Source organism: Mytilus edulis, chromosome 7 (genome assembly GCF_963676685.1).
Source record: "Mytilus edulis chromosome 7, xbMytEdul2.2, whole genome shotgun sequence".
Lineage (NCBI taxonomy): Eukaryota > Metazoa > Mollusca > Bivalvia > Mytilida > Mytilidae > Mytilus > Mytilus edulis.
Window position 1 is genome coordinate 61,166,475 of NC_092350.1, and position 132,191 is coordinate 61,298,665.

Consider the following 132,191-nt stretch of genomic DNA (forward strand, 5'->3'; position numbering starts at 1 on the left):
CTATTAATTAATTTGGTGTGGCCTTACTGTACAACATCATTGGCCAAAAAATCCATTCGAAATGTTGTAAGACAAAAAAAGCATCTCAGTCGGCAAAAGAAGAAAAAAAAATTAATCAGAAGAAAAACAAAAGGTCTAAAAAATACCGAACTCCGAGGAAAATTCTAAAAATATGTCTGTCTTGCAGGGTTTATCTGAACTTAACCTCATTTTCAGGGACTTGTCTGTTTCTTGAATTCTAAATATGTTTCAAAATATTTGGTTGATGGGATGATTGTAGAGTCCGACATAGGGTGCAGGCTTATTGGTTGATTATATTGTGAATAACTGAAGCAGGCTCTGCTTTGGCAGTCAGTCCCCACATTGCCACTGGAGAAATAAAATAACTAAGAAAAAAAATGGTATAAGAAAAAAAAGTTGAATCACGATAATTTTCTGTCGATATGCACATCTACATAGTATGTCCTTATTATCTAAAAAGGTTTCATGAAAGTCTATTGTGCGGTTTGAGAGGATTTGCAATGACAAACTGTTATATTGAAGCAAATAAGTTCAAAGGGCCCTTACTCCTAGAAAAAAAAATGTGTACATCTAAATAGTATGTCCTTATCTAAAAAGGTTTCATAAAATTCTATTGTGCGGTTTGAGAGGAGTTGCAAGGACAAACATGCAGTAGTATATTGAAGCAAATAAGTTCAATGGGGCATAACTCCTTGAAAAAATTTGACTCGTAAATTCCTGTCGATATGCAAATCTGCATAGTATGTCCTTATTATCTAAACAGGTTTCATGAAATTTTGTTGGTCGGTTTGAGAGGAGTTGTGATGACAAGACTGATAGCATAGGGGGAGCCGGCCTTTGTGGGAAAAAAATTGGTTGCTTATATAGGGAATCATTGAAGCGTGACTGGAGCGGGCCCCCACTTATGAAACTTTCTGGATCCGCCACTGGATAGACTGATTGATGAACGGACGGACGGGTCAAAAACGTTATACCCTGCGCCACTTCGTTGCATAGGGTATAAAAATAGGAAGATGGGGTATCATTGTTTATGAGGCAACTCTTCACCAGAGACCAATTAACATAGAAGATAACAATTATGTCCCCGTAAGGACTTCAACAATTACTTTAAACTGATATACCACATAGTCAAACAAATAAAAGTCCCAGAAATTACTTTTTTTTATATGATTGAACATAATGAAAATTTAATTTGCATACTGAATGATCAATGGCAAATATTTCAAGCATAATACGGATGAGAACATGCAGATAAGTATCAATTATGAATGTTATGCAAAGTAAGAGGAGCTAGATATATAGACTGCCATAAGAAAATGAACTGACAATTATGCTTGGTGCATGTATAGGCAAAATTCCCCCTTTTTATCCTACGAGGCTTCGTATGTATACATCCAGCTGTTTGAACACCCTGTATAATCAAGGGATCATCTGTCACATTAGTCATATTTCTATGTTAACCATACGATATGAAAATAAGCAGATGTGGTATGATTGCCAATGAAACAACTATCCACCAAAGTTCAAATTTAAAATTCAATATTATAAATAAAAAAACATTATCTCCTTTTATCATCACGCATAGATCGATGGTTAGTTATGCATTTCTTTGCCACGGTAAGATCAAATCAGTGCTCACAAACAAAATTTTCATTCACATTTTTTGCCGCAATGACATCACTCAACTATATTTTTTTTTTAAATCAAGAACTTTCCTTATTAGCTTACTTTTAAAAAACCATGTCAACAATTAAGATAGAAGTTAAAGTTTGCCAACATCACCGGCTTATCAAGCCTTATCAATCCAAATATTTCCTGAACCTAGTAGTAGTATAGATTTATTTATATATAAAGTCTTAAGTAGTGTTTGAGACTGTCCGGCACGCTGCGGATGTATGTACTAGCAAAATCCCGACATGGTGAAACCAAAAATTTTGCGGTTCTCCACAAATCATGCAGTATTGAGTAATTATATCAAAGACCGATATATAAGGTCGGAATACTAGGCCAGTCCTGGTTACGTTTGACAGTGGTGGATCCAGGGGGAGGGTTCCGGGGATTGGAACTCCCCTTTTTTGGACGATAGAATGGGGAAATATAGTTGGAACACCCTCTTTTTGTCCTGGGTTGGGAACCCCCTTTTAAAATGGCTGGATCCGCCCCGATTGATCAATTTTCATCTTCATGAACTTGAAGGCGGAAAACAGAAAATTATTGAAGTGTCGTTTTATTTCTACAGGAAACCAAATAATCATTTTAGTGAAATAAGTTGCTGGATTCATTAGTCTATTTTAATAACACTCAGTGCTCTGATTCAATTATTTTAGTTTTAATGCTGATATTTCTTTTTTTTAATATGAACTCGGTTGACATATTGAGAGATACAACAGAAAATTGCAAATCAACAAAATAACAATTCAGTAAAATAAGTAATAGAAGAATAGTATCATAAAAATAGAAAACATTGGCCCCGAGGTCTTAGATTATAGGGCTTAGTCTATAGTGTTCCGGTGTTATATAGCCATTCTGCCAGTTGGTCTATATGTCTACCATATTATAGTGTCAATGTGTCCATCGTCTGTTTACATGTTCATCAGTCCGTCTGTAATTGCATTGTGTTGTGTTATTTTGTCTGATATTCCAAACCTTCATTACGCTGACATTTACATGGCTTGCATTCTTTTGACCTGAAAACGTACTATAGGTGTAAACTTGTTACTTATACCCTTATGCTTTGAATTGCCAAAAGTTTTCGTTGTGATTTATCATTTAAGCCAAGAAACATTTTTAATATGTATTGCTACAACAAATTACTTTACAGGTTTAGTTTTTCTGACAACAGGCTAGTATGACAAGTAAAGCTTAGAAATAACATAGTCTAACCTATCTCGAGTTGAAAAACCATACCTGATGTACATGGTTTAGCAGTTAATGTCTGTATAAGCATGCTTTTTTATATGAAATGTAGCAATGTCTAATACAAAACAAATCGTTAGTAGTCATTTAATTATTAAACAACAACCAGTCTTGGAGAACATGATTGTTATTAGTTGTAATTGGTTTTGAAATAGCTTTCAGTAACCGAGAGTACACCATACCAACATTTTTAGTGAAGACAATTGCAACTGATATTTAACATTTTTTCTAATGGTGTGATGTCCAAGCGGCTGGATTTTTTGGGGGAGGGGTGAATGTTTAAAGCCGCCACCTTCTTTATGTGCCATTCCGAAGCCAGGAGCTTGTAGTACAATTATGTTGTTGGTTAATATTGGTTAATTATTGGTATTATACCAAACAGACAACAATAAAATATAAACATGTATAACACATTTATATTAATGCAATGAAGGTTTCGTACCGCTAAAATAATTTAAAAAAAAAAATGATAAAAATTTGGAACTGACGTCGGCGACGTTATAATTCAAGGGGGAAACATTAGCTTCTCGTGCTATTAGGGGGGAAAACTGGCTTGATCCTGGTTTTCCTCCCATAACATTGAGGGGGAAAAGTTGAATCATGCCAATTTTTCCAGGGGAATAATTGGATCGATCCAGTTTTTCCCCCCGGAAAAATTGGCATGGGGAAGAATGGCTATAGGACACCGGAAATCATGGAATTGTGATACGAGAAAAAATTTCAAATGATTTTCGTGCAGGTAAACAAATCTTTAAATTAAAATGTTAGGTGTGCCTGTCAAGTATTAAGTCTGTTAGAAAATTGGCATGTTCAAATTTGTTTTGGGGAAAATAAAAAATATTTAACTATAATTATCAAAATTTTGCAGTGGAAAATTATATCGCATACTCGGGAATAAACTCCAAAAAATACTTGGAAATAAAGATATTTCAAGTTTTGAATTGATTTATGACAGAAACAAACTGTTATAAAACGTCAAACGGATTATAGCTTGAAAATAAACCCGCCCGATGCTTTTAAAGCATACTATACGGGCAGAGACATATATACACACATATGTCTCTGATACGGGTCACAAGTTTACCTGTTTTTGAAAGCTGTACGATGACATGAAGTTGTTTACATCGCTATCATTTGTTTACAGTTAATCATTGCGTCATTGGCAAAACATTTTCAAAAATAAATCTCCAAGGTATTTAAGTGAATTTAAAATATGGTACGAACGGACCCAAGAGACGACCGTGTAAGATGAGAATGCGTTTTGGGAGCGAAACGGCACCAAATACCGTCAACGTCATACATGTGACTTTGTCAGTATTTATATATTCTTTTTTTTTAATGTTATATTCATGTATATTTCTGTCCTTTTTAACTTTTATGCGAAAAATGAAGGAAGCACTCTGAATTTCTGATCGAACATATTTCCTGTTTTGAAGAACGTTTTGCATCATTTGTTCACATCGTCAAGGGTGCTTTCATACACGCCCGCGTTCCAAGGTCGTCAAAGCTATTTTTGAGAAGACCCCTAAAAACGACCGTTCCCAAGGCACTCGTCGTAAGAAACATGCGTTAAAATATGCGCACTGTTAAAGGGCCGAGCCACCTTAAACTGTTTAAAGCGAATTGATATTAATGCCGTTTTTATATTTATTCTAAATTCTCGTGTATATAAAATATCACTTTTTTTTTAAAGATATCTTATATACCTTATAAGATATCTCATTATCTTATTAACTTTATAAGAGATCTCATAAACTTTAAAAGATATCTCATAATCTTTATAAGATATCTCATAAACTTTATAAGATATATCATAAACTTTATTAGATATCTTTAAACTATATAGGATTTATCATAAGTTTTATCAGATAGCTTATTAACTTTGAATAAGATATCTTGAAGTGATATTGTATAAAGAATATTATATGAGATATCCTATTTATATATAAGATATTTTATAAACTATATAAGATAGCTTATTAACTTTATGCATAGCATTGGAATAATTTTGACTATTATGAATAAATCTCCACGGACTATTTAGTTTTAAATCGTAATGCAACCTTAGAAAGCATCAGTAAACTTGCCATAAATTTACGTTTGAAATTCATGTTTTAAAAATAAAACGCAAACTATTATATGCTATTTTCTACTAATTTCAATGAATGTATTCAAGCGTATAATGATATGAGTTTAATAAATCAATCAGTCTATTATCTTCAATTCAAATACCCGACACTGAACACTTTTAAAATTGTAATTATGTTATTTCTTTGACAGCATCATATTTCAGTTTTTTTTCAGCAAAGTTTTATAAGTTCGAAATTTTACTAATGCCTAAAAAGTCTATACTTTTTCACAAGGACAGACAACATCACGCATTTGTACATGAGATAAAATATGATATCCAATAGAAATCAAGTGTAACGTCGAGGTAAATTAACCTAAAATAACTTTGTACACTGTAGCAGTCCAGCCTTCGTCACTACATATCAATAATTCTTTCCTATCGTTACTGTAGTATAACGCTCTTGGTTTGATCCAATCACCTGTTTCCTTCAGTAGGATCTTACTCTCCTGTCCATTTTGATTTATGATAGATAGGTTGTTAGATTTATAACAAATAATAAACAAGTCCTTGTTGTCAGCTACAGATATACATCTCGGCCAAGTAATAGACTTATTTTGATGCACCCATATTTCTTGACCTGTCAGACTCATACAGTTAATAGTGTTCTCTTTTTCTTTTGTGTAGTATATCCTATCATGTGCAGTCGTAATGGTATACACTCTTTGGCTATCTATTGCTAGTGTATCTATAATTTTACCTGAAAGATCTAACAAAACTATTCCTATTTCGGCCATTACCACAAAAAGCAGACCATCTTGGTAAGATATTCCCCGACACTCGTTTTTGGTCGTTATCTTGTGCACTTGTGTATTGCGTAGATGAATAATGTCTATTTTACTCATACCTAAATATGTGACAGCAAATCGATCAGGATCTATTAATGTTAAATAGTACGGCTTACCAGAACAAGAAACGTATCGGACGTACTGACCTTTTCCATCATATTCTATTATTTCATTATCTCTTAAAAAGTTTGCTATTAAAATATTTCCGCTAGGTAATATCAAGCATCCAGACACCAATATATTCATGCCTGTCCTTTTTATATTTATTCTCTGTTGTAGCTTTACGTCTACCACACGATGACCATTTCCTGTCGATGCATATATTTGTTTTTGAGCTTGATCAAGTTTTACATCTTGGAATTCTAATTCAGAATATCTTTCTTCAACTGATATTATACCAAGCCGATTGACGCAGTTAAGTAAGGATGTAATAGAAGAGTCTATCTCCATATTGATTTCAAAATACTTAGTATTGTTAATTATGCATTTGATAGATTGTATTTCATCCGAAACAGTTTTGTCAATTTCACGCGTTCCAAGGAAGACTTGTATATCTGATGCCATTTCTTTCATAGTCTCCGTTTCTTCTTTTAATTGACTAAGTTTTTGGTTAGCTAAATTCAACTGATTTAACATTTTACCGTAAGCTGATTTACAGTTGAAAGTTTTTGTCGAAAGATCTTGAATCAACTTTTGTTCCAAAAGATCTAGATGTTGGTTCAGTTTTTCTCGCGTTTTCTGTATAGTTGTCTTGATCAGACTTTCTTGTTTGTCAAATTCTTTATCCTTCGTTTCTTGGTTTTTGATAAATTTACCGACATTTAGTAACGCTCCATTAATGGTATCTTCTAAATCTGCAAGAGCAGATGACTGTTTAGCATTCGCTGCAACTTCATCTAATGACACAAGCTGTGAGCAATTTTTGTGCTTATCAACACAGTCAATACAGAGAGGTTTGTCGTGTACCGAACAGTAAAGTTCGTATCGCTTTCCATGTCCTACGCATGTTTGGCTTATAGCAACATCTTTAATTTTTTGATAATCTGAAACAGATATTAGCGTGTGATTTCTGGACATCTTAGTAGATCTATGAACTTTTTCACAGTCCTCGCAAAACCCTTCTTCACAATTAGTACACCATTTTTTGGCATGTTTAATGTTGTCTTCATATCCACAAGGACCACATAGAATTTTGGTTGACATTGTGCTGAATAATATATTGATAAAACAAAATGATAATTTGTTGTTCATATGTACATGTACGTTAACCTAAGGTTGTTTAAGTATAGGATATCAGTTTATCAGGACCACCCGAGATCACCCCCAGTTTTTGGTGGGGTTCGTATTGCTTAGTCTTTAGTAGTTTTGTGTACTATTATTTTTCGGTTTGTCTTATTCTTTTGTAGCCATGCGTTGTCAGTTTATTTTCGATCCGCTAGTTTGACCCCTTTAAAGGCTTTATCGCTAAAGATTAAAAAAAAGGGACTTTTTTTCTTAATAATTGGCAATATGTTTTCTGTTCATGTTCATTACAGTAACATTCCATCTGCTCAATCTAATGGATTTTATACTATACGGACATCATTAACAGCAGTGTGCATCTTAAACAATAACTACTCCAACAGAGTTATAAGAAACAACGACTGAAATCGGTACTACTCATGTGACGTAACCATCACTAATTTGTTGTTCTATGCGATGTGTAGGTGTCTCACAATCGACATGGTTTGTGATCTTAGTCTAATCTGTAAAAGAGGGACGAAAAGTACCAGAGGGACAATCATAAACTTACCGATTGTGTTCATAATCAACTTTGAAATTGTTACCGATTATGAATTCACCTGGCATGCGGTGCATACATAGCACGATGTAAACTCTATCAACTAACCGGTCTCACTTTTTTGGAGTTCATTCGAATTTCCCGGTTTCGGTTTTACTTTTGTTATTTCTGTGTCTTTAATAAATAACTATGTGGTCTTTGATTAGTGTAGACGGCCGTACGGTGACCTATGTATGCATGCTACATTTGTTAATTTCTGTTTTATTTGGTCTTTTGTAAAGAGTTGTTTCATTTGCAATCATACCACATCCCTCTTTTATTATATTTACGAGATTTGAACATCGGTGCACTACTATTGCATTTATTAATACATTTTGTAGTGATACAAAAGTTTTCGTCTAGTTGGATTTTTACACTGTACACATAAAATATGTTTGATTGATTGCAAACTCTTATTAAATAAAGGCAACAGTAGTATACCGCTATCCAAAATTCATAACGTCGCTGGGCTTCTACAATGTCGTATATGACTTTTTTGGCTAAAAATACTTTTTGAAACCAATGGTCTGGGCGGGAGGAAATCTTTGGTATTACAAAATAGCATACAGGTAGACCGATCAAGATGGGTGAAATAAGACATATTACAAAATTGCCAATGTCAGTTGTTTATAAAGTTTGCTTCCGAAATGTTGTTTGAAAACTTGAAAATCGTTGTAGAATGGCTTTGGGAAAAAATAATTGTACATTTCTTTATTTCTGTGAAAATTAATTTAAATTCTTGGATAATCCAGAAATGTCAAAGTTTTTATTTCACTGCTATTTACAAAAATGTTCAAGTTTCCACACGACATTTTGGAAGCATGCATTTTGCCAAAATTTTCAAAGCCTGTTTTTGAGATATTTTTTTCTTCAAAAAAATGTAATTTACAACATTTTAGAAGCCCAACGACGATAAATCGATAGAGAAAAAAACAAATCCTGGAAACGCATCAAACATAAGAGGACTAAAACTTGAAAATATGAATTGTCAAAAACAATGGAAGCTATATACAATACTTTCAAAAGGAGGATATGTGTAAATATCATATGATTACTAATGTCGTCTACAAAACAACGTATGTTGTTGCCATGTCCATTAAATTTACTATGGAGAAAATAAAATACCTTTTTAATATTGAATGGAGTCGGTGATAGAAATATAAAAATAAAAACATGGAGGAAATATTTGTTTAGCTTATTTTATTCTTATATATAGCTACATGTACCTCATATCATTTTGTTTCTATTTAATCATTCCTAAAGACATACTTATGACATTAATTTATCAGATATCCATCAGTCCGATGTGAAAGTTCAAATATTTGCAGTCCTATCCATTCGTTTGATGTGTTTGATCTTTTGATTTTGCCATTTGATTAGGGACTTTCCGTTTTGAATTTTCCTCGGAGTTCAGTATTTTTGCGATTTTACTTTTTTTTCAATAACGAGAAGATTTTTGACATGATGTTACATTGCCGTTTTTGTTTGCACTTTAGTGTTTCAGTTGTTTCTGTTGTTTCGTTTTTTCCTCTAAAAGTTGATGTGTTTCCCTCGGTTTAAGTTTTTAACCCGTATTTGTTTTCTCTCAACTGCGCTATACTTCTGTTGCCTTTATTTACGTTAGACAAATATTAGATGAATACAAAAACTGAAATAAAACAGACCATTCCATCGGTCCGTTTAGAGTTCGTTAAACTCCTTTCGTATCATCAATATTTTTTATTCTTGGGAGATATGCAAGATACACACTCATGCTGCCTCGAATCTTGTGAAAGATAACTGCCGTTAAACCCTCATCAAAGATATATAAGGCTTATAAGGAGTAGGTCTGGTAAGGGCCGATTTTGGCCTCAAATTTCAGGTTCATCGGACGAAAGATTTTGGACACTTTTTTAACACTCAAGTGCCTATATAAGTTCATTCAATTTGTTTATGTGAAAGATTTTAACTGATTTAGTCATTTAAATGCGCCGATTTCAGCGATGTTTTTTGTCAAAAATAAAAGTGGCCCCACCCGTGTTCATCATCAACCTTTATACATGTTATGTAATTATCATCAAATATACAAATTAACTTACGTGATTTCAATACTAAGAATGAACACAAATGCGGCCACTTTCATTTAAGACGGAAACCGTTTAACTAAAATGCTAAAATTGTGGAGATTTCAGTAATTTAGCATGACTTAATGATGCTAGTACCCGATATATGTGCATTGTATTGTCAAATACAGCTCATATTTATGTAGCAGAAGCATTCTACTTAATTTCGAATAAATAACTAAAAGCTTACATTTTAACAATTTTGTAAAACTGCTATATTTTTGGGCCAAAAAATGGGTCTTACTTAACCTACTCCTTTGATATGCAAGACGCGAGTTTTGTCTACATGCGAGTACGAGACTTATCAGTAGCACTCGATTCAAAAGAAATAGAAGTTCAAATATAACACAAAGTTAAAGAACTAATGTGTATTAACGTCAAATCGAAATTTAAAAGAGCGATACTATCTTCGGAGAAGACATTTTAAAAGGTTTAAAAACGAAAGTACAATCAATCTACTGATAAATACTTCGCTTTGTTTCTGACGTCCTATATATATAATCAAATAATATGCAGAATATGTATTCAAACCATTTTCAATATCATCATAACTATGGTAACTTATATTCAGAGCTAGAACATCCAAAAACAACCAGGATGGAAAAAAACTATAAAAAGATGTATGCACAAAAGACTGCGATTGATTGAAAAATTTGTTAATCGAGAAATATTAAGTGATAGACTTGTTAAAAAGACAGAAATACAAACCTGACAAACCGTTATGGTCTTAGTTCTGGCATGTTGGTACGTGGAAACAGAGACATAAAATAAGTAATAAGTCTCTACTGAAATAAATTTCTGATCCACCCGAAAAGGGGAGATAACACAGGTTGACAATTATGTTGTTGCCACATGTTACATATATCGCGGTAAATTTAAATATCGAATCACACGGGTTTGTTACTATAAAAAAAATATTTGACTTCCATGCATTTTAAACTCAAGGCCAATATCTAGATATGATAGCTGCAGAGTAATTTATTTAATAGAAGTTTATATTTTCGGTGAAGATGTCTTTGGATTTTTAGTGTCGATGAATTTTTCGCTCACTTATAAAAAGCCCGTCGTTTCTTTAATTTACAAACCAAATTTTTTTTTATCAAAAACACTTTCTGTACATCCAATATAGATTATTTGTTTTTCCTATAAAAACATTTTTTATCCGACAAGGAAGTGGTCAAGCCACGTTTTCGAACGGAGAAAACCATAAAATATCCCAATCCAAATGACATCTGTCTTATTTCTTTGGGATAAAAAAGAAAGTCTACAGAATATCAGATCAGATCTTATTTAACGGTTCTCTGTATATGCGATTTCCTTTCATTTGTTAATTCATTTTTGTGTTGTTTTTTTTTATTGTATTCCTCCTATTGATCTTTACAAAAAAATACTTCAGAAACTTCATCGGCCCACTTACTATGTAATGAGTGGTAGGGATGAGTCGCTGGAATATGTCATTATTTCATGCTCCATGATATATGAAAGGGTGAGAAATTCAGATTAAATATATTATTAGGTCTATATTATCACTTGCTTGATATCATAAGCATTTGCAACTAATCAGATGTCCATATTTATTTTTGATGCGGATAACCACAGTTATAAATACATCAGCTATTTGTCAAACCAATTAAACTATATTTATTCCAATGTGGTATTTCCACTGATGCTAGTTATAGCTGCAATAAATCCCATTCTTTTGGCATTTGCACCATATCAACATTGAAAGGTTTGTATACATGATCACATTTTTTGAAAGAAATTCCATAGTGTTGGCATCGTTTAAGAGGGAATGACAATGTAAATCTTTGTGTCAGTCAGTTTTCATTAATTTTTAACTTAGTGAAACTGTTATTATACTCTCTGGCCATGGGGTGTTACTACATTTATCATGTTTATCTGACCAAACAACTTTTATGAGGGGGATCCCCATAACAGCAAAACTGTGAATTGATTTGGTGAAAAACAGATAACAAGGAATTGAAAAGGGACAATAACAGATAACAGTAAATGAAATATGAAAATAAATCTGTCCAGGACCAATCCAGTAGATGACTCGTAGATCTTAGTATATAACTTGTGATATGGACCTAGAAAATTGTAATTTGTGTAAACAAGACGTTTCGGCCGTTGAGGCAGTTCTGCCTTCAAGTTGGTTGATTTTTCCGTAACTTGTACAATAAGTAATAGTATGGATGTTGAATTTTTCTGAACGAAATAACTAGTTTCTGTTTTTGATATACGGATATTTTTAATCTAGGGCATTTGAGGGATCAATTTTTAATGATTTAGGTTTTTTTTATTTAATTTTTGAAAGTAGTGCAGCCAGTGACACTTTATTATCAATTTGATTTTTAGATTTTTTATTTCTGAAAAGCAATATATATACATTTGTACTTTACAAGTAATAAAAAAAAAACATTGATGCACAATATATTTTTTTTATTTAATGACCTCATGATAAAACTTACTTATAAAATATAAAAATACCCAGATCAGTGGAGACTGGACATGTAAATGACACACGCATGCCAGTTGTGGTTATTCTGATAATAGAAATTGACTCAAGTGACAATTTTGATAGTATAATAGAAATTGGACGTAGTGAAAATTTGGATGACACCAAGTGAAACACCAATCATGCATCTTATGTGAAATCATAGAATATGGAAAATTTGGGTACAGCATTGTAGAAGCTGTAGGATTTTTAAAAGGGTATTTGTCGAAAAATGAAACTGAAGACACATCTTTATTTGCATCAATGGTTTCCGAGTTTCAATTTTCGCCATGTGAAGCAGTTAAAAGGCTTTTAAAATATGGTGGTCAGGGTTCTCTTTCATGTAAATGAAAAGAGAGGGAGTAGCACTTATAATATAAATGATAAAAGAAAAAGATGTTGTATAATTCCCAAAACCATTATTCAAACCCATACCACTTAGTAATGTAAAACAATTCAAAGGAGAAAACTAACTGCCTAATTTATCCACAAAATAGTGAACGAGAAACTTAGTAACACAGTAACAAACTACAACCACTGAATCCAGGCTCCTGACTTGGAAATAGGCACATACAGAATGTGACTGCGTCAACTTAAGCATGCTAGTTGGTGTCCAATCTTCCCTAATCAGGGACAGTGGTGTAATAGTACAGCATAAAGATTATTATGTGGTCATTGAATAAAAAAATCTATAGGGTGTACCAATGCTTTTTTTATAACAAAATCCATACTATAAGTTATTGTACAAGTAATAAGTGAATTATAATTTGTACAAAATGCTACATGTTCACAGACAACGGAATTTATTACAAAGGATAATAATAATATATACTGGAATGGTCCTGGGTCCAATTGATTTTAATATGTTTATGTGATGTATGTTACTGAAATTCTTCTGCAAATACAGGGCCACCCAATATTACCAGTAGAAAGACCCCAATAGATATACATTGTAAGAAGATGTGGTAAGCGTGCCAATGAGACTATTATCCATTCAAATCACAATTTTCAATTATCTTCAATTTCTACGGAAGATTGGCTGTCAAAATGCTAACATTCCAATTTTCAACAACATTTAACAGCAAATAGATTCTCACAATAACAGATAACAAAATAGATAATAGTCCTATAACAGCTAACAAAGAATAAGACAATAACAGCTAACAGTAAATACATTTTCAGAATAACAGATAACAAAGAATTAAAATGCCCCATAACAGCATAACAGTTAAACCCCTTTCCCCCTCTTTTATTGCCTTTTCAAATTGAAAATTTCTTCTTAATGAAAGATATAAAAGGGGCAAATAGAGAAAAGTGTATAAGATATGACATATTCATTGGAATGGCAAGGTGCGATTATTGTGACTGCGTTACTTCTAAACAAGAATGTGATGATGAACGGGACCCCCAAAATAATATATATATGTCGTGTACATGCTATTATTTTGTACAGGTTATTACTTGTACAAATTTATATAAGAAATTACGTATACTTGTATGAGCCCATCATACAAGTTATTACTTGTACAAATACAATTGTAAATTATACTGAGGTTAATGTCATGAAAGCAGTACAATTACTTTCTTTAAGTGGTGACCAAGGCAATGTTTACTGCAGCTGTCGGGGTGGCTGTAAGACAGGCACATGTAATTGCAAAAGATTGATGTTCTCAACAAATCGTTTTCCTTTATGACTAAAACCTAAGGGTATGAACTGCGAACATGTTTGTACTTTTTGTATTACAAATATATGAGCAAAACTTCAAAAAGTCAAGACTAAAGTGTAAAGATGGAAAACAGTGTAGAAAAAAAATATTATGATGAAATAATTAACTTGACGAAACTCTTCTAATTATTTGGTATTCACACGTCTAAGGTACATGAGAAAATATTTGTAATGTAAAGGAAGTCAAATCGAGTTACAAAAAGACAGCCCTTCAAAGATATTTCTTAAGACAGTCTGGTGTTTTGAATGTAGAAAAATCTGAAAAACTCATTCGCAAAGGAGACGAAATTATTTATTATTGTCCAGTTGATGAACTTTATCCTTTAATTAGAACAGCAAATTCCAAAAGATGGTTTAAAGATTTAGACATTTGAGACAATGTTATAGTGCCAGTGCAAAGAGTAGACCGAGGTCCGATGGACTGTAGAAATATTAAAGGAGTTGTGCTGAATATTGCCGAAAATGGATACAAAATAGGAAAAAAATTGTAATCATGATTGGTTTCAGAGACAATGTTAGACATGCCAGAGAACACTGAGGTTAATGTCATGAAAGCAGTACAATTACTTTCTTTAAGTGGTGACCAAGGCCATGTTTACTGCAGCTGTCGGGGTGGCTGTAAGACAGGCACATGTAATTGCAAAAGATTGAGCGGGCTTATTGTGTATTTCCAGATGTCATGATTTTTTTTGTCTTGTGCAAACAAATAGGCTATTTGATCTATTAGGCTTCAATTTTGTTTTCAATTTACAATATGACATATGGTACTTTTTATCATGATTTATGTTTGAAAATAGATAGTAGAAGCGTTTTATTTTATTTTTGCTTTTAACGACTTTGTCACTTTGCACCATTAGTCTGTATGTGGCAACACGCTGTTTAGCTAGATTTGACCAAGGTGTCATGTTAGCTTATGATGTTTCTTTGTCCCTTGTTCGTCTGTAATCTTCTAACATTAAAAAAAATATACGTGTACCCAGTTGAAAAAACATAAAAAAAAAACACAATATAGATTTATAATAACAATGGAAAGGAGTTTTTGAATAAAACATTTAGATATTGTGTTGTTCAAGTTATTATCTTTTTCTCAACAAAAATTGTACAAGTACTTACTGGTACAATTATATTTTTACAAGTAATAACTTGTATGATAGCTTCATACAAGTAATAACTCTTACAAAGTTTTTGTACAAGTAATAACCTGTACAAAATAATAAAATGTACACGACATATATATATCTAATGTACAAGATGATGAAAAATATCCTAATATATCTATAGGTCTGTTTTTTGTTAATTGATATATGACAAGGTAGTTATATTTTTGATAACAAAAAAAGACAAAAAAAAACCAAAAAAAAAATATATGAAAAGGGTGGGGTACTTGATGTCTCAGCTGCTCACCCCTACCAAATTTTTTTTGAAGTGCCCCCCCCCCCCCCCCCAAGCCCCTGGAGGAAACTTCTCGGTGTGTTAAATAAATTTAAGACCCGTTGGTGTCCTTCTGTTGTTTTCCGTCCTTTTGTATCAACCCATTTGTAGTAGCTTAATTGATCATAGTTATATATATATATATATATATATATAAGAAAATTATTAAAAGATAAAAACGGTTTCAATGCATCACTTTTTTACTAGTACTTTCACTGCTTCCGCAGATCTTCAGGTAATGTGACTTGTATATAAATAAAACAATTGATTGACGTTAACAATAGTATGACGTTAACAAATACAAGGGAGACTACTAATGTCATTTTAAGACTTTAAAATGTTACGTTAAAATTAGAATATCATTTATCATTTAATCCCGGGTTGAGAATGTTTATGAATAATTCTTCCTTCTTCCTCCGGAGAAAATCATTTTGACGATTGACCATATACAATGGAAATATTTTAAATCGTCCATTAGAACAACGATGGAAATGGTCGTTTGCCCTGATGAGTGTTAAATCTTCATGGTTGGTTTGCTGTCTATGTAAAGTCATTCTAGTCCGCAGTTCATTTTTTGTCTCTCCAACATAGAATTCCTCACAATTTGAACATATGAGAGAATAGATGACGTTTGAACTTTTACAAGACATATTTTGCCTCACATATATATATATATATCATCAGTACGTCTGACGAGCAATTCGTCTACAATTATCTACAATATCGTCCACAATTCAGAGAGGATTAATTTGTCAAATACAGCTTAGGTAAGCTTTGACAATTTTTTTCTGATATAGAAAATTCTTAATTAGTATCTCGGTTATCAGAGTTTGGAAAACATTTGATTTATAATTATGACCATATCAATGCTATTGATATTTAAAATTCAACATAGAAGTGCTGATCACTAGATCCAGTCTATCCAGTAATAGTTATACCGAGACAAAGTTCAGTTTTATTTTTGCAGTGGCTATTTTTCCAGCGCCGGTCGCAATATAATATATTAGTTAGACTTATGATTTTCCTTTTTTTGTTTTACACGAGTCAAATTGGGGCCCTATATAGTTTGTTTTTCTGTGTGAGTCAAAGCGCTGTTTTGAATGCCGTACTTTGACCTATAATTGTTAACTTTTTATACATTGTGACTTGGATGGAGAATTGTCTCATTTGCACTCATACCTCATTTTCGTATTTATATCGTTATTTTGTCGGGTTTTGTAAAGAGTGAATTTTAATATTTACTTTTGAAAAGTTACCTACGAAAATGTGAAGTGCCAACATAAAAGAATCCAATTTTTATAAATCAAATAATCAAATGAGAAAACAATTACAATATTTGAGAAACATATATTTGTTTAAAAATATGTATCAGCACAAGTACTGTCGGAAATAGGAATTTGTAAAAATGATATAAAGATAAAGATATAAAGCCACCAATTGGTAACATGAAATCATAAAAAAACAAAACATACGTGGGGTTGAAACCAGGGGTTGAAATTACTTCTAAAATCAGCCGCAGTCTGGATAAGATTAAAAACTCAGAATGTTGTGAAAATATAAGAGTTAAAAATCTAATTTCATAAAATTTGATAAACATCATACAATCTAACAAAATCAATCACATAGCTCCAAATAAATAAAAACGTTTAAATTAAATTAGTTTGGGAAATAATAGTCGGATCTTTGAATTGCATTTTTGTAAAAAAAATCTTTTTTTTTTTTATTAACTGGCAAATGCCGGATTGGCTTCGATTTCCTTGGAGCCGACAAAATGGCATAATTTTGCAAGCACCGGCTTATCTTATCAATCCCTCTAAAAATAAACGGTTCCTATGCTTAAAAATGTTAAATCTTATTCAATGTACTGACTGCACAAAAATTTACTTGCAAAATATCAAACATATTTTTTTTAAAGTGGCTGGGACAAGAAAATACGTTTTTATTGAAAAACGACATTGCTGCATGATTTTGATAACTTGATAATAAAACTTATTTTTTTTAATTCATTTATGATTTGTGAAGACAAATTAGCAAGTCGCGTGTTAAACATGACTAATCAACCAATCCAATTTTCCGGACGACATTTCCGGTGTGATCCGTACTATTTTTGACACTATGTTTTTCGCGCCGTTTAATAAATAATCACATGGGTTTTTGTTTACATTCTCTATGGCGATAACTTCAATGGGAAAATAATTTGACATTAGTGATCCATACTTAAGATTTTCAAAGCGTACAAATGTGATACACGACTCGGTGTACTTTACAATAGTAATTTATATATTTTTAGTTTTTATATTGCAAATTATTGTATCACTTGGATACATTAAAGGTGCGTGCAGCAAATTTTATTTTCACCTGTAATTTGATAAGGTGTTGAACCATATGCGATTAAAACACCTTTACAGGTAAGACAACATGAGTTACTAATTACCTTTATTGATTTCAATTGTTTAATCACCCATTTTCACATCTTGTTATCAAAATAATATTGATTTTCAATTTTGCAAATTTACACATGGATAAGTTAATTAAAAGTATTTACAATACGGTACGTGATCCCGTATTCATTTGTGTAGTATTGATCACAAATGAAAATTGTTTAAAAAATAGATTTATTAAATAATTTACTTTTATTTAACTTTTCATTAAAAAACCAAAAAACAAACAAATTATAGCCTCATGCAGTGTTTTTATTTGTGTACACAATTTTTAAGGAGCTGACTACTTCAAATTACTTATAATTGTTTATGGATTAAACAAGGTTAAAGCACATTTATATAATTAAATGCATAAATAAAGTATAACATTAAATTGTTTTTGATGTAATATGTAAATTAATGCTAATCCTTATTGGAATTTGAATCTCATTTAGAAATTTTACCTGTTGCTTTATTCTGTAAATTTCAATACACCGGGAAAAACAGTCATTTAGCTGTCTCCCTGTTTAAGTCAAAGATCGCCAAAAACAACGGTCATCGAAAGTGAGCTAAACAACATGAAACAAGGAAGAAAGATTGGAAAGAGAACATTTTCAGATTTTGATAGTCTACATGGCAATTTTAATGAGAGAAATTAAAGTAATTAAAAAAATGTAATGTTTGATGTGTTCATGAATTCATGGTAAAATATTTGTCTTTATGAAAAGTGTGATGCAGTACATATTATTTGAACAAGACCCCATATATAGCTTCAACTGGTTTGAAAAAGTTGTGTAATATTACAACATTTCCAGAGTGTCATTTTATTGTGTTGAGGTGTATAGGATAGAAATTGCATAAATATATACAAAATGTACAAAACGTATGTAAACGACTTGATGAATAAGACATATGATATAATCCTTTATGTTTTTTGCGAGATCATTTAAAAAGTAACTCAAGATTTATAAAGACCTTTGAATATACAACAAAGGTGTAACTTGATATGCCATTTAATATTTTAATAAATTTTCTCAAGATTTTCTAAAGGATTGAGAAGCAATCTCAGTCTAATTTTTATTGTTCATTTGCATTTGAAATGTCAGAATTACAGTTAAAGATTGTCCTTGGCTGTCCGAGAATCAAGACTTAATTATGTATATACATGTACCTACAGTCTCAAAACATGCATTAAAATGAGTAAATAGGGTATTATTTAGTATGTCAAGTAGAGCAGTGGTGAAGTGGTTAGTGCATCGGACTACTAACATACTAACACGAAAGTTCCTAGTTTGATTCCCTTTCCAGACGAAAATTTCAGGGACTGAATTTTCGGCTCTCCCTTGACACCATTTGGGAGTATAGTCTTGAGGAAACAATGATAGTCTGTTGGAAGGGGGACAATTAATGGCTGACCCGTGTTAAGAGAGAGTCATATCTCTTACACATTAAAGACACCCTTGTAGAAAGATATTGAAAAAGAGCAGGCCAATGCCGCTACAAGGCAGCACTCACACCTGCAAAGTGGAAAGGGATTAATATAAGTTGCAAAACTTGTATCCCAATCCACTCTAAATAAATATGTTTAAACTAATTATGATAATATTTTTGAGGAACATTAGGTTCTCATGCACTTGGATCGCTGATGGAGCGTTGAATTTAAGTTAGCCGGTATGTTCGTACAGATATCAATGGATGTAGCAATGCTTTATTCAGTACTTGCAAGACAATGATTTTTAAATTAAAATAGAACACTAGTCATTTGTGCAAGATATGCAGTTTGGTTGCATTTTATTTCCTGGCTAACTTGGTTCTAAATTATTCCAATTATTTCAATCTTCAACATTAGCTTGTAGAATATTTAGAATGATAAAGTAGACATGATATAACATCTTGTAATAAAATATAAATTCCTTCATTGGATTTAATCTACTAAATTATCAAATTAAATACCTATTTATAAACAAAGTATACTCATATCTTATTTTGTCCTGCAAAACTATTATCAGATTATTAATTCTTTTTAAACCTTTTATTATCTGTGTTACAACCTGTTGCCACTTATTGTAAATTTGAAACGACATCTACATGTTATTTGTTATGAGTCGAAGCATCATGTGTAGTTCTTATTTTAGAATATATATATGCAAACAAAAGAAAGTTTATAGCTACTGACTGTTTACCTACACTTTTGAGCATGTTGAGAGACCATTAAAATATACCATCAATAATTGTATTATAGTTTACTGAATAAAGACTCATTCTTGGGTGTAAAACATGTCATGCATGTGCATTTGTATGCATTTTAGAGATGTGGCATGTGTATAAATAAGAAGATGTGGTACCGTTGCCAATAAGACAACTCTCCACAAGTGATCATTAATGACACACTGACATTAACAGTTATCTAAAGTCACCATAGGGCCCATATCGCATAATAGTCAGCTATAAAATGCCCCGAAATCACAAATATAAAATGAATACATATGGTCTCCTTCATAGGATTGGTTCTTGTTTGATTAATACCCAGGGGTTTCATTATCTTTCATATTGACTGGTACTTTCCATGTTTCTAGGTGGTACTTTTCAATTTTTCCATGAATATCTTATATAAAAATTTCTACATTTAGGCGGTACTTGTCAATAGCATAGGAGGATAAAAGTACCGGGTACCACCTCCTAATGAATGGCCTGAATACCAGTACATGTCTTCATTGGATATCCAATTGAGTACCAATTAAAGGCAAACAATCTGATTTAGATGCAGACAAGGACAAATTGGAGGGTTTAACAAGTTTTCAAGCATTCATAACTACAGTTTACATATCTAGAGCTTCAAATGTATGTCATAAAATGAAACATCCAATTTTTCAATGCTTAAACCAACTTTCATATTTAAAGAAGACTAAATTTAAAAAAAAAATAAGAGGTACATTTTAGCACACAATCTAGTCTCTCCATAATAGTCTACTTCTAGAAGTAAGCAAGCAAATATATTTTACTGTATCTGTTGGTTGCATTTGGTCACGAGTTGGTTGACCGTTATGAAATAACCGTTTCACAGATCAATGACATCCGATATGTTCCTACAATACCGTTCCCTTTTCATAAATGTGACCTACCGAATTAGACTATTTACCAGATTTTTAGAACATAAGCCACATTTTAAGCAGAAACTGCTTACCCTTCCTGAGGACCTGAGATCACCCCTAGTTTTTGGTGGGGTTCGTGTTGTTAAGTCTTTAGTTTTCTATGTTGTGTCTTCTGTACTATTATTTGTCTGTTCTTCTTTTTATTTTAGCCATGGTGTTGTCAGTTTATTTTCAATCTATGAGTTTGACTATCCCTCTGGTATCTTTCATCCCTCTTTTGACTCCAGGCCAATGACTTTCAAAATTACAGCTGTAGGTGGTGGTTATTTCATCAAGTGATTGAATGTCACTTAATTTTAAGCATTAATAATAGGAAATGTAAGGTATACATCAACATGATCAATGAGACGGAAAGAAACCCCGAAACACTTAAAACTGTAAGACTTATGAAAATGTAGTTTTATTATCATGTAAGCTTTTCTTTTATGCTATTTGATTATTCAAGAACATTAACCCTTAAAGTTGGTACCGAACTAAAAGTTAAGTTATGCATTGTGGTATGACTTGTCCAAAAATTTGTTTTAGTAAGAGAATAGTCATGATAGTAGAATAGTAAAGTAATGATATAGAGAGAGCTAAATAATATATAATTTCTTTTATTTAACAGATGAGGTTGTAAAGTTTTATACCAAAATGGATGTAGCAGATATTGTTTCAGAGGTAGGTTTTAAAGGGAGATAACTCATGGTATTTTGAACATATCATTTGAATTTGAATCTGCTAAAAAGTCTGAGTGGACACATACCATGGGTATACCATTTGTAATATTTCAGTAATTTATAGCTTATTACCTATCAAAGTGTTAAAATTGACCTATATGGTTGTTTACATCCCCAGCCTTTGGTCTCTGCTGAATCTGGGGCAGACAGAAGTCTCAATGTCAATCATTCATCATTTCTTTAATTATTTTATATATTACGCATAATAAGATGTAGTAACTGGAGTATTGTTTTTAGTTCTTACATTTTGCAATTACTTACTTCGGTGTTGACATGAATATCAATAATGTGGTCATTTGTATGAATTTCCTGTTTACAAAACTTTTAATTTTACGAAAAATTAAGGATTTTCTTATCCCAGGCATAGATTACCTTAGCTGTATTTGGCACAACTTTTTGGAATTTTGGATCCACAATGGTCTTCAACTTTGTACTTGTTTGGCTTCATTAATATTTTGATATGAGCGTCACTGATGAGTCTTATGTAGACGAAACACGCGTCTGGCGTACTAAATTGTAGTCCTGGTACCTTTGATAACTATTTACTGTGGATTCATATATTTTTGTAAATTGAGTAAAAATTTTATTGAATTTTATGTGGATATTTGATTTTGTGGATTTTTCTAACATGTCTAGTGTCTTTTGAAAAATTATACTTTGTTTGACAATCAAATTTGTGGTTATCCTATATATCCCTGAAATATTGGTATCCTAAAAACAAATATCAATTCATAGTACATGTATCAAATATGAAACTTAACAAACAAAACATGCAAGTGAACTTCAAATAAAATCTTGAAATCTTGATAATCAACTAATGTAATCTGTAATCAATATTTTCATAATACAGTAAATTTCAAAGGTATTCTAAAAATTGCACCAGAATAAAAAATGACTGTTACATGAAGTTTCCTAAATGTCTTGTGTAGTCTCAACCTCCAAAAATACTATCTTTTCATATATCATGTATATTAAAGACAGTTTATTCACTACTTTAAGGATGTTCGCTGCTCAGTTTCGAAATAAATAACTTTTCTTAAAACTAGTATATCCCAAGAGAAAACAAAAACGGGATCCATCGGGATCCCAATGCAATCCCGGTGAAATTGTCGGGATAAGCCGGGATAAGCATCTGGAGGCGGGATCCCATTCGGGATAAATATCTGAAACTGGGATCCCATTCGGGATAACTGTCTGAAGCCGGGATTCCAGTCAAGATGAAACGGGATAAATATCGGACACTGGGATCCCAATCGGGGTAACTGTCTGAAGCTGGGATCCCAATCGGAACTGTTTAAAGCCGGGATCCCAATCGGGATGACTGTCTGAAGCTGGGATCCCAGTCTAGTTAAAACGGGAAATTGTATGAACCATATATTATGTTGTTGAAAATATGTAAGTGTTTCTGTGGTCGGGTTGTTGTCTCTTTGACACATTCCCCACTTCCATTTTTAATTTTATTTTTATATGTCTCTGATAACATCAAGTACAGGTTATTGGTGTTAATTAACAATGCGTATGACACCAAAGCTGTCAGTTGAAGCCAATCACATTTAAGTGTCACTTAATATTCAGTTTGACAGATATTAATAAGTCAGAAAAATGCCGAGATTTTCGCGATAAAAATGGCAGGGCGTCCGAGAAATGTCAACGACTGTTTTGCCAGAAAATCTTGAGCGTTTCTGTTGTTCCCCAAGTTCCCATAAGTGCGTTTCTATTAGTTGTCGTCCGGCATCAATGATAAGATAATGATCGACATCGTAAAAGTTTGATTTCTCAACTTATGTAAACTGTAAAAAATCATAACCACGTGCTTTGTTTTCAACTGTACTGCCGCGGGACAGTTCGACCCTACAAAATACTGACTACTGTCCTAAATAATGCGGCCACTATCTTATCCGCATGCACCATGTGCCGATTAATAAAGTATAATTTTCTTATATTTAGTAAAAACTGGCCAGTAATTAATACTTTTATGCGATACCCTTAATTTATTTATAATACCGTTACGGAGACAGATCAACTTGGCCGATATAATTTGGGGCGAGATTGTCACGTCGACGTTTGTGTACTGGTAAAAACGTCATCAAAATTTTTTACGCTGAATTATGGACAGGACGAAGATGAAGATGTTTTCAGATAAGTGCATTAATAATTTAATTTAACATGTGTATATGTGCATATAATGATTATAAAAATAATTTATTGAGGAACTATGATTTGTATGGTTTTTATCTGAGCAAATCAACATCAGAAAGTCTGAAAGCATAAACTGAAAATATATTTATTTTTAACATATACAATGAATAAACTTGTTAACTTGTCACATAACAGGCATAAATAATAGGTATGTCAAAATTTAATTCAGTTGTGTGTATGTTTATTTGGTGAAAATAATAAGTCGCTATAGTTATTTATCGTCAGGGGATAAAAAAAGGGGGAAGGTAATTAATTTGCCAAAAAATTAAAATAACCTTCCAAGACTTCATAATTATTTGGACTAGCTTCCAATCTACTGTATTCTATAAACATTAAACATGCAATAATATTTCTATTGAATTTGTTGCTTCAAAACGTATTGAACAAATGATTCTTTGTGGATTTTTTTGATACTTTTAGGGGATATACTGATCTTTTTAAATGGAGCTTCCAACGAAACAGATTGCATGCAGATATTCCAGTTACCATAATTTACTCAGCAATTCTTGTTGGAAGTACAGAGACAGCAAATTGATTAACAGAAAGGAAAACATGACATGTATCCTTTTGCATAAATAACCCAGGATTCCCAGTGGCAGTGCAATTTAAATTGGTGCATGTATATCCTGCTGGTATTTATTTTTGGGATCCCGCTTTTTTTTCCGGGAATCCCAGTATATTTCCACTGGGATTTACATCGGGATCCCGCTCCTTTTACGGGAATCCCGAAATTTATCCCAATACATTTACATCGGGATCCCGCTTATTTAGCGGGAATCCCGAAATTTTATCCCAGTTGGATCCCAATCAAAATCCCACAATATCCCAGTGGGATCCCACCTAATTCCACCGGGATAAAATTTCGGGAATCCCGGACTTTTGGCGGGATTCCCGAAATTTTATCCCGGTGGAATTAGGTGGGATCCCACTTGGAATCCCATCAAAATTCCAGCCGGGATTCCAGTGGAATTCCAGATTTATTTTCTCTTGGGATATTGATAGGTAATAAATTGAGGAATCAAAAAAGCAAAAATAATATAGGGGTCAATGTGCTTGTTTTCGAGATATTATAGCCATTGTAATTTTGGCGGGAAAATGTTCTCTCTTGATTTTTCATAGCTTTATCATTGACCAGTTAAAGTTCTTAAATACTATTAAAAAATAAATAAAATTTTATAAGACTTTTACAAATGACTTATAATTATACAGGTAAAATGATTTATAAAAAGAAAAATGGGGGTTCATGGGGAAATTTTTTTAAGGCATTCAAATGGATAAAACCAGAGGATTCCAAAAATCTGACAAAATTCCAAAACATGACAAGCAGACATCCTTAAGTACATTTGCAATGTATTTTCAATAGAAGGTAATTTCAGCAGGGTTACTGCATAACTTCAATGAGTTCTTTTCATTTAATTCAGCAAGTTTCATACACAACACTTTTTCAATGAGAAATTTTCATTCAAACATTTTCTATAAAAATAATTTAACGTGAAATCTTGATTTGAAATTTTCTATCTGTTTTTTCAGTTCATTGAAGTGCATCCAAATATATATTAAACCCTGTAATATATATTTAAACTCTGTATTAAATATATTAAACTCCGTTATGTTAAATAACATGTGGTATTTTAGAACGGATACAATATATGGAAGAATACAATTTGACTCCAAAAGTATACTATTCATGGTTCTTTTCAAAATTTTGTAATTAGCTTTCTTTTGCCCGCTTTATTTGCTTTGTACAACAATGAAATTCCATGAGTAAACAATTTTCAATACACAACTATTAAATAAGCACACATACATTTAAATACTTATGTCTGACAAAAGTTATATATTCTATTGAAATAACTTTATTATGAGAGATTAAATGCTATTATACAAAGCAAGAAATCGTTTAGGTAGATTGTGTAAAATTGAGTCGACGAGTTCATTTAATTTAACTTTAAAATCTGAATGGTAGTTAGGATATAAGCATGAGATATTTTTTTAAATAATAATTGCAGTTCGATTTAATTTATATCTATTCAATCTTGAAGTATTTATGTCCTTCAAATATTTACGTAAAGTTGAGAAATGTTTTTATTTGTATCCTTTTAAAGATCTGAATACATATAAATGTTAACCTCGAGAATATATATTGATCTTGATGAAAATGTAAACAAAAAGTACATGTAAAAAACCACTCTACTTTATGTTCAATGCACAAAGTTATGTCACAACATTTTTGAACGAATTTTTTTTTTACGAAACAATAAATATTAAAGTAGCATCAATCATTCTAGAAATTTTAAGAAATAAAATTCATGGACAAAATAAATTGTTTATGATTTTATACATACAAGTACTTTAAAATATCTTTTCTTAAAATTTGTTATTTTCTTCTTTTCTGCATGTGTGTAAGATTCTTAAATTGCAATTGATTTATTAAAATGGACCAGAAGTACTCAGGGCTACCTGACCCATTATGTTTAATTGTACTTTAATATTTGTATTTTTTTGTAATTTTATATGCCCCATTTATGGGCATTATGTTTCTAGTCTGTGCATCAGCCTGTTCTTTCGTCCGTTTATCCATCCATCTGTCCTGCTCCAGGTTAAAGTTTTTGGTTGAGGTAGTTTTTGATGAAGTTGAAGTTCGATCAACTTGAAATTTACATAGTACACATGTTCCCTATGATATGATCTTTCATATTTTAATGAGATTTTACCCCAGTTTTGTGGTCCACTGAACATAGAAAGTGTAGTGTGGATGGGGCATCCGTGTACTATGAACATATTCTTGTTCTTCTTGTTTTTGGGGAAATATGCTGTATTGTAAAATCATTCTGTGATTGCTTGTCTAACTTTGGTTATACTTTTTGTCCTTTTTAGCTCACCTGGCCCAGAGGGCCATGTAAGCTTATGCCATCGCTTGTTGTCTGTCAGCATCTCTCCTTGCTGTCATCATCGTAAACTATCTCAAGAATACCTTCAAACTTTAACTAAATGTTCCTTAGGGTATCTAGATCTAAGAAGATATGGTATGAGTGCCAATAAGACAACTCTTCATGCTTGTCGCAATTTATAACAGTCAACCCTTACAGGTCAAGGTAAGGTCTTCAACACAGAGCAAGCTATAAAGGGTCCAAAAATTACTAGTGTAAAACAATTCAAACATGAAAACCAACAGTCTAATAAATCTATATAAAAAAAGAGAAATCACTTATGAACCACATCATCAAACAACAACTACTGAACATAGTTTATAAGTTGTAATTGATATATAACTGATTTATCTATCAACAAACATGGCTGCTGTTGCTAAAATTAGAACAAAACTTACAGTATAAATATGATAAAAAATTTAAAATCTATTAGCAGTGAGATTGCAGTCAATGTTTATTTAATTTTGAAGCAAATATGACCAAAACAAAGATTTTTTAAGTGGCATTTTTAAGCAAACACTGATAATCACAATTAAAAAGCAAGAACTATATAAATCCTGTTTGACCAGCAATACTGGCTTTTTGGAGCCTCTTGTTAGTTTATGACTACCGGTATACTCTTTTTGTACTTTATCCCTGTCTTTTGTCTTCTTGTATTGTATCCCAGTTTTGTACAATGTCTGCTAAGGTACTGTATGTATGTTGTCTGAAAAACAAATTTAAATTGAGAAACAAATTAGAATGTATTTTGTACGAGGTATATGTATATTGTACCTTCTTGAGTATTATAATATACTCTTGAGTATTATAATATACTCTTGAGTATTATAATATACTCTTGAGTATTATAATATACTCATGATCGCTAAAGTCAATATTTAATAACATAAAATAGTTTTGAGAGTTGGGTGGAATACAATTATATAAAGATGAATCTTTAAATTCTTTTATGACCTTTTATGCAGTGATCTTAAAATACAGTGAACAAATTTATTCATGATAATTTGCACTTGAATTTCAAACGTTTTGTAAATAAATGCTAAGCCCTTTGTAGGTATTTTGTAAACAACTTTATGGTTACAAAAAACAAAATATTTTCTTAAAGTCAGTAAACTTTTGTATGGAAAGAAGACAGCTTTTCACCAGACAACACAGAGATTTTCTTAGTTTCACAGCGTCAACTAAAGAATTTCAGATGAAATTAATACCTATTTCAAAATGAAATTGATTATATTTTGACAAAAGCAGACTTATTCTGTCAGGTGAGGACAGGTATTTACTCACCTGAGCAGTTTACCTTTAATCACTAAGGATTATTATGTAGATATGATAGATTTAAGGTACAAAAATAATGGTATTAAAATTCATCTCCACAATAGCCAAGGCAATATTAATAGGTGTAATATAAATTTCAAATATAAGATGAATATAATTTATTGTAAAGCTAAACTAAGATATGATCTATATTTCGTAAGTTACACAACATGTGGTATATTTATTATTATACTGTTTATCTGTTTTTCTTTAATTAATGGACTGATTTTTATTGTTCTCTTGGTTTATACTATAAAAAGGTAGAAGTTTTAATGATTGCCAATGAGACAACTCTCCACAAATGACCAAATAACACAGAGATTACAAAATATAAGCCAGTCTGTACAGCCTCCAAGAATGAACAAAGCCAAATATATCACATAGTCAGCCATACATGTAACAGACCTGAAAATGACAAATGTAAAACAATTAAAATCAGAAAATTTACAGCCTAATTTATGTACAAAATGATGAACTAAATAAACAAATAGTTAACACGTACAGCAACAAATGACAACCACTAAATTCCAGGCTTCTGATTTGTGACAGACACATATAGAAATTTTTAGAATGTGGCGGGGTTAAACATGTTAGCGTGCTCCATGTACCAACACTCCCCTTAACCTTGGACGATGGTGTAAATTTGTTAGAAATTAAACAAGCATATCATTATATCATATTTTTTTTCCCGATTTTTGTCATCTTAGATACAAAATATAAAAGATTACAATTCAGCTAAATGTCCCCATTTGTATTCTTCTCCTGAAATTTCTTTCAAATAAAGATATAATTTCTCAATATCATCACCACCAAATAATGCCACTTAAAATTAAATTAGTACACCTAGAATCTATTTTGTATTTTATTGGGTATTTTTATGCCCCATTTATTGGCATTATGTTTTCTGGTCTGTGCATTCGTCCATTCGTTTGTCAGTCCGTTCTTTCTTCCAACTTCAGGTTTAAGTTTTTGGTTGAGGTAGATTTTGATGAGGTTGAAATCCAATCAACGTGAAACTTAGTAAACATTTTCACAGTCTACTGAACATAGAAAATGATAGTGCGGATGGGGCATCCATGTACTTTGGACATATTCTTGTTTTTGTGTGTTCCTAAGCAAGTCATGCACTTTGTCTGGGGTATATATAAATAAGGAGATGTAGTATAAGTGTCAATGAAACAACTCTCCATCAAAGTCACAATGTATAAAAAGTAAACAATTACAGGTAAAAGGAGGTCCTCAACATGGAGACTATAGGCTCAAACGGAACAGCAAGCTATAAAAGGCCCAAATGACTAGTGTAAAATAATTCAAATAGGAAAACCAACGGTACTGGTCTAATCTATAGATATTTGAAGTTTATAATGTGTTTTTTATGCCCCACCTACGATAGTAGAGGGGCATTATGTTTTCTGGTCTGTGCGTCTGTTTGTCCATCCGTCCGTCCGTCCATCCGTTCCTCCATCCGTCCGTTGGTTCGTCCGTCTGTCCCGCTTCAGGTTAAAGTTTTTGGTCAAGTAGTTTTTGATGAAGTTGAAGTCCAATCGACTTCAAACTTAGTATACATGTTCCCTATGATATGATCTTTTTAATTTTAATGCCAAATTAGAGGGTTTACCCCAATTTCACGTTCCACTGAACATAGAAAATGATAGTGCGAGTGGGACATTTTTGTACTGGGGACATATTCTTGTTAAATACAGTTTGAATATTATCATACGTATACCGAAGAACATTTCTCTTCCATCTCATGTGATATAATGTATTTCTTTGTTTATTTTCAGCTTAAGAGTGGTATACACAGAAAAGATGAGGTCAAAGTACGCAATATCCTAGGAACCATCAAAGACTTAGCTGTTATAAGATCTATTGATGAAAAGGTAATTAGAAAAACCAGAACAGACAACAATCATTATATTGGCCATCATAATCAGTTCAGACTTATTTGTACCTGTCACTGGACGTAAAGCAAACAATAATCAACCAATTTTAACTTAATCATGGCAGCCAGCATTCATCATGCTCATTCTAAATTTTCTAAAACTAAACCTGTGCACACTTTATTTTTTTATTGTTGGTGGTTGTTTTTTTGGTTGTTTTCCTTCACACATTATCATATTATTCCTTTTTGACATGGTTGATTTAAGTCTTAAAAAAAAAATGCTTGTCGCAATTTATTATAGTAAACACTTACAGGTCACAGTAAGGTCTTCAACGCAGAGCAAGCTATACAGGGCCCAAAAATTACTGGTGTAAAACAATTTAAACACATTTTGAAATATTCAGAATTCAACACCAGAAAGAGGCCTAAATGTAATTATATTGTCAGATCAATGTATTCTCCCAATCTTTATTTATTCCGATATAGTCTTAAAATCAAAATATTAATCAATAAGTCGTCTAAGAATAGTACAAATGACTTTCTTATTAACCCCAGTTTATTGTTTTCTATCATGCAACAAAGTAATCAAAAAACATGTAAGATTCTTTTATGTTGATTGGATTATTAATGAGAAATCAATTAATCAATATTTATACTTTAAGTTCATTAACTAACAAGTTTTCAATGCCAAGGAATTGTATATATAGCAAGAGCAAAGCTTTTTCATTGAAACTTTCATTTATTTATCTGTTCATATTCAAATTATGCTATAGGTTTCTGTAGAGCACATTAGGTCCGAGACCACCATTGTCGTCCCTTGATTTTCGTTGTTCACAAATATAGTCCCTAGTGTTGACAGTGGGTTACTTGCCATTAATTTTTATACCCCTTCCAAATTTATTTCTCCATGTTTTACGCCTCAAATTGCAAGTAGGGGGGTGAAATTACACTGTAAAAAAGTTTGGGTCCAGAATTTTAAAGAAAAGTAGTGATTTGGTCCAGGTAAAAAAGGTTGAAAAATAGCACTTCGGAAGCTGTCAAAAGATTTCAAGACGCCCTAAAGATAAAATTGTCCATATTTTGAGTTTGAGGCGATGAAGTTTTCTATAATTTTGATATAATTTGTCCCAAAAGTAGTACAACACACTGTAAAAGTTTCTTTGAGAAAGCGCAGGTGGGATTTTTTTAATTTTCATTTATGTTCTAAAAGAAATGCACTACGAAATAATTGTGGTCTCGGACCATTATATTCCTTAAAGTTTATAGAGTTGGATGTTTTAATTTGCAACATTAGCTACAGCTGAAATAGTGATTTTTATACGGCAACAGAGGCATTTAATCTTTAACTGTCCATCCTTCCCTCCTTTCCGTTTTCCTAATTCCACACTCTAACTTGACTTATTTGGTTAATATCTTGAATATAGCATTAATGATGAATATAAGTTGTAAACAGCAAATATGTTCAGCAAAGTAAGATCTACAAATAAGTTTTATATGACCAAAATTGTCAGTTGACCCCTTAAAGAGTTATTGCCCTTTTAGGACAATTTTACACAATTTGTTTATCATGTTTTTTAACTTTAAAAAATCTTTTCTTCTAAAACTACTGAACCAATTCCAAAAACTGCATTTCAAACCAAAAAATCAAACTACAATGAAATTGGACACTTAAACTCTTAAACGAAAGATAAATGCCAAAAAATTAAGGTGAGCGATTCTGTGAGGCTCTTGAGAGCCTCTTGTTAACTTTAAAAACTTCAAAGCTTGAGCTAGGCATTTGTGTCCTTGGACACATTCTGTTTCTATTGAAATCCTTTGTCTATTTCCCATTAATTTAATGTTGGATGTAACGCGTCACCTGAGCTGACGTTATTTTGTTCTCAGCCCAACAACATAATTTAGTCATGTGACTGTGATGTCATCAACGTTTTTTCATGGTTTTCTACGGTTTAAAATGGAATTTAGAATTAAATTATAAGAAATGACTAAAAATTTTTCTGTCTATTCGAAACAACATAAAAAATGTTGTGCACACTGTTAAAAAACCCGCTACATGCGTTATTCAGTGTGCAGCAAATTTTTATGTTATTTTTTCATAGACAGAAAAAATATTACAGTCATTCCTTAATTAAGAAAAAACAACTTCATTGTTTCAATTGGATTAGAATATTTTTCAACTGCCCCCTTTTCCCTCATACATGTCATATGGCCTTGAATTTAGGTCACTTTAAGAGCATGCACTGTAGAAGTAATTCAATATATCATTATGAGCAATACCCTATAATCTTAAATATTTCTTCATTTGAATTTGAATTAATCTGGTGTTAATCTTTATGACCGTACTTATCAACTAAATTCAAAGCTAGTTAAATAAAATCTTAATCAAATTCAGACGAAAGTAAGTTTGCTTTGTTTAACAAATATCATTGATAATTTCAATTGAGTGCTACAAATATTGTTTTATATATCTTACATATGTTATATACAACATAATTGAATTCTATAGAATATGTCAATATTTGGTAAATTAAATATTGGGATATTGTCGTACAATTTGTGGAATTCAAATTGAACTGAAAATTTTAATCATCGGCTAATTGATTTTTGTGGTTTCTTTATTAGGTAAGTTTTCTATTTCTAAATTCTTCTTTATTCAAACCTTATTTAAAAAGTTTGCTAGATTTAACATTTAATTATGTTACCATGAAAAAGATCAAAGACATTATTATACTTGAAAGAAATAAGTTTAAGGTCATATTGTATTGATTGATTGATAAATGTTTGCTTAACATCCAGTGGCAAAAATGTAAGCATGTTCAGGACAAGAACAAAATAACAATAAATACAATAGGTAGATCCTGTCATAGTGGCAGTCTGGGATGAAGGTTAGGGAAATTTGGATGTCCAATGTATAATATAGGTGAAATGGGTAGGGATAGAAATTTAGCCTTGCAACAGGCCACCTAGAGACTCCTCTTTGAGATGGTGCAAAGGTTCTAAACATGCAGAGCATGACATGTTCACTATAGGGGGTATATGGTTATGTTTACATTCCAAACAGCCAAACAGACTTCACACTAGTTGTAAGAAGACAGCAAAAACTATTTCTATTATCCACTCAAGCTTTAGGATATATATTATATTCAAGGATCAGAGGGTCATTAATGTGTGCTCTGAGTAAATTGTTTAAGTGCAAAGAAATTTACTAAACTTATGTCTTAACAGTTGGTGAGACCCATCTTTACCATTTTGTTTCTTAACTTTTCTGAATTTACACACTTATTTTATTCCACCTTGTTTTTTCTCTTATCTAACTATTTTTGATAGTACATCCTATACATTGTATATTTTTTAAGAATACAGAATATTTTTTTACAACTTTAAACATGTTAAAAGCTGGCTTCTTTGACAATCCTAAACAATTAACTAAGTTGCATAGTTGTACGGGTTAAATCACAGTACTATGAATTAATTAGTTCCACCTCTAAGATTCAAGTTTTGGTAGCTAGTGTTTTACCCTTGACCTACATATGTACCCTTGCATCCTTAACACTTTATTATTAATAATAGGTAAAACTATTTTGTCTTATTAGATCAGTTAGAAATTTACCAATTTTACCCTCATAAAAGTTCAATTTTCTCACACTCTGTAATGATATATGAGGTATTCAGTATGGTCTCTTAAAAGCAGACTTGGGGTAATTGTAATTGTAATCGTTAATCAGCTGTAATTGATTACAATTTTTCAAGTAATCAGTGTAATCATTAATCAGCCAAAAATCTGATTACATGTAATTTAATTTAATCAATTACTTTTCAAAATACCCTGTAATCCTGATTACTTTTTGATTACATTCTGATTACAATGAAAAAAATCTAAAATTCTGTTTTTGGTCATTAAAGGAACTTCTTTGTTATTCATATTGGATAAATGTTCAACATGCTAAAATGGTTTGGTTACTTTAATCATGTCTACTTTAGTAAGAAATAAACTGTTACAGTATTGAAAAGTCATCATTAGCCTAAGCAGAGACATATAATACAATTATATACCTTTTATCTTAGTAAAAGATATTGTACATACATGTATATGTTCCAGACCGTATGAGTATTTGGACCGTACGCGTACGGTCTGGACCGTATGCGTACTTTTTCAAAATACTCATACGGTCGGACCGTACGCGTACGGTCTGACTATTATTAAAAAGTTGGTCAAGTTTATTAGATACAAATGCATATAGCAGATCAACATAACTTAACTATCAAATTAATATAAAAAAGTTCAATTGTAATTGAAACTAAAACTTTATATTCTAACTTGTTTTTAATTCACGCTAATTAAATATGCTAATCTCTTGTATTAAGCATGTCGATCAATTGTTTTAAAATATTTAGCAACTTTACCAAAAAAAAAAAAAAAAAATGCAAAAGAACATGCATGAACTGCATACATGAAATTGCTAAAAATATTACGTTACTTGAATTGTGTCACCTTGGGCGAGAGTACCAAAAATAGGATTCATATATACAATTAAACAAATACCTAATTTCAATTGTTCGTTTGTTCATTGTATCTATCTAATTGTAACAAATTATCAATAACAATTTGTAAAACTAAAAATAAAGATTGTTTCAATTTAACCCATATGATCAAATAACGTGTATTGTCAGATCGTACTGGACCATACGCGTATACTTATACGGTCCGACCGTACGCGTATGGTCGGACCGTATGAGTATACGTATACGGTCCGGACCGTACGCGTACGGTCCAAATACTCATATGGTCTGGAACATATATTCATCGTTTTATAATAATCTTCATATTAATTTTTGATATTAACTGTTATATATTCAAGTAATACTTTTCTTTAACCCTGAATTATAATCTTTTGTTAATTTTTGTGATTTTTGTCAACTTTGAATTGACAGGTAGGAGACTAATTAAGCTTTGTTTTTATTGCAATTACCAATTGAGTATAGCTGTAGGGAAATATATGATAAAAGATAAATCAGAATGAAAATTTATCTAATTAGCACAAACTAAATTAAAAGTTGGACAAATATGTTGTTTAAAATTTTGTTAAATGTATTTGGACTGGACATGTAAAATGCAATGATTTTTAGTACTTATATATTGTTTACAATTTGATTAAACATTTCTATTAAAATTTAACATAGTTTTAACTGGTAACTTAATTTCATCCATATTTAAACTTCCATAAACTGCACCTTGTAATACATATAAATTATGAAAGAGGTCAGAAGACAAACAAAAAACTCTTTATAAATCTTCATTAAATTTAATTCAAAATAATTCAGAGATCATTGGTGATAAAGTGTATTCTAATGCAACAACGTTTTAACGTTCATTTTGATTGGATAACGTCACTGTCTTACATGTCATCAATTGACAATTGATGCTATGGGACGTACGCGCAAGCTCAGACGACAAATGACATATTGTAAATACATGTTTTAACGTTGTTTTCTGTCAGTTTCATTAGAATGGAGATAACAATATTGTATTTTAAGCTCCGACGGCATCAATTTGGGATTTGATGGTCGCAAATACCCGTTTACTGTCTCCGCTAACGCGTCGCCAGTAAACTTAATTTGCGACCATCAAATCCCCAATTGATGCCGTCGGAGCTTAAAATACAATATAGTTATCTCCTAAATGTATATATATGTAGTGAAATTTGGTGTTTATTTAAATAGATGGAGTTTAATTTGAAGCTACACTTTATAATGTATCAAATAAAATACTTTCTCAGAAATGCTATAGCTATATTGAACGTTTATTCACTCACATCATTCAAAATGTTTTGTTTTTAAATTCATTGTAATCAGATGTAATCATGATTACTTTGCCAATGTAATCATTAATTTAATCAGATACTTTCAGAAATGATGTAATCATTAATTTAATTTAATCGTGCAAATGACAAAGTAATTGTAATTAAATCAATTACATTGAAAGTAATCGGACCCATCTCTGCTTAAAAGAACCAATTATTCTAACATACTATAATAATCAAAGGACTAATTCAATCAAAATCCATTCAAAATTCAATGGAAATTTGAGTTTGTTTTGTGTATCACATGATGTCAATAGTTTTAATATAAATCTACAATATTGTTTTAAATCTACTTCTATTAAATTCAATAATAGGTCACAATTGAAATGATTTATATAAAATATCAATATAAATATGAATTTTAACATGATAACAAATGCGCAATAAAAGCATTTAAATAGATGCCTTTTTAATTCTCTACTTTGATTTTTAAATTATTCGATCAGCCATTCGTGTGAAAGGTTTGTTTCAGTTTTGTGAGATAATTGATCTGTTGAATTTTGATACAGTTAATATCAAGTGAAATAGATTTCATTTTATTTGGATTTTAAATGTTAATTCTTAAATTGACTGGCTAGAGATTTTTGTTCATTGTAAATTATTCATCAACTTGCACAGAAGGTTAGTTGGTTTTAATAATTTTATATATTTGTATGTCTTCTGCCATTTTAATTTTGCATTAGAGGAAAATTTGAAGAATGTTATGATTTAAAGTCTAAATCATTCTGTTTGTTTATAGTAGTGACTTTCACATCTGAAATCTATGGTATGTGGGGGGAAGTTGCACACAAATACTTTTAATGTTTCAGTAAGTTAATTATAAAGAGGGGTGAAAAGGGGGGGGGTATCTGCACGAAAGAACGTGGAATAAAATTGCCATTGCACAATGAAAAAACAAATAAAAAATTTCATACACGTTGATCAATTACTTGTCACTGATTTTACGAAACACAGTGAATAACAAACCCTTTTTACGGCTGCACATGAAATAAAAATGGCAAAACACATTGTACGAAAATAACCCTTTCAACCACCCTCTATGAACATATACTTTTTTGTAAAATTTTGCAATAAACAGAAAAATTATAGATTCCAAGTCTCCAGCTGAACAGTAATGATTTGTAATCTTTTTGTGCTTTTTGTATTCCTCCAATACTTTCATGACCATGATGACTTTGAACTACAATTAAATAAGTGGGGTATTGGACTGATGTTGGTTTATCAGTTGGACAGCTATACTTGTTCATCTAATTATCTTATGAACCATTTAACCAATTATTTTCAAACTTTATATTGTTTGTTCTGATGAGAAAGTTGAAGTCAATTTCTTTTGGATGATTTAAACTGCTCAGGAGTTATGGCCCTTGACAATGGTGGGAAAAATCATTTTAAGTCATTTGCCTACAGTGATTATGAGAATTGATCTACCACAGTTTATCAAACTTTAATATAATTGTTATGAATGACCAAATTGCATGCATTTATTGTTGAGATTTTGTCATTTTAGACTTAAATGAGATTTTAATTTTTACGATTTTGAGAAAAATTCCTGTTTAATTCATTTAAAATATTTCAAAATGCGAGTTTAAATTATTGCGTTTGCAACTCTGTCACTTTTTCCGTAATAATAAAAGCCTCACAATAATTTTATGCCCCACCTACGATTGTAGAGGGGCATTATGTTTTCTGGTCTGTGCATCCGTCCGTCCCTGCGTCCGTTCGCTTTTGGTCAAGGTAGTTTTTGAAGAAATTTAAGTCCAATCAACTTGAAACTTGTACACATGTTCCCCATGATATGATCTTTCTAATTTTAATGCCAAATTATAGTTTTGACCCCAATTTCATGCTCCACCGAACATAAAAAAAAGTTAGTGCGAAGTTCAGGTTAAAGTTTTTGGTCAAGGTAGTTTTTGATGAAGTTAAAGTTACATCAACTTGAAACTTAGTACACATGTTCCCTATGATATGATCTTTCTAATTTTAATTCCAAATTAAAGTTTTGACCTAAATTTCACGGTCCACTAAACATAGAAAATGATAGTGTGAGTGGGGCATCCGTGTTCTATGGACACATTCTTGTTTGAATTTACAGTATGTTAAAACTGATTACAAAATGGAGGTCATAAAAAAATTGATGATTTTCACTTTTGCTATTCAGGACTTATAGCCTGTCAGTGCTTTAAAATGACACTAATAAATGTAATAAAAACCTGCTTTGTTGTCATTTTGACATTCTCTTGCTATATTTCTTTGGATTTAAATTATCAACAGAAATAACATAAAAATGTCATTACAATCCAATTTATTAAAGGGACAATTTGTTTCAAGTTTCAACAAACACATATCAACATTAATCTAGTTTATTTTCTTTAGCTGACGATAGATGTAAAATAGAAAATCAATTTGTTTGGATTTGAAATTGATGTATTTTTAAATCAAACTGTAAAATTCTACATTTGAAAAGTCATTTGGTGAAAGTATTCAGTTTAGATAGTTCCCCCTGAATTAATAAATTTTTTATATTTTTGTCAAAGGGTCAAAGTAAATACTTTGTCAAAATTAAACGAGCCAAATTAATTTTAGTTAAAGTGTTAGGTACCACCTTAATGTTCCTCTTTGAACATGCTCATAGCCATGGTGAGGTCAGCACCTACATGACCTATGGTGATCAACTATATAGCTAGGATTGATTGCCAATATCCCTGAAAAAGGTTGTGGTTCTCTCCTGGATTTCCAGTTTCCTCCACCCATAAAAAATAGTCCCACTATATTACCAAGAGTTCTAAAAGGAGTGTTTAACACCATTGAAACACTCAAATGAAAATCAATTTAAAATTAATTTAGACTATAGAGAAACCAGATTTTATTTTTGACAGAATTGTAAAAAAAAAACACATTAAATTTCAACATTCTATTTGTGAGTTCATTTACTATATGTAATATTATATTCCATTTCAGTTTTTCAATACCTACAACAACATCGATCCAGTAAACTTTGCCATTGAATGTGGAGCAGAAAAAATTGCAATTTATTTAGTGGAGAAATCTTTTCCAACAGACAGACTCTATCAGGTAATAGTTATGGAAATTCAATAGAAATTTGGTGGAATATAAATGAAAATTTAATAGAATACCAATCTCCTGCTTCTGATTTAATTAGTCCTTGGTAAAGGTTCAAGTCAAGTAAATTAATTTTTAGCTCACCTGTCCCGAAGGGACAAGTGAGCTTATGCCATCACTTGGCGTCCGTCGTCGTCCGTTGTCTGTCGTCGTAAACTATTTCAAGAATCTTCTCCTCTGAAACTACTGGGCCAAATACTTCCAAACTTTAACTGAATGTTCCTTAGGGTATCTAGTTGGTAAATTGTATCCGAAGTTGTGATCTATCAACAAACATGGTCGCCATTGCTAAAAATAGAACATAGGGGTCAAATGCAGTTTTTGGCTTATAACTCAAAAACCAAAGCATTTAGAGCAAATCTGACATGGGATAATATTGTTTATCAGGTCAAGATCTATCTGCCCTGAAATTTTCAGATGAATCAGACAACCTGTTGTTGGGTTGCTGCCCCTGAATTGGTAATTTTAAGGAAATTTTGCTGTTTTTGGTTATTATCTTGAATATTATTATAGATAGAGATAAACTGTAAACAGGAATAATGTTCAGCAAAGTAAGATTTACAAATAAGTCAACATGACGGAAATTGTCAGTTGACCCCTTTAGGAGTTATTGCCCTTTATAGTCAATTTTTAACCATTTTTCGTAAATCTTAGTCATCTTTTACAAAAATCTTCTACTCTGAAACTACGGGGCCAAATACTTCCAAACTTTAACTGAATGTTCCTTAGGGTATCTTATTTATAAATTGTATCCGAAGTTATGATCTGTCAACAAACATGGTCGCCATTGCTAAAAATAGAACATAGGGGTCAAATGCAGTTTTTGGCTTATAACTTAAAAACCAAAGCATTTAGAGCAAATCTGACAAGGGATAATATGGTTTATCAGGTCAAGATCTATCTGCCCTGAAATTTTCAGATGAATCAGACAACCTGTTGTTGGGTTGCTGCCCCTGAATTGGTAATTTTAAGGAAATTTTGCTGTTTTTGGTTATTATCTTGAATATTATTATAGATAAAGATAAACTGTTAACAGGAATAATGTTCAGCAAAGTAAGATTTACAAATAAGTCAACAGGACGGAAATGGTCAGTTGACCCCTTTAGGAGTTATTGCCCTTTATAGTCAATTTTTAACCATTTTTTGTAAATCTTAGTAATCTTTTACAAAAATCTTCTCCTCTGAAACTACTGGGCCAAATACTTCCAAACTTTAACTGAATGTTCCTTAGGGTATCTAGTTGGTAAATTGTATCCGAAGTTGTGATCTATCAACAAACATGGTCGCCATTGCTAAAAATAGAACATAGGGGTCAAATGCAGTTTTTGGCTTATAACTCAAAAACCAAAGCATTTAGAGCAAATCTGACATGGGATAATATTGTTTATCAGGTCAAGATCTATCTGCCCTGAAATTTTCAGATGAATCAGACAACCTGTTGTTGGGTTACTGCCCCTAAATTGGTAATTTTAAAGAAATTTTGCTGCTTTTGGTTATTATCTTGAATATAATTATAGATAGAAATAAACTGTAAACAGCAATAATGTTCAGCAAAGTAAGATCTTCAATTAAGTCAATTTGACCAAAATTGTCAATTGACCCCTTAAGGAGTTATTGCCCTTTAAAGACTTTTTTCACAATTTGTTCATCATGTTGACTTACTTTAAAAAATCTTCTCCTTTGAAACTGCTGTATCAATTTCAGCCAAACTTAGGCTAAATGAGTTTCAGAGTATCTAGTATAAATTTTATATTTTATTATCTTGTATGTCAAGAAACATAGCTCCTATGGCTAAAATAGAACATAGGAGAAAATGATTATTTTTTTTGGCTTTTGAAGAAAATAGGACGATCCAAAAAACATTTAAATAAATTGAAAAGCCAAAATAATCATTGATGAGAGATTTAACCAAAAGAATTAAGGTGAGTGATTCAGGCTCTTGAGAGCCTCTTGTTTAGTTATGTATGGTTGCACATTATCTAAATAAGAATAGGCAGATGTGGTATAATTGCACCATATGGCCTTCAACATTTAGCAAAACTTATACAGCCTAGCTATATAACATAGGACCTAAAATTCCATATTTAAAACAATTCAAACGGGGAAACTAATGGCCTGATATATGTAAAAACAAGAAATAAAATATGTTGCATTTCATTTTTTCAATTAATTTTAAAAATTTAGGATTAAAGTATTTATGGTATGAAACAGTTTGACACTAAGAGGAAGACTTTAAATGAATGGTTTATAAAAACCTTTGAAAATGTAATTTATTTATTTAGCAAGAATTAGTCCAATGTGACCAGTGGTGTTACTTTGACCATGGAAATGACCGATGTCCAGCTATGTATGATGCTGCAGATAATGCAATCAATGCTTACATGCACAAACTGAAAAACATTATCCAAGCCATCAGAGAAGGAAAACGTAAACCAGGTGAAGGAGTTACCTCCCCTTATATAGAAGAAACAGTAAAATCAGACAGTGACAAGATGGAACCAGTCAAACAAGAAAAGGTAGGCCATGTTGTTCTCCGGTATATGTATGATATGAAATTCAAAAATTTACATAATCACACTTTTAGCTAATGTATGAGAGATGACACATTATTAAGAATATAGAAATACGATAAAAGACAAAAAAAGTCAAGAGATGAAGTTTCACTATTTAGACACCAAATAGCCCACTTAATTGTTGAATGATCGAATTGTTGTGTACGACCACTTTTTTGTGTATTTAGCCCCACTTTCAAGCACCACTTTTTGGGCTTTTTCTTAGCAGCCAGTTTTTATTGGTGGAGGAAGCCAGAGTGCCCAGGGAAATACAATGACCTTGGAGAGGATAACTGTCAAACCTAATCAATTAAGATTGGAGTCAGGTGCAACCATACAAGCAGGGTTCACAAACTCAGAGTGTAAACTTGCTAGGCCTACTTTGATTCTTCCAACTGGGGTTGACTAGAGTTAAAATATAAGTGATTATGCCTTTGTGTGCAACCGTTCCAAATTGAAGACAAAACTCTTCTATCGGGTTGACTGACATAAGAAAAGTTTTTTTTTTTTTACTGAGCAGTTTTTTTTTATTATGTTTCAGAAAGAAAAGTCCTGATCCTGTATGCTTTCGAAAAATATAGTTTGTTAGTGAGCTTAAAAGGGTTGAGAAATAAATATCATTCAGAAAAAAATAATTAATTTCTGTTTCATTTAAAAACATCACTGACAGTTTATACACGCATTAACAATATTTGTTGATTCAAAAATACAGGCAAAAATTAAATTTCCTTCATCAAGCCAGCCTTCTTCTTCATCTGTTTATTTATATCACTTTTATTTGTATCAACTATTTGATGCCATCTTGAAACTAGACTAAACCAGCCTCAACCCAGGGTTAATGTTCGCATTAACTCTGGTACGTGTTCAAAAGGTCAAACTCTACAGACTCTTAGTCTAACTAACCCGAGTTGGACAAGTCAGAGTAGGCCTTATTGATTACAGTAGTAACTATTTAGACCACTTGACCACCAAGGCCCCTGTATTGGCTGAAGAAACTGGAGTTCCAGAAGAAAACCACTGACCTTATGCAAGAAAAATGACAATTTTACATAGTTAATTAAGGTTGAAGTCCAATGTCTCAGAAACGTGCAGGATTTGAACTCACAACTTTGTTTAGTAACCTTTGAATAAACTAGAAGTGCATTTCAACTTTCCATTTTAGGATATAATTTTTACAAAACTTCAACTTTGTAGCCATAAAGGGAGTTCCTGTGGGAAATTATATTGTAGATACATTGTATTACAGAAGTGCAACACTAGCTTTACAATTAATGTTGTAGCAATAGTGAATATGAATTGCTGTAGTTTTTGTTGACTTAATGATTTCTATCAATAAAATCACCTTATCATTACATGTTATATTTAGTTTCTGCACATGAATTTCAACTTGTGGGACTTGACTCTGATTGTTATTAATTTGGCTCTGTTTGCCCTAATGACATTTGAAAAGCAAATGTTTGTTTAATTATTTTGTTCAACTATTCTTTGATTGATAGTTCATTTTATGACAGTTACATCCAGTATTTTACTTTGAAATGATCAAATTTAAAAAAGCAAACAATATATGGTTATAGAATATAAAAAAGAAGATGTGGTATGATTGTCAATGAGACAACTGTCCACAAGAGACCAAAATGACACAGAAATTAACTCTAGGTCACCGTAAGGCCTTCAACAATGAGCAAATCCACATAGTCAGCTATAAAAGGCGGCGAAATGACAATTGAAAACAATTTAAATGAGAGAACTAAGACTTTCTAAGATGATTATAAAAATTAAAATACAAATCAATGTAACATCTTATATACCATAAATTCTATTCTGAATCGTAACTTGATGCTATTATAGATAAATTATTGATTTAGTGGAATGAAAATGTAATAAGCTTCTTTAAGATTAGAATAATCTGCCGTAGTATTAATCATACAATTACGGATTCTTTTATTCCAATCAGATAAACTTGATAGAATCACTATGTTTTAATTATCGTCTAGGAACCATATGCACATTTACTTTATTCTGAAATATATAATTGATGCTGTATTCAATATCAGGAGATTTATTTTTGTTTGTGATTTTTTTTATTATTATCTTCTAGGAAGCATATTGCACATTTACTTTATTCCTTAGTACAAAATTGATGCTGAATTTTATCTATTGAGAGATAATTTTTATTTGTGAACACGATTTTGAAAATTTGCTATAAAATCATGTGCATAGTGTAAATGGAATATAAAATAGAATTTCTGATGGAAACCTTTTACTCTTGGTTTGCAGCGGAGTCAAATATTCACGTAAATTATAATTTTTCTGTACAGGTATTACCGCAATTTTCCAATAAATATGAAACTTATGACATTTTTGAAACAAGGCATTAAACTTAGAAAGCTATTCAGAATTCTAGATTATTTAAAGGTGTTTTATAAAATCTTGAATATTGTTCATTAATATGTTAATTATTTTTCAGCCAGGAATGCCAATTTTTACACTTCAAAAAGAGACTGCAGTAGAAGAAGCCAAAAAAGTTTTAGAGAATTATGGGAAAAATTATGTTTCAAAGGTATATTGTATTTTACATTATAATATTATGTGCATTTTTTTTACTATGTATTATTGGGGGTACTTTGCAGAGTTGTTTTGCTGTAATTTTTTGAAGAAAATAAATTTCCAAGTATTTACAGATACAGTTGATTTGTGTTACCAAGGTAATGTATGAGACTGTATACTCAGGTTTCCTAGCTTTTTTGAGTAGATACAAATCTGTGTTGCACTGCAACACCTATATAGCTATGAATTGGTTTCAGATCATATAGTAATATAGAAAATTGTGAAAATGAATTTTGATATAAAGGACGTGACATGAAATTTTTTTTCAATAATTATCAAAAGAGGACTTTTTTTTCACAGTCACCATGCACAGAAGATGAATCTAAATATACAATATTCATGCATCGTGTTACATGTGATTTGAGTAACAGTTTAACCAAAAAATCATTTCAATTATGACAAAATTAATGAAACATGGATTCTGGATGACTGACCACTTAAACATAATAGGAGATTTTCTAATACATGTATAACCTGTTATAAATCTGTATATAATATATACATTTGAACTTGGCAAAATAATTTCATGTTATTTCATCGTGTTTGTTTTTCTTTTATTTCAGGATGGAAGTACCCTGTTTCATTGCTACATAACCAAACCTAAAGTTTATTTCTATGTGTTTGCTGCTGCCGGAGTTCCTGTCAATATACAAAATTCTGTAAGTCATCATAATGGTCAAGTTTAAGGATGATAAAATTGAGAATGGAAAAAGGGAATGTGTCAAAGAGACAACAACCCGACCATAGAAAAAACAACAGCAGAAGGTCATTAACAGATCTTCAATGTAGCAAGAAATTCCTGCACCAAGAGGCATCCCTCAGCTGCCCCCTAAACAAATATATACTAGTTCAGTGATAATGAACGCCATACTAATTTCCAAATTGTACACAAGAAACTAAAATTAAAATAATACAAGACTAACAAAGGCTGACTTGGGACAGGTGCAAAAATGCGGCAGGGTTAAACATGTTTATGAGATCTCAACCCTCCCACATACCTCTAGCCAAAGTAGAAAAGTAAACGCATAACAATACGCATATTTAAAATTCAGTTCAAGAGAAGTCTGAGTCTGATGTCAGAAGATGTAACCAAAGAAAATAAACAAAATGACAATAATACATGAATAACAACAGACTACTTGCAGTTAACTGACATGCCAGCTCCAAACTTCAATTAAACTGATTGAAAGATTATGATTTCATCATATGAATATCAGGTACAATCCTTCACGTTAGGGGTTTAGTATCATACCATCATAACATACCATTTGCCAGAGAAAATATGTCAAATTCAATTTTCTCTCGTAGAAAATTTTGTACATTAATTTAAGAAAGTTAGAAAAAAGTGAACAGAATTTACAATGAAGCCTGCTAAAGAGGGAAAATGTTTAGTTGTCATCATAGATTTTAAAATTTGTGAGTTTTCCCATACATTTTTTGGTTCACGTGGCTCAAAGGTCCAAGTGAGCTTTTCTCATCACTTGGCATCTGTCGTACGTCGTTGTCTGTCGTCGTCCGTCGTTGTTAACTTTTACAAAAATCTCCTCTGAAACTACTGGGCCAAACTTGGCCACAATCATCATGGGGGTATCTAGTTTAAAAAATGTGTCCGGTGACCTGGCAAACCAACCAAGATGGCCGCCATGGCCAAAAATAGAACATTGGGGTAAAATGTAAATTTTGGCTTATAACTCTGAAACCAAAGCATTTAGAGCAAATCTGATGAAGTAAATGTTTATGAAGTCAAGATCTATCTGCCCTGAAATTTTTAGATGAATCGGACAATTGGTTGTTTGGTTGCTATGCCTGAATTGGTAATTTTAAGGAAATTTTGCTGTTTTTGGTTATTATCTTGAATATTATTATAGATAGAAATAAACTGTAAACAGCAATAATGTTCAGCAAAACTGTAAACAGCAATAATGTTCAGCAAAGTAAGATCTACAAATATGTCAACATAGACCAAGGTAAGCAACGCAGACTCTTAAGAGCCTCTAGTTATGTCACAATGCTTATGTTATTATGTCATAGATTGTTTAATTATGTCATTTCAGCTGATTGACTTGGGGTCAACAGGTTTAACTCATTCGTAAAAAAACCAACTCAAGATTGGTCTATTATTATAATGATATCTGTATGATTTTCTTTTTTTCAGGATGGGGATACTGCCCTACACATGGCTGTAAGAGCAGCTTCAGTAGATGCTGCAGAGGCCCTGTTACAATGTTGTGCTGACCCAACCATCAGAAATAAGGTTTAAATATAGACTTATGCTTAAAACCAAATAAATTCTATGAGTTTAATTATTTTTGTTGGTATCAAGTTTTATGTGGATGTAAAAGATATTGTTTTATGTAGATAATTGATTTCATGGTTTTCATCTTCTTTGACCCTGACAAAAAGTATAAAAATTTCATAAAAATAGAACCACTTGAAAAAATTTAGCTGGTGTATAGCAGTTTGACAAACACTATAAAAATTCTGATTATTGAGAAGCTTAACATACCTGTCAACCTGTGACGATGAAAATGCAGGTCATGACCTGCATTGAAGAATCAAATCTCAGGTCATAACGCGTATGAACTTTCTCGAGCTGAATTTCAGTATTTATGGTACATTTTCTTATAATGTATATCAAAGATACCAAAACATCAATGCATGTTCACTTGGTTAAGTCATTTTAAATGTTATTTTATTATTATTTCATTACACTTTTAAAGATTTTTATTAACTTGTGTATCACAGTCTTATGTCCTTTACTTTTGTCATCATCTAAAATTTATTTTTCAAATGTATTTATAAAATGAGTCTACTAGCCTTTAAACATACCATGTAGAGGTATTACATGAATGAACATTCATCTTTCAATTGACAAGGAAATTAGACTATGATAAAATATAGTAATACAGTTAAATGTAAAAAATAATTTTCAACTTTTTTTTTAAAAATTGTATAAAGGTATAAAAATAATGAAAAGTTATTTTTCAATATGTATTTGAATTTTATATTATTATGATTTAATCTTTTTCACCCATAAAACGTAAAAATAAGGAATAATTTTGAATGGTGACAAATAAGGGGAAGTAACTCTTAGTTGAAATATCTTTGTAAAACAACAGGGCAATTTATTTACGACCTAAAGCTAAGGTAATTGGTGTTAATCAACAGTGTGTTTGACACCAAACCTGTCAAGTGAAGCCATGCACTTAATGGGTCACTTAATTTGACAGTTTACATAGCTAGATGAACTGCATGTTCATGGAAGAATTACGAATTTGCCGGTATTTCAAAGGAATATTACTTATGTCATGAAAATCAATCTCAAGGCTAAGAAATACGGGTGAAATTGGGTCATTTTCGGAATTTCCGGGTTATTTTAATGACCCGGCGGGTGATCTGGGTGATCCCTCAGAATTGTGAAAGTCTCGGGTCACACCCGCAGAATCCGGGTCAGTTGACAGGTATGGCTTAATATTTCCTAAATAATAGAAAGTGATTAAAACGTTGGGCTGATTTTTTCAGGGTTTTCTCCCTTTCGTAAAAGGTACGTACCACCTTTAAAAATTGTAAAAGATTTGAACACTGTGAATGATACTGAATCCACCTCAGAAGTATAAAAATTTGATAAACAAAATCCAATTCTGTATACTGTATAATCAGAAATTATTGCATGCATTTATGATTGTGTGTATTTATTATTGTGATATTTATAGATTATCGTTGGTTATCTTAACGAGATTGATTTTCTCTTGAGCGAGAAAAGCAATCGAGTTGAGATGACCCATGATATTCTGTTTATCGCTATTTTACCTATGACGACATGTCAATTTCATGTCAATTTCATTAACAACGCCAGGTGGCTCCTTAGTTTCTAGCAATAATTTTTCATCTCAAGTGAGTAGCATGATATGAAAATTATCACAAAAAAGATCAAAGGAAAAATGCACAAAATAGCGATTATGTAATTTAAGACTATAATGCGATTTTAATTTTTGCAATATTGAAAAATTTTCTGTTTAATTCTTATTAAAAAGTTGAAAATGCGAGTTTAAACTATAGCGATTATAACCCTGTCACAGTTTTGCAATAATAAAAATATCGCATTAATTTCTGAATTTACAGTACTTGGTAGGCACCCTTGAAATATTGCTCCAGCTAACAAGGCATGTAATAATTTTCTATTTTTAACTGTAGATGGGACAAACTCCTATAGAAATGTCAGATAATGAAACCATTACAAAATTGCTCAACAAATTCAAGGTAAGATTCCTGTAGTATAAGATATAAATTAAAAAATTATACTGAGTGAAAAATTGTGTTTGAATTGAGAATTATTATTCTTACAGTTATATTGCATATTAGAAATTGGACAGACTTAGACATACTGTAAACCAACTAATTTCGCGACTTTCGCAAGTTGAAATATAACGCGAATATTAATCGTCGCGAAAATTTAAAACTAGATACTTTCCTTATCTAATTACATCAAGTGCATTCGAAAATTACAAAATGAAGTATCCGCGAAAATAAGTTGGTTTACAGTAGTCTACAGTTAAGCTGCAATCAATAGTTCAAAGTAAAATTTTGGTAGTATGAAATTTAGCGGACATATGAGAGTAAACCAAACTTCTTACTAAAGGAAATACTGGTATGAAAAGAGACTTGGGGTATGCGTCAATGAGACCAACTAAAACACACAAATAATCTACAAAAATAGTTGTGAATATATTTACCGCACTATCAATAATCTATCATCAGCCCAAGTTCTCAAAAAAATAAGACAATTCAATTTTTTATATATTCAGTCAGTTAAACTTGCTGCTTTACTTTTCCTTAAATCATGTAAATATAAAGCACCACGCTCCTGAAATCTTGCTTTTGAGCTACAACAAATGGAAGTTTTTAACGCCCTTGCACAGTCGGCATTTGAGCTAGACATTGTCTGTACATTTTACAGTATTTTAAGAATTAGATATCAGGAAGACCAATCAACCTTGTACAAACTTTCTTGCAAGCAATATTATCTATTTTCGTCTCGTCTTGACCGAGTTAAAGAGCAAGACAAAGGTATGCTGTTTCTGGCAGTGGCAGTTTAGTCAACATGTATTAGTTTGTGAAGGCCATTTTTATGGGGAATCACTAGTGGTAGTTCAATTATATATAGTATGTATTTGTTTTGTGCATTTGCACATCTCATTTCCATGGAGATTATTTGGTCCACCTCCTCCATCGTTGTCTATGACTATGAAACTTTTGCTGTGTTTATAAAAAAAGAAGATGTGGTATGATTGCCAATGAGACAACTCTCCACGAGAGACCAAAATGACACAGAAATTAACAACTATAGGTCACTACGACCTTCAACAATGAACAAAGGCCATACCACATAGTCAGCTATAAAAGGCCTTGAAATTACTATGTAAAACAATTCAAACGAGAAAACTAACGGCCTAAATTATGTACCAAAAATTGAACGATAAACAAATATCTTACATATAAACATGTTTTAGTTTGTGATTAGATCAGTTTATTGAGAACTACTAGAGCAAGGTCAATGATATTTGGTATGCAGTTGTATAATTAGCATATAAGCACATCTCATTTCAATGGTCAGTGAGGTTTTACCAAGATTTAGCAAACTTTATGTTAATAGCTGGAGCAGGGCATGGTATCAATTGGACTCTTACTCTACTTTTAATTTCCAAATGATTGTTCTAAGGTATATCATATTTGTTTTTCTTTAGATCTGTTGAATATCGCATTTGAACTGTTTAGCATTTTTCCTGTTGGCTGCCTTTTATATTCGACTATTAGAAATTGATATTTGCTCATTGCTCATTGTTGAAGGCAGCGTAATAACCTAGTGATGCTTACATCCATGTCAGTTGGATTCTGGTATTGATTGTTGTATCATTGGCAATCATACCACTTCTTCTTCTTTATATACCGTATAGCAGGTTATTTTTTCAGGTTTAAAATTTTGCGATTTTCATTGAAAAAGGTATGCGAAATATTTTGATGGTCATTATTTTGGAGGATTCAAAACTTTTATTAATACCTTTGCATGTACACTGAAATTGGCGGAATTTATTTTGGCGATTTTTTTCTATCCGCGAAAATAAGCGAAAATTTACACCCCACGAAAATAACCCGCTACATGGTATTCTGGCCTTATATACTTTACATTAAAATCTGAATAGATACCATTGCTTGCAAGAAAATTCCGGTGAAGTAGAGTAGTCACATCACCATCACACCACCATAAGATGCTTATTAAAATTAATCATGCTTAATTTAATAGAACGGGTTACTAGGTGCCATTAAACGTGGAGACTTGCGTTGTGTCGAAAAATATTCTAAACATTGGTGCATTGTGGATGCTGTATATAATAAGGTATTGGGTCGCCATTGAAGTAGCACGGCTAATGTTTGATATCTATGTACTACTGTGTATTAGCTTCTAATATTTGTTTTGTGTGTTAAAAATCAACTACACAAGTTTATGGGTAACACACTGTTTTGAGGTCAAAATTTGCATATTTTAATTGTTTAACTTGCACCCATGTGTTAGTAACTGTGTGTTTTGTAAAACAAAGAGCATTAAATACTCATTCATGAATTATATTTCTCTGCAAATGTGGAAATATAATTGAACAATATCATTGTTAATATCTAAAATTATTTTTGGTTATGATCATTTTGAGATTAAAAGAAAAAAAAACGTTTTAAGCATTTGAAAATAAATGTTTTATTTTGTAAAAAATATCCCATAACTTTTTTTAGTTTTTTCTATTTTTAATAGTCATTCCTCTTTTATCCTAATAGTCTTGACAACTTCAAGGATTAGTAGAGTGATTTCTCTTTTAGACTTTTAGAAGCCATATGACTTTGGCCACAATTTATTGAACTTTATTTTATTTAAAATTGCATTTTGCTGCTATGAATTATTTAGATTTATTAGTATGCAAATTCTAGTTGTGTGAACTCTTGTAGAATGAAAAGTCTTTCCCTTATTGTCCATCTAAAGTTTTAAAATTGATTTAAGAGACTCTAGAAATTGCAGCTGTGTGATATATAGCTATAAATGCCTGATAAATTAGTTTGAATACAGTATATAGTTTTTTTGTATTTTGTCATTTTTTCTTGAAAAAAGATTTGAAATGTTAAGTTTACAAAATTTGATAAAATCTATTTGCTAGTTTTGTATCATTTTCGATTTTTTTTCAACCAGTCATCATCATCACTCATAATTGTCACTATATTAATCTCTAGCCATTCTTTGATAAGGTCTTTTTCAGATTTTTAAGTAGGGATTTTTATGAAATTAAGTCGGAAAGTATAATTTTGAACAGAAAAGCCCCTAATTGACCATTTGAATGAAACTTCTCTCCAATTTGTCTCTGAAATAAGACATTTTCTCCCTTAGAACACAAAATCAAGATTATGAGGATTTGATATTGAAAGTTTTAAATACTAAAAAGTATTATATATTAATATGAGAATTTATGGAAGGATTAAAATGTTACTCATTTATATATTTGTAGAAAGAGGATAATGCTAACTATATATAGCTCTTGATTCCTCTTGCCCAAAATCCCAAAACCTGCATAATTCCACAAAGATAACTGAATTAATACTTCATTTTCAGCATACTGTAGATTTATTATTTTTTGTCTGGTACCAATTTTTGTTGATTTATGAACTGGGAAAATACAAATTTAAAAGTTCAACTAGATAATGTATAAATTATCTATAGGCATCTATAAAACATTTTTGCATACATGTATATCAGTTTCCTCTATCAACAAAAATTGGTACCCACAAAAATAAATGAATTCACAGTATTTGTGACTAGAAGAGTGATTGATCCTTAGAAATCCTCATTAGATAAACCCTTTAATTTCAAATCTTTTGTGTGTATCTTCATTTCTAGCCTGGAGTAGTGTCGGCCATTTGCAATGATAAAGCGCAGACTCTGGATAGAGTTCTTAAAAATACATGGTGCTGTACTGATTGTGTCGTCAAGGTAACCCAGAATATCATTGCTTAAAATGTTGGATTCGGTAAAAAATAGAAATGAAATACTATTGATCATTTCCTATCAAATATTTATAAAATTATGATTTTTGTATAGGTTATGAACATTCTTAAGGATGTATTAATGAATGATTAAATTCTACCAGAAATAAAATTGATAACAATTTTTTGTAAAAAAAACCATTATATATAAAATCAATATTTTTTGTTAATTCATATTGCATTTGATATGTGAACTTAAAAGATGTTAATTCATGTATCACAATAACACAAGTTAAGGACACTTTATATTGCACATGTAATGAAAGGTAATGTAAAAATATACATGTCAGTTGTGCCATCTTATACATCACAAGAGCGCAGTTATTCTTTTTGCATTTTCCATACTGGCTACCAGTGTTGTTCAGTAATAAATTATTTCTTCAAGTCTACAAAAACGAGGAAAAAATGTATAGCATTTCCTGATGCTAGAAATGCCATTGTTGCGTAACAACCCCAAAAATACATATATATTCATGTGACAAACATTGACTTACAATGCACTTGAAAAACTTTGCCTGTTTTTTTCTCTTAATCATATTAATGAAAAAAAGGAAATTTTTAATGGCTCTGACATGCAGAAATGGAAGATATTTGAAATACTATGTAAATGTGAATATAATGAATTTCTGGATATTTTAAAACTTATTGGATAAGCTTTTAAATGTAATTTCAATCCTGGATCATCCAATGCGAAGCCATACAGGATTCTATTCAAAGTACCATTTGGGGGACAAAAACTTATAGGTAAAATGTTAACAAATAATTGTGCTCTTGTAAACTTAAGAATCAGGTGAAGTTAATCAATGTTTGTTATCTCCCCTTCTGTGATGAACAGTGATTAAGATCAATTATCTCCCCTTACTGGATATCACCATCCTACCTGCCAAATTTTCAAAATGCCCATGGGGGTTTGCGTGCAAGATGGCTGTCATAGTCATAAAAAACCTTCAAGGAGGCCTTCAAATACATTTTAATGCTGGTTTTTTTTTTTGGCTTCTTCATACTTTTGTAAGCCTAAAGTCATTGTAAAATAATTGTTTTTGTTTCAAATTGTGGACAAAATTGCTCTTTCAAAATTTCAATTTGGAGCCTCCATGGGGGAAATCCCCCGCAAATAGTGACAGTTGGCAGGTCACATTATGCACCATAATTAAGGATTTTCAGATTATTTGTTTGTGTCTAATGCAACATTTGTTTCATTATTTCATAAAAATTAACTGGAAATAATAAATGCTTTTATATATGTGAAATATAAATATTAAATGAGTTAATTAAAATAATTCTTTAGTAATTTGAAGGAAATAAGTATCTTACTATTGATGCATCAACAAATTACCTATCATTTGACTTAAGCTTTGAACAAGTAATGGATCAGAAAAGTATGATTAGTTTTTGCTGAATTAGAATGGAACCTGTTCAATAATTTGACTTGATATTAAGCTTACAGATAAACTTTTATTTTTGACAGAAAATATACATTCAAAAGTTTTAAACGAAAAAAATTTACAATGAATAAATGAATTTAAATTTTCATTGCTTAAAATCTATTTGTTGTTATGTTTGAATAACTTTTGATATTGTCTTGAGAAAACACTATTTTATATTTGAATTTGTTGAAAAGTACGATAGCTTAATGTTCATTGAATTTGTTTAAAGTTAAATGTTTAGTTTTTTTATCAGGTGTAATGTTATTGTTATACTTTGGCAGGAAGGTAAAACCGCGATAGAATTAGCAGAAACCAAGGTGTACGAAGGAAAGAGCGAAAAATGTTTAAGTGTGCTTAAAAGTTACAGAAAAACTAGTGTAAGTTATATTATTAAAATCACTTAAAGAGATACACCACTAAGAAGGCCTCTGGTTAGGTGTAATGCTAAATACCTGAACCTGAAAATTTCAACGAAAATAATATTGAAAAATAATGTTATAAAAGTATTGCCATGATGTTCATCATATATAAAATTTATACTATTTACAAAATGAACAACCTCTTACTTTTAATTAGTCACCAAATAAGAAAAATGAACTGCCATAAATTTTAAGTGCAATTTTCACATGAATATTTGCTATCAGCAAATTAGAAGATAATGTGATAGTTATCAATACATTGATGTTTAATTTTAAACAAGGGGAAATAATTTAGTTGCTATCCATGCATTGATGTATGATGTAAAGGGGAGATAATTTTGTTCATCCCTACATGGAACGGGGACCCAGTTATTTGCCCCATTGAAACGCATTGAAATTCATAGTAAATAAATGGGGTGCTGTTCGTTAAATAATTTTGATAGCCACCTTGGGACTTCTGTTTCATGTTAGGCATTAGGTTCCAAGTTTCTGGGTGCAATCTCAGTGCCTCATGACTGGCATTCCGTTGCAAAATTTTGTTTTGATTGACAACAGGGTCACTCAGACTACTTCCGGTGAAGAATAAAGGCTAGAATTTAGACAATTTACTCCATGCACTGACGCCAGATTTTATTTAAATCAATCAATTTTTTTACAGAAATTCAAACTAGAAAGCCTACCCTTTCAAATAAATCTACATTCAGTTACAGAACTTATGTAATAATAACACTACACCATTTTAGAGAAAAGTAATAGTTTTTTTTTTAAGAACTACATTCGTGGGTACCGGACTGGTTACCGTAACTGGGATCCTATTCCACATCAATGTTTTATATTAACTAATGGGAGATAATCTAGTGGTTATCAGCACACCATCATTTGGTTGGGTAAAATGACAATACTACTTAAGCCAAGGTGGAGATTATGAATTGGACTAACAGTTAAAGCTGAATTTAAGAAAATTAACCTCTGTTGCCTTTGACTAGATTATTTGTTTTCTTTTAGAATTTGACAGTCAAATGCCTGCTCCAGGAACCAATTGCTGCTTTCATATATATATAAGAAGAAAGTTTAAAACTTGATTAAAGTAAAATAATCATTTGCAAATTAAATTAATATATATCATTTGACATTTATCTTTTCCAGCAATTAATTCATGCAGTTTTGTGTCATGACGTTGAGACAACAAGAAAATTATTAGAAAGAGAAAAATTACCTGTTAATATTAGATTTAGGGTAAGTCTTTTCTTAAAGGTATAAAAATAGTTTCCAACTTATATTACATGAATTAGAATCTTAAATTTGTGTGGTTATCATAAATGCACAAATTCCATTGCTAATTTTAGTAAAAATGAATATGTTGAAATCATTTTAAGAGTTTCTGTCTGCGTACCTATATATGAGTGATTAATGCTATACAAATACCAGAAGACAGTAATTTTTAGATAGTTGGGTATATATCTAATTAGAAGTTGCTTAAATTTCCTTTTTCATATGCTCCACGTAAGTTAGAAGCAGGCTAGGGCATAATAGAAAATTAAAGGTATTGAACCAGATTTCATTGTTAACTGAACATAGAAAGGCATAATAGTCCTATGGTGTTGTTATGGACTAATATTGTTTCCTTTTGTGATTGAATCATTTCTTACTAGAAAAAAAATTAAATATTAAATTAATGTGCTGTTGTTAACATTTACCAGTTAGTGTGACTAACCATTAATCCACAGGATCCTTAGCAAACAACAATCAATCAGTCATTAATCTGCACTTTAAGGTATCCCTTTTCATTAATATTTATATCTAAGTTTAGTTACAAAAGCTGTTTTTCTAATACCATTATATTTTTTGTATAGGATAGAATAGGAAAGACATTGTTATCACACTGTATAGAACAGCACAATACAGAGTTAGTGAGATTACTTGTAGAACATGGTGCCAGGGTCAATCAAATTAGGGTTCGTCTACACGAGGATGTAAGTTATAACTGTTTATTTTACTTTTTCCTTGATATATTCCCCACATACCCTTTTATACATATAGTAATTGCTTTAAACTATTTTTGGTGTTCTAAATCTTTAACTTTGTATTTGTGATAAGGTAAATCTAGTAACTTAAGTTTAAAAGAAACAAATATTAAGTTTTATTTTATATATAATATATAAATATGTCTTATTGATTTCATTTTGTTTCAGACTGATGTAACGATACCTTTATTTCATAAATGTTTATGTGACAACGAATGTCTTGATATTGCCAAATTCTTAAATCCTCAAATGGACCCAGCTGAACACAAAGAGAAGGATCAAGTAAGTTGCCGTTTTCTTTTTACCCACAATCCAAGGGAGTTGGTATACTGATTTACCTATGTCTCTATTTCTATATTATACAAAATTTTGATGCTTAATTGGCATTTGTCTCAGAACCTATGAATAAAGACATGATATATCATTTGATGTGTTATTTTAATCATGGACTTATATGGTACTTTTCAATTCAACATTGTAATTCAGTCTTGGGAAATGTCTGTTCAAATAGAGAATATAGATCTCTAAATTCATTATTATTCGTGGGATACCAATTTTTAATAATATTCATTATACCTATATCGCAAAAATTAAAACTGATGTGAATACATGTATATTTACCTGTATTGGGGTGTGTAACACAGGTAGGGTGATAGGACATCCTAGGGATGTTTTTAGTTCTAGATCACCTAGATTCTTGCGATGAGAACTAGTTAACAGGAATTATATTCTAATTTAATAAATGTCAATTTTCACTGGTAGGTATAACTCTATTATTAAAATCTCAACTTTATAACAAATTGATCCATTTTCGTTGATTTCGTGGTTACAGATGAACCACAAATTTTAATGATCAATAAAGTACACATTTTCTAAAGGCTTGTATGCAGACTTTTATAAAACCACGAAATTAAATATCCACGAAAATCCAAAGGTTCCTAAATTCATGAAAATTGGTACCCACGAAAATGAATGAATCCACAATATTGGATCTTCATCCTCATCTTGCATTTGTTTAAGTATTTTGTATTTCTTATTTCCAGGCAGGAAATACAGCCTTGTTAGCAGCAATAGAGAAAGGTTTATCTGTACGATATATACAGTGGTTAATACAAGTTACCAGAGGATCAGCCTTAGTTGATAGGAATGCTGTAAGTTTACTTAAGATCACACTTAATTAATGTCTAGTTCCTCTGACTGCTATGGTCTTAAATGGGAGCTTATGGTCAAAACATTGTGTTTTTTCAAGTTGAAAAAATTGATTTCTAGCTACAAGATATTTTGAAATAATTTTAAAACAAAATAGATTGTTTTATCAAATATTCTTTTTTCAAATAAATGGAAGCATTTTAATCAAGTAAGCACAAAAAGATGTCTGCACATTATTTATGCTTTATGTATAGATCTGTATCTAATATTCCTTTGATTATTCTGTATTGCTTCTTGGTTCCTTTTTAACACATAAACTTAACATCCATGAGTCTATCTTTAAATATTTGCATGGAATTTTTCATGCAATCCTTGATATACTCTGAAAAAATAATGATAAGTAGGTGATGTTTGCAGGTGTTAAAACAATAAAAGTAGCAAGTACTTCTCTAGATCTTGCACATCTGTATGAACGAGTTGACTTCCATCAATATTATCATGCAGGATTGAAATTCTTTTCTATCAATCAGTTGAAATAAATTAACCCACACAAATTGCTAATATTTTATTTTTCTGTTCTAGGATGGACTGACACCAAAAGAACTAGCAACAGCCAAAAATAATACAGAAGTTGTTAAAATGATAGACAAGGTCAGTATATTATTGAGGGTAGTAATGGGGGTACCTTCGTGTTTAATAACAGTAAAAATTCTTACCAAATGACGTTCACTGTAATTTTTGTTGCGGGAAGATAAATATAAACTTTCTTTTAGACGATAAAACAATCGACTGATTTTGATGAATCAAGTTCAATTTTTTTCCTGAAATATAATAAAGATAATTACTTGAGACCTCTAAAGAATGATTATAAGGTTATTTTGATGAATCAAGATAAAATCTTAACCAATTTGTGATTAATGGTAGCTGAAAATGACCGTTTGACGCCTGACATCAATATGAACTATATCTTAAATTTTTCTTGGCTTTAGAGGTTTGGGCTTTTCTGTGTTGATCCAGTTTTTAGTCATGTAGCTTTTTGATTATATATACATCCCTGGCTTTTAAATTTTTGGATTTGAACATTTCTGATGAAGGTTATACAGGCCAGAAAAATACTAAAAATTTTGATACACCAAATTTATTTAAGGTGGTACCTAACACTACAGGGAGATAACTCTGTAAAGTCAGCTTAATGTTTTAATTACGTTGTGTTGAAAGGGAATATTAAGCTTCTCAATGATCAAAATTGGTGTTTGTCAAACTGCTATTTAACTAGTGCAATTTTTCTGACAAAACGGTTGGTTCAAAATTTTCGAAATTTTTATATTTTTGCTAAAGGGTCAAAGTAAATACTTTGACAAAATTTTATGAAAATTAAACGAGCCAAATTAATTTTAGTGAAAGTGTTGGGTACCACCTTAAAGGGAAAATTCGCGATTTTTTACTTATGGTTTAAATATGTTCATTATGACAAAATATATATATTCACAAAGTTTTATCGCTATATGTCCAGTAATAAAGGAGAAATTCAACAATTAATGAAATTTTTTTAACTACTTCCTGTAGGTCGTGACGTTTTCTCCTGGTTTTTGCATGCCGGGATTTAAAATACAATCAGTAAAAGTCTTGGTTTTTAATGATATTTAAACGTAATCGTAAGCGCGCCGATGACTTATGGTTTATCTAATAAACATCCGATAATAAGAAGATAAGACGCACAGACGTGCAATTGTACACATTCATGAGATAAATTTTCTATGTTAAACGTATATATTCGAATTATTTTAGTAGACAACCAAAAAAGTTATAAATTTATTAATTAATGCATTTTCGGACTGATATATGAGGTGAACAAATTAAAGTACAATAATCTGTAAAGACAATATGTTGGTGTACTCTTATTGACCTTTTACTATCTCTGCTTTGACTAGATTTATACGATGTGTGTATTCACGGTTCTGTGGCAAATTGAATACTCTTAGATGGCTTGTTGAAAGGTAAATTGTTATTTGCACTTCGGTATTTAACCACACCTCTAGGGCACACCTTGCCAGGTGTGACTGTCTATTCGGATCAGTGGATTATAAAACAAGGGAGCATTCAATATACACATCTATAATACTAATTCAAGTTTCAAGTTTGTTACAAATAAAAATAGATCGCCGTGGAATTATTTAATTATATTTGCTGTATCATTTATTTCAATTCAAATAAATTAATTTACTAAGTAATAAAATTTAAACAATTTTCGGTTAAGACGGGAAACTTAATTCATGTGTCAGAATGAAATGATATACACCTCTTGTCCTTGATGTATGTCTCATTAAAAAGGGGGAATTAGAAATAGCTTTACCAAAGCATTTTGATTTTCTTTATTAGGCAAAAAATGTACGAGAACACTTACATTTAGACTTTTGAAAGCCATGTATTAATGTATATCTGAAACTATCTGAAGATAAGTAGATAAATCTACCGAAGCGGAGTATAATATGTACGAACAAAGAAAAATACTTTTGTTTTTAAATCTTTGAACATTCATGATTAATTATTGTTATCTATTACTCATTCAATTACTTAATTGGTACCTAAAATATGTCTACCGCTTGGCATTAAAACTCGGTGTAGTAGGAAGGGTTTTATTACATATACTAGATTATATTATTTGGATGAGGATTTGAGCTATCCTATAAAACACATTTATTAGTTAACTACATTCGAGCCCAAAGGATATTAACTTAAATGATTCAATTAACTTTACTCACATATTACTTATATTTCTATCTTATGATTTTTGCGTGCTTGTTTTTATAGAACAGTTTATATATGGTCCAAAAATTTATCATAAAATCATAAATAAAAATATCTTGTTCGGAGAATGATAGTACTATAACAGTGGTTCCAGTCAGTCAAAAGAGTCAGATTTTGACGAGTATGGTCATATTGGGTACGCACTAGAGCCAGGGTATACCGAAGAAGAGCGCCATAAAATGGAAGCTGCAGAAAGTTCCCGAAATCAAGATATCCTTAGCAACCATCGCTAGTTTTTAAAACACAGATTGGTGTTCGTGTACTAACTGCATACTTATGCCGTTATTAACGGAATGTCTATGTTGCCACTAATTTACTCTCTTTGATCGTAATATTGAATTGGGTGAATGCATAAGTAACAGCATCGATTTCATAACAGTTTGTCTGAACCCGGTTGTTCTTGAAACTATCTATATAAGTTTTTTTTAAGTACAATCGTATTCATATTATACATGTTAAATGAATGAACAAATATTAAACCTATCTCATCTGTTTATTGTTTTCCGTCCATGTCTGCTCATCGCCAGAAATAAAGTTTGTCGCACGAAAAAATGGTGTTAATTCCAGAGTCAAAATTTAAAGAACTTATTTTCCATGTTTTCTGGTATTGTTCGAAAGAGAATTGACCTAACAGAAGAATTACTATCTTAGGCTGTCAGTAACACATGTAGAGTAGTGGGTCGTTGTTGGACATGCAAATCTTATAAAGTGTATCATCTGTTAAATTTGTAGGTCACTGAAAGGGGAAGTTCCATACGGAAGTAGGTTTTGAGATTGATTTTTTTTTATATCCAGTGACACATTTTACATGCGTATTCTTGAACGTTTGATACATCATTTACTCTCAAATTGCAAAAAAACGAAAACTTCCACTTGTATTTATAGTATTTGTTGAAATAGTCCTCGTCTCACAACGTATAATACTCTATCTATTTGACCAACGATGTTCAAAAACAAAAGACAGCGAATTTTATGTCATCTTTCCCTATTTTTGAATGTAACTTATAAGGCTGTTCAACTGGCAAGAATACCGCCAGAGACATATATAGATATAGGAAGATGTGGTGTGAGTGCCAATGAGACAACTCTCCATACAAATAACAATTTAAAAAGTAAACCATTATAGGTTAAAGTACGGCCTTCAACACGGAGCCTTAGCTCACACCGAACAACAAGCTATAAAGGGCCCCAAAATTACTAGTGTAGATACATGTCTCTGATACCGCTAAAGCGAACAAGCAGTTTATTCTTTAAATTGCTATCATATCACGGCAAGAAAGAAAATAAATCCCGAAATTGATTTGAAACTTTAATACTCAATAGTTTTCCTAGAAAATACTCACACCCCTTTGGGATTATTAGTGTACGTCCAGTTGCATATATTTTACATGAATGTCGGAACAATTGTGATGATGACGAATTTCTTCCTTTATTCGAGAACAATCTAATTGATACATAAAACTGGGATTTTACTATGTTCATAACTTCGATGAACCAAAGCAAGATATATATCGACCTGTATTTAAATCAAACTGGTTCTCTTCTTCTTCTTCTTCTTCTTCTTTTGGTATACAATATAGTCTGATACATGTATATATTTTAAATTGCACTATAGTTCCGTAACTTTCTATCCAGGCGTATAAGCCAACATCGACAAGTGCGTACATTTTTTAAATCAATATTTTTGGTATGTACCAGTCTGTCCTTTACTATAATTGACAAATTACATTTTCCCAAATTAACCCTCGGAAAAAATATGTATATAGATTTTTATTTCTTCAAATCTTTTTTTTTTTTGTGGTTTTTTTTATATTTTCATAAATAATATTCTTTACACCAGAAATGTTATTTATAAACAAGCGTACGAGTTAAATTATTGGCATCATATCACTTTCGGACACACAAGACAGAGATGTGTATTATACACCTGATAGTTCAAAATGGAAAGTTATAAGTCTGCCGTGTACACTGATCAATACCTACAGAAGTGAAACGATGCATGAACTTGCAAGCCCGACAGGAAATCGCTTGAATACCCGGACGTGTCACCTGAGTCCTCACACCCGTCACAATACCTTTGGGAGTAATACCTTTAGCCATGCTGGTGATCAGATGAGGAAAGATCCGAATTTATTTGAATAAAGTTTATTACTTTAAAGAATTATGAACGAATTAGATTTTTGAAAACAATTTTCACGGAACACTTATTTATTATTTGAACTGTGACTCTTTAACTAATTCCAATATTAACAGTTTAAAAATAACAGATATATAATAATGGTCATTTAAAAAAAATAAGAACATTTTCCGTATCAAGTTTATAGTTAGTCAGATAAAACAATCGTACGATTCACAAGATATCGACACGCAATTACGACTACATCGGTTACTGTAGTTTTGGTCCTTTGTGGTTTATAGACATATCGTGATTATAATCGTAGAAGATGACAAGATGGCGGAGCGTAGAAAATTGATACTCAAATTTTAAAATCGATGTTGATCTCTTATCTAGCGGAATAAAACTTTAATATCTATAAATTTGAGCCTTTTTATACAGAATGGACATAATATCAATTTTTGATTTTTTTGCGAAGTTTCCCTTTAAGTGTTACTGTGGATTCATTGTTATTCGTTGGATACCTATTTTCTTGGGTTTCATCTGTACATGTACAAGTGAGGTATGAATTAGATTGTTCAAGGAATAACATGTTTTCAATAGGCTTTGTGTCCAGAGATCGGGGCCGCGTTCAATATCGTAGCTGCTACGTAGTGCTACGTAGATTTTGACTATTGAACGTGTAGCTATAGACTAGCTGCTACATAGATATAAATAGCAGCTACGTAGCCGCTACGTAGCTGCTACGATATTGAACTCAACCCAGCTAAACCATTTAATCTAAGTTCTCATTAATCCACCAAAATTGATACCCACCAAAATAATTGAATCCACAGTATGATCATGTTTTAATTTTTTAATGAAGTTGGATATTTAATGTATGTAAATTTAGTATGATTGTGTTTTTATCTTTATAGTACATAATTCAGAATGTTGTACAAGAATCAGGGATACCAACTCTACTTTTACCTCAGTTTTCCATCAATTTTTGTTGTGAGGAGGAAATTACCAGAATAACAGATGAGGTTTGTCTCCCTTTGTTATGAAATCGGAATGTTTATATATCTTTTACATATCTGACTTCTAACATTGTCTTGTTTGCCTCACCTGTTAATTTCTGTGTCATTTGGTCTCTTGTGGAGAGTTAATTTCTCATTGGAAATCTTACCACATCTTTTTTATATTTTGATATCTACTGTAAATTCAGGAATTATTGAGATGTTTTTATAATTGCGAAAAATGCAACAGGATTATAGTCGTAATAATTTAAGCTCACATTCTGAAATTTTTCATATGAATTAAACAAGATTTTTCTCAATATCGAAAAAATTAATATCGCATTTTAGTTTGAAATGACAGAATTGCAATAATGAATTTAAATACATGCAATGTGAATACAAATTACAATGATTTATAAATTCATAAATTTTTATAACAATAAAATGATGTTGTATGATTGCTAACAAGAAAGAGGATAGAGCACAATTTTATTAGACTAATATAAAAAAGAAGATGTGGTATGATTGCCAATGAGACAACTGTCCACAAGAGACCAAAATGACACAGACATTAACAACTATAGGTCATCGTACGACCTTCAACAATTAGCAAAGCCCATATCGCATAGTCAGCTATAAAAGGCCCTGATAAGACAATGTAAAACAATTGAAACAAAAAAAACTAACGGCCTTATTTATACAAAAAAATGAACGAAAAACAAATATGTAACACATAAACAAACGACAACCACTGAATTACAGGCTCCTGACTTGGGACAGGCACATACATAAATAATGTGGCGAGGTTAAACATGTTAGCCGGATCCCAACCCTCCCCCTAACCTAGGACAGTGATGTAACAGTACAACATAAGAAAGAACTATAAAAATCAGTTGAAAAAGGCTTAACTCATCAGATGGACAAAAATAGTTTGTTTTCAATAATTTTTGACAAATACATTTTAAGGGGTAAATATTGGTTTGGAATATTCTGTCATGTAGACTTTCTTGTTTTGTGTTTTTTGTTGTTTTGTACATAATGGTCAGTAATGAATTCAGAACATTTAAATGTTTCTCTATATTTGCGTCGCCAAATCTTGATCATCTTGTTTAAATTGTGTTGTTTATAGTTTATAATAATATTTTTATTTTTCATTTTTGCAGAAAACTAAGAAAACATTGGTTGAACTGCTGCAGGATAGTAATGATAAATATAATATGAAGAAATGGTTAAATTTTAAGGAAGTTGGGGTAAGAATATAAAATTTTGATTTTTGGGGAAAGACGGCTTCAAGTCGTCAATCCCCTATGGGGTTGACCAGAGTGACATTCCCTCACATCATTCATTTTGTTTTTATAGTGTGGAAAACCCCCCAACAAATCTGACTGAGATTGATGAGATGGGGAGACACAAATGAATAGATTGACTCTAAACACTTTTTTTACACATTTCCCTTCTGTTTCTCTCGAAATTATCGTATATCGAGCTCTCCTTTACACTATTTACGTTTCTTTTACAATCCGTAAAAATCAGTATGACGAGATATTCTAAATATATCCAACCTACATTATATTTTATAGTGACGTCATTGTTGGAATGCCACACTACGCAGAAGCAGGGATATCCTTCACTGGTTATTTAAATCATTCTCAAAGATTGTGCACTAATTAAAAAATAGTATTTGTTAAATTTAAACATAATTATGTTTGCTGTAGAGGATTCAAACATCAACATGCAATACTTTAATTTGTAGGAACAACTTTCAAAGTAAACAAAGTCCGAGGGGCTACATGAGATTGGGGAGAGAAACGATTTTTTTCATTTTTTTCTTTAAAACTCTGTTTTGAGAATCTATCTCCAATTCATGAGCACCTCAATTTATGAGTAATTATCCACTAAAATAAACACTTAAAAATGTGACATTTAGTATATGATAAGTATAGTCTTCCATTAAAACTAAATTTTGTGTACCAACATAATCATTGTAATGTCTGTAATGGTAACAAAATAAAACAAATTACAAATGTTGCATTTTGTAGTTTAAACCTATTTATTCATGAAATTTTACAAATATTTCAAAATGTAGGATTTGGAAACAAGCTTCAAACAGTTGACATCAATCATATTGTTTTTTTTATTAGTACCTGTATCCCTGTGATGAGAGTTGTAACTGGGAACTTTATCAATGGAAATTTAAAACTGAAAATCTGAATAGATTTTTCAGTCCTAACTTTCTTAAGAAAAAAATTAAAAATCTTAAGAGTACTGTCACAAAAAATGGAAAATAGCCCTAGCCTGCAGTTCAGTCGTACACTATTAAGATTTCAAAAAAATATTGTAGTTGTTGTTAAATGACAGAATTCAACTAGTTGAATTTTAGATACTTAACTATCAACTTTAATTGAATGTTTAGATTTAGAAGATGCAGATCTCTTCCATTGGTCTAAATTGAATCCTAAACTAAAGAAACGAAATTACATTAAACAACAATTGATTTCAATATTATCAACCTTTCTACATGTTCTAGCTGTTCTTTTTTTCATTCTTTATATGAAGACTATCAAAAGATACCCCCCCCCCCCCCCCCCCCCCCCTAAAAAAAAATGAAATAGAAACAAGGGCCGTCATTCCCCTCAGAGCTATTCAGCTCTTTGATTTTTTATAAAAATTATTACACAATATGGATTAAAGGTACAGACACATATTTACATTGTAAGCTTAATTCAATGAACTTAAAAGTCCTTTCAGAAAAGAAGAGATTTTCAAGTTTAAACTATATTTATTTTGCCTGTCAATTCTTTTTTCTTCTTCATAAAATATCAGCAGATTCATCACTTATGAAGCAAGTTAAATAATATTTTGTTTACGGTACACTGAACATAGAAATATGAACTTAATCATTCTTGTTCGATATTAAATATCAGCTGATTCATCACTTTTAAAGCAGATTAAATAATATTTTGTTTACAGAACTATGCAGAAAAAATAATGAGAGCGGCCTCTGGTGGTGATATTTTTGAAAAAGAAATAAGAATGAAATCTTCAGATGGAGGCTTGTCTTATATTAAAGACAAATATGATGCTAATTATAGAGATAGGGTAAGTACAACTGAACATTTTATTATGCCCCACCTACGATAGAAGAGGGGCATTATGTTTTCTGGTCTGTGCGTCCGTCCGTTCGTTCGTTCGTCCGTTCGTCCGTCTGTCCCGCTTCAGGTTAAAGTTTTTGGTCGAGGTAGTTTTTGATGAAGTTGAAGTCCAATCGACTTCAAACTTAGTACACATGTTCCCTATGATATGATCTTTCTAATTTTAATGCCAAATTAAAGTTTTGACCCCAATTTCACGGTCCACTGAACATAGAAAATGATAGTGCGAGTGGGGCATTCGTGTACTGAGGACACATTCTTGTTTTTAAAATAATTTGAAGGAAAAATAATTATAAATAAAGTCAACAGTTGTATACCACTGTTCATTAGTCATAAATCCATTAAGCAAAAACAATCCGGTCACAAATCAATACTGAGTGTATCATATTAACTATAAGAGGAAAACAAAGGAACAACAGAAACATTGCATCAAAAACAAACACCAACATACATAGAGACTATTAGATAACAACTGCCATATTCCTGTCTTGGTACAAGCAGGCCATTTTAATGAAAAATGGTGGGTTGAACCTGGTTCTATTTCTATTGTGAGGTCAAGATTTTATAGGAAATTTTGTGATGTTCAGTAATGTTGGACAAATAGAAATTAGGTGTATAGTACACAGGCCTTGGTGGCTGAATAGTATAAGTATTCTAACTTCTGTACCACTAGCAAGTCAACACTGAGATTGTGAATATGATCCCACATCATGCAGGTGCACAAAACTCCAATCTTAATTGACTAAGATTGTTAATTTTGACTAAGATTGTTAATTTTCCTACGGAAGGTTTTGGTTCTCTCTGGGTAGTCTACCTTCCTCCACCAATAAAAACTGACCACCGCAAAATAGCACAATATTGTTGAAAGAGTCATTATTACACCAATCAATCAATCTAAGGTATTGTAAGATGTTTGTTATCCTTTAGCAAATGACAGTAGGTCCTTGAAGTAGAATTGCATAAATGCATTATGGAACAACATAAATCAAATGTTTTGAATGATAAACTTTAGGATTTTCATCATATGTTTTTTTTGGTCTTAATTTTAGAATGGTTTTACAGCAATGACAAGAGCAATTGTTTTCCACAAATTTGATATTATAGAATATTTATGTACAACACGGCCTATGCTGAAGACACTACCTGATAATGTAAGTAGGAAGAATCGGTAAAAAATCTGATAAATGTGTGATATATGCATTTCATTGTAACATGTTTACAAAGAACTTTTCAGAAATTTTAAAACTTTTTGCTGTATTCCTTTAGGTGTAATACCACCATTGATTTTCCTCTATTAGTCTGTTAAATTTGCACTTTTCAAAAAAATGTGCAGAATTTATCTTTGTTTCAAATAAAGAAATACTTGGCATGAGTAAAGTTTTATCCTGTCCAGTACTATAGAAAAAAAAATCATATAACATTTCATTGTATATAAGAAAATAACCATCACTGAAAGTTAACAATAGTTGTCATTCTGAGATGGGGGTCGGAGGGGTCCTGATCCCGAAATCGGGGGCTTAAAAACATGACATAAATTTAAACCCTGACATCCAGAAATTCGAAAAAAGAATTCCCTATCCCAAAAGGATCAATCCCGAAATCTCGATCTTAAAAACACCCAATCCCGACGTCATGAAAAAGGTTCTGCCCCCTCTTCTTAAGATGTATTTTATGCTCTATTAAAACTGTTTACCATAACAACTCTGAGATACATGATGATTTAACATGTGTCAAATATTTTAGAATTTTATTTGTGTATCACAAAAGCAATACACATACACTTATATATATATTAGTAGTACAAAAGTCTAGCTAATGAGTGGTTTATTTTTTAGTTGAATAGATACCCACTCCATTATGCATATGCCTTACCAGAACCAGAGAGTGAGAGAGTAAGGAAGCTGTTACAGGAGAAAAATCCACAGGAAATAGAGAAAAGAGTAGATAAAGTAAGTTGTTTCTTTTATTATATATATTGAATAATTCCATCTGATGTATTTATTTTGATAAATTGCTGTAAATTCAGATATTATTGTGATTTTGTAATTTTAGACTGAAATGAGATATTGAGAAAAATCCTGTTAAATTCATATAAAAAGTTTCAAACTGCGAGTTTAAATTATTGCGATGATATCCCTGTCGCATTTTTAGAAATAATAAAAACATCACAACCATTTCTGAATTTACAGTATATATTTCTGAGCTCTCTGATGTTTGGTTTAACTTAGGTGTTTTGACCTATATACAAATGAACTGTACCTTATCAAATTTATTCGTTTATAGTGCATTAATGTACGTTTTTTTTATTGAGTTAAGCCTGCCAATTGATATTTTACTGTGTGTTTTTCTATGTTGTGATGTTATGCTATTGTTTCAGAAAAAGGGAGAAGGTTTGGATCCATTAAAACGTTTAATCCCGCTGCAAATGTTTGCACCTGTCCTAAGTCAGGAATCTGATGTACAGTAGTTGTCGTTTGTTTATGTAATTTATACATGTTTCTCTTTCCTCGTTTTTTTTAATTTAATACAATTTAATTTTGGATGTAACAGGTCTTTTGATTGGCTGACGTTATTTTGTTATGAGCCCATAGGCATAATTTAGTCATGTGACCGTGACGTCATTAACGTTTTTTTCAAGGTTTTCTACGGTTTAAAATGGAATTTAGAATTAAATTATAAGAAATGACTGTAATATTTTTTATGTTATTTCTTCATAGACAGAAAAAATATTACAGTCATTCCTTAAATAGATTAGACCGTTGGTTTTCCCGTTTGAATGGTTTTACACTAGTAATTTTGGGGCCCTTTATAGCTTGTTTTTCGGTGTGAGCCAAGGCTCCGTGTTGAAGGCTGTACATTGACCTATAATGGTTTACTTTTTTTTAAATTGTTATTTGGATGGAGAGTTGTCTCATTGGCACTCACACCACATCTTCCTATATCTACTTAGGTGTTTTGACATATATACAAATGAACTGTACAAAATGATTAAGACCTGATTCGTGTCACCCTAATTGTGGGTTAGCTGCCTTGGAAATATTGTTGTTAACAATTTAAGGGGTAATGGGTTTTTTTAAGGGACAGGGTAATATGTGATAATTTCTGTTTCAATTTAATTCACATGTAATACGCTTTGTAATGGAAATTTTAAATACATATTATGTATTGGATTTTATGGGTACAATAACAGAAAATAGTGTTGTTATATTTATAATATTAATGCAAATTGCAATTTTTTAAAAGCTTTGCGCAAAAATGGAAGCAATTTTGTATTTTGTTGAGCCAGGAAAACTACAAAACACAAATTGTAGCAAACACATTCATTAACAATTAATCAATGTTTTATTATTTTTTAGGATGGACTTTACCCTGCAGACTATGCAGCACTAAGAGATAGTCTAAAAGTGCAACAGATATTATATGATGCTAGAACATTAAATGTTTATGCACAGGTTGGTTAATAAAGAAAATTATTGCAAGCATGCATGCTTTGATACAATATATTTATTATTGTTGTGAACAGATTATTTCGACCTTGAACTCAATTTAATGATTCAAGAGATTTTATAATTATTATGAAAATAAGAAGATGTGGTAGATATAGGAATGAAAATGAGATAACTCTCCTCAAGGGACCAAATGACAAAGAAATTAACAACTGTAGGTCAGTTTACAGTATAGACGGTTCTTAAAAGTTATTCATGTATGCATTGACCCAGAGTTCAATTTTCGAAAATGAGGCTAAGCTAGGCACCGGTATTATCAATAATGGCTTCTCCAGCAGCATCAACAAGTAAACAAAGAGATGAATACTGTTGTGTGCCATTTTGTAATGGCAATGCCAGAACTAATAAAGAGTTGAGTTTTCATCATATACCATCAGAAAAGAAAATGCTTACAAGAAAACAGTGGATTGTTGCAATCCGTAGAGATGAAGGTGAATTTTTCAAGGTAAATACTAGAAACACGTGCATTTGTTTACACTTTTCATAGAAGCCGATAATGTTAATGTTTTATATGTAATACCTGTCCCAATTTTCAATAATTAGTTTCAGACAGACTATAAGATTTTGTTCAACAATATTTTTCTTTAACAATACTTTTATTTTAGCCGTAAAACATCTGTTTAAGTGTTACATGTCAAACTGTTACCACATGTTGATAGCGATTTTTCCTTCATCCCATATCTGTAGATATGTGTAATTAATTTATCCCATGTTGTTTTTATCACTGTGTGTATGAGACTGTTATAAATATAATATGCATTTGGAACTTCAAACACGTCTGTCGTCATGGTCATAGAGAATGAAAATAATGTGATGTATTCGTAAACAACACCAACAATTTCATTCTCAACATTCTGTTAAAATTATAATTTACCTATAAACACATTTGTAAATTGCAAATACTTTTATTTATTAAATAATAAAAAGAATAAACTTCTTATTTTTTTTATAAATATGTTACTGGTCTACATTATAAATATGATAACTTAAGAACAATGTTATATAAATACAAGAACGAAACCTATTAATTTGTGTTTGTTTTCAGATTGGAGGAAATACAGTGGTTTGTTCCAAACATTTCAAGAAGGAAGATTACCGCTGGACTCCTAACAGAAAATGTCTCAAACCAGAAGCTGTTCCATCTGTCTTTGATTGGAAATTAAATGAAAGCAGCAGAAAGGCCCCCACATCAAGACAGTCCCTTTTCAAAAAGATGAAAGTTGACGATCGTGAAGATGAAGATGAAATGGTTGTAGAGGATAGTGTCTGTGAAGTTCACAATTCACAAAGTGTTGATCATGAAAATGACATGTAAGTTTAGTTATCAGAATGTATTAATTCAAAATAAAAAAATATTAAATGTACAAACCCAAATTTAAATTGAACTTGCATGTTTTTTTTATGTATATAATTATTTTTAAAATAATTGAAAAGAAAACATAAAAATATTTTATAAAATCAAAAGGAAACACAGTGTGCTTTAAAACTACTTCCCCCTTTTTAATGTTAAGGAGATTATACCATTACTTAATACATTTATTTTATATTGACAGGAGTTGTGATTCTAACATTCATGCTGACTGTCTTGAGAAAATTGAGAAACTGGAACATGTGGTACAGCAAAAGGACTCTGAACTTAAAGACAAGACCTATGAGCTGGCAAGTTTAAACCAGAAATTACAAATGGAACGGTTTGGAGTAACAAGATTTTCTTACGACCATGAAATGATAGAGTTTTATACTGGATTTCCAACTTTTGATTTATTTTTAATTTTCTATTCTGCTATCAAGCCTACTGCAACAAGAATGAAAACTGTGTATTATAAGTCTTCTGAGGAACCCAGCAATAGAGGACGTCCAAAGTCAATGGATCCTATTGATGAACTGTTTATGTTTTTATGTAGGTTAAGGTGTGGTTTTCTGACTGAGGACTTGTCAGTAAGATTTAACATTCATGCATCAACAGTAAGCAGAAAAATAATAACTTGGACAAATTATTTATATTTCATATTGGGTGGCATTAATATCTGGCCTAGTAGGGGTAAAATAATGGAGCATATGCCACAGGACTTCAAACTTCTGTACCCTAGCACGCGTGTGATAATAGACTGTACCGAAATTTTTACAGAAAGACCTTCTTCTTTAGCCTTGGCGTCAAAAACCTTTTCATCATACAAAAGTCACAACACCTGGAAAGGACTGGTCGGAATATCGCCACATGGTGCTATCACTTTCATTTCTGCATTATATTCTGGATGTATGTCTGACATAGAAATTACCAAGCATAGTGGACTTATTGACTTATTAGAACCAGGAGACCAAATAATCGCGGATAAAGGGTTTATTTTAAATAAATTACTTAAAGATACAGGTGTGTCAATAGCTACGCCACACTTCCTTTGCAGTGATGGACAGTTTACACCGTCACAAATTGAGGACAATCAAAAAATTGCATCCTTAAGAATACATGTTGAGCGGCATATAAAGCGGGCTAAAGAATATAGACTTTTACAGTATACAGTCCCACTTTCATTAGCTGGATCTGTGAATCAGTTATGGACTGTTGCTAATCTATTGACTCTGTTCAGAAGACCATTAATTAAGCAAAAAAACTAAATCATCACTAATTAAAAGTTGGCATAGTGTTTCATTTATACATGCATACATTGACATAATTTAGTTCAAAAAATAAGTGATGAAAAACAAATCAAGTTTGTCTTTTGTAGCTTCCCAAAATTCACTATCAAAATAAACTGTTTCCAAATGTGAATCATTTTCAAGCCAAACAAAAAAGTCACACCAGTCTAATCCTGTCACGGCCATTTGCATTTGTATTTGATAATGATAGTTATCATTTTTTTTCAATTTTAGCTCCCCGTCAATTAAATGAAGACATTTGACGCTTGATAATTGGTCAGTGTTTGGACACTTTATTTCCAACAAACCATGTGGTTGATTTCTATCAGGTGCATATACTTTTCTGTCTGGGGTAGCTGCAAGCCAGTGACACCAGGGATTTACAATCACACCACATGGATATAAGTTGACATTGTCATTCATCACCTTGCTATAGGCTTGGGCTGCAGTAACCTCACATTCTATACCACGTTTCATAGCTGCTGTCTGAACATGTCTAGTTGACTGCAAGCGTTCAGCAAGTTTAGCCCCATCAGCTCTTCTCTTGGCTATTTCTCCTGCATGTGATGCTGTGATAAGATCACGTCTAATTTTATGCCATTTAGGATCATTCGATTGAAGACGTGTTCCTTCCTCAATCTCTTTACTTTCCAGCAGTGTAACCTTCAAGGAGTCATACTTTTTTAACTGGTCTTTCATGAGAACAGTTTCAAAATTGTTAATCATGACATTTTTCAATGGTAATTCTGGAAATGAATTATTATCCATTAAGTTGAGGAGGTAGTCACTTGCCATTTTTTGTTGATAACTGAGAATGCTTCCTTTAGGGAATTTACCAAATTCAGTTTGAACTAGTTCTGTCCTGTGTTCTGTCACCACAGTGTCAAACAAAATGTCCATATCGTTAACCTGGACCAATAAGTCATTGACATTAATAGCTTCGTTCCCAGGAATAGGATTATATAGGGTAGACTTTATTCCCTTTGTAGCTCGTTGGGGATCCTCACGGTCATAACCCTGCACAACGATGTTATCAGCCTTTTCACCATGTAATTTCTGGCCTCGTGGAACATGCCACGTCTGTGGTAAAGATGTTTTAGCAATATCTGTTGGAATTAATTTCATTTTCAGGGATTTGTAGTGTGCAAGTTGGTAAAGAAGGGCTGACACATGTCCACAGTAACCACTTTGTCCAATTGTACATGTACAGAATGAATATTCAATCTGCCCTCCATTTAGCATGATCTGTGAAAGAATTTGAGATGTATTAGTTTAATATTTTGTTACTAATTTTATTATATTCATATGCATGTATTGATTAATATGTAAAGTTCTTTATTATTGTTTGAAATTGTTTATTTGCAAAATATTTTTTGAGGAGGATATAAAGTTAATATTTATATTCTATGTTTAGTACAACAAGTGAAATAAAATGTATGCCTACCTTGACATCATGTGGAGACTCGTTTTTTCTTTGTGATCTAAAACTTTTTCCTTTGACCAAACACCCAGTATCATCAGGATGCACTGTAAAAAAAAATACATTTTTTTATACTAAACACCTATAAAATTTAACATATAAAACTATGTAAACAAGTTTAATTATCTGTTACTGTCAAAGAGGGTTCATGCATGATTGCTACCCTTCACTTATTCAGCTGATTTATACGTGATTATCAGGATCAAGATACGGAGTTAATTATCTAAATAAATCAGCAGTCTGCAGACTAAAACAATAAGAATATGAATAATGATTTTTACTGCACAAATAATGGTCAAAAGTTATAATTTCCTGGTAAAATAATGGTTTGTGTAAAGACAATATTTCTCACGTGCACCTCGTAAACAAACATATATACAAGTGACCTTACCTGACACAGAATGTACGTATTCCTCGCTGTAGTTAATTTGAATCCTTTTGTCATTTGTTCTTTTCCTGAACTCTGGCTGTGTTTTCTTATAAATTCTTCCACAAAAGCAAATGATATATCTGGTAAATGTGAAAGATCTTTTGATGAGGTACCGTTTGTTGTTGATGCTGCCATATTGTTTACAAATAATTGCCTAGCTTAGCCTCGATTTCGAATTTATATGAATATTCATTACAATCTTATTAAGAACGGTCTATACTGTCCCAAGTCAAACTGAACTGCTATTATTAGCTGTTTTTTAGCTGTTATTTGCCAGTTCTTCATATTTTTAGCAGTCCTTTAGCTGTTCTAAGCATTCAATCTAATAGCAGTTTGAAAAACTGCCACAATTCACCATTTCTTAGCATTCGGCTTAGCATTCGTCTTAGCATTCATCTTAGCATTCGACTTAGCATTCGTCTTAGCATTCATCTTCATGATCTTAGCATTCCTCTTAGCAGTCAGGACAACAGTTATGACAGCAGTTCGATAGCAGTTGACCTATTAATCTTTGTTATAAAAATGCTTGGATCTGGCTATGTTTTCAGCTTGAAGTTAAACATTTATTTGAAGATAATTTGATCATTTTCAAATGTGCATTTTGGCTCCATGTTGTGTGGAAATACTTGCTAGTGAAAAACTGTATTTTTGTCATTTATAAGCTTAATTTTGGATGAATTGAATACTTTTACACACCTGCAGTACAGTAAGTTGAAAGTTACAGTTAATGCTTGTGTATATTCTGACATAACTTTGTTGGGGGAAACATAAATCATACAGAAAGCCCACAAAAAGGGGGGATAGTTGTTTACTTAAATAGAATATCTGATGTTGACAGGATTGTATTAGAATACTAGCATACATATACTTACAGTTCAAGATGTTATTTGAAAAAAATAGATATGATTATTTTAATCTATTATTTTGTTAAAAAACCCAAATCTAATCATATTCGAGAGTTCAAAAAAGGGGGAGGGAATTCATAGGTAAACCTAGACTGCAAATAGCTGATTGGTTAAAATTGTCGAAACAATCAATTTAATGAAATTAATTTATAATATATAATTTTACTCTAGTTTGTTTCAGAAAAAAGAAACATAATATATATTACATGTATCAAGAATTTATTTGTTTAAAATTCCAAGAGAAAGAGGATATAACTGTTGTCTTTTGGTCCACATTTAATAGAATAAAAACAGTACATTTGGCATGTTTGGTAATAAAATAATGATAACAATGAAATAACTTCTTATTTGAAAATCACTTAGTCAAGGTAGTGATAAGCCTCTTAGCAGTAATAGCTCTTTTTTAAAAGTTTTGATAATTAAAGTGCATTTTTAATTGTTCCTATATCATTACGGCCACTTATATAATTAATAAAGGGTCTTAAGACCAGCTTAAGTAAAAGCTACTCTTTTTTTTTTTTACATTCCCTTAAAATTAAGTCTGTTATTAGATTGTATAGTTATTGCTCTAATTACAAATATAAGTTTAAGTACAACTTTTTGAAATTTCACATAAGACTTACAGTAAAATATTAGAATTTTAATAATTTTAGATTTCATATCTTGTACACTGTATATTGATTACCAGTATTCATGTGTCGCCTTTGTATTACTATTGCAACTTTTGGCAGATCTAATAGCATTCCACAGCAGTTATTAGCAGTTTATAAAACCATATTAGGATGTAAAACTTAGCAGTTGGCATGAATATTCATTATTGACAGTTGTTATTATAGCAGTTCTCATGAATATTCATTATTTGATAGCTGTTATTATAGCAGTTCTCATGAATATTCAGATTTCATTTAAATTTTTCGTTAAAAATAACTGCCAAAGAACTGTGAAGGCTAAATAAACTGCTAAGAAACAGCTATGGAATGCTATTGGAATGCCTTTATGCAAATTAATCATTGCCTTATATTTGGTAACTGTGAATGCTAATAAACTGCTAATAAACTGCCAAATAACTGCTGTCAAGTGGGAACTGTGAATGCTAATTAACTGCTAAAGAACTGCAGTTCACTTTGACTTGGGGTAGTCCCAATTCACTAATTTCACGAGCAATATATTTTCGCGACTTTAGTAGAACATAAATCGTTGCGAAAATGGAAACTTGGATCTTTCCTTATTAAACATAATTATATAGATTAGAAAATCACAAAATTAAATAGCCGCCAAATGGACTAAAAGGGTATATAACACGAAATAAAGTATCTGCGAAAAAAAATTGGTTCACAGTTTAAGAGTTTAAGGTCATCTACAATCAGTAGATAGAAATATTGTAAGATGCATGTACATGTCAATCTTAGATGATTATTCTGTGCTGAATTGTGCAAGGTTCAGAATATAATAAGTATAATTAACTATATTTTCCATGAGGAACATTTGAAGAGCTTTTCATAAAACTTATTAGTTTATATGGACATTGTTTTTTGTTTGAGAGTTTTTAGAATTTTAGTACATGAACTATATATTCCATTATGAACATTTGAAGAAATTTTTATAAAACTTATTAGTTTCTTTGGACATTGATTTTGTTTTAGTATATTTAGAAATCAAGTACATTTGGTAGTTTTTACTAATTTACGCATAAATAAGTTGACCAATGATCATGTAAATTTTCTAATTTAATATTACTGTCTCACTTTGTTTTTTCCAGAGAGGTCCTCCATTAGGACGATGGCCAGTTGGTGCTTTAAAAGACCCACCAGAAGAAGAATAGATTGTTTTTTTCTTCAAAAGAATCATCAAATGATCTTTTAAACATTTTTTTTACACATTCAAGTGAAGAAGAGATCTTTCAGTTCTCACTGAACAAAATGTTTATCTCCATTGACAAAAAAATACTGAAAAGTTGAAATGCCAAATGACTCATTGAATTTAAATTAGTAAATGCATTTACTATATAGACTGAGGAAACCAAAGTGCTTATGTGGAAAAGTAAAACTGGTTTTATATTTGGCGCTGAAATGCCAAATATGATCAACTCAATGATGTTTTTGCATAATCATGTATGTTCTGACATATTGTTGTCATAATATTTTTACAAATCATGTTTTGATGACTGTGATGCAAGTAGTGTATAATACTAATACAATTGTAATGAGTGAACATTTATATATGTATGTTAATTCATTTATAATAAGGCAAAGTCCTTAAGGTCAGACTAGCAAAGTATTCTAAATCAGACTGGCACAGTTCTTTAGTTCCACATGGAAAAGTGGTTTAGTTCAGAGTGGAAAGTTTTTAAGTTCTGACTAGCAAAGTATTTAAGTTCAGATTGGCAATGTACTTTAATCAAGACTTGCAGATATTTTGAGTTTTGTTTATCTTTTGGTGCAAAAAAAAGTAACAAATTCCTTATGGAAGAACAAGTTGAACTTAATTAGATAGGAGCTTTAGAAGTTTCCAGATTGAGCAGTAGAAAAAAACAATCAAAAATATCAATGGAACAAATATGTTAAAAAAGTTGTCAGAATGGTTTAGATTTTCAATATTATAGCCTCAAGCATTACTTAAAGCCACATTCAATGTTTAAATGTGAATCTGGTGTAGTAATTTTGATATCGGCTATATTTTAAAATATTTATGGTACAATTCAGTTCAGATCTATAAAATCATTTGTTTTATATTTAACATTATCTGATATTGCTCATTTAAAAATGAACAGGGTTACCTATTATTTTTAGGGCATAAGATATTGCATGTATCTTTGAAAATGGCAATACTTTCTTACTGTGATTAAAACATTTAGACGTACTTAACTCTAATCCACCATTTATAAATGAATGTATAATAACTCATTATTAAGTCTCATTTGTAGGCATTTACAATGAAAACTAACCGCAAAATGTTCTTAATATTTGTATGTTTCTTTAGAAGTTTTTTAATTACAGTACCATGCACTGCATTTTTTCTCTCGACATTAACGTTATCTTTCACTATCAAAGTTATGTTTTTAATGTTGCAGAAAAAGACCTAATATGGTATTCTTTTAGGTCCATAAAGTTCCAAGTATTATGACAATAATGCATTCCTAACTTTCCAACTTTTGGTTTTGAGATTTCTGACAATTTCTCATCCAAATAGGGCTTCGTAAATATCAAATGTATTACAAATTATTTATTTTTCATATTCAATCATCTTAAAGTTGTAGTATGTAAATGTATGAATCAAAACAAAACCCAACATTCTTCCTAGATTTTAAAGGATGATTGGGACATGTTTAAAAAAGTGACGAAAACATCCTTTAAACACACATAATAATTTAAGTTTTCCACGATATGTTGTGTTTGTTTTGAAAGAATTAAAAGTCAAAGACTGAGGGGGTGGGGCCAAATATTCTCAATGGAAATGAGGTGTGGTAATATAAACTTATTTGCTGAATTGATGAATTGACAGACGGACAGATAAACAGACTGACAGAGTGCAAACCTAAATAGATATAGGAAGATGTGGTGTGAGTGCCAATGAGACAACTCTCCATACAAATAACAATTTAAAAAGTAAACCATTATAGGTTAAAGTACGGCCTTCAACACAGAGCCTTAGCTCACACCGAACAACAAGCTATAAAGGGCCCCAAAATTAATAGTGTAAAACCATTCAAACGGGAAAACCAACGGTCTAATCTATATAAACAAAACGAGAAACGAGAAACATGTATATATTACATAAACAAACGACAACTACTGTACATCAGATTCCTGACTTAGGACAGGTGCAAACATTTGCAGCGGGATTAAACGTTTTAATGGATCCAAACCTTCTCCCTTTTTCTGAAACAATAGCATAACATCACAACAAAGAAAAACATACGATAAAATATCAATTGGCAGACTTAACTCAATCAAAAAACGTATGATTAAACAATGAAGTATACATTTAATATTTAATTAAAAAATTATTTATAATGTGATAGCTGTAGGGTATTTATTAAAGTGATAATGCTCAGACATTTTAAACCTGTGATATTTGTTCTGAAATTTTCTTTAATTTTAAGTTTTATATAAATTTCTTCATTTTCAGATTGTTTGCTTTGTTAAAACTAAAATACAGTTGTTTCACCATATTTCAATTGAAGATTTTTATGCTTATTTGACACAATCTCCATTACCATTCTCAATTTTATATCTTGTACTGATTAAAACCAATTTATTGCATTTTACTTTGGCTATGTGTTCTCACTATAAGAAATTAAAAGTAGAAAATTAAGAGATATATTGTTGCATTTTTGCAAATTAAAATTATATATTATTACATGTATTATCATATTATAAATGCTATTTTTAGAATTTCATTTGTAACCTGATAAATTCATAGTTATATGGTATAGTAGCATCGGTACACAAATATTCACAATTTACATTTTTTAAATCTGAAGAAAATGTCAGTCTGAAATTTTCGTATTTTCACTACACAATTTTCAGACAAACCATAAAATATGTTTGGAATTTGAATTCCGCACAAGTATCTTTAGGCTAAGTTATGGGCAATTTTCGAGGAATTGTTCTTTATATCAATGGCTATGTTTTTGGTTGTAATAGAAATTATCATCCTTTTAAATACTGAAATGTTCTGTGGATTTGTTGTTTTTATTTTTTTTTTAATCAGAATTAAAAATTATTTTTATAGATAAAGAAGTGTTGTGTTTTTTTTTATCTGAACTGCATCTAGCAATTCATCGTTTATATAAAGATGATACCACTGCATCAAGTGTGGTACACTATTCCTTTGCTTGAGACAGTTTATCAAATTTAGAATATGAGAAATAACATTTTGCACTAAATTGGAAGTGACTTCTATTTTTCTGGTGATTTTAAGACAATATGCAGACAAAACGATGTGTTCTTTCTCTGTGATGCCATCAGGTACAATGTCATAAAAAAAAATCAGCGGAAAGAAAGAAATTTTGACGCCATTATAGATTTTTGAGCAATGAAGAACTATATTCAAACTAAGCACACATTGATATTTTAAATAAAAATAATAAACAGGTTTAGAAAAAGGATAAATTGGAATATTTTCCTCATTGTCATCTACGATGAGGCATTTGATGAGTAGACTTCATCAGTCTGTCATGTTTACCTGATCTAGCCTGACATATACCTCTATTTCATGTTTAAGTGGTCAGGGTTAACAAGGTCAGAATGTTTTCATTGTTGATGTGTTCATAGAGGATATATCTGTCTAAAATATGGTCTTGGCCCTTTATTTTTGGTTCTAGAGAACTAGATGGGATTACTATAAAATATTTTTTCTTCGGTAACTATACATGCTCATGATGGTAGTCTCATCTTTTGTTATGTTGATTAGTTGTATAAAGGTGATGACCTTGACATATCGTATGGTCATACACCCAGTCTAATATTTCAGTGGTTAGATGAAATTTGCATGATATAAAAATTTACAGGTGCATTTCATGAGTCAGTTGGTCATTTTGATGTTATCTTGACCTCATTTTCATGTTTGTGTAGTTAGGGTACTGTAGGGCAGCAAGTTTTTGTGTGTTGATGATTTCTGGAACGACTCGTATGTCTGTGGACATATTGAGTTTACCATATAGGTCTTTTGCTCAGTAACTTTACATAATAGTGTCCATATATTGAGTTGTATTGAGGATATGTCTGTGACATGTCATAGCAAGCCACCAGGTGCGGCATTTTTTTGCTGTGTTGAAGACCCATTGATAGTCTTTGGCTGTTATCTGCTTTTTGCCTGTGGTCGGGTTGTTTCTCTAACACATTCCTTATTTCCATTCTCAATTGTATTGAACTCTGTCTCGTGCATATTTGGTCATGTTAAATTGACAGTTGTGAGTGTTTCTGAATTTTACATTACAGGTCAACACTATTCGTTTTGTAGATTGTATGAGAGGAGAAGATGTTTGCATGACTACATGATAGACACTGATGTACATGTATGTGGATTGTTTGCAGCAGGTTGTATTTGTTTGATATATGTCATATGTCGATGACCTCAAATTCATGCTCTAGAGGTCAGGTGATATGTTTAAAGGATGAAGTATGTGATTCAGTAACGAATATTGTAGTAACATGAGCAACACGATAGGTGCCACATGTGGAGCAGGATCTGCTTACCTTTCCGGAGCACCTGAGATCACCCCCAGTTTTTGGTGGGGTTAGTGCAGCATGGTCTTTAGTTTTCTATGTTGTTTCCTGTGTAATATCATTTGTCTGTTTGTCTTTTTCTTTATTAGCCATGGCTTTGTCAGTTTATTTTCGATATATGTGTATGATTGTCCCTCTGGTATCTTTCGTCTTTCTTTTGTAGGTTGGCAATATTTAGTAGGTTTTTAATAATATTATTGCTTGCAAGTAAGATATTTCATTCTCACATATGGCCTTGACCTCATTTTCAACTGCAATTGGTCTTTTACGTTTTTTCTATTAGAAATACATCTCATAACAAATTAAATATATTTTGTATGCAGGTTTATAGTATATGCACGAATGCAAGTGGATAACTGTTTCTTTTCATGATTGATTTTCAGTTTTCAGCATCAATATAAACATAGCATTCAAATATTAAAGAGGGTAAGATATTCTAGTCCTTCAACTATTGTTAAGGTGTTGGACCGAAAATTCACCCATTTTAAAAGATCGTAAACAAACTGACAACGTCATGACAAAACAAAAACCACAAATAATACTAGTACTTCACAAGACACATCATAGAAAACTAAAGAGTAAGCAATACGAACTGAACAAAATACGGAGGGTGATCTCCGCTTCTCTAGAAGGGTAAGCATGCAGATCCTGCTCCTCATGTGGCACCTGTCGTGTTACTCATGTTACTAGATCATATGTTAAATTGCCCTTCCCTGACACTAAATGATGCTTTTGATGTCATTGTTATCCTAAAATTTCATCCATTTTAATTTATATCTATTAGTGTAAAATTGCCCTTCCATGACAACCACTGAATAATGCATGCGAGACATTTTGGTTCTTTAACTGATGTTAAGGTGTCAGATCAAAATTTCACCCATTTTAAATTAGATCATATCTCTGACAACAAACTGATGTCATTGTTAACTTTAACTAACAAACGCATTTGCAGATAACGTTTGGTCTTCTTGTTCATGGTTTTGCATTAAAAATAAAGGATTAATGTGCTCTATATATATATATAGTATATATTTTCTTTTGTTACATCTTTTGACATCGGACTCGGACTTCTCTTGAACTGAATTTAATGTGCGTATTGTTATGCGTTTACTTTTCTACATTGGCTAGAGGTATAGGGGGAGGGTTCAGATCTTATAAACATGTTTAACCCCGCCGCAATTTTGCGCCTGTCCCAAGTCAGGAACCTCTGGCCTTTGTTAGTCTTGTATGATTTTTAATTTTAGTTTCTTGTGTATAATTCGGACTTTAGTATAACGTCCATTATCACTGTACAAGTATACATATTTTTAGGGGCCAGCTGTAGGACAAGTACGGGTGCGGGAATTCTCGCTACATTGAAGACCCATTGGTGGCCTTCGGCTGTTGTCTGCTCTATGGTCGGGTTGATGTCGCTTTGACACATTCCCCATTTCCTTTCTCAATTTTATACTTGGGCTTTTTTCAGGAGCACTTGAATACCAAATGGTGGTATTTCATTGCATTATATTAAGATTTGCATATAGAAAGGTATTACATGTACAATTCAGAATAAGCATGGTTTCTAAGAATATATAGAAAGCTGTGAAATTGAAAAAAAATGGTTAAATATATAAAGGGGGTATGCATTGGTGGTATGATACCTTAAGAAATTGATACATATTTCGCTGTAAGTTTTGCAAGTGACAAGTATATATACCTTACTGTGATATGAGTTCAAATATTTCCAAAATATTTTAAATATAAAATTATAAATACATAAATGATATCTTTAATCATGGAATAGATTAAAAGTCGATAATGAAAAAGTTGATTTAAACACATATAAATTGAATTAATCATCAAATGCTTGAAATTTTTTTTATAAAAGAGAGAAATCAAACCTGATATATGCATTTCCAAATGCATTGGCGTATTCAAGCAGTGTAGCCGGTGTTCACCCCCTTTAAATAAGAAAGTATTAAATGTTTCCTATAAAATCGAGATAAAAACCCAATAAAAAACATATCACTAAACTTGCTAATATTTAAACCGTATTGTTCATTTACATCCCTCTTATTCTCATTGTTATGTAAAGCTATTTATACTGCTGAGAAATGATTTAAAGGTCAATAACTTCCAAGTATGATTTTAGTATAATTCGACAGATGATTTCGGGTATAACGACTTACTAGTAGATCTGGATTTTGCTGCTCATTATTTCTCTTTCTCCTTTAGACAGTCTCTCAATGTTCTTAAATCTTTTTCAAAAGATCAAAAACATGGTTGAAATTTTCAAACGGTACCGAAACATGGCTGAAATTTTCAAAAGATGCCAAAACATGGTTGAAATCGACATTTAAGGACCATAACTCCAAAACGTAAGAGGTCGACTGATTATATAAAATCATGTTGACTTATTTGTGGATTTGTAAGCATTTTTTACACTTGTCTCGGATAAAATTTTCAAATTGAATATAATCAAAAATCGGCAAAATTGGTACAAATCGTAAAAAAAGGTCAGTAATTCTTATACCGAGTCAACTGACAGTTTGAGTACTGACTTCCAATTTTGACCAACATATGCATATGGTAACTTTGTTTTGTTTTATTCGAATATAATTTAATTGTGGGTGTAACGCGTCTTCTGATTGACTGACGTTGTTTTGTTTATCAGCTCATAGACATAATTTTGTCATGTGATTGTGACGTCATCAACGTTTTTTCATGGTTAACTCCGGTTTAAAATGGAATTTAGAAGTACATTATAAGAAATGACAGATATATTTTTCTGTCTGTTCCAAAAACATAAATATGGTGCACACTGAATAACCCGCTTAGCATTTTGATGTTATTTCTTCATAGACAGAAAAAAAAGTAGTCATTCCTTAAATAAATTTTCTTGACGCTAAATTTTTATACTAGGTAAGTCTTTAAGAAAATACACCCTCCCCCCCCCCCCCCCCCCCAAAAAAAAAAAAAACTAACAAAAAATCTAAAATATTTGCTAAGAATGAAAATTCCAAGGCAATAACCCCAATGGGGATTTCAAAAATATTTGAAAAATTCCACGTGATTTTAACCTGCTGATCATTTAACTTCTTTGGCTAAAAAGGAATATCAGAAACTTGCGTTTGGTTTTCACATGCAAATTTGTTTTCTTGTTTGCTTATCCTGTACTGAAAAAATATAGACATCTTGTATTGGAAATATGTAGATTGAATTTTAAAATTCCCGCCTTTTATCACTTCTTTAAACTGTCACGTGGTTATAACCTTCCTGGTAAACGAGACGGAAATAAATATTTTGAACTAAAAGGTAATTATTATCTAGAACTTATTTGATACTTCCAAGATAAATTTTTCATTCTTTAGTTACGTTTTCAATTCTTCCCTATAAACATATGCCCTAAATATGTTAAATTTGTAGAATTGTGATATCTAACATTCGTTCTGGACTTTCACATAATATATATGTTATGTCCTATTACTAGATCAATATATTGTCTCCGTTTATATAATATCTTTGCTGTCTACACAATATATATATATACGTTCAATGAATAATTAATTAAGCAAGTTTAGGAAACGTTGCTGTATTTTGTTAATGTATCGATGCTATCAGGTTCCAATTTATTTACACAAAAGGAAATAACACAAACACACAAAAAGGAAGTCCAATCACGTGTGTATAAACATTGGTATCTATGATGAGTTTATTTATTAACATATTCTTTCGTATGAAAAAAATGATGTGTATGCCCCTGCGACAAGATGTCTGCTCTCCGTCCGTCCGATTGATCATCCGGATACTTGATTTGATCTCCTACAATTTTTGAGCTATGAATGCCCTTATCTTTTTTAGGATTTTCTACACATTATAGAGGTGTGCGTGTGTAGCAGAGTGATTTTTCATGCTTCATAAATTATGTAATTTGCACTTTTGAAATCATTGATTTATATTAAAAATCTACTTATCAAATTCTTATTGAGTCTTAAGTTTAATTATTTCACTCTTGCAAAGTATTTTTACTAAAGGATATTTATCCTTTATGACTTGATTTAGTATATAATTTACGTATTGAGTAATGTTACTCATACATATTCATGGCGGTTGAAATTGAACTCTTGTTTTGATTGGTTCTTGGTTATTGGCGGTTAAATTGAGTTTTCCTTTGTGTACCTTGGGTAGAATTTACCTGGACACTGGTCAGTGAAAGACGTCCATTATTTACCCAGACTACAGTACTACCTGTGACTTTATCTTACTAATGGTGGCCATAAAAAATATGTTCACCATGGTGGCCCTATATGTCCCTGTTGCTTTTTTAATACACAAGGTATTAATCAAAAACTAGTCAAGGATAAAGGGAAATCTTGAATGCATTGAAGTGTTAAAATTATATAACTTACAGGTCATGTGTCTCAGGTAAAATATACATGTATGTGTTTGTTAAATTTAATAACTGTGTTTATGACAAGAAATTCAAAAATAAAATGAAATAATAAAACTAGGTGAACAAACAGCTCAAAAAAAATAATTGTCTCATGACTATAAGTTTTAATATTATACCTTTTAAATAATTTTTAATCAATTTAAGTTATTTTTTATATTAAGTATCATTTTCAAATATAATTGCACACATTTGCAATGCCTGCCTTTTCTAATGAAAAGGTGTTTCTCAAATTAATTTTCTTAAATCAAAATTGTTTATTATTGTAGATAGACTGATCTGCATTCAACATTGTTTAACATATATAAATTTGATAATATTTTTATTGTCATATGATATTTTAAACATGATCCATGTTTTAAAGGTTAAGCATTTCTTTTACTTTTTGTTTTTGGGTAAGAGACATTATTATGAGAAGGTAAATAATTTTCATATAGATTATCTCAAAGTTGTTTTGTTAATTTTACAATCAAGGAATAGGTGTTTTCGTTGACCTACACTGTTTACATATTCTATCCTTTCTAGGTATTTTATATTGTCCATTATTTTCTATTTCTAAATTATGACCAAAAATTCTACCTATTGACACAATCAAGTTTACAGTTTTTATCATAAGTTTTTATTCTTAGATTTTTCTTTCAATTCATTTTTTATTAAAGACTTTAAAAGTCTTAATTCATTCAAGTCCCTGCAATTATTAACCTTATCTAAAAGGCCTAGGTTGAGTGAAATATTCTTTGCAAATGTATACCAAGAATATGTATCATGCCAGTCCAGCACTTTCAACAATATAATACACTGGGAAAAAAATATGATTTAATTAATAGACCATAAAAGTGTCACCATTTTTAGAAGTGCACATTATTTTTTCTGGAGACAAATTTTGAAAGAAATAAACCAAACTGAAAATAACATATTTAATAAATTTCAATTTCTTAAAATAATTTCTTTTCATCAGATTCACTTTATTCAGAGATAAGAACATTTTTCATTATGATTAGCATTTTCAATGAGCATTTATCAAAATTTAATGATAACTAGGTTGGCATTTGGAAAATAAGTCTTTTCAGTGATTGTTTGTGCACATATATTACTCTTGTTTTGAGATTTGAAAAAAATTGAGATAAACAAAATTAGTTTTTTTCCTAAACCATATAATGAAACTTGTAGTTTTCCTGAATAATATTAGATGTTATCAAAATTTATTGTAAAAGGATTGATATTGATCATCTTATTTTGTTAAGAAACCGACTTGTTTAATACTTTTTTTTTTAAATATCATTTGCATGATTATTTATAGTTATTATTAATAGTAATAACTCATTTAATAATGCTAACAAACAATTGAATACAATGTACATCATGAACATTTATATAAACCTTTTACTTAAAAAAACAATTATTAAAAGTGTTTATTTCAAATGCTAGTGAATAACTTTATCTTTGACTTTTTGCCATTTCTACTCAAGATTCTTACCAAGAAGAAATTAAAAGAATAAGAAACAAAAAAGTAATGAAAAAAACCCATACAAAAATTAAAAAAAAACCAAAAATAAAAATGTTAAATAACATTAAAACAAAAAAACAAATAATAAATTAAACAGACGAAAACAATATTTTATTCTACATTTTCAAAAAAAGGTGAAATGTCAATTTCAAAAGAAACCTGAGTTACCTGTACAGGTAAATTTTAATGAAACATACCAGCTGAAAACTTCAACCCTGATTGATTTTAACAGGTAACATAATGAGATAAAAAATCTACCTATGTTTTATGACCCCCAATAAATGGCCAACATCTCCAGATTGAATACCCCAATAAATGTTCACCATTGGATGTTGACCATGCAAGAGGGTGGACATAACTAAGAGGATGTCACAGGCTGTACTGTATTATAGCAGAAACCCATATTGACAGATTGTATATTGACTATATTCAGCTTTATAGTTTTCCAGACATGACTAGTAAGTTGCACTTCCTTCTTTATTAACATTTTGACACGAATTAATAGATTTAATTAACTTTCCTATTTTCGAGTAAATACTCTTCAGATTGCATGTTTATAACTTCGGAATGAAAGATTTGAATGAGCGTATTTTTGGTAAAGAAGCTAGGTCATATTTTTATAAAGTAATGTAATATTTGCCGCTGATCATAGCGTAATTATGTAATGTTTAGAGATGTCGTAATAACAGTATTTTACGAATACTGCATGTAGAAAAATGGCGACATGTATGATAAGTTACTGTATATTGTGAAAAGAATATTCGAGTTACATATTGTGCTATTTTTATATGGACGAATTGAATACAATTGTCATGCGATTAGTATTTTATATAATTACGAAGAGTCCGTTCTTATTATTGTATTTTGGTTTTCAGGACTCTGATGTAGACTATTTACTTTGTGCCAAGTTCCTTATTTACTAGAGAACTCACTCCACAAGTGGTAAGCGCATAATTTGTAGTTTTTGTATTATTTTATACTATAGAAATGATAGTTATTCATGGATTATTTCCATTGGCGATTTGCGCGTTTTTAGCAAATCAGTGGTATAATTTATATGTTGGTATTCAGACATAGTAAATACTTTTTGAATGTTGTAATATTTATTAAGTTTAATTGTAAACTTTCATGTACTTGCGAGAAGTAATTTTAAGATACATTTAATATATTTGATTGTAAACGCAATAAAACTGGTTACCGTTATAATTAAATGTCGGTCAGAGAAACCGGTTTGTTAAAGTACATGTGACATGTGATGTACATTTCACTACACGATTGAATGAATGAACATTCCATAGTAAATGTGTATCTACTGTTTATAGTAACACTATTATATTAGGAATCGTTTGAACTGTATTAAAATTGTCTGTGATATAATATGTGTATAATATATTCTATATGTTACATGAATTATCATTAATGTTTATAATCTTGTTATTTCAGAGTTTTTATTCTCTGGTAATAAAACCATCTGAACCTTAGAAAGTCTTCTAGTTATTAATTTATACCGGAAGAGACCCCTTTCACATTTGGCGCCCACGAAGTATTATAGAATGATGTGGCACAGAGAGATCCGTCAGAAGTCCGATGTTCCAGAATTATTGTATTTCTACCCGTAGATGTTGATGTTTACCAATAGTGATGTCACGCATATTTTCCAGATCACGTGCACGTGTTGATGTTTACCTCCGTTAGCCATGTGGATGTCCACGTGTATTTGTTTACATACATGTATACCGTATAACCGACTTAGAAGATTGTTGTACCGGAAGTTACTTTATTGTAACTAAGACTTTTTAGTTTTCAATATTTGAAAACTTGACATTTGCTTTTGATTATTGTACATTGTGTTTGTGCATTGATTATTTGTGTTGGAAAATATTCTTATTTATAAGGTAGGCAATTTTACTATATATATATATTGTAGCTTGTATACAGCATAGGTTGCTTTCAACACTTAGTTTTTTTCACACATTTTTACACAAACCTGATTGAAAAAGACACTTTATTTTATTTTATTTTTTTATTTTTTCATTTACATCTAGGGTATAGTCTTATACTGTCACTGACTTAGTCTATGATTGATTCAAACACCACGTTTAGTGTGAACTGGTAGTGGTGCATCAATACTTGCACTTAGTATACATTAATCAAAAAAAAAATTTGGTGCATCAGTACTTGGTCATAGCACTTGACGTTTTGACTTTGTCATTTCAATTTGTTTTATTTTTCATACACACTTGCATATACACAGTGACAGTTAGGTTATAGTGAGAGTTCGTTTGTACAGCTAGTAAAACCATATGCGACTTGTACAGATTAAAGTAAACACAGAAAGCAACACTATCGTATACAGTTATAGTATATAGTACTTATACATTAATATGATGTGACACTTAAACACATAATGTTCTGAAATTGGTATTCATCTAGATCGTAGAGTTATTATATATTATTGGGTATTTTAGACTTGATTATACATATTTGTAACTGAGTATAACTGAAAAAGACTAGGCAAATCTTAAAAAGATTTTTGAAACTGGTATTTTTTTCTGCCAGTGGTATTTTATTGTTGATATTTTGTTACATAATGTTTATCTGACATTATTAGTATTAACTAGAGGTAGTTAATAGAACTGTATTTGATTATATATATAGTGTGGTGTATTGATTATTGATTTCTTATAAAGAGTTTGATTATAAGATTGATTTTGATTATACTAATTATAGTGTGGTGGTATAAGACCTATAAGTTAATAAATACATAGGCATTATAAATACATGTAGTTGAACATATATTTTTTGAGACATATTTTTTTGATTAACCTAGCTTGATTATAGAGAGTGTAGAGTTTAGTATAGTTGTGAGGTTATACACACAGTTTAACATTACTTGCATTAACACTTAGCTTGAGCACATCAGATCAGACTTTACTTGACTTGACATTGCATACCGGAAGTGTAGTTGATTCTTGGTATTTCTGATTAGGACTTTGTATCTGAGGTATACTTGACTTAGTTGGAGTTATTGCCCTTAGTTCTTTGATTGTGTACTTGATATTTACTGTGGTTGAAGTCAGTCTTGACTAGTTGCATTAGTCATTCGTTAGTCATTCTTCTTGACAGCAGTTTAGGTATCTGCATTAAGTGATTGATTGTTATTACTTGACTTTGAATACTGTACAGTTACATTTGCAATTGATACAGAAGGGGAGATAATTTGAACTTGATTTTTTTTTTTGGAAATATTTTATTTGACTTGAATATTATTCAGTCAGGGGTACTACTTGTACAAGTGTATTTTATTTACTTGAAGAAGTAAAAAAAAAATATACACATATAAGTAAATAAATAATGCTTGAATAATCTCCCCTTAATTTTCTAAAAAATTTACTTGTATAAGTAAATTTTTCTTACAATCTCACAAAAATCCTCAAGTTTTGAGATGTAAAATCATGCCTTTAATGATTTTTCCCAGGTTTGCTCAAATTTTTTCATTAAAGTTCAATGTTTCATCTCATTAATTCATTAAAGAAACTGTTTGAGCAAAGATCTTGTATATTTGCGCAAGGCCTTCAAAAATTGCTCCTTTGGGGCTTGTAAATGAGCAGTGTTATGAAGATGACAGACAAATGGGATTTTCATTGTCCATGAAATTACACTTAAATGATTAGTAAAGACATCTGTAAAGGGTACACAATTTAAAATTCTATTAGAGCAAAGAAATCTTAAGAATTCAAGAAAAGAAGAAAGGATGATTTTTTTACTTATACAAGTAAAAAATTCTGAATGCCTAAGGGACATAACTTTGCCATTTTTTTTTTACCTATACAAGTAAATAAAATTCACTTGTATAAGTATCATACAAATTTACTTATATGTGTATATTTTTTTTTACTTCTTCAAGTAAATAAAATACACTTGTACAAGTAGTACCCCTGACTGTTATTAGTGACTCTTAGTCATTAATATTTTTGAAAGTTTTTGGCATATACAGCGTGTACTTTGTATCATATCGGAATTTTTATCGTGTATTATTTCTACTATGGAGCCCACTGAGTACCAACCTGATACCCAGCAACAGTATGGTTCATCACGTAGACGACGTCGACGACGCCGGAACCGCAGACAAAGACCCTACTGGGACAACGACTACTACTAACCAGTACAACCTGCATATCCACCTACTCCGACTTCAACATTTCAACCTAGAGAACCTATCATCTGTTACCGATGTGGTCAAGCCGGTCATTTTGCCTTTGCATGCTGCGTCAGATTAGACCATTCCAGACAAGCATACAGCTACCAGCAGATCAACATGGAAGACAGAGCCTTTGCTTACCAACAGCAACCACGCAAAGATACAACAGGTCTTATAGGCAGCACCAGCGAAGTAACTGTCAAGATTAATGGTATGAAAGTAACAGCTTTACTGGATACTGGTTCAACAGTCAGCACAGTTAGTGAAGCCTTCTACAGAAAGTATCTTGCTGAACAACCCATAGAGACATTGAACAGAATCCTGAACATTGAGTGTGCTGATGGTCAGAGTATGCCGTATCTTGGATACATTACAGCAGACTTAGAGTTGCCAGGTACATCATCAGATAGACAACAGCCATGCATACTTCTTGTAGTACCAGACAGCACTTACAACAACATTGTACCACTACTCCTTGGAACGAATGTCCTCAACACAGCTATGGATGATGTTAAAACCCGTTTTGGAAACAGATTTCTCCAAGATGCGGACTTGTTTACACCATGGTACATCACTTTCCGCTGCTTATCATTACGAGAGAAAGAATTGCAGAAGAGAAGTAACAGACTGGCAATCATCAAATGTGCAGAAGGCAAGACAGTACACATTCAACCCAACAAAGATATAGTACTTCAAGGTTACATGGACCATGAGATACCATACCATCCTGTTTGTTGTTTGCTACAACCTACAAAAAGAGCTGCCATACCAACCGATTTAGACATTGCTCCATCATTAGTCTCCTACAACTACAAAGATAATCGACTAGTTCCAGTACACATCAGCAACGTCACTACTAGAACTATCACTGTTTCACCAAACGCCATCTTGTGTGAAGTACAGCCAGTTGCAGTTACTGACATTGAAACACCTGATACCAACAACTATGATGTACTGTATGATGTGAGTCTACCAACAGATCTACTAGACGATGAACAACTGGAACAAGGAAAGCAGCTACTTCGTCAGTTTAGAGATGTCTTCAGTACTTCAGACACAGATATTGGTCACACAGATAGAGTTCACCACAGAATAGACTTGAAGGATGAAAGGCCATTTAAACAACGACATCGACGCATCCCACCTGCAATGTTTGAAGAAGTTCGCACCCACCTTCAACAACTTCTGGCAGCTGGTATTATCCGTCGATCACATTCTCCATGGTCATCAAATGTAGTCCTGTGTAGAAAGAAAGATGGGAAGCTAAGAATGTGCATCGACTATAGACAATTAAACAACCAGACTTTTCGGGACTCATACGCACTTCCAAGAAGCGAGGAGATCTTAGATGCACTTGGTGGAAACAGCTTTTATACTGTACTTGATATGAAGTCTGGATATCACCAGGTAGAGCTTGAAGAATCACACAAACAGAGAACAGCCTTCACAGTAGGACCACTAGGATTCTATGAGTTCAATCGCCTTCCATTTGGACTTGTCAACAGCCCAGCAACATACCAGAGACTGATGGAAGATATCCTAGACGACCTTCATCTCAACATCTGCTTCATTTACCTAGACGACCTCATCATATTTTCTGACAGCTATGAGGAACACCTAGTACGTCTTGAGAGAGTTCTACAGAGATTAAGAGAGTGGTTTGAAGTTATCACCCAAGAAATGCGCATTCTTCCAAGTGAAAGTGAAATATATTGGCCACATTGTCTCCAAACATGGTATTGAGCCTGATCCAGCCAAGTTAGAGAAAGTAAAGAATTGGCCAAAACCAACATCACCAGAAGAGGTTAGACAGTTTCTCGGCTTTGTTGGCTATTATAGAAAGTTTGTGAAAGATTTCAGTAAGATCGCCAGGCCGTTAACAGATTTAATGCCAGCACCACACAAGTCTAAGAGATGCAAGTCCAACTATAAGCAACCATCAAACTGGATATGGGGTGAACAACAAGACAAAGCCTTTAACAACTTGAAGTTACAGCTACAGAAGCCACCAGTACTTGGTTTTCCACGCTATAACCAACCTTTTGAGCTGCATACAGACGCTTCCATGCTAGGACTTGGTGCTGTACTCTACCAAGAACAAGACAACAAGAAAAGAGTCATAGCTTATGCCAGTCGTGGACTTAGTAAAGCAGAACGGAACTACCCAGTACACAAGCTTGAGTTCCTTGCATTGAAATGGGCTGTCACTGAGAAGTTTAAAGACCACCTCTACATGAACAAGTTTACTGTGCTAACAGACAACAACCCGTTGACATACGTCCTTACAACGGCCAAGTTAGATGCTACTGGACATAGATGGATTGCAGCCTTATCAGCATATGACTTTAACATCGTCTACAGACCAGGTAAAGCCAACGCTGATGCTGATGGTTTGTCAAGGTTATAAATTACCAGGACTGCTCGGAAAGACCAACACTTCCAGCATGTGTACGGAATCCGTGAAGGCCATCTGTAACTTGCAGCACGTTCAGCCATACCTACAGTGTTTGTCAATGTCAACGACAACAGCTGATGATCCATCCTTGCCACCAAAGTCTATGGTCAACATCAAAACAGCACAGAAGAACGATAAGATTATGAAAGAATGGTTATACTGGGTTCAAGAGCATAGAAAACCAGCCAAACATCAGATAGAAAGAACGCCATGGAACATCTGGTTTATCAACAACTTTGACAAGCTTATACTAGAAGATGGCATACTGTACAGAGAAATGAACATCGACCAAGAGCCAGTAAAACAGCAAGTTTTACCAGAAGCCTGTATAACCACAGTCCTTACAGCACTTCATGATGATATGGGACACCAGGGCCGTGACAAGACACTTTCACTAGTCAGAGATCGCTTTGTATGGTATGGTATGACCAGAGATGTTGAAAATTGGATAAGCCATTGCAACAGATGTGTACGACGTAAAACACCAGCCAACGAGAAAGCACCACTCATCAACATAAAGTCTTCTCAACCGTTGGAACTTGTATGCATGGACTACCTGTCATTAGAGAAATCCAAAGGCGGCTTTGAAAATGTACTCGTTATGACCGACCATTTTACCAGATATGCCTTAGCTGTTCCAACTAGAAACCAGACTGCAAAAACAACAGCAGAAGCCTTCTTCAATCACTTCGTTGTTCACTATGGGTTGCCGAAGAGAATCCACTCTGACCAAGGCGCTAACTTTATGTCCAACATCATCAAAGAGTTATGTCACATTACTGGAATGGAGAAGTCGAGAACCACGCCATATCATCCTATGGGGAATGGCATGACAGAACGCTTCAACCGAACACTGCTCAGTATGCTTGGTACCCTTGAAGCAACACAGAAGAAGGATTGGAAGTCGCACATCGCTGGACTCGTTCATGCATACAATTGTACTCGACAGACAACAACTGGCTTTTCACCATACTACTTGATGTTTGGAAGACCACCAAGATTACCAGTGGACATTGCCTTTGGTTTAGACATAAACTGCAAGAAAGAACCAGCAACGAAGTATGTTGATGCCATGAAACAGCGACTTAAGAAGGCTTACGAGTTAGCAACAAGATCAGCAAGAACAGCACAAGAAAGACAGAAGTCAGGTTATGACAAGAAAGTTAGAGGAGCCATTCTGCAACCCGGCGACAGAGTACATGTCAGAAGAGTAGCCTTCGAGGGGAAGCACAAGATTGCAGACAAGTGGGAAGAAGACCCGTACCTAGTTGTTTCACAGCCAAACAACGACATCCCAGTGTACGTGGTTCAGAGAGAAAATGGAGAGGGAAAGAAGAAAACACTACACAGAAACCTTCTACTCCCGATTGGATTTCTGCCGAGTGATGAAGAAAAGAGAAAAGATCCTGCACCTGTAGCCAGGCGTAAAGTAAGACAGCCTACCAGGAAAAAACCGACAAAGTCTGAAAGCATTGAGCAGATTGATGAGACGGAATCAGATGAAGAGTCGGAGCAGGATTACTATGTAATTGTGTCTGAGATGAGCCCACAGAGCAACAGTGACAATGATGCTACAAGTGTGGAAGTGGACCAGACAACAGGTACTCTCAATGCTACTGGTGACGGCCATGTTAGTGTTGAGAGAGGACAGGGCTCTGGTTTTGGAGGGGACGCTCTTCCTTTAGCTGAGACGAATGCTGGAGAACCAACCCCTGTAGTTGACGATGGTAATGGTATAGCGACGGGCCATGAGGATGAAGATGACACTTCAGATATGGTAGATGGCAGTGCGCTGACCGACACGTCACTTGGACCGGCAGATGTACCCACAGAAGCTCAGACAGAACAACCAACACCAACACCACCACCACAGAGACAACGACAACGTCGTATATTGCCAACACCACCACGACATTCACCATTTTCACCAGTTACTCGACCCCAGAGAGAACGCAAACCACCAGTTTATCTCAAGGACTACGTCACCACGTCCAAACAGGCCACAACACAGCCAGACTGGTTGATGAGAGTAAATTGGTTATTACATCAAGCAGAGAATGGTAGATTTAAAGGACAAGAGACAGAGCTTTCCAGAACCATTATGAAGATTATGGAAAGTGACCTTTAGTGTTCCATCATGTCGAGGACGCCATGCTTTCTGGAGAGGGGAAGACAGTTCTAATGACATGGAAGTCATTTTTTCAACAGAGGGGAGGATGTAGCAGAGTGATTTTTCATGCTTCATAAATTATGTAATTTGCACTTTTGAAATCATTGATTTATATTAAAAATCTACTTATCAAATTCTTATTGAGTCTTTAGTTTAATTATTTCACTCTTGCAAAGTATTTTTACTAAAGGATATTTATCCTTTATGACTTGATTTAGTATATAATTTACGTATTGAGTAATGTTACTCATACATATTCATGGGGGTTGAAATTGAACTCTTGTTTTGATTGGTTCTTGGTTATTGGCGGTTAAATTGAGTTTTCCTTTGTGTACCTTGGGTAGAATTTACCTGGACACTGGTCAGTGAAAGACGTCCATTATTTACCCAGACTATTATAGCAGAAACCCATATTGACAGATTGTATATTGACTATATTCAGCTTTATAGTTTTCCAGACATGACTAGTAAGTTGCACTTCCTTCTTTATTAACATTTTGACACGAATTAATAGATTTAATTAACTTTCCTATTTTCGAGTAAATACTCTTCAGATTGCATGTTTATAACTTCGGAATGAAAGATTTGAATGAGCGTATTTTTGGTAAAGAAGCTAGGTCATATTTTTATAAAGTAATGTAATATTTGCCGCTGATCATAGCGTAATTATGTAATGTTTAGAGATGTCGTAATAACAGTATTTTACGAATACTGCATGTAGAAAAATGGCGACATGTATGATAAGTTACTGTATATTGTGAAAAGAATATTCGAGTTACATATTGTGCTATTTTTATATGGACGAATTGAATACAATTGTCATGCGATTAGTATTTTATATAATTACGAAGAGTCCGTTCTTATTATTGTATTTTGGTTTTCAGGACTCTGATGTAGACTATTTACTTTGTGCCAAGTTCCTTATTTACTAGAGAACTCACTCCTCAAGTGGTAAGCGCATAATTTGTAGTTTTTGTATTATTTTATAATTTAGAAATGATAGTTATTCATGGATTATTTCCATTGGCGATTTGCGCGTTTTTAGCAAATCAGTGGTATAATTTATATGTTGGTATTCAGACATAGTAAATACTTTTTGAATGTTGTAATATTTATTAAGTTTAATTGTAAACTTTCATGTACTTGCGAGAAGTAATTTTAAGATACATTTAATATATTTGATTGTAAACGCAATAAAACTGGTTACCGTTATAATTAAATGTCGGTCAGAGAAACCGGTTTGTTAAAGTACATGTGACATGTGATGTACATTTCACTACACGATTGAATGAATGAACATTCCATAGTAAATGTGTATCTACTGTTTATAGTAACACTATTATATTAGGAATCGTTTGAACTGTATTAAAATTGTCTGTGATATAATATGTGTATAATATATTCTATATGTTACATGAACTATCATTAATGTTTATAATCTTGTTATTTCAGAGTTTTTATTCTCTGGTAATAAAACCATCTGAACCTTAGAAAGTCTTCTAGTTATTAATTTATACCGGAAGAGACCCCTTTCACACATGTCCACAGTATTTTCAAATTTTTTGTGGAAAGACGGCTTTAAGCCGTCAATTCCCTAATGGGGTTGGCCAGAGTATCATTCCCTCACGTCAATCATTTTGTTTTGATAGTTTGGAAAGGGTCCTTTGGAAACCCCCTCAAATGTCATACTGAAATTGATGACAAGGAGAACGGATTGACTTTAAATACAGTTTTTACACATTTCCCTTCTGTATCTCGTGAAATTATCGTATATTGAGCTTTCCCTTACACTATATACGTTTCTTTTACAGTCCGGAAAAATCAGTATTACGAAATATTCTAAATATATCTATCATTGTTGGAATGCCGACCTACACAGGGATATCCTTTATTCATTATAAAAATCATTCACAGTATTTGTGTACTAATTTAAAATCCGTATTTGTTAAATGTAAACCTAATGATGTTTGCTGTAGTGTAGATGATTCACACACCAACATGCAATGCTTTAATCTTGAGTCTAGCATCAGATAATTTGTAGGTCAACTTTCGCGGTAAACAATGTCAATGGGGATACATGAGATAGGGGAGAGAAACAGCAGTTTTCATTGTTTCTGAAAAGTTCTGTTTTTATACGACCGCAAAAATTTTAATTTTTCGTCGTATATTGGTATCACGTTGTCGTCGTCGTCGTCGTCTTGCGTCTTCTTGCGTCGTCGTCGTCCGAATACTTCTAGTTTTCGCACTCTAACTTAAGTAAAAGTGAATAGAAATCTATGACATTTTAACACAAGGTTTATGACAACAAAAGGAAGGTTGGCATTGATTTTGGGAGTTTTGGTCCCAACATTTTAGGAATTAGGGGCCAAAAAGGGCCCAAATAAGTATTTTCTTGGTTTTCGCACTATAACTTTAGTTTAAGTAAATTGTAATCTATGAAATTTTGACACAAGGTTTATGACCACAAAAGGAAGGTTGGGATTGATTTTGGGAGTTTTGGTTACAACAGTTTAGGAATTAGGGGCCAAAAAAGGGCCCAAATAAGCATTATTCTTGGTTTTCGTACAATAACTTTAGTATAAGTAAATAGAAATCAATGAAATTTAAACACAAGGTTTATGAACACAACAGGAAGGTTGGGATTGATTTTGGGAGTTTTGGTCCCAACAGTTTAGGAATTAAGGGCCAAAAAGGGGCCCAAATAAGCATTATTCTTGGTTTTCGCACCATAACTTTAGTATTAGTAAATAGAAATCTATGAAATTTAAACACAAGGTTTATGACCATAAAAGGAAGGTTGGGTTTGATATTGGGAGGTTTGGTCCCAACAGTTTAGGAATAAGGGGCCCAAAGGGTCCAAAATTGAACTTTGTTTGATTTCATCAAAAATTGAATAATTGGGGGTTTTTGATATGCCGAATCTAAATGTGTATGTAAATTCTTAATTTTTGGTCCCGTTTTCAAATTGGTCTACATTAAGGTCCAAAGGGTCCAAAATTAAACTTAGTTTGATTTTAACAAACATTGAATCCTTGGGGTTCTTTGATATGCTGAATCTAAAAATGTACTTAGATTTTTGATTATTGGCCCAGTTTTCAAGTTGGTCCAAATCGGGGTCCAAAATTAAACTTTGTTTGATTTCATCAAAAATTGAATAATTGGGGTTCTTTGATATGCCAAATCTAACTGTGTATGTAGATCCTTAATTTTTGGTCCCGTTTTCAAATTGGTCTACATTAAAGTCCAAAGGGTCCAAAATTAAACTAAGTTTGATTTTAACAAAAATTGAATTCTTGGGCTTTTTTGATATGCTGAATCTAAAACATATACTTAGATTTTTGATTATGGGCCCAGTTTTCAAGTTGGTTCAAATCAGGATCCAAAATTATTATATTAAGTATTGCATGTATTGTGCAATAGCAAGAAATTTTCAATTGCACAGTATTCAGCAATAGCAAGAAATCTTCAATTGCACAGTATTGTGCAATAGCAAGCAATTTTCAATTGCACAGTATTGCGCAATAGCAAGAAATCTTCAATTGCACAGTATTGTGCAATAGCAAATAGTTTCAATTGCACAGTATTGCACAATAGCAAGAAATATCTAATTGCACAATATTGTGCAATAGCAAGAAATTTTCAATTGGAGTTATCTTTCTTTGTCCAGAATAGTAGTTGAATCAACTTAAATCATTGTTTTATACAATATACAATGTATATTCACTTTTACTACCAACTGATAAATTAAAACAATCTTTACCATTCAGTGATAACAAGCACTTTATTTTACATTTTAATATTTTATGATGTATTTAAATGAGTAGTTATTGTTGCAAACTCCATTAGGAATTTGAATTGAGATCAGTTCTGGAAAAAAGGGAAAGGGGAATGGGAAAAAAATGGAGGGGGGGGGGTTACATTTTTCTCATTTCAGATTTCATAAATAAAAAGAAAATTTCTTCAAACATTTTTTTGAGAGGATTAATATTCAACAGCATAGTGAATTGCTCAAAGGCAAACAAAATATTTTAAGTTCATTAGACCACATTCATTCTGTGTCAGAAACCTATGCTGTGTCAACTATTTAATCACAATCCAAATTTAGAGCTGAATCCAGCTTAAATGTTGTGTCCATACTTGCCCCAACTGTTCAGGGTTCAACCTCTGCGGTCGTATATAGCTGCGCCCTGCGGAGCATCTGGTTAGAATCTTCCTCCAATTCAGGAGCACCTCAACTGATGAGTAATTATACACTAAAATCAAAGTAAATGTTTCTGAACACTTAAAATGTGACATTTAGTATATGATAAGTAGTCTTCTATATAAAAAAAATTTGTGTACCAACATAATTATTGAAATGATAAAAAAAAAAAAAATTTAAAAATAAAATGTTGCTTTTTGTAGTTTTTACCTATTGAGATTGGGAAGAGCAACTGCAGTTTTCATTCTTTCTTTAAAGTTATGTTTTTAGAATCTTTCTCCAATTAAGGGGCACCTCAATTGATGAGTAATTACCTACTAAAATGAAAGTTAATGTATCTGAACACTAAAAATGTCACATTAAGTATATATATGATAAGTAGTCATCAATTAAAAAATAATTTTGCGTACCAACATAATTATTGTAGTGGTCATTTTTTTTCATTTTTTTTTAAATATTGCTTTTAAAGCTATGTATCCATGAATTCTACAGATATATCAAAATGTGGGATCTGGAAACAAAATTCACACAGCTTATATCAATCATACTTGATTTTATAAGTACATGTATCCCTGTGATGAGAGTTGTAACTGGGAACTTTATCAATGGAAAATTAAAACTGAATAGATTTTCCAGTCCTCACTTTCTTGAGAATACTGTCACAAAAAATTGAGAATGGTCTTAGCCTGCCGTTCAGTTGTACATAATTAAAATTCTAAAATATATTGTAGTAGTTGTTAAATTCAATTGAATTTTAGATAATTAACTCCCAACTTTAATTAAATGTTTTGATTTAGAAGGTGCAGATCTCATTGGTCCAAATTGTCTCTATGATAAATTCTTGACTAAGGAAATGAAATAACAATAAACAACAATTAGTTTCATTATTGTCAGCCTTTCTATATGTTCTAGCTGTTCTTTTGCTCATTCTTTGTATGTAGACTATCAAAAGATACCCCCCTAAAAATTGAAACAATTGCCGTCTTTTCCCTCAGAGCTCTTCAGCTCTTTGATTTTCAAATATTCTCAAAATGCTAGATATTTAAACGTTATCATTTTTTGTCGAGCCTGAGACTTTCGTCGCAGAAAGCTCAACATAGGGATAGTGATACGGCGGAGGGGGTGGCGTTAGTTCAACTATTCAAAGCTTAATATAGATGCCTTATGATACGAAGTTTCCGACTGTCACACGTTTATGGTCATTGACATCATTTTCATTGTTCGGTGACTACTTAAATACATTTTTTGTAATGTGAAGTTCTCTTCTGTGCGTACCTTGAAAGGTCGTCGTGCCCGTCAGGCAGTTTTCATTTGATTTTGACCTCATTTCATGGATAGGTTAACAAGGTTAAGTTTGGTGGTCAAGTCCATATCTCAGATACTATAAGCAATAGGCGTAGTATTGTTGGTGTGAGAAAGATTGTAAGGTGTAAATGACCAATTGCAGGTGTCATCTGAACTTGAACTCATTTACATTGTTCAGTTGTTATAGTGAAGTCTTTGTGTTTTGGTCTATTTTTCTTATACTGTATATAATAGGTCTACTATATTTTGTTTATGGAATGATTGTAAGGTTTACACGTCTAACTGGCAGGTGTATTCTGACTTTGATCTCATGTTCATGGTTCAGCGGTCAAAGTATTTTTTTTGAGTTTTGGTCTTTTTTCTTATACTGTATGCAATAAGGTCAACCATATTTGGTGAACGGAAATATTTTATGATGTACATGTCAGTCTCGCAGGTTTGATTCACCTTGACCTCATTAGCACAGTTCATTGCTTAGTGTTAAGATTTTGTGTTTTGGTCTGTTTTTCTGAAACTATATTCAAAAGGTCAACTACATTTGTTGAATGAAAGGATTGTAAGCTGTACATCGGTCAAATTTTAGTTTTCTTGGTTAAGTTTGTTTCTAAGAAACTATAAGCAATAGATCAACTATATTATAGTATTGAATGTTGGACTTTTTGCATAAGCTTTAATAAATCTCGACTTGTACGGCTATCTCCTCTTACAACATGCCCAGTTTTTGAGCTACATCTTTAATTTTATTTTGTAAGGTGTTTATACACGTAATTGAAATGTCCACAGATTTTAAGATTTTTCTCAAATATTCCACATATTTGGACTTTGTTTTTGTACTCAGAACTAAACAAAATATCTTTATACACAGTGTTGAATTTATATATTTGCTCAGATTGTGGCATCATTTGTGTCTTACTGACAGCGTAACACTTTCAAGTTATAATTCAACATCACTGTTTGTCAAATCTAAAGTATGTGGAACTATACTCATGCATATAGCAGAGCAGAAAGGGGCATCGTGATTAGTCAATATGTAGTTGTTTTTTTAAATGTTTTAACATTTAATAGCTTCGCATTAATGTCAAGAACTGTAACTCTCTCTTTATTGTGTACAAAAAAAAACAAGTACGTTTTTGTCAATCTATGTTGTTATTATTCTCCTTTGCGTAAAACAGGAAATGTTTTTTAAAGGATAATACATTTCAATAATTAAGCTATGTGTCTACTTTACAAATATTGCTTTTCAAGTTATGCTGTGACGTGCAATTAAGTTTGGTGGTCTATCATTATATTTACGTGTAACTGATTATAGCTTTATACTGTGTAGGTACTTTTATTTATGGATATCAATTTTCCTGGTTTGTCAAAAATCACGTTAGTTCGTGGGGTGTTGAATTCGTGGCTTTACTTAGTGCATCTGAGTTTAGAATGAAATTTTACATTTCAGGGGGATTTCATATTCGGGGTTTAAAACTAAATCAAATCATCAGTTTTGTTCATGTTGTTTGTTGATAAAGATGTTGTTGGTAACTCATATATTGTTATTTGTAGTTTGTGTTAAATGGCGACAGCTTCTAAGAGCTGTGGTGTTTGTGAACTCCGTCACATCACCAAAGCATCCAAAGTCTGGTGTACAGAATGTGACGAGGGCCTGTGTACAGAATGCCACGAACATCATAGCTTGTCTAAGGCATCGAGAAGTCATAGCGTGATACCCTTTACTGAATACCAGAAATTACCAGCTGATGTACTTAAATTTACTCAGTACTGTACCAAACACGATAAAAAATATCAAATTTATTGTCAGAAGCATGAATGTCCCTGCTGCAGCAAATGCATCGTGGAAAGCCATACCGAATGTCGAGATTTCGTCGAATTAGATGACGTTATTCACAATGTCAAAACCTCCAATGCCATGTGCGAGTTAGAGGAAACATTAGTTGAAGTAGCAGAAAATCTACAGAAAATTCGTCAAAATCAACAGGACAATCTGACAAAATTCAAAGAAAGTAGAAAGGGTATAGAAACAGAAATAAAAAAGACTAGAAAAAAGATCAACGACCATCTCGACAAGCTACAAGAGGATTTGATGAAAAAACTTTATGCGGAAGAAGAAAAAGAAAACTCCAAAATATGTCAGTTATTGTCATCATTAGAAAGGAAGGAAACAGAAATAGCAGAATGTCAGAGAAACATTCTGAACATAAAGCAACATGCAACAGACCTTCAAGTCTTTCTTTCCATGAAAAAAATAGAGGCCGACGTCTATAGCAAAAATAAATTCATACAGTCGCTTGAAGAAGACAAGATTTTCACCAAAACTTCTCTTTCATATAAGATCAATACCTCTATCCAGAATATCATGTCCGATATCATAAGTTTTGGAGATGTGCGTATTGAAGCTAAATCTTGCGATATAGTTATTACTAGGAAAAAGGCTAAACAAGCTCAAATGATGGTACAGACCGTTCAATCAAGACCCATTGAAAATATTACGTTAACGAAACAAAATACTATCAACGCTCAAGGAAGTTCAATCTACGGATGTTGCATGTTTCCGGATGGTAGAATGGCATTTACTTACAACTCGGATTGTAAGGTAATTGTGTTTAACCTGAAAGGATTAAAAGACTTTGAGGTGAAGATCCCGTTTTACCCGTTTGATTTAGTGTTTATCAGTGAGGACAATGCATTGGCTGTCACATCTGGTCATTCAAAGAAGAAGTGTATTACTATTATAGACTTGGAGAAGAAACAAATCAAGAAAATAATTTCACTAGATTCTTATAGTTTTGGTATTGCACGAAAAGATAATCGATTGATTTATTCCGGTCACAACAAAGGTATACGAATGATAAATATGTACGACGATTCTATAACTGACATAGTTCGAGACAAAATGCCAAGTGATTGTTACATTGCAACATTTAGGGACAACATATACCATACAAATAATGAAACAAACACCGTAACATGTTATAATCTACAAGGAGAAATACAATGGAATTTCCGTAACGAAACCGTTCTGAAATCTCCTCGAGGTATTGATGTAGATAATGATGGTAATGTGTATGTGACAGGGAGCACTTCAAACAACGTTGTAGTTATCGCACCTGATGGAAAGCGACATCGAGAAGTTTTGACAGCAAGTGATGTCCTTCATGATCCTGTCTCGCTTCATTACAGAGGACCACACCAACAGTTGCTAGTCGCGAACTTTCACAAAACGGCTTATTTGTTCAGTATAAATTAAACAAATTTAAGATGTCAAAAGTGTCTCTTTTTAGATTTTATTCTGTAAAATATTCATAAAAGCTGAAATTTGGAACCATACGTTGACAATTTGTCATTTACACAATATGCATGATATGTGGTGTTTGTGTAAAACAAAAGTAAACATGCAATATATTTGGTAACAGCTGTACACAAGTTTTCATTGACCTATTGAGGTCTCATTCTATCAATCAAGCTTAAACAATGACTTTGTATACATGTACATTGATTGAATAAAATAGTAAACCAATAAAAGAAAACATAGTCTCTTAACATGCTTAATGTGAAGGATATACTAAATGTCATTTATATAATTATTTTTGTTTATTTATGTTAGCAAAATGGATAAAATAAACAAAATATATCAAATTGTCGGTATTTAGCGAAATTTAATTTGGAAATTATAAAAAGTTCAAAATTAAAATGGGCACTTACAGTTTATTGTCACAATCTTCTTTGAAATATAATGATGTACATTAAATGTCTAAAATATACTTATATGTTCTTGTATTGTTGTTTAAAAAAAACTTGTAGCAGGAACAACAGTATTCTTTAGAATGCAATTGATTGTCTCTTGCCTTCAAAACTGCAGTAATAAGTTATTAGATGAAAGACAATTTTTTCGTTATAAACAAAACCTGTAGTTTCTATTCCCATGTAAAACTTTCATTAGTTAGGGATTTTAGTGTCATGGTTTAGTTCAAGTACGACATGGTTCGGTTATCATGGTTATGTGATTTCTGTGGCGAATGAGGGAAGCGTTACGATCAAAATAATGTACAACTATTAATATTTTGTTATACCATATTTTCTCTGATTCTTTTTTTTTGTGTTCAATCCATTCTATCCTATTTTGAGACCATAAAGTGTAGCTATTTTCTAATGTTGTTGTTTTGTTTTCAGACGAGTATATATGAGTTTTAGATATTAACGTTGAATTCTGCTCGCAAAATTAAACCGCTCGAGAAAATAAGTCGTCCACAGTCAAGGAAAAATATTATCATTATAATCATCATGATTTTAGAACAAGCACGTATAAAGTATGCCATAAGAAAGCACATAGTGATATACAATTAGTAAATACAGTATGATTTCCAATGAAACAACTATCCACCCAAGACCAAATGACGTAAATGTTAGGTCACCATGCGGCCTACGACAATTAACAAAATCATTCTTCTTTTCAAGAAATTAAAGGCTCTGACAAAATTAGAGATAAAGTAATCCAAATAAGAAAACTTACAGCCTACCTTATGTTCAAAGCAATAATCAAAAATTAAATATGATATACAGGAACAAAAGACAGCCAATCGAGTACATCACACACTGTAGACTTTATTCAATGTCGTATAGAATATGACGTGGTTTAAATGTTTGCGGGCTCCCAAACAACCCCTTGTCTTAATCTGGGCGAACAGATTACAGCACAAAAGACTCTAAAAAAAAATAGCAGACCTTGACTGGTTAGATCGATACAGAGCAAAGTAACAAAAACACCAAAGAAAGAACTGATCTGTGAGTATATTCCAAGCCAATAACAACTAATAAAAAAACTAAGACAATAAGTTTTTTTTTTTTTTTTCATCAGTGAAATGAAATATTGCTACCAATATTCATCGTACTATGGTCTGTGATTTCTAGCCTTTTCAATCACATTTAATAATGTACATTTTTTCATACTAAAATGATAGAGGTTTTTCTGATATTATCGGAACATTATGGCATACAAGAAAAAAATGGTTGTAAGAGTTTAGTGGTACTGCATAATACACTTATATAACATGAGAAAACAAAACCATAATCATGTTTATTTGTTCGTTAAAATAGAAATAATGGACCTATTTCTAATTCAAATTTGTGATCTTTCATTTATTTAAATTCCACACTTTTAAATTGAGTCACTTACAATTTACCAAATAAATGAGTTTAAACTATTGTGCAGGTTAACATATTGTTTCGTGAATGTTCGAAGACTGTATGGTATCCTCTCGATATCGCTTGTTTAATTTTATAGTTGAGTTATTGTATCATGGACAGTATCATTTCTAAGTAGATGGACCCGGCCGGGGATAATTATCGTGAGAAATAATTTATGACGTCAACTTAGAGTTGCAAAACGTTAAGCAGTTAGATTGTAAAAGATAATTTTTCGGTACTCATTCTCAAATCAGTCTTAAGCATTGCTAATATCAAACTATGATAGAACTTTCATAAAATTCGGGTATTAATTGTAAATATGAGAGCGTTTAAAATGCAGTTCTCTATATAAAATTATATTTTTAAGGCACACAACTCTTTTAAAATTAATTTTTAATTCGTTCCAGACATATGATATAAAACTATGATGTATGTTTCATAAATTTCTGGCAACAATTGTACATTGTTTTCCTCTTTAGTCAATTAGTCCAATGAGTTTCTTTCATTTTTCAGAAATCGCCTTCAAACCACCTATCCATATTAAGGTGCCACAAGTATGTATTAATTTGAATCTAAACCATGACAAATGTAACCAAGGCCATGATGAATTTTAAGACTCTTAACTGAACCATGTCAATTGCTTAACCAAACCATACCAATTTCGATATTTTGGTTATCCTGCGTTAATTTCTTAAACACAACAATTTCAATTTAGGTAGTCTGTCTTACAATATAGATTCAAACATTTAATTTGCTTTTTATTTGCTCATTTGAAAAGAACTAAGGCAATCGTTTTGGGAATTAACATAACTTATCCATGACCAACTGAACCAAACTATGACAAAATTACTGTACTAAACGCTCCTTGATATGACGACCTTATAACTACCCGTGGTCATGTGTGGAATAAGGAATATAGTACAAAAAAGTACGTTGTACTTTTTATTGATATAACTCTGGTCAACGACAAACGTTTGGTATATGAAACCTGATAGAAAGATCATAATTCAGACAACATTCATTTAAACATGTTTTCATTACAATGAAAGGTATTTAAATACGTTTCAATGGAGTATTATTTCTACATCGTATAATACAATCTATCAATTTTGTATCGAAATTTTAGTCACGAATGACAAGGAGTATTCATTTGAAACAATATGTGATTAGCGGAACATTTCTAATTAATCAATGACAATAGTTGGAAAAAGCGATGCATATTGTCATTCTGTTTAAAAAATTTACATAGACGCACAAAATATCAACTGGTAAGGCTTTTTTTATATAATGAAAGACGCACAATTACTTGAAAGTTCAATTAATCAGATATAAATGTGCATTCATTTAAAAGAAGATAAAATATTCCCATCTTCATTGTATGCTGTTAACGTATTATTCTGTGATTTCGATATTATCAACGTTATATATGTTATTTAGGTAATGGGGATTTACAAAATTAGTTGACAAGTTGTAATGGTAACAGGGTCTCCATTTTAGCTAGTAGACCGTTAATTTGGTTTACTTTGTTTAAGTTTATTTTTTAATTGGTGTCTCTAATGAACTTGCCAAAATTAAACACACGAATTTAAAGCAAACAATAAAAATTGAAACGCCATAATTTCGTATCGGTAGGACCATATCTTTAAGTTAATGTTCGTTGTCGGGAAATATATTTTATGCTTTTATACCTTCCGTATATTTCCTACATTTCTATAAATAACAAATCTGCAAAAAATACAGGGTATAATTTGCCAACGAGAGTATGTTATTTTAACGTAATTGTCAATTTTCTCACCTTATTCACATATTAAAGAAGGATGGGGGATATACAATGCAGAAATTGAATTAAGTATCAAGGAATCATATAATAACAAAGAGCACAAAAGCTGAAACCGTCTGCATTCATGAGGCCAGATTGATACATCTTTAACAAGAGATAAAATATTCATATGAACTTTATTCTTGTTTTTTTCGACAACAATTGAACACAATAGTAAAAAGTAAAAAACAAAAATATCGGTCTCCGAGGAAAATTAATGGAAAGTCCCTAAGGAAATGGTAAAATCCAAAGCTTTTACACGTCACAAGAATGGATAACAACTAGCATATACTTTTTATTGCTTGGTACAGGCATTTGTTATGAACAAAATGGTGGTTAACACCTGGTTTAAATGCAAGTTTAACCTTTCACGTGTATAACTGTCGCATAAAAGTTAATTATATTGACAACGATGTGTAAGAAAAACAAACAAAAATACAGGGAGAAAATGTCAAAAATAACATTGTGTTATAATCTTAATTCCTATGAAACTAACAAATATGTCAACCAAGAAAAACAAAAAAGTCATATTCACAAAACACATTATCAAAAACAGAAGACGATATGTTTTTAGATAGCATGAAATAACCGTTTTTTACTTTAAAATTTACCGAATCTACATACATAACTTATGGTTACGATGGTGATTGCTGTTTTTTTTTTGTTTGTTTTGGGGCAACTATTCAGATGTTGATTTTGGTAATTAATACTGGTGGTTCGGGCAGCACTTAATGTTGGCGGTTGAATTTAGTAAAAGTGCTGATGGTTTAGTGTTTTGAAATATATATGTTGCTGTGTTATTGGAATATGTTGGTGATTAATGGCGTCGTGGAATGTATGTGTTAAATAGCGGCGATGTATATATCAGAATAGATTAGTGCTGTTGGTTGATGGTGTTGAAATATTGTCTTGGTGATAAATAGCTATAATTGATATCGATGATTGATGTAATAAGTTGATGGTGGTGGTTGGTGACGAGATTGGCTGTAATTAAAAGATATTGGGAATGGTCGGTTGCGAAAGGTTGTATTTTTGTTTTAAACGGTTAATATTTCAATTGGTATGATAAATGATATATTATTATAACCATTTTGTAGTTCGTAGTCATGGCGACTTCGCAGAGTTGTAGTGCATATGAACGTTACATCACAAAACAACCCTTATTCTATTTTACAGAGTGTGACGTCGGAAATGTACAAATTGCAAGTAACAACATAGTATGTCAAAGATGGATCACAATGGGATCCCCATTAACTATTACAACAAATTACCAACAGATTTTCTGAAAGCTTCTCAGAATTGTGCCAAGCACAATGAAAAATTTCAAATGTATTGTCAAAAGCACGAATCTCCCTGCTGCAGAAAGTGTAGTATAGAATGTCATAAAACATGTCAGGACATTGCCAAGCTAGATGAAGTCATTCATAACGCTAAAACTTCAAACGCCGTTTGCGAGATAGAGGAAACATTAGTTGAAGTAGCAGAGAATCTACAGAAAATTCGCCGGCATCAACAGAACAATCTATCAACTTTGAAGAAACAAAGAACGGAAATTGAAAAAGAAATAATGGAGACCAGAATTAAGATCAATAACCATCTGGACAAACTACAAGAAGATTTAATAAATCAACTTGATGCGGTCGAAGAGATAGAAAATTCCAAAATTTGTCATTTATTGTCATCACTGGAAAATAAAGAAAGAGAAACAGCTGAATACCAGACAAACATTATGAACATGAAGTAACACGCAAAAGACCGTCATATGTTCCTTTCAATGAAGCAAATAGAGGAAGACGTCTTACAAAAGGATAAACTCCTGCAGTCGCTTGTAAAGAGCATTACCTTGAAGCAAAATTCTATATCATACGAAATCAACACCTCTATTGAAAATATCATGTCCGGAATCAAAAGTTTTGGAAAAGTGCAAATTGATGCTAGATCTTGTGAGATTGTTCTGCTTAAGAAAAAGGTCAAACAAGCCCAAATGTTGGTACCCAGAGTGCGATCAAGATCCATTGAAAATATCAAACTAACGATGCACAAGACCATCAACACCCAAGAAGAAGCCATTTACGGATGCTGCATGCTAGTGGATGGTCGAATGGCATTTACCTACTACTATGAGTGGACAGTAAAAATATTCAATAGTAAAGGATTAAAAGACTTCGAAGTGAAGATGTTATGTATAGCATTGATAGTTTGTACATCAGTGAAGACAATACATTAGCTGTTACATCTGGTAATTAAAAAAAGCAGTGTATTACAATTATAGATGTAGAGTGAAAACAAATAAAGAAAACTATTCCAGTGGATTCGTTTGTATATGGCATAGCACTGAATGAAAACCGATTGATATATTCAGCTTACACCAACGGTATACGAATAATCAATCTGAATGGCGAGTCTATTCATAATATAATTGGAGATAAAATGCTAAGTGAATGTTACATGGTAACATATATGGACAAAATATATCATACAAACAGAGTATCAGATACTGTTTCATGTTTTACTTTAGAAGGTAAATTGCAATGGACATTCCAAAATGAAAACGTACTGAAGAGTCCTCATGGTGTAGAAGTAGATAATGATGGTAACCTGTAAGTAGTGGGGAACAATTCGAACAATCTGGTTATCATCACGCCTGACGGAAAACGATGCACAGAAGTACTAACTTATATAACATGAGAAAACAAAACCATAATCATGTTTATTTGTTCGTTAAAATAGAAATAATGGACCTATTTCTAATTCAAATTTGTGATCTTTCATTTATTTAAATTCCACACTTTTAAATTGAGTCACTTACAATTTACCAAATAAATGAGTTTAAACTATTGTGCAGGTTAACATATTGTTTCGTGAATGTTCGAAGACTATGGTATCCTCTCGATATCGCTTGTTTAATTTTATAGTTGAGTTATTGTATCATGGACAGTATCATTTCTAAGTAGATGGACCCTGCCGGGGATAATTATCGTGAGAAATAATTTATGACGTCAACTTAGAGTTGCAAAACGTTAAGCAGTTAGATTGTAAAAGATAATTTTTCGGTACTCATTCTCAAATCAGTCTTAAGCATTGCTAATATCAAACTATGATAGAACTTTCATAAAATTCGGGTATTAATTGTAAATATGAGAGCGTTTAAAATGCAGTTCTCTATATAAAATTATATTTTTAAGGCACACAACTCTTTTAAAATTAATTTTTAATTCGTTCCAGACATATGATATAAAACTATGATGTATGTTTCATAAATTTCTGGCAACAATTGTACATTTTTTTCCTCTTTAGTCAATTAGTCCAATGAGTTTCTTTCATTTTTCAGAAATCGCCTTCAAACCACCTATCAATATTAAGGTGCCACAAATATGTATTAATTTGAATCTAAACCATGACAAATGTAACCAAGGCCATGATGAATTTTTAGACTCTTAACTGAACCACGTCAATTGCTTAACCAAACCATACCAATTTCGATATTTTGGTTATCCTGCGTTAATTTCTTAAACACAACAATTTCAATTTAGGTAGTCTGTCTTACAATATAGATTCAAACATTTAATTTGCTTTTTATTTGCTCATTTGAAAAGAACTAAGGCAATCGTTTTGGGAATTAACATAACTTATCCATGACCAACTGAACCAAACTATAACAAAATTACTGTACTAAACGCTCCTTGATATGACGACCTTATAACTACCCGTGGTCATGTGTGGAATAAGGAATATAGTACAAAAAAGTACGTTGTACTTTTTATTGATATAACTCTGGTCAACGACAAACGTTTGGTATATGAAACCTGATAGAAAGATCATAATTCAGACAACATTCATTTAAACATGTTTTCATTACAATGAAAGGTATTTAAATACGTTTCAATGGAGTATTATTTCTACATTGTATAATACAATCTATCAATTTTGTATCGAAATTTTAGTCACGAATGACAAGGAGTATTCATTTGAAACAATATGTGATTAGCGGGACATTTCTAATTAATCAATGACAATAGTTGGGAAAAGCGATGCATATTGTCATTCTGTTTAAAAAATTTACATAGACGCACAAAATATCAACTGGTAAGGCTTTTTTGATATAATGAAAGACGCACAATTACTTGAAAGTTCAATTAATCAGATATAAATGTGCATTCATTTAAAAGAAGATAAAATATTCCGATCTTCATTGTATGCTGTTAACGTATTATTCTGTGATTTCGATATTATCAACGTTATATATGTTATTTAGGTAATGGGGATTTACAAAATTAGTTGACAGGTTGTAATGGTAACAGGGTCTCCATTTTAGCTAGTAGACCGTTAATTTGGTTTACTTTGTTTAAGTTTATTTTTTAATTGGTGTCTCTAATGAACTTGCCAAAATTAAACACACGAATTTAAAGCAAACAATAAAAATTGAAACGCCATAATTTCGTATCAGTAGGACCATATCTTTAAGTTAATGTTCGTTGTCGGGAAATATATTTTATGCTTTTATACCTTCCGTATATTTCCTACATTTCTATAAATAACAAATCTGCAAAAAATACATGGTATAATTTGCCAACGAGAGTATGTTATTTTAACGTAATTGTCAATTTTCTCACCTTATTCACATATTAAAGAAGGATGGGGGATATACAATGCAGAAATTGAATTAAGTATCAAGGAATCATATAATAACAAAGAGCACAAAAGCTGAAACCGTCTGCATTCATGAGGCCAGATTGATACATCTTTAACAAGAGATAAAATATTCATATGAACTTTATTCTTGTTTTTTTCGACAACAATTGAACACAATAGTAAAAAGTAAAAAACAAAAATATCGGTCTCCGAGGAAAATTAATGGAAAGTCCCTAAGGAAATGGTAAAATCCAAAGCTTTTACACGTCACAAGAATGGATAACAACTAGCATATACTTTTTATTGCTTGGTACAGGCATTTGTTATGAACAAAATGGTGGTTAACACCTGGTTTAAATGCAAGTTTAACCTTTCACGTGTATAACTGTCGCATAAAAGTTAATTATATTGACAACGATGTGTAAGAAAAACAAACAAAAATACAAGGAGAAAATGTCAAAAATAACATTGTGTTATAATCTTAATTCCTATGAAACTAACAAATATGTCAACCAAGAAAAACAAAAAAGTCATATTCACAAAACACATTATCAAAAACAGAAGACGATATGTTTTTAGATAGCATGAAATAACCGTTTTTTACTTTAAAATTTACCGAATCTACATACATAACTTATGGTTACGATGGTGATTGCTTTTTTTTTTTTTTTTTGTTTTGGGGCAACTATTCAGATGTTGATTTTGGTAATTAATACTGGTGGTTCGGGCAGCACTTAATGTTGGCGGTTGAATTTAGTAAAAGTGCTGATGGTTTAGTGTTTTGAAATATATATGTTGCTGTGTTATTGGAATATGTTGGTGATTAATGGCGTCGTGGAATGTATGTGTTAAATAGCGGCGATGTATATATCAGAATAGATTAGTGCTGTTGGTTGATGGTGTTTAATAAATCAACTTGATGCGGTCGAAGAGATAGAAAATTCCAAAATTTGTCATTTATTGTCATCACTGGAAAATAAAGAAAGAGAAACAGCTGAATACCAGACAAACATTATGAACATGAAGTAACACGCAAAAGACCGTCATATGTTCCTTTCAATGAAGCAAATAGAGGAAGACGTCTTACAAAAGGATAAATTCCTGCAGTCGCTTGTAAAGAGCAATACCTTGAAGCAAAATTCTATATCATACGAAATCAACACCTCTATTGAAAATATCATGTCCGGAATCAAAAGTTTTGGAAAAGTGCAAATTGATGCTAGATCTTGTGAGATTGTTCTGCTTAAGAAAAAGGTCAAACAAGCCCAAATGTTGGTACCCAGAGTGCGATCAAGATCCATTGAAAATATCAAACTAACGATGCACAAGACCATCAACACCCAAGAAGAAGCCATTTACGGATGCTGCATGCTAGTGGATGGTCGAATGGCATTTACCTACTACTATGAGTGGACAGTAAAAATATTCAATAGTAAAGGATTAAAAGACTTCGAAGTGAAGATGTTATGTATAGCATTGATAGTTTGTACATCAGTGAAGACAATACATTAGCTGTTACATCTGGTAATTAAAAAAAGCATTGTATTACAATTATAGATGTAGAGCGAAAACAAATAAAGAAAACTATTCCAGTGGATTCGTTTGTATATGGCATAGCACTGAATGAAAACCGATTGATATATTCAGCTTACACCAACGGTATACGCATAATCAATCTGAATGACGAGTCTATTCATAATATAATTGGAGATAAAATGCTAAGTGAATGTTACATGGTAACATATATGGACAAAATATATCATACAAACAGAGTATCAGATACTGTTTCATGTTTTACTTTAAAAGGTAAATTGCAATGGACATTCCAAAATGAAAACGTACTGAAGAGTCCTCATGGTGTAGAAGTAGATAATGATGGTAACCTGTAAGTAGTGGGGAACAATTCGAACAATCTGGTTATCATCACGCCTGACGGAAAACGATGCACAGAAGTACTAACTTATATAACATGAGAAAACAAAACCATAATCATGTTTATTTGTTCGTTAAAATAGAAATAATGGACCTATTTCTAATTCAAATTTGTGATCTTTCATTTATTTAAATTCCACACTTTTAAATTGAGTCACTTACAATTTACCAAATAAATGAGTTTAAACTATTGTGCAGGTTAACATATTGAATGTTCGAAGACTGTATGGTATCCTCTCGATATCGCTTGTTTAATTTTATAGTTGAGTTATTGTATCATGGACAGTATCATTTCTAAGTAGATGGACCCTGCCGGGGATAATTATCGTGAGAAATAATTTATGACGTCAACTTAGAGTTGCAAAACGTTAAGCAGTTAGATTGTAAAAGATAATTTTTCGGTACTCATTCTCAAATCAGTCTTAAGCATTGCTAATATCAAACTATGATAGAACTTTCATAAAATTCGGGTATTAATTGTAAATATGAAAGCGTTTAAAATGCAGTTCTCTATATAAAATTATATTTTTAAGGCACACAACTCTTTTAAAATTAATTTTTAATTCGATCCAGACATATGATATAAAACTATGATGTATGTTTCATAAATTTCTGGCAACAATTGTACATTTTTTTCCTCTTTAGTCAATTAGTCCAATGAGTTTCTTTCATTTTTCAGAAATCGCCTTCAAACCACCTATCAATATGTAACCAAGGCCATGATGAATTTTAAGACTCTTAACTGAACCATGTCAATTGCTTAACCAAACCATACCAATTTCGATATTTTGGTTATCCTGCGTTAATTTCTTAAACACAACAATTTCAATTTAGGTAGTCTGTCTTACAATATAGATTCAAACATTTAATTTGCTTTTTATTTGCTCATTTGAAAAGAACTAAGGCAATCGTTTTGGGAATCAACATAACTTATAACAAATATGTCAACCAAGAAAAACAAAAAAGTCATATTCACAAAACACATTATCAAAAACAGAAGACGATATATTTTTAGATTACATGAAATAACCGATTTTTACTTTAAAATTTACCGAATCTACCTACATAACTTATGGTTACGGTGGTGATTGCTGTTTTTTGTTTGTTTTGGGGCAATTATTTAGATGTTGATATTGATAATTAATTCTGGTGGTTCGGGCAGCACTTAATGTTGGTGGTTGAATTTAGTAAGAGTGCTGATGGTTTAGTGTTTTGAAATATATGTGTTGCTGTATTATTGGAATATGTTGGTGATTAATCATGGCGTTGTGGAATGTATGTGTTAAATAGCGGCGATTTATATATGAGAAAAGTGCTGTTGGTTGATGGTGTTGAATTATTGTCTTGGTGATAAATAGCTATGATTGATATCGATGATTGATGTAATAAGTTGATGGTGGTGGTTGATGACGAGAGTGGTGTAATTAAAAGATATTAGGAATGGTCAGTTGCGAAAGGTTGTATTTTTGTTTTAAACGGTTAAAATTTCAATTGGTATGATAAATGATATATTATTATAACCATTTTGTAGTTCGTAGTCATGGCGACTTCGCAGAGCTGTAGTGCATATGAACGTTACATCACAAAACAACCCTTAGTCTAGTGTACAGAATGTGACATCGGAATATGTACAAAATGCAAGTAACAACAACAAAGTGTGTCGAAGATGAATCACAGTGTGATCCACATTACCGATTACAAAAAATTACCAACAGATTTTCTGGAAGCTTCTCAGAATTGTATCAAACACATTGAAAAATTTCAAATGTATTGTCAGAAGCAAGAATCTCCCTGCTGCAGAAAGTGTATTATAGAATGTCATAAAACATGTCAGGACTTTGTCAAGCTAGATGAAGTCATTCATAATGCTTAAACTTCAAACGCCGTTTGCGAGATAGAGGAAACATTAGTTGAAGTAGCAGAAAATCTACAGAAAATTCGACGGCATCAACAAGACAATCTGTCAACTTTGAAGAAACAAAGAAAGGAAATTGAAAAAGAAATAAAAGAGACCATAATTAAGATCAATAACCATCTCGACAAACTACAAGAAGATTTAATGAATCAACTCGATGCGGTCAAAGAGATAGAAAATTCCAAAATTTGTCAGTTATTGTCATCATTAGAAAATAAAGAAAGAGAGACAGCAGAATACCAGAAAAACATTATAAACATAAAGCAAAACGCAACAGACCTTCAGATGTTCCTTTAATTGAAGCAAATGGAGGAAGACGTCTTACAAACGGATAAGTTTCTGCAGTCGCTTGTAAAGAGCAATACTTTGAAGCAAAATTCTATATCATAAGAAATCAACACCTCTATTGAGAATATCATGTCCGGAATCAAAAGCTTTGGAGAAGTGTTAATTGACGCTAAATCTTGTGAGATTGTCCTGCTTAAGAAAAAGGTCAAACAAGCCCAAATGTTGGTACCAAGAGTCCGATCTAGATCCATTGAAAACATCAAACTAACGATACACAAGACTATCAACACCCAAGAAGAAGCCATTTACGACTGTTGCATGCTAGTGGATGGTCGAATGACATTTACCTACTACTATGAGTGGACAGTTAAAATATTCAATAGTAAAGGATTAAAAGACTTTGAAGTGAAGATGCCGTGTATAGCATTTGATATTTTGTAATTTAGTGAAGACAATACATTAGCTGTTACATCTAGTAATCCAAAAAGCAGTGTATTACAATTATAGATGTTGAGCGGAAACAAATAAAGAAAACTATTCCAGTGGATTCGTTTGTATATGGTATAGCACTAAATGGAAACTGATTGATATAATTAACTACATAGTGTGCTAGTGACCTAATACTGTATATATAGGGTCAGTATTAGCTCTCGCTCTCATCCCATATGGAATTTACTGACCCTATATATACCGTATTACATCACTAGCACACTATGTAACGAATTTATCTTACCGACTATATTAGCGTGTGAAATTAAGACTAGTGATGTCTCAAATTGAGCAAGTCTTTAATACTGTTAGAACTAGGAAAATACTTCCATTGATCCTATAAAAACAGATGCCAACAATAACAACTTGTATGGTTTAGATGTGTTTTATGAATTTATTTTAATCTTAATCATTCATTTCTTAGTCTGTAAGAACCTTTAAGATTTGTTCTCAGTACCGTTTTGTTTTTATAAAGGGACGTAACACCATTACTAACCGATAATGAAATAAGCCCCACCCCCTTCTTACCTAATATGGAATATAAAGGGACGTAACTCCACTACTAACCGTGTATGAGATAAGCCCCGCCTCCCTACTAACCTAATATGAAATATACATGGTTTCCACGAGGTACGCTTTCAACCAATAATAATCCTGGAAATGTATAGGAGGTAAGATAAATTCAGCATACACCAACGGTATACGAATGATCAATCTGAATGACAAGTCTATTCTTGATATAGTTGGAGATAAAATGCCAAGTGAATGTTACACAGTAACATATATGGACAAAATATATCAGACAAACAGAGTATCAGATACTGTTTCATGTTTTACTTTAGAAGGTAAACTGCAATGGACATTCCAAAATGAAAACGTTCTGAAATATGTTCATGGTATATTATGTTGATAATGATGACAACCTTTATAAAGTGGAGAACGTTTCGAATAATTTGGTAATCATTACCACTGCCAGAAAAAAAACTTAGAGAAGTACTAACAGCAAGTGATTGTCTTGATAGGCCTACCTCGGTTCATTATAATAAACAAAAAAGCAGTTGCTAGTCGCAAACTTCAGAAACGAGGCTCATTTGTTCAGTGTTATCTAACATGTCTACGGTATTTACATTTGAACAACTCGCCTTTTGCATGTTTTGGAGCATTCTGTGCAATTCTTTTAATGACTGGATTTTGGAAACATATTTTATTTATTTTGTCAGCTACTAGAATATCATATGAAATATTTGTTTGAAACACAATAATGCATTCAAAAACATTTAATTGTAATTCTTATATTATCACATAATGCACGTGAGTTTTGCTTTGTCACAGCTACCAATGTATTAAAAAGTACTAGATAAGTCTTAAATTATGCTTAAACATTAACTGTAAATGCATGTTCATTTGTGGCATAAAGAAACAAATCGATATCGTACACAAGAGCCCCTTACCTTGAAGTAATTTCAGTAAGGTATATAAAAATATATATGTTACTTTGTCTCTATAATGAAAAAAATGAAGATTAAAAAGATGAGTCAATAACTCAATGTTCTCTAAAATATAAATATATGACTTTTTATATGACTTACAATACACACAACATGAAAACAAACTTTATAACAGGGTCATTTTCGGCTGTAACAGTATTTGATTCATTGATCGTGTAAAAAATAAACTATCACAAGCACCTAATTCTCCTAATAAAACATACTATACTTAGTACAAGAACATGCAAACGTGGCGAGATGAGACTTACATAACTCGCCAATGGAACAACAATAGGCACATGAAATTATTACATCATTGAAAATTAAGAGTGACAAAATTATTAATAACGACTGTTTAAAACAGTATGTCAGTTCATACACATATGCTTCGGCTGCCAGGTTATGTTATTAGTTATAGTTTGTTCCTGCAAAACTGAAGGCTTGTTCAACACCATTTGGTTTGATGAATTGGTGAGAGCGTATATGGGTGACATATGCCATATTTCAGTGTTGGACGTAGTCTGAGCGTTTAGTCTTATACATTATAGACCGACATCATTTGGTTCATTCATTGGTTTGGAAAAAGATATGTCAGTGAGATGTGTCGTACTCTAGCGGTCATGTTTCAGCTTGCAGGATGTAGATTATTCCTTTATAAGTATCCATGATAGGTCAACATCATTTTGGTTTGTAGATTTCATGTAAAGAGCAGATGTCAATTTGATACTACCCTGACCTAAATTTTGGTTGCAAATATAGTGTCATACTGCGGTCTTCTTCTAACTGACTATACATGATAGATCTTCAATATGCATGTGCACTGTTTTCAATAAGGTAAAGTTTGTTTCAGAGATGACACTACATTCACGATTAATATGTTATGTTATGATCTAGAGATCAAATTTGTCCCTCAATTACTTATATTGATAGGTCAGCAATATGTATATATATGTTGCAAGTACGACATTCTCATTTTACCTTTTGTATATGACCTTCACCTTACTTACAAGTCAGTCGTCAAGGTTTTCTTTTATATTTGTACATGACAAATTTTTCATAGAAATTCAAGATATTGTATGTATAACTTTAATTACATTTACATACATTGGAAAACCTGACTGTTTCTTTTCAGTACGGTTTTAAGTCTGTGATTTCATTGTTAAATTTAGAAAGTATTTTAAAGACAAACAGTTACAATGTATACACCTAACCAGCAAAGTTGACATTAGACGAAGTTGGCGATACATTTTAAGGTTAAACTGTGTTGTATAACTGGTTTGCATTCGGTTGTTTATACATCTTCTGCTTTCAATACGCTTAACTTTCCAATCTTTTTTAGATTTTAAACACGCCATTATTTTTTCTTATTATTACTTTGATTTGTACACAATATCTTTTTATAGACTAGTTATCACTTAAACAACAGGTGAAAGTTGTTATCAAATGGTAAGATATAATGAGTCAACAAAATATTTCGGTCATGTTGATTTGTAAACTTGAATATCTGGTTTTTCCCTAATCACGTTCCTTCTTATAGGTTAATTTCTTTATCGATTTTCGACAGTCTTTCAATTCTGTTATTTATTAATTTTTTGTTGTTATTTCTTGTGACCTTTTATTACTGAAACTTAAGTGACGCTAAAATTATGTTTTTGTTCCTAAAATTTTCTTCTTTTCAATAGTCAGAGAGACCGGACAGTTCTTGTTTAGCTGTTCGTTATTACTTTTTAAATTTTCTTTCAGTTTACTTTTTTTTCAAGATGATAGCAGAAAAACTTTGCATACTGAAATAATGTAATTGATGGAAAGAGATTTAGAAATGTTCAACATAATAACGTTTAAAGTTAATATGCCCCTATCGCACCTATTAGTGTTTAGTTAAACTCCCAACATGTATCAGTAAATGAATCAGTCATGTTATTGATAAATTCTGATCAACCAGGAGGGTGGTAATGAACATTTCACATTAACACAAAAATCCACCATAGAACCATGCATGCAATCTGTCACAGGCAACATCCCCCTATTTGAATGACAATTAATACAAAAATATTTGAAAATATTTCTATTTATAGACTTATAGCGTCATCTATAACTGAGGAGTATTTTACTATATTATCATGATAAAAGGTTATAAAATGGAGATTTCTAAAACTTGAATAAAATTTATTTTTTCTGGTTTTTTTTATAAAGGGATTATGAAATATGATGGTTTTTCTTCATAAAAAATTATTTATTAAACTTTTAAAATTGGTAAAAAAAAACCACACATAACACAAAATATGACCATTTGACCTATTTTCAATAATTTGCAATATTGCATGTTTTAAAAAATTGTTTTCTATCAATATCTTATTTGCTGATGATACTGTACTTTTTGGAAAATCAACGAATGTTTTGCAACATTTACTGAATAAATTACTACTATATTGTAATAAATGGAACATAGAAGTAAACACGGAGAAGACAAAAGTTGTTGTTTTTCGAAAAGGATGGAGGCCTGTGGTAAACCGTTTTTATTACAACGACAGAGAATTAGAAATTGTGAACTCCTATGTATACCTCGGTGTATTGCTCAACTATAATGGAAATTTTTTACAAACTCAAATGCGTTTATCTCAACAAAGATCAAGAGCTTTATTTTCACTAATAAATTCATTGAAACAAATATATGTGACTACTGAGCAACAATTGTTTCTATTCGATAGTATGGTTGGATGCGTTTTAAGTTATGGGTCTGAATTATGGGGTTTTTATTGTGCTGGTGTTATAGAGCTTATATATAATAGATTTTGTAGATTTATTTTGAAACTTTGTAAAAGAAGTCCCTACAAATTTCTTATATGGTTAACTTGGGCACTTGCCATTGCATATTTTGCAAAATATAAAATCCAGAAATATTGGATTCATATTGTAACTAATAAACCTCATATTGTATATGAAGTTTATAAACTTTTGTACAAAGATGCAAATTATGGTAAAATTAATTGGGCGTCTAACGTAAAAAAAATGTTATGTAACCTTGGATTATATGATGTATGGATTTCACAAGATACTATTAAATTATCATTTGATTTTATAAAACACGTATTAAAGATCAATTTTTATAAAGCTGTAATACAGCTTTAGAAGAATGTAATATACTTTGTATTTATAAACGATACAAACTAGAATTTGGTTTGAAAAATACTTAGATTTTCATTGTTATGTATCTATATAAACAAAACTTCGTAGCGGCACACTTAGATTAAATGTTGAAGTTGGTCGTGATCTAAATACTCAAAGAGAAAACAGAATTTGTATGTGTTGTAATATGAATGTTTTAGAGGACGAGTATCATTTTGTTGTATCATGTCCAGCGTATAGATCTGTGCGTATAGAATTTTTACCTTTATTCTACTGTTCTTTGCCAAATCGGCACAAGTTAGATAATTTATTACAAGCTCATTCTAAATCTCTGAAGTAAAACAATGTAACTATTTAAATGCAGCTTGGAAAATTAGATCACATATATTGTCATAATATTATTGTATACTCTAAAACTACTGTTCTCTGCTGTCTTTTGTTTGTCATATATTGTATATATTTTCGTTTGAGCATGTATATGCTTCTTGCAAATAAAGTCTTCATTCAATTCATTCAACATATGTCAAGCCCAGAGCGACACTTAAGATATCTATTGGCAAAAATCAAATAGAAATGGCTGTAAGCATCCACTGCATGTTTCGTCTAAACGAAAGGCTGGTAAAAGCGCTCTGTTGAGATTTTCCTTTTTCGGAGAGAGCATGTGCCCATTGGATCAGGTATGTTATATTTTTGGTTAGATAAAAAATTAAAACATTTAGGGATCCACATTTTATGCAAAAATCCGAACGAAACATATTTGCGGGGGGGGGGGGGGTACTTTCTGAGTGATATCAAAAGTCATAGCATTGTTTATATGTAAGGCATACCCAATTTGTGTTCCTGTCAGTCTTTTGTCTATATATATATATATATACACATGGAAAAAAAGTATTGCAACACCTTGTTTTATAAAACTTGAAAAATCAGTGTCTTGATTTGGATGGAAATTGATAAAAAGTATTTGTAAAATAATATTGAAACATAGTAAATGATAACATTGCCTTTAAAACGAACAAAAAATGTATGACAAAAAAGTTTTATCAAACCAAAATTTTTATAACAAAATGAAGTGTTTTTTGTATGAAAAATGCATTTTACTACTTTTACTCTATACAATGTCAAACATTTCAAAATTGTTCTTCAGATGATTGTTCACATCAGGGCTGATCGTTATACGCCAAAGAATTAATACTTTGTGCACAGCCTCCATTACAACGGATAACCGCATCTTGACTTTTTCTGATTCCTGCCATGAGTCGACTAATTTGTTGCTAAGCTAGCAGCAACCATTCCTGCCGCAGGGTATTGTTTATTTCATGACTTGTTTGAACTGGGGTGTCCTTTCGTACTTTACGCTCAATAGTGTCCCGCATATGCTCGATATGGTTCGGCTACGATTGCGCCAAGGAAGATAAACAAAAATCCATTGGAACAATGGATCTTCCTCCACGACGCTAATTTCCAACATTGGTGAGCTCTGCCCTATATTGGAAACGGGCATCTGTGTGTCTGTTCGTAGGCAAAGGTCCCGGAAATGGTATTATCGCACGACAACCAGTAGCGATGAGCCAATCTCGAATAGTTCTTGTTTAAAGGCCCCTGAATGGTCATCATTCTCTTTTTAGGATTGTATTGTTTGCAATGGATTCCCTTCTGACCAACCTTCATTATGCTTTATTTTCCCTTAGCAGATGTTAGGGTGTCTTCTTGACCTCGGAAGGTCTTTAACATCGTTTCTTGCCTGAATCTTATTCTCAAAACGACTTGTAGTGGAATGGTGGTGACCAACAATACGTGCAATTATCACAACGACATACATGCTTTACTCATGCTGGATATCTGCCATCTTGCTGCAGTTATGAGCTGTGGATGACCAATTTCAAGGTGTCAATAACATAAATTTATAAACTTGGTTATTTTGAGTGTTGAAAACAATGCGGATAAAAACATCTGTTTTAGCTTGTTTAGTGATTACGAGTACAGTAGCTGCATGTGCAGATAAAAACTGATAGAGTCGATATTTATTGATTAAACTCAGGTGATATTTATGCTGAGTTCACACGTAATTCGAATTTGATTCGCATTGACTAATTCGAATTAGTTTAATTCGCAGATTTCGTCGAATTAGATGACGCCATTCACAATGTCAAAACCTCCTACGCCATGTTCGAGATAGGGGAAACTTTAGTTGAAAAAGCAGAAAATCTACAGAAAATTCGTCAGCATCAACAGCACAATAACTTGTGTGTATGGATCTCTTTAAAATTGTACCACAATGTTCCATATATAAAAGGGAAGACTGGGATTGAGTTTGGGGTTAATTGCCTTAAACATGTAGAAATAATGGAAATAAAAAGGGCCAGAATAAGCATTTTTGTAGTTTCAACCAGTACTTTGTATTTTAGTGTATGGACTATGAATCCCTCTGAAATTGTACTACAATGCTCCATACTACAAATGAAAGGATGAGATTGAGTTTTGGGCTTATTGCTCCAAGGGAGGTTTTGATAAGTTGGGAGGGAAGATTTTTTGTTTCCTATTTTTTTAATGGATTCAGATTTTTTTTCAAATTTCATATTTTTTAAAAGTTTAAAGATGAAAATTCAATTACACGCTGACATTATTTAAGATAGATTTGTAAGATCTTTGACCACGTTTATTTTGTGTCAGAAACCTATATTATGTCAAAAATTTATATCACAATTCAAATTCAGACAGTATTAAGCTTATTGTTTGTGTCTAAATTTGCACAAACTGCTCTTGGTTCGTCCTTGTGATCGTATCAGGCTGCGCTCATCAGATGATTTTATTTTATATTAACCTCATGTTCATGGTCTAGTCTGTTTCTTAAATACTAAATAATTTGTTTTAAAGTATTTGGTGGATGGGATGCTTGTAGAGAGTCGAATTTAGAGGGATGGCTCCTTGGTGATTATACAGGGAATAACTTGAGCCGGCTTCTCTTTGGAAGTCAGTGCCACTCTGTCTAAGTAAAGGAATATTTGTCAGATTTGTCATATATCTATGTTAACCCTATACGATATGAAAATAAGTAGATTGTCAATGAAACAATTATCCACAAATGTTCAAATTTAAAAGTCAATATCATAAAAAACACCTTCTTATTATCATCATGCATAGATCGATAATTACGTTTCTTTGCACCAGGTGGATCAAATCAGTGTTTACAAAGAAAGTTGTCCTTTATTTTTTTGGCCGCAATGACACACTTCACTTTAGATTTTCTAATAAAAAAAAATCCTTATTAGCTTCTCTTTTACAAACAAATGTTAAAAAGTCAGACAGAACATGCAGAAGTTACAGCTAATTTTCTTATGCTTTTATAGTAAAACTTTGGTAGGCTAGCTTGCTGGCTCTGTTTGTATAAACGTTAATTAAAGCTTTGTAATTAACATTGACATTTTCAAACAATATATATATATAGGCGTATTTTAACCTACAATTACATAATATATTAAAATTTGATTGGATGTTTTCCCAATTACATTAGTACAATATACGTCTTGCTTTGCATGCGTAAGGAAATTAGCTGTAAAGTTTGTCAACCTCACCGACTAATTAGTAATATAGCGTCCCTGTGTACTAGGCGAAGTTTTAAATGTACAATCCCAACTTTTCCTGAACCTAGTATTGAGTATAGTTTTTTTTATTTATAAAGTCTTTAGTAGTGTTTGGAACTGCCCGATAAACTGCAAGTGTGTCCTTATACGTAATGATCTCGACATGCATGTCACACCATATTTTGTGGTCCTATGCAAAGCATGCGGTATTAAGTGATTATAAGATATACCGATATAAGGTCGGAATACTACTTCCCGGTTACTATTGGTCAATGTTCATCTACATAAAAAAGTGAAAAACAGCAAATTATTAAAATGGTATAATAGTATTTCTGCGAAAAAACCAATAAACAATTTAGTGAAATGTGTTGCTGGATCCGTTGGTGTTTTATAATACATTGTAACACCTTCTTCAGGATTCAATTATTTTAGTTTTAACGCTGATATTTTCTCTTTTTCACAACAGAAAATAGCAATTTAACAAAATAACAATGAGCAAAATATGTAATAGAAAAATATCATATTAAATAGACAACATTTACGCCGAGGTCTTATATATCATGTACATGTATATAGGAAAAGTGTTCGGGTAACTCATAGAATAATGGTATTTGTTACACTTTTCGTACTATGATTATTTGATAAAGTAAATAAATCTTTAAATGAAAATGTTACTGTTAAGTATAAAGTCTATGTTAGAAAATTGACATGTTTGGTCAAATAATTTTGGAAAAATAAAATAACTATTATCATAATTTTGCAGTGTATAAATATTTCACATTCCCGGGAATAAAATCCTAACAAAACTAAGAAATCAAGAGATTTCAAGTAAAAAAGGAGATTTAAGACAGTAACAAAATGCTATAAAACGCCAAAAGATAGCTTGAAAATAAACCCCGGTGCATTTAAATAAAATTGAGAATGGAAATGGGGAATGTGTCAAAGAGACAACAAACCCGACTAAAAGTATACTATATGTACAGTGTTTCTCGTTTCTGGTTTTTTATATAGATTATACCGTTGGTTTTTACCGTTTGAATGGTTTAACACTAGTAATTTTGGGGCTCTTTATAGCTTGTTGTTCGGTGTGAGCTAATTCTCCGTGTTGAAGGTGGAATAAAGTAGCAAACCAATAATTCACAACAAACTCACTTATTTGTAAAGAATGGACTAAATCTTAAAGGATTTGATTTTTGCGATTTAATTATATTGGAAGTTACAATAATGTTGACAAAAATATATATGAAATTGTTTTTAAATGAAATTGTTGGAGATTGAAATGAGCAATCATCACAATTTTCTTGGAAATATGAAGTAGATTTAAATGACCAAGGAATACTGTTTTGTAAGTTAAAATTGTTATTCTAATAAAACCAGTGTATAAAAACATCAGTTTATATAAATTACTTCCTTTATTAAGGTTATGATATTTAACATGAAAGGATTAAAAGACTTTGAGGTGAGGATACCCTCTGCAGCTTTTGATATAGTGTACATATGTGAAGTCAACGTATTGGCTGTCTCATATAGTAGTTCAGCAATCATAGACTTGGAGAAGAAACAAATCAAGAAAAACAATTCCGCTAGATTCAAACAGTTATGGCCTTGCATTGAAAAATAATCGATTGATGTATTCCAGTTACTACAAAGAAATAAGAATGATCGACCTGTAGGACGAGTCGATAAGTACAATAATACCGGACATCATGCCATGTGAATGTTACATTGCAAAATATATCATACAAACAATGAAACAAACACTGTTACATGTTATAATATTCAAGGTGAAATACAGGGGACATTCTTAAATGGAAGCGTGGTGGATCCTTATGGTATAGATGTAGATAGTGGTGGTTATGTGTACGTGGTGGGAAAATGTTCAACAATGTGGTAGTTATCTCCCCTGATGGACAACAACATAGAGAAATAGTGACAGAGAGTGATAATCTTGACACTCCAACTTCACTGCAATACAGTAGAATAAAGAATCAGTTGCTAGTCGCGAACAAATATAGAACAGCTTATTTGTTCGATGATATTTAAACAGACATAGAGTTACAAATTTTATAATTTAAAGATGTTAAAAACATATTTTGTTACTTTCTGACAGAAATTGAATATGACGTAGTGTGTGTTTTTATCATATTCATACAACAATTAAACATAGCTATAAAATTTATGGAATGAGAACATTGGTATTATCAAGAACCAGAAACGAAGTTGCCGGAAAATAAATTTAATAGAAATAGAACAAAGAGATATTGTGTGATTGTGTTATTGTAAACGAGACAACTACAAATCAGAGACCAGAGACAGCAGGTGTTAGCAGCTGTAGGCAACTGGTATTATTGATACTATTGATTAACTACCATCAAATATTTGCACATGACAAAATACTGTTCTTGACAAATTATATTACTTGGGACAAGCACATACAAAATGTTGCGGGATTGAACTAGTATAAATCGCCAATATATAATAGCACAGCGTACATGTAAAATATAAATATTTTTAAAAAGTAATGATAAGAGCTGTATACATGTAATCAGGATACTATAACATTCAATAAAACACTATACAGTATCAAAAAGGCTGATAGTTACTGTTAGCCAGTGGAATAATATTCATTGCTTATATGAAACCATGAATCCATACACTCTAATATGCTTGGCTGAACTGGAGAGTAGATTTCGTAAAATAGCTGCCGTTGACCATTATTTGAATTCGTACTGAATCTAAATAAGCTTAACTTGACATGAATGGTCATTAGTTTTATGTTAGTTATTAACGCTTGGTAAACAATTAAGAAAAACACACAAATAGTTGTCGTATATGTTATAATTGTTGTTGATAACACGGTGCATATTCAGAATACTTCCTTTCAGAATTTTTTTTTTAAAAAAAGCGGGAGATTACGGAATGATATGGATGATGCTTCAGCTGGGTAGCTTGTGGTGTTCTATCATGTGTCTGACGGAACACCACCGATGTATTTTTTGATTAACTATCAAATCTGTTTTCGATTTTGCTCTTTATTGAGTAACGCCCTCAGACACAGTGAAAGTAGTAAGTCGAAGTGACACATTGTTTGATTTATACTTGTCAATCTACATTTTGTATACCTGTGAATTCATGATTTATATAATGCTGATTTAATTCGAATAGAGCTGTGTATGTGCGAAATTCTCCTTTAAAAAAATCGTCAATAAAAGATATATTTTCCAGACTTTTATGTGTTATTTGTTTAATTTAGAAAAATGGAATGGTATGTTTATTTTTCATTACAGAAAGTTAAGGCGATTTTTTACTGAGTGAAAATAATGAAATAGAAATACGTGATACCGTTATCTAAAATATAATTTAAGATTTGTCTAAATAGCAATATGTCTGATAAAATGAAAAAAACAAGTACGATGGATGAAAAAAAAGAGACACCAACTCCGATTTAACGAGTAGCAGATATGGCTTTAGCCAAGTCAGGAATATGACAGTTCTTGTCCACTTGTTTTTTATGTGTTTTGTCATTTGATATTGCCATGACTTGTTATTATGGACTTTCCAACTCGATTTTCACTGAGTTCAGTATTTCTGTGATTTAACGGTTATAATAGCCGCGGTATAGGCTGTCTTATATGTTTTGGACAGCTTAACAACTTCAATGTGTACAAATTTGAGTATTTAGCTATACGAAAAAGGGGGACATCGTTCATCAAACTTTTTTTAAAAATAAATTAGAAGTTACGCTAATGTTTTTCTTTCCAAAACAAAATTCATTTGTGTTAAGTGACGTTCACCGGTGGCATATTCATATCATGACTTACATCTAGAAATTGACAATGAGGGTCGGTTGAAGACAAAACTTTACGACAAAAGAGATGATTTCAGCTTTTCAATTGTGAACTTTCCATTTCTAAGTAGCAACATTCCAGCAGCACCTGCATACGGGGTATATATCTCCCAATTGATACGATATTCCCGTGCTTGCATTTCCTATCATGATTTTCTTGATAGAGGGTTACTGCTCACAAGGAAACTATCAAACCAAGAGTTCCAAATGGTGAAGTTGAAATCATCCCTTCGTAAATTTTACGGACGCCATCACGAGTTGGTTGACCGTTATGGAATAACCGTTTCACAAATGATATCGGATATGTTCCTTACGTCGTTAATACAATCCCCTTCCCTTTCAATGAATGTGACCTACCGAATTAGGCTATTTACCGGATTTGTAATCACATAAGCAACACGACGGGTGCCAAATGTGGAGCAGGATCTGCTTACCCTTCCCGAGCACCTGAGATCACTCCTAGTTTTTGGTGGAGTTTGTGTTGTTTATTCTTTAGTTTTCTATGTTGTGTCATGTGTACTATTGTTTTTCTGTTTGTCTTTTTCATTTTTAGCCATGGCGTTGTGAGGTTGTTTTCAGATTTATGAGTTTGACTGTCCCTTTGGTATCTTTCGTCCCTCCTTTAGCAGAAGTATATATAAAATTAAACATTTGGTTTTGAAATGCATTTAAAAATGACATGTAAATCTGAATATCATGTTGATTGTGAAAATATGTAAAATTGTTAAAAATATCCAAAGTATCTGAAAAAGACTCTTTGACATTCAAAATCCAGTAGCTGTTGAATACACAAATATTTAGACAAAATGCCTATGATTATAAAAATACAAGGGTTACTGGTAATAATCAACCCAGTGGATTATCAATTAGATTGAAAGCTTGCAGAGAATGACGAAAAATGTATTTACTAAATGCTGAAAAATACGCAAATATCAGATCTTCATATTATAGAGTTTTCAACCTGATATATATACAAATACAGGGATTACAGGCAATATTAAACCCGGCGGATTGCCAATTAGATTGAAAGCTTGTAGATAATGACGACAAATGTATATATTAAATGCTTAAAAAATATGCATGCATAAGATCTTCATACCACAGAGAAATTGAACCTGGTATATATACAAATACAGGGGTTACTGGCCATATTAAACACGGCTGATTTCCAATAAGATTGAAAGCTTGTAGAGAATGTCAACAAATGTATTTATAAAAATGCTGAAAAAATATGCATGCATAAGATCTTCATACCATAGAGAAATTAAACCTGATATATATACAAATACAGGGGTTACTGGCCATATTAGAGACGGTAGATTTACAATTAGATTGAAAGCTTGTAGAGAATGACAACAAATGTATTTACAAAAATGCTGAAAAAATATGCATGCATAAGATCTTCATACCATAGAGAAATTAAATGCAGTGGCGGCTCCAAAGACTGTAGACGGTGTTCACCCGCTTTAAATCAGCCGTGATATGATATTTCTCATATTAAGCTTTAAACATTCGCTACCGGTGCCAATAACTTTTTTTTGTTTGCCATTTACGCCCCTTTTGTACTCAATCTTCATTTAATCAATATATCTTTATTGACTAATTTTCAACGAAAAATGATATAAAACCCAGTTGAAAAATATCTTTATATGTCAAACTTTTTCTGTAGGTTTTAAAAGTAAATTCACTTTCTTGGGGCTAAAAATAAACTCTTGTTCCTTATCTTTTCTATCGTCACTACTTTGTGTGACCGTACTTGTTTCTTCAGGTTGTTTGGCTGATATTTTTTTGCTGCTTTATTATTTTTGTCTACTAGTTTTAGATTTTCGGAAAAAAAATACTCAAACTGCAAACTTGTTAAAAATAAAAAATTTCGAAGCAATGACCCAAAAAGGCAAATGAAATTGGAATATCCAATATAAATTAAAAATTTCAACGTTGATGATATCAACCTGATACCAGATCAGTCTCATTCTATCGTTTAAAATTTGTTATGTTAAAAAGATAAAAGAAAAATGCGTACGGATTTTTTTTACAGACAAAATGCCCGATTTGCTTTTTTTTTAAATAAAATAA

The 132,191-nt window shown here is 31.8% G+C and overlaps 5 protein-coding genes across 6 annotated transcripts; 4 read left to right on the forward strand and 1 right to left on the reverse strand.

Moving 5' to 3' along the window:
• Positions 1–5,154: 5,154 nt before the first annotated feature.
• LOC139481935 (uncharacterized) lies at positions 5,155–10,594 on the reverse strand. The gene is made up of 2 exons (XM_071265511.1): positions 10,483–10,594; positions 5,155–7,060 (listed from the first exon to the last, which is right to left on the reverse strand). The coding sequence occupies exon 2, from the start codon at positions 7,054–7,056 to the stop codon at positions 5,377–5,379; it is 1,680 nt and encodes a 559-aa protein (XP_071121612.1). The 5' UTR covers positions 7,057–7,060; positions 10,483–10,594; the 3' UTR covers positions 5,155–5,376.
• Positions 10,595–17,566: 6,972 nt separating this feature from the next.
• On the forward strand, positions 17,567–77,829 carry LOC139481936 (uncharacterized). Of its 2 annotated transcripts, none has more exons than XM_071265513.1 (23): positions 17,567–17,836; positions 21,608–21,660; positions 29,947–30,042; positions 38,864–38,977; positions 41,308–41,541; positions 44,045–44,137; positions 44,748–44,843; positions 46,340–46,438; positions 48,379–48,444; positions 52,118–52,210; positions 53,972–54,067; positions 55,256–55,345; positions 55,963–56,082; positions 56,302–56,415; positions 57,177–57,284; positions 57,865–57,933; positions 63,124–63,231; positions 64,368–64,454; positions 66,175–66,303; positions 67,406–67,507; positions 68,192–68,305; positions 69,713–69,808; positions 77,074–77,829. In XM_071265513.1, the coding sequence occupies exons 2-23, from the start codon at positions 21,634–21,636 to the stop codon at positions 77,134–77,136; spliced, it is 2,214 nt and encodes a 737-aa protein (XP_071121614.1). In that variant the 5' UTR covers positions 17,567–17,836; positions 21,608–21,633; the 3' UTR covers positions 77,137–77,829. The 2 variants fall into 2 exon arrangements, with proteins under 2 accessions (XP_071121614.1, XP_071121615.1); XM_071265514.1 differs by lacking the exon at positions 52,118–52,210 and adding an exon at positions 50,486–50,578 and having other exon boundaries at positions 17,637–17,836; positions 77,074–77,280.
• LOC139481908 (uncharacterized) lies at positions 70,032–73,957 on the forward strand. The gene is made up of 3 exons (XM_071265427.1): positions 70,032–70,307; positions 70,908–71,173; positions 71,416–73,957. The coding sequence occupies exons 1-3, from the start codon at positions 70,125–70,127 to the stop codon at positions 72,476–72,478; spliced, it is 1,512 nt and encodes a 503-aa protein (XP_071121528.1). The 5' UTR covers positions 70,032–70,124; the 3' UTR covers positions 72,479–73,957.
• A 6,936-nt stretch (positions 77,830–84,765) lies between the features above and the next one.
• LOC139481937 (uncharacterized) lies at positions 84,766–105,337 on the forward strand. Its single transcript, XM_071265515.1, has 2 exons — positions 84,766–84,838; positions 103,361–105,337. Exon 2 carries the CDS (start codon positions 103,371–103,373, stop codon positions 105,060–105,062), a length of 1,692 nt encoding a protein of 563 aa, XP_071121616.1. The 5' UTR covers positions 84,766–84,838; positions 103,361–103,370; the 3' UTR covers positions 105,063–105,337.
• Positions 105,338–110,046: 4,709 nt separating this feature from the next.
• Positions 110,047–110,562, forward strand: LOC139483288 (nuclease SbcCD subunit C-like). Its single transcript, XM_071267318.1, has one exon. The coding sequence runs from the start codon at positions 110,047–110,049 to the stop codon at positions 110,560–110,562; it is 516 nt and encodes a 171-aa protein (XP_071123419.1).
• Positions 110,563–132,191: the final 21,629 nt, after the last annotated feature.

What these genes read in the sequence shown, in the direction of transcription:
- LOC139481935 (XM_071265511.1), bottom strand. Translation starts at nt 7,056, where the DNA reads ATGTCAACCAAAATTCTATGTGGTCCTTGTGGATATGAAGACAACATT.
- LOC139483288 (XM_071267318.1), top strand. Translation starts at nt 110,047, where the DNA reads ATGGATCACAATGGGATCCCCATTAACTATTACAACAAATTACCAACA.
- LOC139481908 (XM_071265427.1), top strand. Translation starts at nt 70,125, where the DNA reads ATGGCTTCTCCAGCAGCATCAACAAGTAAACAAAGAGATGAATACTGT. An exon ending in ATGAAGGTGAATTTTTCAAG is followed by an intron (nt 70,308 to 70,907) that starts GTAAATACTAGA and finishes GTTTGTTTTCAG; the next exon opens with ATTGGAGGAAATACAGTGGT. An exon ending in GTTGATCATGAAAATGACAT is followed by an intron (nt 71,174 to 71,415) that starts GTAAGTTTAGTT and finishes TTATATTGACAG; the next exon opens with GAGTTGTGATTCTAACATTC.
- LOC139481936 (XM_071265513.1), top strand. Translation starts at nt 21,634, where the DNA reads ATGGATGTAGCAGATATTGTTTCAGAG. An exon ending in CTGTTAATATTAGATTTAGG is followed by an intron (nt 55,346 to 55,962) that starts GTAAGTCTTTTC and finishes TTTTTTGTATAG; the next exon opens with GATAGAATAGGAAAGACATT. An exon ending in CCTTAGTTGATAGGAATGCT is followed by an intron (nt 57,285 to 57,864) that starts GTAAGTTTACTT and finishes TTTCTGTTCTAG; the next exon opens with GATGGACTGACACCAAAAGA.
- LOC139481937 (XM_071265515.1), top strand. Translation starts at nt 103,371, where the DNA reads ATGGCGACAGCTTCTAAGAGCTGTGGTGTTTGTGAACTCCGTCACATC.